This window comes from Myxine glutinosa, chromosome 7 (genome assembly GCF_964187855.1).
Source record: "Myxine glutinosa chromosome 7, kmMyxGlut1.1, whole genome shotgun sequence".
Lineage (NCBI taxonomy): Eukaryota > Metazoa > Chordata > Myxini > Myxiniformes > Myxinidae > Myxine > Myxine glutinosa.
In genome coordinates, this window is record NC_136267.1 from 35263474 (window position 1) to 35407652 (window position 144179).

The window sequence follows — 144179 nt, forward strand, 5'->3', positions numbered from 1 at the left end:
CGAAATCTTCACCATAGTTTAATGTCTAATCAATCCGTCTAATCAATATTCGTCTGCGTTTGCAATGGTTCGAGCATGTGCGTCAAACGAACGAAATTGGATACGTTTGATTAAATAATAAGATGAACACATCGTCATTGATGCAATCCTGAGAAGCGAGGCACCTGCAGTGAGAGCCCTTAATGAATTTTGAGCTGTTAAGTTTTGAGCATATTTATTTGGGACGGAGCTGTGTAGTGAAGACTGCGAGTACTAGTCGGATTTGTTTTGGGTTTTCAGGTGTCGTAATGGCAGAGTTCCAAGAAGGAAGTGAAGTCAGCTTTGTTGCCATCGTTCTTTACCAAATTGCTCGAATGTATAATAAGGTAAAGTGCCCTCGTCCCGATCAGCGCTGCTTTTCACCATTTGTTATCTTGGGCCATGCTGATGGAGTCGATGCCTTGGCATACAGGAGGTTATGGGTGACATCGGCGCTTTGCCTATTTTGAGAATCTGCGAAGTCACTCAGAGCATCGTCTGCATGGGCAGCAGGATTATCTTTTGGTGATTATGAACTTTTGGTCATGTGCAGGATTACACTTGTAAACATTTTCGATGACACCCGACCAGTGCCAATATAGTTGCATTTATTTCAAATGGAGAATTGTATTAACATAGCAACTTTGTACCAATATAGAATGTAAGTTGTTAGTTTTCTCTAAATAACAAGCATTCTGAGTATTGCGCTGCAATACATGTCCCCTACCGGCAGTCTGTCGTCCGGAAAACTGTTGGGGAAATTACACGTATTGCACTGTGTGAATTATATAATTACCAACTCACGGTCTGAGGTAACTCGGCTAAAAATTATCCGATTTGCACCAAATAAAGTTTATGAATGGTTGCACAGACCCCGACTTCTCACTAAAAGGGGAAAAAGAATGTAAATTGGAGTTAAAACAAGGAATATTAACAGCTTTGACTTACCGCACTCCAAATTATAGTCCGGAAAACTGTTGGGGAAATTACCAAAGTTCAAAGTGCCATAACCTTCTCAAAAATGATCGAAACGTCGTGAAGTTCGAACTTGATCTGTAACTTATCATGAGGAAACCATGTGCAAAGGTTGAAATCATTAGCATTAAGAGTTTAGAAAAAAAGTCCGGAAAGCTGTTCTTTGCGTGACGGACTGAGACTGATGGATGGACGGACAGACTGACAGACGGAGGGACTGAGTGCAAACCTATAGACCCCTCCGGTGTACACCGGTAGGGGGCTAATAACTGAAGGAAGGAAAGATTATTATCGGTAGATGGCCCTCTTCCTCTCACTCATTATTCTCTCCCACACTTCTCCCTTTTTCCCTCTTTCCCATACTCTCCCCCACCCTCTTGGAAAAAGCATCGGTGGCAAAGAAGTCTTTTTGGCCAGGGTTGTACTGGGTGGTTTGCCTTTGCCTTCACAGTAGTCAATCTGTGCAGGAATTAGTTATTAGTCCCCTACCGGTGTACACCGGAGGGGACTATAGGTTTGCACGCCGTCCGTCAGTCCGTCAGTCCTTCACGCAAAGAACAGTTTTCCGGACTTTTTTTCTAAACGCTTAATTCTAATGATTTCAAACTTGGTACATGGTTTCCTCATGATACGTTTTTTTTTTTTTTTTTTTTTTTTTTGTATACAACATCGAGGCTCGTGAAAGAGCGAACATTAATCACACAGAAAGACAAACCGACACATAAAACACATAACATAGGGAGCGGCAGACAAGATGGGGAGAGAGGGGGAAGGACACAAACACAACACCCGAGAGCAGGGACCGAGAGACATGGAGACATCGAGAGATCCGAGAGAGGGCGAGGGCCCCGGGGGGGGGGGGGAGCGTGGGAAGGGGGCGGTGGGAGAGGTACAAAACACATTGACACTGCCAGGACTTCCAGGAAAGAAGTTGGAATTTCAAACAAGGTGGATCTGGGGTGAATTAGCGGGGGTAGAAAAGATCAAGGTTTTGGATGGGGGAAGATAAGAGATGGTGGTGAACAGCTGTTTTAAAGACCTGGAGGGAGGAGTGGGATTGAAGGGAGTGAGGGAGTTTGTTCCAGAGGCGGGAGAAAAGAGGAATGAAAGAGTGAAGGTGAGCAGAGAGCCGAGATTTCGGCAGTTTAACCATCAGAGGGTTGCTGGCAGATCTTGTGCGACCTGTAGGAATATTTGGGGGACAGAGCACAGAGAGAGCTGGGGGTGCAAGGCCGGAGAGGAGTCGGTAGAAGACAGAAAGACCACCTACCTGCCTGCGGTGAGTGAGTGAAAGGCCCTCAGAGATAGCTTCATCGCGGGAGATTCCAATAATTCTGAAAGCTTTGGTTTCAACAGCGTGAAGTCGAGCTAGGTGTGAGGCAGGAGCACCGGCCCATAGGGGAGAACAGTATTCCATTGAGCTGCGGATGAAAGCCTTGTATGTGGTGAGGAGCTCAGGTGTGCCGAGGAAGGACTTCGCACGACGGAGGATGCCCAGTCGGCGACTGGCTTTGGAGGCCAGCTTGGAAATGTGGTTTTCCCAAGAAAGATCATGGCAGATAGTGAGACCCAAAATCTTGAGCGACAGAACTTCTTGGAGAGGATTGTTGAGAAAGTAGATGGGAGGGTTGTCCAGTCGATCTTTTCGGAGAGACATAGTAAGAGTGTGAGATTTGTCAGGATTGAAAGACATGTTCCACTTGTTTGACCAGTCTGTGATTTTGTCCAGGTCTTCAGAGAGTGAGGAGGCAGCAGACTGCCGATCTGAGGGAAGAGGAATGGAGCGGCAGAGAGTGGAGTCATCAGCAAAGAGATAGAGAGGATTTTCGAGAGAGTCAGAGAGATCATTGATGAAGACCAGAAAAAGCACGGGGCCCAGAACACTGCCTTGGGGAACTCCAGCCTGAACAGGAAGAGGAGATGAGAGAAACCCATTCAGGGCCACACGTTGACGACGACTAGAGAGGAAGTCCGCCAGCCATGCGTGGAGATTTCCATGGATACCAAAGGAGGAGAGTTTGGTGAGCAGAGCGGGGTGCCAGACCGTGTCGAAGGCACGTGATATGTCGAGGGAGACAGCTCTAATTTCCTGTTTGGCATTGAGGACCTCCATCCATTGTTGAGACAGCAGAAGCAGCATGTCCAGAGTAGAGTGACCTGGTCTGAAACCAAATTGATGATCAGAGATCAAGCCATTGGAGAAGAGGAAAGATTTCATATCCGAAGCAATGATGGATTCCATGACTTTGCTGATAATTGGGAGAAGGCTGATTGGTCTGTAGTTGCTAGGATCTGTTTTTGCACCTTTTTTGTGCAAAGCGGTGATGTTGGCTGATTTCCAAGCAGATGGCAGTTGACCTTGAGCAAAAGAGAGGGTGAAGAGAACAGAGAGAGGGTGAGATAGAGCAGCAGAGCAGGATTTTAGGACCCGTGGGCTGATGCCGTCGGGTCCAGTTGCAGAATCAGAGTCGAGGGTTGACAGAAACTTTTCCACCTTGTCAGGAGGAAAGGACACGGAGTTCAGGAGCAGCAGGGTACGACTGGGTATGGTGGGTACAGAGAGGGATGGGTTTGGGACACAAGATTTAGAGGCAAACACAGAGTTGAGGCATTCAGCTTTTTCACGTGTGGAGTCAGCTGTGTAGCCGTTTGAGGTAAGGGAGGGGATGGAGGGGGAACAAACACCAGAAACGGATTTGACCAGACGCCACCAGGATTTGGAAGAGGGAGACAGATAAGAGAGTTCGTTCTTGAGAACGGAGAGATATTGTTTCCTGGCTCTCCTGAGGGTGGACACACACTTGTTTCGGGCTTTGTGAAAGGAAATGAGATTTCCTTCCGTTGGATTTGCTTTCCAGGAGACGAAGGCAAGTTGTTTCTGGGCAACAGCCTCACCACAAGATTCCGTGTACCATGGACGGGAGGAAGGGTATGACAACTGAAGACGAGATGGGATAAATCTGTGCATGAGAGAGAGCAATTTACTTTGGAAGAATTCCCAGGATGAGTTGATGTCAGAGGTGGTAGAGATGGGAGACCAGTCCAGATGATTGATGGCTGCTTGAAGACCGTGCCAGTTGGCCTGAGTGAAATGCCAGACTCGTCGACGCTGAGCAGGCTCCCTGAGGATGGTCAGAGAGATGTCCACTTTAACAAGGACATGATCAGATGATCCGATCGGAGCAGAAGAAGAGCAGCAGACATTTTCAGGGAAGTTAGTCATAACCAAGTCCAGAAGAGAAGATGTTCCGTTGACTGAGATCCGGGTCGGGAAATTGACAGATTGTGTCAGTCCCAGTGAGTCGCAGAAGTCTTTTGCTGAGGAGCCATGGCTGGTGAGAGAGGTACCCACACCCAGCCAACTGGCATGATGACAGTTGAAATCACCACATATGAGGAAGAGAGAGTTGGGATGAGTAGATAGAAGTTGGTCCATATCATCAGACAGCGAGATGTAGATGGAGTCATCACTGTTTGGTGGACGGTACAACACACATATGAACAAGAGGTGGGAGCGAAGGGGAAGCCGTAGCCAGAGGTATTCCTGGGGGTGAGGTGGAGAGAGTGCAGTGCAGGGCGAGTGAGGAAGAGAGTTTTTGATAAAGATAGCAACCCCGCCTCCAGGACGAGGCTCAGGTCTATCATACCGGAGGAGGGAGTAACCCGGGAGAGATACTATGGAATCAGAGACTTCATAAAGGAGGAAAGTTTCTGTTAAGCAGATCACGTCTGGTTTGACAGAAGCAACCTGTATGGAGAGATCAGTTAAGTTTGAACGAAGGCCCCGGATGTTTGAGGTCCATACCGTTAATGAAGAGGAAGGGGGAGCATCAGATACAGAACAGGGGGGAGGAGGGGTAGGGTAAGATGTGGAAGAGGTGGAAGAGGTAGGGAGAGCTGTTGAAGGTGTGTCAGAGATTTCAGAATAGCTCGGAGAAAGGGAAGGATGGGGCGGACAAAAGGTTTGATGGTGATTGGGTGAGCCACAATGAGGTGTTATTTGAGGAGGGGGAAGAGCGAGGCAGAAGGTTGGGGGAGATGGAGGTGAGAGTTTGAAGGGGGAAGAAGCGGGGAGGACGCTTTGAGGAGGGGGAGTGAGAGGGGGGAAATTGAGAAGCAATGAGGGTGGGGAGATTTGAAGGGGAGGGGTGAGGGGGGAGTTTGGGAGGGAAGGGACAAGGGGAGGGATTTGAAAGGGATGGGATATGGGGGAGATTTGAAGGGGAGGGGTGAGGCAGGAGTCTAGGAGGGGAGGGGCGAGGGGGCATCTTGGCGGGGAGGGGTGAGGGGGTAGTTTAGGAGGGAGGGGGCATGGGGGGAGATTTGAAAGGGATGGGTGATGGGGAAGATTTGGAGGGGAGGGGTGATGGGGAAGATTTGGAGGGGAGGGGTTATGGGGAAGATTGGGAGGGGTGAGATTGGATTTTTGAAAGTGTACGATTTATGGGAAACGAACATTTATTGCAAAATGAGTTTCTTGTGACCTTCGAGTTAAAAATACGTTTAAGGACGCTGGATGGAGGATGGAGTGCAGGAGAGTTTAGGGAATGTAGAAAAAAGGCACTATAGGAGATGGATATTTTTTTTGGGATGAATTGATTTGGTGAGCAAGTCGAAAGCAGCCTTTTAAAGAAGAAGAAGAAAAAGGTGTTATAAAATATGACGGAATACATAACTTGAGGGGAAAGTGTAAACATTGAAGGTTAATGAGTGAAAACTATCTGGGGAAATGGGGGAGAAACACGTGGTCAAAGAACGAACGAACGAATAAGAATGAATAAACGAATGAGAACAGAGAAGGAAATGTTTTTTTTTTTTTTTTTTTTTTGTTGAGATTTACACAAGGAAGTAGGCTATGGGTGAAAAGCCTGGGAATACAGAGAACGAAAGTTATTGGATCACAAAACGACGGACCGCTGAGAAAAACAAAGCCTCAAGGTTGTACAGTGCACACTGTACAAGGCCTCAAGACACGACACGGCAAACAGACGATCAATTTATGAAAGATAAACACCGAGAAACAACCAAAGTTGCACACAATAACTTCACACACCGAAAGATAAATACAGTTTCGACAAAATACAATTGTGAACAGACTTAACTTCGAAAAACGTGGAGACCGTGTGGAGCTTCGAAAATCCCTGCCGCCGTCTCCAAGATCTCGCGAGATCGAGCAACGATGACGTTACAGGTCAAGTTCGAACTTCACGACGTTTCGATCATTTTTAACAATGTTATGGCACTTTGAACTTTGGTAATTCTGATGATCCTTAACTCAGTGCCGTTTTAAGTTTTAATTTCCTTTAAAAACCAATTTCTCTGCAATAAATTGGACCGATTGAGATAAAAGTTGCACCATATGATGGACTCGGTCTGTAGAATATTTTAATGGTAATTATGACGTCACAGGTCACGTGGTTCGGCCGCCATATTGTTTTCCGTGAAAACACGAAAACCCCTTTTTCTCTGCAACGGTTGAAAAGATCGAGGCCAACCTTTGCAGGCAGAATCGCATACCCATGACGAACAAAAAAGTCAGCGAGCATGACGTCATGCGTCACATGGTTTCAGAGTTATGACGCTTTTAAGCATGAACCTTTAAAACAGAGCTCCTCCCTCATTTTTGATCCAATCGAGGGGAAACTTCAGATCTGTTCAGCACTAAAATGTCCTTTTGGAATTTGCGATAGGGCACGTGGTTTGGCAGATATTGTTAATTAAACGGAAAAAAATTTTTTTTTAATGGATATCTTTTGTTTATTCTCGAGTTCTCGCCACACTGCGCATCCCTCAGCCTCTCTCGCGAACGTCAACAGCGCGCACTTTCGGGAGGGGCGGAGCCAAGCCGAGCAACATACATATACACATTGATCATTGATTGTGAACCGGAAAATATAATAAATTACTGATGGTTTCAGAGTTATGACGTTTTTAAGCATGAACCTTTAAAACCGAGCCCCTCCCTCATTTTTGATCCAATCGAGGGGAAACTTCACAAATCTGTTCAGCATGTCAGTCTACTAAAATGTCCTTTTGGAATTTGCGATAGGGCACGTGGTTTGGCAGATATCGTTAATTAAACGAAAATATATAAACATAAAAAATGGATATCTCTTGAATCGCCAGTACCTCAGACCGTGAGTTGGTAATAATTTATATAATTCACACAGTGCAATACGTGCAGGCCGCTCCACGGAGCGACCTTGCGGGCTTATCAATGAGGCGAGGCGTGACACACGTGTCTCAGCATACCTCAGATCAAGTTTGAAAACCAGCATCAACCGTGCATAAATTTGCATATTCGATCATTTTTGACAAAGTTATGGCACTTTCAACTTTGGTAGGGGACATGTATTGCAGCGCAAGACTCAGAATGCTTGTTGAACATATACAGTATTTGAATAAATACATTGTGTCGTGACGCAACAAAAGTGAGCATATCCCATCTCGAGCATCGGAAGTGGCCGCGTATTTTTCGATCCAGCCGCGTTTATGAGCGACGATTCGCAAACGTTTTGTGCCTGATCGATTGTGATTATACGAACCTTCCTGTGATACGTGCATGTCAGTCTGATGTTGGGTTCTCATGTATTGACTATTGTGTTACGGGGTCCTCCCCTATTCTCTGGTCTCCGCAAACCTCCGAACCCCGAGGGAGTCCCCGGCAGAAAGATGTGTTGTCCTTGGTTGAAAACAAGCCAATCAATAACGAGTCCACACCAAGGGTTACGAACAAACCTCCATATATTATAAATCCCACACAGGAATCACGACCCACTTAATGCAGCACTTCACAATATAATTCCCATCTACAGGTGGCGCCACCTTACCGAGCCCCTTAACCCCAAAACTCACGGCCCTTGCCCCAATGTCTCTGTACGCCTCCAAGGCGATGTCGATTCGCTCCAGCAATCGTGGAATCAATTTCCGATTCCAATCTGGGGAAGCGGGGTCGATCGAACCAACCCGCAGGCCACGTGGCCCAATCTCCAGCACGATGGCGGTAGAATGGGAAACCTCCCCAAAGATGATTCCGGGTACGTAGTCGTACCCGGTTGCGGTTCAATCCGCGAGTCTCCTCAATACCCCTCCCACAGCCACTGGCTTGTACAGCCGGCCCCGGCAGCCCGCCGGAGGGTAACGCCTGGTCGACGCGCCGCAAAAACCCTGTCACTGCCGGGGAGGCGTGTGGCGAAGATGGCGGTCGGCTTTCTCTTCCACCTGGGTTGGGAGGTGAGGATACTCGGCAACCTCCCCGAGGATACCCGACTACGCAGGTGCCGCAGCAATCCGGCGATCTGCTATCGTGCGGACGTCTTTTCAAGGAGGCAAAGTTCCCTTGTCCTGCACGTTCGACTGCTCGGTCTGGAGCTGCAATCAGAACACGTCTCCTCACGATCTTCCCTTCCCCGCTCCTCCTCCTCCTCTCCCCCTCTCTTCCGGGTCACGATCCGATTTCCGGCCACCTTTTACCCGGAGCGCTTTTAACCCTTTTAACCACAACAAGCATTATCAACATCCACATCATCAATAAGCAAGAAGCATCAACCCTGCTAACAAGAACCACCATTATTAGGGCCGGTATCCGTAACAATTGTCATGTTTACATGTGTATATGATTAGTGTATGTTTTATATGAAACTGGAACGGCTTCGTGAGCTCTTGGAGGTTCGGGATGTGTCGTTGTGCATTTTGGATCAAGCTGTTTTCATATATGGTCATGTACTTTTGGTTATATGTCGTGGCTTGTTGGTTAACCGGAATTGTGGTGGCTTTTTCATGAGAAGCACCACAACTTATCCACGTGAGTCATGCTCGGGGAAAAAAGGCTCTGCGCTGTGCCAGATCTTGTGGACAGTGACACATTGGGCACATAGATATAGACACAGTGGGGTGTGGTGACTGTGGTGTGACTTGTTGAATAAAATATTTTCAGACGTTTGAGATTTCTGCTCTGTAAGATTGAAATTGTGATGTCCAGGTGTACATTCTAACCCGAGGGTGGACAAAGTGACCTTAGTATGGCATATGCTGGTTGTTGAAGTTGTCTACATAATTACATATGCGGTTGGCATCTTGTGTGATTTTGGCAGGGACGTGGCTGCCTGGGTTTTCTGTGGTAATGGCTATGGTTGGTGGCAGGAGTGGCTGTAGTCTGTGTGGTCTGTCTGTAAGTGGTGGCCCACCTGCCGTGTGTTATTAAATTATCAGCCAGGGTCAATTAGATGTTACAATTGCTCAGTGGGACGATCAATGTGTGAGTTGTCGGAGAGAGCTGGTGTTGCTGTCAGCAATGGGTCAAATTCGGGGAAATTGATGTCGCTTGGGTTATGTTGAGGCCTGAATTCTGCTTGATGTTGGCACGTATTATGCATCCATCGTATTAAAGTCTATGACAAGAATGGAGACACATACCTGGACTAACAATTGTCATCTGATATCCATATTATATCTATGCTGCATATGGAAGAAACGTGAACTTACCTGTTTTACACCTTTTTACTTTTATGGCTGAAAATTGGATTTTTCCCTCTGCAACACTGGTTTCTGTTTCAATTTAGAAAACAATATGGCAGAATTTGGAGTTATGCAATGGGGCATCTATAGATGGCACCACCACAAAGTCTGACTCATTCATAACTGGCTGGGAGGTGGTGGCTCAACTTACCCCTATGCTCAACTTGCCCCGCCTTCCCCTACCCCTGGCACTCACCTGGTAGAAAAAACAGTGTACTGCACTGACTAAAGGTATTTTAAACCAATTTCAATGGTTGCTAGAAGACAGCGCAGCATGTGGAATTATACAACCATAATCATAAGACTTTAAACAAACAAAGAATAAAATACCTATTTTTGGGTGCAACGCCCTCCTTCTCCACCCCCCTCCCACACTCTCGTAGACCTCCAAAGGGGCAGATTTTTTTAATGCCGTGAACAAACTTTGGTACATCACGGGTGGTGACTGTTGTGGTCAAGTTTCATCGAAATTGCAAGTGTAGTCTGAGAATAAAGCAAATACCTATTTTGGGGGGCAACGCTCTCCCCCCTCCCCCCATAGTCACCTGAAGGGGTAGATTTTGTATATGTCGTGAACATACTTTGGCACATCATCGGTGATGAAGGTTGTGGTCAAGTTTCATGAAATTGTGTGTGTAGTTGCTGAGAAAAAAGCAAATATCTATTTTGGGGGGGTTGGGGGTGGAGGTCAAACCTGGATCCACTTTGACCCCCGGTAGACCCCCTCAGACCCCGATTTTTTTTTTTAATGCCATGAAAAAACTTTACTCACAACACCACAAATATCATTTGTGCCAAATTTGGTCACAATCCCTTCAGCGGTTTCGGAGAAGAAGTTGCAAGTGTTTACGGACTGACAACGCACCATCACATAAGCTCCCCGGAACTTCGTTCCAGGTGAGCTAACAAAATGAAGCCTTCAAAGAAAAGAACACCTTCCCTACAGTCAAACATGGAGGAGGGAAAGTGATGTTTTGGGGTTGCTGTGCTGTCTCTGGCACTCGGTTCCTTGAATGTGTGCATGGCATCATGAAATCAGGAGATTACCAAGGCATTTTGGAGCACAATGTTCAACCTAGTGTCAGGAAGCTGGGTCTCCGTCAAAGGTCATGGGTCTTGCAGCAGGACAATGACCCCAAACACACTTCAAAAAGCACCCTAATTTTTTTTTTTTTTTTTTTGTATACAGAGTCGAGGCTCGTGAAAGAGCTAACATTTATCAAACAAACAAGCAAACAAAGTATATAAAAAGGGGAGCGGTCGACAAGATGGGGAGAGAAGGGGAGGAAGCACACAAACACAACATTTGAGGTCAGGGACATCGGGAGATGTGTGGGAGGCAGAGGGCCTGGGGGGAGGCAGGATAGGTATAAAACCCAAGGACACCAAGGACTTCCAGGAAAGAAGACAAAAGTCACCTCAAAAAAGTGGATTTGGGGTGAAATTAGCGGGGGTAGAAAAGATCAAGGTTTTGGATGGGGGAAGATAAGAGATGGTGGTGAACAGCCGTTTTAAAGACCTGGAGGGAGGAGTGGGATTGAAGAGAGTGAGGGAGTTTGTTCCAGAGGCGGGAGAAAAGAGGCATAAAGGAGTGAAGGTGAGCAGAGAGTCTTGATTTTGGCAGTTTAACCATAAGAGGGTTGCAGGCAGATCTTGTGCGACCTGCAGGAATATTTGGGGGACAGAGCCCGGAGAGAGCTGGGGGAGCAAGGCCGGAGAGGAGTCGGTAGAAGACGGAAAGACCACCAACCTGCCTGCGGTGAGTAAGTGAAAGGCCCTCGGAGATAGCGTCATCGCGGGAGATTCCAATGATTCCGAACGCTTTGGTTTCAACAGCGTGAAGACGAGCTAGGTGTGAGGCAGGAGCACCAGCCCAGAGGGGAGAGCAGTATTCCATTGAGCTGCGGATGAAAGCCTTGTATGTGGTGAGGAGCTCAGGTGTGCCAAGGAAGGACCACACGACGGAGGATGCCCAGTCGGCGACTGGCTTTGGAGGCCAGCATGGAAATGTGGTTTTCCCAGGAAAGATCATGGCAGATAGTGAGACCCAAAAGCTTGAGTGACAGAACTTCTTGGAGAGGATTATTCAGAAAGTGGATGGGAGGGTTGTCCAGTCGGTCTTTTCGGAGAGACATCGTAAGAGTGTGAGATTTCTCAGGATTGAAAGACATGTTCCACTTGTTAGCCCAGTCTGTGATTTTGTCCAGGTCTGCAGAGAGTGAGGAGGCTGCAGACTGCCGATCTGAGGGATGAGGAATGGAGCGGCAGAGAGTGGAGTCATCAGCAAAGAGATAGAGAGGATTTTCAAGAGAGTCAGAGAGATCATTTATGAAGACCAGAAAAAGCACAGGGCCCAGAACACTGCCTTGGGGAACTCCAGCCTGAACAGGAAGAGGAGATGAGAGAAACCCATTCAGGGCCACACGTTGACTACGACGAGAGAGGAAGTCCGCCAGCCATGCGTGGAGATTTCCATGGATACCAAAGGAGGAGAGTTTGGTGAGCAGAGCGGGGTGCCAGACCGTATCGAAGGCACGTGATATGTCGAGGGAGACAGCTCTAATTTCCTGTTTGGCAGCAGAAGCAGCATGTCCAGAGTAGAGTGACCTGGTCTGAAACCAAATTGAAACCAAACCAATTGAAATTGAAATGGTTCAAGACAGAACACTGGACTGGTCTGAAGTGGCCAGCAATGAGTCCAGATCTAAATCACATTGCACACCTGTAGGGAGATCTGAAAACAGCAGTTGGGAGAAGGCATCCTTCAAATCTGGGAGAACTGGAGTAGTTTGCACAAGAAGAGTGGGCCAAACTGCCTGTAGAGAGGTGTAGGAAGCTCATTCATGGCTGTAGGGAAGCGCTTGACTGCAGTTATTTTGTCCAAAGTCTGTGCTACAAAATCTTAAGTCTGGGGTGTCAATAATTTTGTCAATGCCATTTCTTTTAATTTTCTGCTTTAAAAGGATATATTAAGTTCTGAATAAAAAAAACAAAGGTTCTGTAATATTAACAGTGAAATAAGGAATTGTGGAGACCAAATAATTTTGTCAATTTCAACCTCTTTTTAGAGAAAATTGTGAGTTATTTGAAAAAAGTGCAAGGGTGCCAATATTTTTGGCCACGACTGTATAAAGAAATCGGTCAGGTTTGAGCGAAGGCCCCGGATGTTTGAGGTCCAAACCGTGAAGGAAGGAGGGAGCATCAGGTACAAGAGAGGGGAAGGTGGGGGAGGGTAAATGAGGGAGGAGAGGAAGAGGTAGGGAGAGAAGTTGACAGTGTGTCAGAGATTGCAGAAGAGCAAGGAGAGAGGGCAGAATGAGGAGAAGGAGGACAAATGGCTCGGTGGCGATGGGATGAGGCAGAGTGAGGAGTAATATGAGGTGGGTGGAAGGAAGTAGAAGATTGGAGAAGGTGGAGGAAAGAGTTGGAAAAGAGAGGACTGGGGAAGGGAACAGTTTTGTGGATGAGTTAAGAGGAAACTTTGAGGAGGAGAGGGGAATTTTAAAGGGAGGGGTGAGGGGAAGATTAGAAGGGAAGGGGTGAGGTGAGGGGTTAGTTTTGAAGGGGAGGTGGGAGGGGTGAGGGGTTAGTTTTGAAGGGGAGGGGTGATGTGGAAGATTGGATGGGGAGGGGTGAGGTGGGAGTTTTGAATGGGAGGGGGGAGATTTGAAGGGGAGGTGGGAGGGGTGAGGGGGGAGTTTTGAATGGGAGGGGGGAGATTTGAAGGGGAGGTGGGAGGGGTGAGGGGGGAGTTTTGAACGATTAATGAAAATCGGAACATTTATTACACACTGGGTTTCTTGATTTTCAAGTCAGAGATACGTTTTCACATGTTAGAGGAGGGGTGGAATAAAGGTGAGGTTAGAGATTGTTGAAAGGAAGAGCTGTAAGACAGCACTTGTACATTGGTGAAGAAGTAGGTGGACATGTTCAGTATCCGGTTGATGTAGGATAAAAAATTTTTTAAGTCTAAAGGACGTTTACTCTAAAGGATGATTTAAGAAATTAAAAGAATGTTTACTAATAAACTACCCCCGTTTATTGTCCTAAGTGTTTCACGAATCGGCTGAAGATGGCAAGAATTTGTTATTCGTCCAAGGGTTGGTGGTGGCAGATGGATCCTCTGGCTGAACGTCCTTCTGATGGATGTGTTAAATCAGGTGGTGTAAAAGAGTGCATCAATGGCAGTAAAGTTCCGAGAAAAGTTTTTCCCCTACAGCCTTTAAAACCTTTATTTTATTTCAATTTAATTGTATGCTTGTACACTGTAGAACACAAGTCGCCTTCTTGGCACTTCCAAAAACCTCCAGTTTAGATGGACAGAAGGGCCTTGCCGGCTTTTCGATTTTCCGGATTCACTCTATCGTGATGAATTTATTGAGGCAAGGTTTGCGGATTGTGGTCAATGTGCTCGCATCATGGCGGGTTGGAAAACTTTTCACGTTTATTTAACATGAGCATACTCATTGATTCGAGACATTTCAGCTTTTCATTTTTAATTGTTTTGTTAAAAATTAAAAATTCCACTTTGACAATATATTTGACAACAATAATGGGGTATTATGTGCAGATCAGTGACAAAAAAATTAAATGTAAACCATTTTAAATTCAGGATTTGACACAACAAAATGTGAAAGAGTCAAGCGGTGTGAATACTTTCTGAAGGCTCTGTTGTTGTTTAGTGGCTTTTTTATTTGGCAACAAAACTTCTGCTGAATTCGATTGTCTGACCTCCATTTTACCACCACAGCATCGGCAAAAAGACACCAGCAACATCACACGTGTTTTGAACGGAGGTTAAGCACATAACCAGGTTATGCTGCAATCTGATGAGCTACATTAATCCACTTGTACATACCTAATCCCAAAGCAAAGGAAAGGAGCAAATCCCCTGTTTTTAAGTGATACGATTGCAATGACGAGATCGAATGGAGATCCACGTTTTAATAATCGGAAAAAAAACACAGGCCCAGTTTGCACTTCTATCATTCCATTAGTTTCCAAAGGAAATGTGGAATCACTTTTTATCTTTTACCACTCAGCAAAAACAGCCAGTGGTGTGCTGTTCAGCAGGTGTATGTGAAGCTCTGGATATTACGGAGAATACACCTTCACACACCTGCTTGAAATCCCGTTTTCATCTTTTCATTTTTGTTCATATTGTTTCGTAAATATCAATGGGAATTGTTCATTCCCTTGTCATGTATTACCACCAACCATATTGCTCACCCCTCAAACTCACGGTACCTTTCGTGCTCACTATCCCTCACAAAATCAGTTGTGATTAAGCAGTGCATATCGATCTCATTCTTCACTACAACAGCAGCCGGTACAGATTGCGTTTTTCGTCCACTTGTGTTAGGAAAATGAAGCTGAACTCGTGGAACTGCAGATGGAGTTCAAGCTTCTAGTTTGGTACATGTTGGTGAAAGTTGAAGGGTTTGAGGGAGGGGCATTAGGAGAGGAAGGAAACTGAGATCGCAATAAAAGCAAAGTAATAAAGTATATTATTGCACACATGATTTTAAAAAGTGTTTAAAAACTTGGAGGGAAAAACATTGAAAGGATATAAAAAAGAGTGAAGGCTAGCAGCTTAAGTAATGAATAAACTGCCATAATAACCTGAACTCATAACATAAGTATATTAGGATTTATATTTAAAGAAGTGGAAACACACACACACACACACACACACACATACACACACACACACACACACACACACACACACACACACACACACACACACACACACACACACACACACACACACACACACACACACACACACACACACACTGTTATAGTGTTATAGGCTGGACTACTTCGGATATATTGTGGATTTACAGGAAATAAAAATGTAAAATATTTTACTGAGTAGCTCAAACAGATTTTCAGTGGTACCCAGGTAGCAAACTAATATAAAAATAGAGGGCCAAATGGTCCTGTAGCTCACCTGGCTGGTTGCCAAAAAGTGAAGTGACGGATGGATAAGGGTAAAAATAAGATCTGGATTTAAAACACATTTTAAGTCCGGTAGTATTGACTTGATGTTCACAGAGTGCAACTCTCGCCTTAGTTTTTGAGCTATTGTCCACTTCCGGTATAATGATGTCATTTCCTGTTGTGTCCAAATTAGCCTCATTTATAAGGTACAACTCCAAGGTGTCTAAAATTTATATTTTTGAGATATTGCCCACTTTCTGTATTATGACGTCACTCGTGGCCATATTGTGTTTCAGATCAGCTTCTAACGTTCCCATAGGTAGTCGATCATATATTTTAAGTTTTGCTTCGAACAGTTTCAATGCAATTTCAGAGATGATGATTTTAAAGGTTTTTGCCTTCATTCAATATGGCTGCCAGACCACGTGACCAATCATAATTGTTTACAAATTACAGTATATTTCCTATGTAGTCGATCACACGTGTAAAATTCTACCTCGATAATTACCTCCACCACCAAAGGTGGATGGAGGTTATGTTTTCACCCTGTCTGTCTGTTTGTCTGACTGTCTGACTGTCTGCAAACAACAACAACAACAACAACAGGCATTTTAAGGCAATTTTCCCTGCTCGAGCAGGGGTTAGCCTTGTGGTCCCCATGACAATCTTCTCCATTTTGCCCTATTTTCTGCATCCCCCTTGTTAACCCCCTTGCCCGCATTTCTTCTTCCACCATCTTTAGCCAAGTCTTTCTCAGTCTTCCCCGTCCTCTACTTCCTTCTACATTCATTTCCATCACTCTTCTCAACCAGTCACTTTCATCCTTCCTCAACACATGACCAAACCATCTCAACCTGTACCTCTTCACAGCATCAATCACAGGCTCTATTCCCATCATCTTTCGCAATTCATCATTTGTCTTCCTCTCTCTCAACGATACTCCGCACATCCACCGAACCATTCGCATTTCCACCCTTTCCAGCCTTCTTTGCTGCTCTACGTTCATTACCCATGTCTCGCTCCCATAAATCTTAACACTTCTCACACATGCAGCATACACCTTTCCCTTCAGCTTCAATGACACTCCCCTCCTCGTCAGCACGCCACTCAGTTCCCGAAACTTATTCCATGCACATCTCACTCTTGCAACCGTTGCCGAGTCTGATCCACCTTCTCCATTCAGCATGTCTCTGAGGTAGCAAAATGTCTGCGAACAGGATATCTAAAAAAGTTGTGGACGAATTTGGACGAAACTTGGTGGACCGGTTGGGTGTGTGACGAGGACTAATCGATTCGATTTTGGTGAAGATCTGAATATGGATTCAGATATGAGAATTATTTAATTTTGAAGTGATTCTTCACCATTGAGCCGTTCCAGTTTGAACAGTTTCAGAGGTGGATTTTTAAAGGTTTTTATATGATCCAATAAGGCTGCCATACCACATGACATCATTGATAACAAACAATGTTTCCCATGGGAAGTCGAACACACATTTAAAGCTCCACATCTTTCAGATAAATGCTTTCAGAGAAGAAAAAAATTGAAGGTTTTCTTGTGATCTAATATGGCTGCCATACCACGTGATTAATAACGCCATTGTTAACAAACTATATTTCCCTTGGGTAGTTGATCACAAATTTAAAGTTTAGCATCGATCAGTTGCACGGTTTGAGAAATGGGGATTATTAAAGGTTTTCCTGTAATCCAAAATGATGACTAAAATACATTGAAATTCAAGAACTTTTGGGACCTTAAATTGCACAATGACCTACTTATACTTGAAGGGGAGGATGATGATGATGATGATGATGATGATGATGATGTTCCCTCCTGCATCATCAGATGCATATGGCTGCTGAAGCAATTTCTTGACTATTGGGCACAATCCTGGTTGGGGCATCACTCCTACGCAGGGCACTCAAATAACTCATTCATCCCAGTAAGGTGGTACTCATTTCACCAACCTCGGAGGGATGACAAGCTGAGTTGGTCCCCACCTGGTGTTAATTCAACGACTGAACAGGACTTGAACTCAGGATCCTAGAATCCCAAGCCATCACCCCTAACCGTTAAGCCAACACAAAGGCTATTGAGGGGGAGTATGGCATGAACAAACTTGAGTTGCACCACACCAAATATCATATAAGCCAATTTGTTCACAATCCCCTCAGCAGTTCCGGAGAATAAGTTGCAAGTGTTTATGGATGGACAGACGATGCCCCATCCCATAAGCTCACCTCAATGATGTTCCAGGTGAGCTAAAATCTAGATAATTCAAACTTCGCATTTGTGACTTTTTTGCTACGTCTGCAACCGAAGGGAGACGGAGGTTATGTTTTCACCCATGTATGTCTATCTGTGTGTTTGTCTGTCTTTTAGTAGGACATCTCAAAAGGTTATAGATGGATTCAGACGAAACTTGGTGGACAAGATTTAGTCTGTGACAGGGACGAGTTGATTCGATTTTGGTGAAGATTCGGATCTGAGGATTTTTAAAGTGATTCTTATAATTGAGAGATAGGGCCAAAAACGATGTTTCAAAACGTTGGACGGATTGTGATAAAACCAAAGTACCCAACTTGGATGAGTTGGGTCGGTGACAAGAGCCAATTCGATTTTGGTTAAGGTCCGGATGCAGATCCGGCCTAACAGTAGGATACAAAATGTAAACTGTACTGCTTGACAGAAGTATGTGCTCTGCCGAATTCCATTCCAGTTGACTAATTTGATCATAACTTTAAAATGCTCGGGTTGTTTTTCATTTGGGAAATGCATATAGGCAATTTGATTTTCTCAAATGATTGTTTTACAATATCAGAAGAATCAACTCAAATGAAGAATGTATAAGAAGCATGTCTTTTAGAAACTTACTTTACTCTCCACAAACAACTCCATACAGTCATGATTGTCCCTTCCATCCTTCTCAATAAATGTGTTCTCCATGAGCACCTGCAGTTAAACCACACCAGCATCACCATATTGGTTTTATTTCTTCCTCTGAAAGGAGAACACAAACAATATGCAAGATGTGAACTACCCACCTTCAGTCGCCAGTATATCTTTCCCGTATAGCAAAGGAATAGTGATTCCCGAACAGCAGAACCGAGCCATGTGATCCGAGCTTCCCTCAAATGTTTTGCTCGAAAAATTAGTCTTCCTCCATCTTCCTCCTGCATATCTAATGCACAAAAATCATTTCAGTTAGAAACTAGAACGGTACTCAGTTGAGAGTCAACCTGGTTGGCCATATCCCTCAATGGTGAAGAATCACTTAAAATTTTCTACTAGCTGGATGCGGATTCGGATTCGAATCTTCACCAAAATTGAATCGAGTCTTCCTTGTCACACACACAATCTGTTCACAAGTTTCGTACAAATCCATCCATAACTTTTTTAGATATTCTGCTTTGTATCGTTTTGGCCCGATCTCCCAATGTTGAAGAATCACTTAAAAAATTAAATAATTCTCCTATCCGAATCCATATTCAGATCTTCACCAAAATTGAATAATCGATTCTTTCTTGTCACACACACAACTAGTTAACAAGTTTCGTCCCAATCCATCCATAACTTTTTGAGATATCCTGCTTTGTATCGTTTTTGGCCGTATCTACCAATGTTGAAGAATCACTTTAAAAATTAAATAATTCTCCTATCCGAATCCATGTTCAGATCTTCACCAAAATTGAATCGATTCTTTCTTGTCACACCCACAACCTGTTAGCAAGTTTCGTCCAAATCCATCCATAAGTTTTTGAGATATCCTGCTATGTATCGTTTTTGGCCCTATCTCCCAATGTTGAAGAATCACTTAAAAATTAAATAATTCTCCTATCCGAATCCATATTCAGATCTTCACCAAAATTGAATAGATTCTTTCTTGTCACACACACAACCTGTCCAACAAGTTTCGTCCAAATCCATCCATAACTTTTTGAGATATCCTGCTATGTACCGTTTTTGGCCCGATCTCCCAATGTTGAAGAATCACTTAAAAATTAAATAATTCTCCGATCCGAATCCATATTCAGATCTTCACCAAAATTGAATCGATTCTTTCTTGTCACACACACAACTAGTTAACAAGTTTCGTCCAAATCCATCCATAACTTTTTGAGATATCCTGCTATGTATCGTTTTCGGCCCTATCTCCCAATGTTGAAGAATCACTTAAAGAATTAAATAATTCTCCTATCCGAATCCATATTCACATCTTCACCAAAATTGAATCGATTCTTTCTTGTCACACACACAACCTGTTCGCAAGTTTCGTTGAAATCCATCCATAACTTTTTGAGATATTCTGCTATGTATCGTTTTGGCCCTATCTCCCAATGTTGAAGAATCACTTAAAAAATTAAATAATTCTCCTATCCGAATCCATATTCAGATCTTCACCAAAATTGAATCGATTCTTTCTTGTCACACACACAACCTGTTAGCAAGTTTCGTCCAAATCCATCCATAAGTTTTTGAGATATCCTGCTATGTATCGTTTTTGGCCCTATCTCCTAATGTTGAAGAATCACTTAAAAATTAAATAATTCTCCTATCCGAATCCATATTCACATCTTCACCAAAATTGAATAGATTCTTTCTTGTCACACACACAACCTGTCCAACAAGTTTCGTCCAAATCCATCCATAAGTTTTTGAGATATCCTGCTATGTACCGTTTTTGGCCCTATCTCCCAATGGTGACAGACAGACAGGGGTGCACACATAACCTCCATCCACCTTTGGTGGCGGAGGTAATCATCCTGAGAGGACAAGTAGGGTAGGGTGGAGGGATAAATTGGGACCACATGGAAATATTTTTCAACTAATGCACCAAAAATTCACTAAAAAGGGTGAAACACCAAATGGAGGAATTTTCAGTACAAGGTACTTAAAGTCACGCTCAGGGCAATCATTCGTTGAAAAAAACCCCCCAAAAAACAGAGGCCCTTTGGGAATGGGAATAATTAGTGGAAGGTAAACTTACAACAATTAGGAACCAAATACTGATTTCCCACTTTAAAAGCGAACCTGATCATATTACATATTGTCCAAAGGACATACACACAATGCAATGTCCTGCTCGCACTTCATAGAGAGGAGGCTGAACTGTGGTCCTCGTGCTGATTATGTCAATTGGCAAATTTACCTGCATCCTCAGAAAGGGAAACGTTCCACTGCAGCGTTTGATTATTCTTGATACCTTCATTTGGATTGCAGAAAGGAAAGGAGAGTGGAGGTGAGATTATTACAATCTCAGGTACAAATAAACAGAACGTGTGAGATGCATTAGCATAGTGGTAGTGACATGACCAATATGATCATAATTACCATCGGGTTGGCATGACAGGGTTTCAGTCGGCCAACGAGATCCTCGACAGGTGATCATTTCAGATCCTACAAGTCGCGTTCCAATATTACACCTTGCTCTCGCCTGGATGATCAGTTGACAGAATCGATACACAGGCCTTATGACTTCGAGAGTCCCATCAATTATTTTGGGATCCCGAGGACAGCATTGGATCTCTGCCTCTGGTCCTGTATTTAAACACCTACACGAAGGGAAAAAATCGAGAGATATAGGAATCTTTTTTAATTTTTACAATTATTATTATTTACCATTATTACTACAATGACAAAACGGTGAATATCAAATACATCGATTGCGCTGCCATCATTTGTAGTGCCTTGTCGAGTCAGTTGGTGGTGTATGCTTCTCCTCCATCCCCTCGCTCCTCTCAAGCAACCTCACCTCAGATTCAAGACAATGTAGATTGCTTCTGCCTCACACCTAACTTGGCTTCACGCTGTAGAAACTAAAGCTTTTAGAATCATTGGGATCTCCTGCGATTAAGATGATTTTGAGAGCCTTTCTCTCTCTCACCGCAGGCAGGTTGGTGGTCTTTCTGTCTTCTTCAGACTCCTCTCCATCCTTGCTCCCCTGCTCTGTCTGTGCTTTGTCCCACAAATATTCCAGCAAAGTACACAAGATCTGCCAGCAACCCTCTTCTGGTGAAACTGCCAAAATCAAGACTCTCTGCTCACCTTCACTCTTTCATTCCTCTTTTCTCCCGCCTCCAGAACAAACTCCCTCACTCTCTTCAATCGCACTCCCCCCTCTAGGTCTTGTCAGGGAATAAATATTCATATTGACAGTATTGCTAGAATATATCTCAATGTGATCGTGTGTAAAGTGGAATATGTTTTACTTTACGAATGAGCAAAGAGCATAGAACTAGAGTTAACAGGTGGTCGGGAGAGTTAATTTCAGACAAAATGCGTAAAGCTCTTGGACCGCCATCTGTTTATCAAAATAGCCTATGTTCAGTTCACTGCACACAGGCTGCAAATTCTCCCTGAGCAGGTCAGAGCATTTGACCTCTTGAACAGAAATAAGTACTAGCTGGCCAAGCGAGAGCCAAATAAGGTTTTGGATAAGGGAACCAGAGACACCCTGCATGCTCCGCAACATCAAAGGAGTTTGGGGCTTTAAAACCAAGAGAAAGCAGAGTGGTAGAGCAGAGAGAACTGGGAGAGTGACGGAGAAGCAGTGGACTGGGAGAGTGACTGAACAACGTGAAGACCAGTTGACCTGATCAACCAACTGGAGACTGGTCAACAACTGAACGAGGTTCAACAAAAGACCTACAGAAGGAGCTACAGCCACGACCGGCAGAACAACGTCATTAATATCTAATTCGTACATTTAGTGAAATACAGCAAAACTCTCAAAAGTGAATAAAACATTGATTTTGCTATAACGAGTTTCTGGAAGTTTCTGAAGTAGAAAAGCAGTTAATTTATTATTCTACAAATTGGTGGTCCATAAGGGAGTCAACTCCACAGAACAAGGTTAGCTTTTGTTTGTTATCTGTGTAGTCTGATGTTAATCTGCGCAAAATTGTTCAGTGTTTGAGTTTTGTGTATTTTTGTTGATATGTGGAAGGTGGAAAAAGCCACGAGGCACACCTCCTCGAGGGAGGACCGCTTGGTCCCTTTGGGGTCTTAAAGGTGTGAAAAGATTTCAGAAGTCATGACGATTAAAATTTTTTTTTTTTTTTTTTTAAATAATAATAATAAATTTTTTTGGTTTTTTCTGTAATTTGAAAAAAAATTTCGGTACATTCTACGAGTGCAAAGAGCCACTAACGAATCCCGGGACGTTAGCGAAAAGGGTGCTGCTTTCGTCCAGTCATGAAAATATTTTGTGTATGAATATGCTTTTTGTGTATTCATTTGATTTCATACGTGATTCCAGTTTAATGGTCTGCGTCACATATCTGCCGTTCCTTTTGTATGATGATTCAAATATTGTTGGGTTCCTACGGTTGAGACTTATATAATATATTTTTCCTGTGGTGAGCCTCTTCTTTGATGTGGTCACGAGGGACGAGTCGATATGCTCTCGCACAAGTTGAACAGCGATTTTTTAAAACGATTATCTGAGGATTTTTAAATAACTAGCGATTTTTGTACAAAAACTGCATTTTATACAGTATACAGTGCTAAGGGAATATCGGCTGGATTCGATTTTCAAACATGAATTCCCAGTGTCAATACAAAAGTGAGTTTAGCATTGTCATCAAAAGTTAATCCGACACGTGCTAGTCTGCACGAGTCGATGGACGGTCTAAGAATAGGCATTCTTTTCCACTTCCAGCCGGGCACGTTGTAAAATGCGTGCAGGCAGGTTGCCCATGGCAACGCTTGGTGTTGCGTCTTGGTCCCTGTCCACTTCTTACATATGGGATCAGAAACGATTTTTTTTAAATGTAACCTCTTTCACCTTCTCCTGCCCTACACCCCCCAGCCAAACACATTTTGGGAGACAATTGTAATTACATATGTAAGTTACAGATGAGTATTGGGGAGGTCATACAGGAATTTATTGAAATAAGATACTATGCCATGTGGCAAGGCAATTAACTGGACCCAAACACAAAATTGTACCTGTTTGATGAAACAAAACTTAGATCTGTATATATATGGGTGAATTTACAGGTAAATGGACTTGGTGACCCTTTCAAGTGGTGAACTAACATCACGTCTTTTCCCCCCCCCTTCCATTTCCTGTCCCCTCTACCCCAATCCTAAACCCCATCCTGCCATCATCTTCCCCACCAAGTCAGGTTATATTACACATTGTATGAGGCATGTATAGGATCGTTGATTGTATGGGATTGGATGGGATTGCATATCCCATATGGATCCCATATTGATTTAGCATATCACCTCATTATGTGGTCTTGCTGTGTTTTTGTGTGTGTGGGTATGGGTATGTGGGTATGTATGTGTGGGTATGCATGTGTTTTTGCACCCCTCTTTCCCCCCTCCTCCAACCATGGCCCCAATACTGCTAAAATAATTTGTGAAATGGTACGACACAGTTTACATCGTTAGATAATACACAGATGAGTGTATGGCTTGCACAGACGTTCGAGAGGGACAATAGTATCCACCATGAAATCTCTCACAGCCTTGTAAGGGAGAATAAGTGCAGCCAATAATACACAGTTATTTTTAGAAAAATACAATGAGTGTCGTATTTCGCATAGTATTAATACCCCTAAGGGAGCCCCGCCCCACCCCCCCCCCCCAGCCTCATCCCTCCCTTGGCATTCTGCCACTTCTCCTCCTCCCTTCCCCACCCTTCATCATTAATGATCAGTGGTCTTGTTCATTCTCAAAGTTTGTTGAAATGACTGATTATGGTATGACTCTGATTATGTTAATGCATTACAAATTACAATTTACAATTTTTTTTACAATTATAATTTATAATTGCCAATTTACAATAATGGTAAATTTTCATTTACAATTTATAATTACAATGATTTACAATGAAAATGGTTTTACAATCATGAAAATTGCTATCATGTCAGGCATGTCATCATTGGGTTTTGATGTAAATTGAGTGCATGGGCTGTTAAGGATAGTTTTACAGCCCTGCAGGATAAATGCTGTATTACAGGTCACAAAGTTTGTTGGAAGGTTGCACTTTCAGTGTGATTGGATTACATTGGTCAATATTATGAATTAATTGCCATTCATTGGTACGACATTTCAGGAATCTTACAACATTTTAATTATCAAGCACTTTGGGTACCCAATGAACTGGTTCATATCTGTCTGATCAATTTGGTTGATTATCTCACAAATGAAGGGTTGAATTGCCTTCAGTGGTTGTTAAACTTGCATTTGTGACCAGACAGGATTGAAAGATATGTCAGATATGATCCAGAGGCAGAACGGTTATTTGTCAATTGACGGAAGGTATGGGTCGAAAGTGACGTCCATGATCAAATACCTCCGCCAGCGGACGGAACTGTTTTGGCAACATTGGGAAAAGGCTTAGGTATAGAGTTATCAGACTGATAAATGTGACTTTTGATATTATCATTTATGATATTTTATTATGTATTATTATTAGAATTTTATTGATTAATATTGATATTTGATTGAAATTGCATAATTGAATTGAATATGGTCGACCTTGGGTTTGTTTGGGTTTGTTGTTTATTTTTGTGGGTATATATTTTTGTGTATTTTGTATATATTTTCACGACAAATTCCAGTTAACATCCTGCAAAATTTGCTCGTTTTTCTGGCCGAGTCGAAATTGCGTTGAGTTCCTATGGCATGCGCCATTAAAAGCGCCGTGTAATGGTTGAGCTCCCTTTATTTCGTTTTGGTCACGCGAATGAACAGACAAAATGACGAATGCTGCGGCTGGAGCAGTAGAAGCGATTTTTCTTTCAATTGTTTAATGATTAGTCGATATTGTTATGACTTATTGTCAATAGGTATACTAAGTGGTCAGGAGGTAGCATTTTGCTATGCACAGTTTATTTTATTGTTGATTATACCACATAGCTGTGGTGATAAAGGAAATGTTTGTTTTTCAAATAGATGATTATGATATGACCATGGTTATAAAATCATGATGCTTATTATGAATGATATCATAGGGTTCCAATGCAGAATGATTGCACGAACTTGGAAAAGAACTTTCAAGCCCTATGGGATAAATTGGGTATTACAAGCGATGGAGTTTCAAAATTTAGCATGATTGAAGGAATTTGACAGTCCCATTTCAGGACTTTTACGAAAATTATATTGCCAAGAGATTTGGGTACTATTAAAAGAAAAATGATGAGATATTTTTCCCAAAGAACTTTAATATCTGCCATCCATTTTGGCGATCTCACGAATGAAGGATGAGTTGCCTTTAGTGGTTGCAAAGGAAATTTGTGGAGACCAGGCAAAATGGAAAAATAGGTCAGATATGACCCTAGGACAGAACAGTGATTCGTCAATTGACATGAGGTATGAACCAGAGGTGACGACCGATGAGCTTCGATCTCAGTCAATAGATGGATCTGTCCTGACATCATTGGGGAAAGGGCTTATGCAAGGAGTCATCCAAAATGATTAATTTGATTTATTGATGAATATTGATAAATTAAATGAAATTGAATAATTGAATTGAACTGAATAAATTTAATTGAATAAATTTAACTGAATAAATTGAACTGAATAAATTGAATTGAATATATTGATTGTTTGATTGATAAAAATTGCGGTCTCAAGAAAGAAGCTTTGAGACATTTGCGAAACATCAATGTGCAGACAACCTTGGACGATGAACGAGGTGGTGAGTCTGGTAGTTATTTGTTATATTATATACACAAAGAATTAAGTTAAGCACCCCCCCCCCCCCCCGTTTTTTTACAACCTCGCACATTACAAGTTTGTTGTCGTCAAAACAGTGTAATATACCCATGATATTGCTATATTTTCTGGAGAAGTGATATTATGGTCACATAAAAACATAACAATCATGCCGTTTTCAATATTTTATTCTGAATAATTTAAGGTGAAAATTTTTGGGAATTTTAGGCATATTTTCACCTCAATTTAAGTATGGAGCTATAGGTCCATCACGGACAGTGTGGATGACGTTTATGTTTTCTAACGAACAGTCATTGTTCTGAGAAGACCTCTAGCGATCTTTGCGTCAATAACGTGTGTAGGACCCACGTGATCGGATCACTGACTCAACCCTACGTCTCATAGACCCTGTAAGCCGTCATATGCGTTGCTGTGGCAGGTTGTTCCATTCCCGATGTAATGCACGTTCCAATTCATCCAGATTGGCTATTGGAGGGACCATCTTCGCAATTTGTCGTCCCAACATGTCCCAAACGTGCTCGAGGGGGTTCAGGTCAGGACTGTACGCAGGCCAGGGGATGGTTGTCACAGCACCTTGGACCTGATAACTGTGCGAGGTAACCTCAACGGAGAGCGATATGCCGAGGAAATCCTGAATACCACCGTAATCCCGCACTTCGATGACCACACCCTCGCCAGCAGACCCATCTTCATGGATGACAACGCCAGGCCTCACCGTGCGAGACGCGTCCGAGCCTTGCTGGAGCAAGGTGCTGTGACATCATTATTAATGCATTTATTTTCTTTGAAGTTGGGTTACAATACCTGCATGAGTTTAATTTTTGAATTATATGAACCTGAAAGCAATTGTGGATGCTATTCTAAGTTTAGTAGTGAAAAACACATGTCTGATTTGAATATTATTCGTGTGAAGTTGTTATAAAATATAGTGATTTCATGTTACAATGTACCCCATCTGATTCAATCTGTGTGGAGAGCAGATATAAATGTGGCTGAGTAAAGGGAAGACCAGATCACATCCCAAATGGAGTGCTAACGACATCTGGGAAGGAGTTTGAAAGGACAATTTGTGAAAAAAAGTGAAGTTATTCCTGGCATACACCCTCTTTCTCAAAGAATGATGAAGAAATACTCCTTTGTAAGATGGATGTTTACCTTCACCAAGGGAAAATTATGTGACCATTTGTCTGGGTCACACTGCAACATATGGAAAAGGGCGATCACTTACTTTTGTTTGAATACCTCGAACATTCATCACATCAGCAATTGCAGGACGATGACATTTTTACCTGCAACGTCTACGGGATATGGTGACGTGTGTCATTACTTCACCAACTTCCGGGGAGCCAGCATGGAGCTGCAAGCGAACATCTGCGTCTTTTCCTTCACAACAGCTGTGCATGATTCTGCTGTGTGCTCCTGGTATGGACCATGGACAACTGAGTACCATGGTCCCAACATCATCATTGCGGATGCATCCGGCATCCCTGCTCCACATCTTGTTGACAAATCAACATCACATCAATACTTGCTCCATGCTCACGATGTGTGAGGAGGCAAGTCGACTACAACTGGATGGAGGCCTTGTTCAAATCTACTATGGCTCACAGCAAGAGTGGCAAGGATGCTGCATGGAGAGCAGGGTCAGTCTATGACTCTGCCCAGCTATCAGAACAGCAGAAAATCCTACGCAAATAGTGTAGGTGTTATGAAGACATTTGAAGAAAAAATGTTTCATGCTGTAATTTCAAACACAAGTGATCCGCCCCTTTTTTTCAAACAAAGAATGTCAATATTTGATTAAAGGCAAATATTTTGCCAAATGTTGCAGATGCTTTATTATTTTAATGATGAACTGAAATTATTGCGTTTTGGTGAAGGTGGAATGTTTTGTGATCTTTATGCAAATGAGTTGAATTGAATTATCAACATAGAAAGAGTCAATGAGCAAGGAAATGTATTGTGATCAAAATTCTTCCAGAATGACGGTGTATGCCTTAGGAAATTGAATTACCAGATTAGTGGTTTGAATATTTAATGTGGTAATGTTTAGATTAATGGTTAATATAAACATAAAAGAGAAAAACCGGGGACTGTCAGGGAATAAATATTCATATTGACAGTATTGCTAGAATATATCTCAATGTGATCGTGTGTAAAGTGGAATATGTTTTACTTTACGAATGAGCAAAGAGCATAGAACTAGAGTTAACAGGTGGTCGGGAGAGTTAATTTCAGACAAAATGTGTAACGCTCTTGGACCGCCATCTGTTTATCAAAATAGCCTATGTTCAGTTCACTGCACACAGGCTGCAAATTCTCCCTGAGCAGGTCAGAGCATTTGACCTCTTGAACAGAAATAAGTACTAGCTGGCCAAGCGAGAGCCAAATAAGGTTTTGGATAAGGGAACCAGAGACACCCTGCATGCTCCGCAACATCAAAGGAGTTTGGGGCTTTAAAACCAAGAGAAAGCAGAGTGGAAGAGCAGAGAGAACTGGGAGAGTGACGGAGAAGCAGTGGACTGGGAGAGTGACTGAACAACGTGAAGACCAGTTGACCTGATCAACCAACTGGAGACTGGTCAACAACTGAACGAGGTTCAACAAAAGACCTACAGAAGGAGCTACAGCCACGACCGGCAGAACAACGTCATTAATATCTAATTCGTACATTTAGTGAAATACAGCAAAACTCTCAAAAGTGAATAAAACATTGATTTTGCTATAACGAGTTTCTGGAAGTTTCTGAAGTAGAAAAGCAGTTAATTTATTATTCTACAGTCTCCAAAACAGCTGTTCACCACCATCTCTTGTCTTCCCCCATCACAAACCCTTGTCTTTTCTACCCCCGTTAATATACCCCAAATCCACCTTTTTCAAATTCCCTGTTTTTTTCCCCTGAAAGTCCTAGTAATGTCCATTTGTTTTATATTGTGTATCCCCTCCACCCCTCACTCTGCCCCCACCCCCAGACGTCCCGTCTCCCTTCCACATGTCTACCACTGTCCCTGTTCTCTACTGTTGTTGTGCTTCCCTTTCTCTCCCCCTCTTGTCTCCCGCACCCTTTATTATAAGTTACGTGATCTCTGTTTATGTCCGTGTTTTATGTGTTGTTCTTACACGAGCCTAGTGTGTATACAAAAACATAGGGGCAATACCCCTGGCACTCACCTGGTAGACTAAACATTATACTGCACTAACTAAAGGTATTTTAAACCAATTTCAATGGTTGCTAGAAGACAGGGCAGAATGTAGAATCATACTAACATAATCATAAGACTTTAAACAAACAAAAAAATACCTATTTTGGAGGGCAAGCCACCCCATACACCACATTAGATCACGATTTTTTTTTTTTAATGCCGCGAACAAACTTTCGTACAACATGGGTGATTAAGGTTGTGGTGAAGTTTCATCAGAATTGCATGTGTAGTTTCTGAGAAGAAAGCAAATACCTATTTTGAGGGATCAAACCTGGATCCACTTTGACCCCCTTGGATCCCAATTTTTTTTTTTATGCCGTGAACAAATGAGTCACAACACGACAAATATAATTTGTGCCAAATTTGGTCGCAATCCCCATCAGTGGTTTCGGAGAAGAAGTTTCAAGTGTTTACGGGGACGGACGGACGGACGACTCGCCATCGCATAAGCTCCGTGAACTGCACACCAGGTGAGCTAAAAAAGGCAGAATGGCTCAACTGAATGTTTACCTCCAAATCTCGTGCAACCAAAATTAACCAACGCATCCTGTTCTGTCCCCACCTTTGTCGTTCATAACCGAAAAGCAATCACACTCATAGTAAGGGCATTTTATGAGATATTTCACAAATCTGTGAACTAAATTGTTACCAAAAAATTTCTTCACCACTATGTTTGTAAAGGTGTGTAATAACATGTGTTAAAATGTTGAAGTTCAACTCCCGTGGGAAACCCAGAAAAAAAGCTGTTGAATTCGGGTACCGAAAAATTATTTTCGAGAATTTTTTTTTTTTTAATCGGCCCTTAAGTAACTTATGAGGGGTCAAATAAGGGTTTTTCATGATTCTGAGTTGATTGTTAACATTTATATTTTCACTTTTACATTTACACACAAAGTAGCTTTTATTTCACATACATATATAATACTCAAGAGTTATTTCTCATTCACAATGTCAGAAGTTTCAACAGTCATTGTCTATGTCTTCTTCAGACTCAACATCATGACTGCAGTTTCTGCATGTAATGCCATTACAGACTCCACAGGCCGAGATGCACATGACCCCATTCTTCTTGCAGCTGCATCGCCGGTTGCTGCAATCTCCATGACAATTACAGCTCGTGAACCGCAATAGCTCCTCAGGAGCCGTGGGGTCCAGTGTTGGAACTGGCTCATACCCATGCACACCTATTGTCCATCCATAGTCACTGGGGTTCAGAGACATGCTCTGTAGAAGGATCCAGTCCCGGGTCTGCAGGTAGGCACGGAGTGAATGTTGTGCAGCTGCACCCTCTGTTGGAGGTAGAGTCTCTGGTTTGATCACCCACCCCGCTGCCCAGAGTGTGTCACCTGGAGTGAGGAGTGGCTGATCATGAGCCAGGGAGGAGGAAAGCTCAGCGAGGGGGAGAAACATGATCGCGTTTGTTCCTATCTGTTTCCTGTTCGTAAATGGAATAATCTTTACTTCAGTTCCTCTCAGGATCTTAGCTTTGTCGAGTGCCTTCAACTTCACCCGGGGGAAAGCTGCTGTTGTCTGTGGATCTGGCAAAGGTGGTGCCGGAGAGGTGACTTCGATCCAACCCATTGAGTGAAAGGGAGTGTTTCCGTGAATAGAGACAATGTTTAAATCTATATTGTCTCCAACAAACTGAGTGACTGCATTGTATGTTTCCCCAACCTCCAAAAAGACCACCTGATCATTACTTGACAATTCACTTTCACTGGCTGGCACTTTGGCTGTCATCACTGATTGATCCTCAAGCACAGCATCAACCGCAACCTCATCATTGATCTGTTCATCGGTTTCCTCCACAATGGTGTCAAGAGTGCCAGAAGTATCTGGAACATCATCTCCACTCCTACTATTAAGGAAGCAGTATTTGTAGTTTTGTGTCTCCGTGTAAGACTCAGTGTATCCCAGCCGGTGGAACTTGTTGAGCATCCATTTTGACCCAAATCTATGATCAAGTTGTATGGCAAGCCCCATTTGGTGTGGCAATACTCCAGACCGAGGTCGACAGGCCTTAATAAAATTCTGCCCCCAAACGGCAACTCTTTCGTCTGTCTTGACAATCGGTCTCAAGAACATCTGAAGGCTTGCAGGAACAAGTGTCAGCTGACTATCGATGTCAGTCATACTGTGTGTGGTGGGGTATGACTTTGGACCTAAATCAATCAAGGCAATATCATTGGATATGAACTTGAGTGCCGTCTTTATGATCTGAGTCTTCTCATCTCCATGGTCAAGATTAGCATGATGCGCTCGCAGAATATTGTCGGTGCCATCTTTGAGACAGAGTACATCTGCCCTTCTTTCCTGTGTTGTGAAATACAAGGTGTCTTCGTATTTCTCTAGAAGTTTTATCTTTAGCCAATGCTTTGAAGAAGAAAGGCTCTTCTCTGATGACTGATCAAACTCCTGCAGCTTTTCATGGACTTGGTCCATGTTCATTACACCATGCTCTAATTCTGAGTCTAACCATTCGCAGAATTCAATAAAAACTGCCTCTCGCTCCTGATCAATACTCCTCTGTCCTCTCTTCCTTTTTCCTTCCTCATCAGTCTTGGACAAACTGTCACCTCTCACAAACATAAGTTTGCATCGCAAATGGTACAGTGTTTCTTCTGCTACCAAGTCGTTGATCCCTTCCAGGCGTCCAGTGACTTCAGTGCCCCAGTCATCCCCGCGACTCCGTGCTGTCTTCAGCAAGCTTGCCTTCAGTGTATCTGCAGTCAAATTATCTGGCACTCTGTATTTCTTTCTAGCTTGTGCTGGATTATTTTTGTAGAGCTGGGCTGGTTGGTTGCAAAGAATGCATACATCCTTATACAGGAGGTCAACTGACTGTGATCTTCTAGAACTGCAGCCAGTTGATGAACTGAACTCACAAGTAGTGCGTCTTCTCTTCAACTTTGATGACTCTTTCTCTGCCTTTGATGCTTGAGCTGACTTCTTGGTGGTTGCAACAAAGTTGTTGTACAGATCATTTTTACACTTCTGGTGGTACCTCAGTTTTCCTTCCTTTTGAGCCTCCTTCATACGTTCCACAACAGTAACATTTTCGACAGTTTCTGCTTGTTTCAATAAAGTTGAGTATCCCTTTGGAGTTGCCTGTATGAGCCTTTCAGCTGGTGTATCCGAGCGTGCACAGATGAAGTAATTGAGCACAGGTGGAGTAACGTCTTCATCCATATTGCTAGACTCCATGTCCTGCAAAGTAGAAAATGAGATATATTTAGAAATTATTTTTCCACAAAGGAGTGTCTGTGGTGAAATATAAATGTTAACAATCAACTCAGAATCATGAAAAACCCTTATTTGACCCCTCATAAGTTACTTAAGGGCCGATTAAAAAAAAAAAAATTCTCGAAAATAATTTTTCGGTACCCGAATTCAACAGCTTTTCTTCTGGGTTTCCCACGGGAGTTGACCTTCAACATTTTAACACATGTTATTACACACCTTTACAAACATATTGGTGAAGAAATTTTTTGGTAACAATTTAGTTAACAGATTTTCATATGTTTCCCTTACTATCAGAAGTCTTATGAAGTTGGATATTTGCAGTTTTAAATGAATTAACAAGAAAAGGTCGGAGTTGAAAAACCTGCATGGAGGAACTGACCTTATCTTATGAGCGTAAGAGAGATGGCGAGCAGCACATGACACAATAATCTCAAAGGACTTTGATAACCAGCTCCGAATTCCACCGTGATTGATCAACCATGATTTGCAACCTATGAAAAGGAGAGATGGGTGAACGAACTGCATGATAATCAACTGTTCTAATTTGACCTGAAATAATATATACATTACACTGCCTTATCTCACGTTTGAGCAACCAATGGGGAAAAAAAAAATGCAAAACATATTAAGTTATTATCAGTTTTTTTCTCCAGAAGTAATATCAATGATGTAGTTCATATCGTACTGTCCATAATTCCCGTGAAAAAAAGATTTTGAAAAATTTGCATAAACAGTTTGCTAATACAGTTTACATAAACAGTTTGCTAATACAGTTTGCATAAACAGTTTGCTAATAGTTTACATAAACAGTTTGCGAATAAAGTTTACATAAACAGTTTGCGAATACAGTTTAAATAAACAGTTTTCTAATACAGTTTACATAAACAGTTTGCTAATACAGTTTACATATACGGTTTGCTCATACTGTTTACATAAACAGTTTGCTAATAGTTTACATAAACAGTTTGCTAATAGTTTACATAAACAGTTTGCTAATAGTTTACAAAAACAGTTTGCTAATAGTTTACATAAATTGGCAGGTGGTGGCAAACCTAAAGCCACAATTGGTATTCCCAGAGGAGATCTGTGTGACAAGGTTGCGGCCTCACATTGTCATCTGCTCAGGTCCAACAAGTCAGATAATTTTAGGGGAATTGTCTGTACCTTGGGAAGAGAACATGGAGGAGGTGCACAAGAGGAAGAGATGAAAGTACAGTGAGCTGGAGGCAGAGTGTCAGGAGAAGGGTTGGCGAGTTTCTTGTCAGCCATTTGAGGTAGGGTGTCGCGGGTATATTGGCAATTCCTTTTCTGCATTTCTTGCTCGGCTTGGAGTGTGTGGTACAGAAAGAAGGAGGATGTGTGACAGAGTGGCCCAAGTTGCCTTGAAAGGCTCACTTTGGATATGGAGGAAGTTTATGGAGGCACGTCGAACGGTGTAGGTTGAGGTTGTGGGTGGTGGTTCATTTCAGCCTAAAGGGGGTAGTGACTGAGCGTGGAAGAGAAATGGAGGTGTGTGTGTGTGTGTGTGTGTGTATGTGTGTGTGTGTGTGTGTGTGTGTGTGTGTGTGTGTGTGTGTGTGTGTGTGTGTGTGTGTGTGTGTGGTGGTGTGGGTGTGGTGTGGTGTTTTGCGGTTTTGCATGAATGTTTTTTTTGTTTGAGTGGTGCATGTTGTAAGGATAGGTGAGTTGGTTGGTTTTCCTTTTGGTGTGTGAGTGAAGGGCTGTGGATTCTGAGACTGGAGGCGGTTTTGTTGTTGTAGTCTGTGTTCTCACTGGCGCATCGTGGGGGTATGTACGCATCCAGGTGTAGCTGCTGCATGTGGAGGCGTATGTGCCTCTGCTGGCCCACCTTAGCTGACCGTATCGAGGTTGAAGGGCCGAAACGGGATGATGCTGAGCACTTTTTGGACCTATCACACAATGGTGAAGAATTACTTTAAAAATAATAAATATATATAGTGTCAGGATCCGTATTTGGATATTCACCAAAATCAAATCAATTCGTCCTTGTCACACACTCAACCAGTCCACCAAGTTTCATCCAAATCCATCCACAACTTTTTGAGATAACCTGCTTATATTGTTTTTCCCCCCCTATCTCTCAATGGAGAAGAATCACTGAAAATTCTAGTATCTGGATGTAGATCTTCACCAAAATATATTAATTTCGGCCTTGTCATATACCCAACCTCTCCACCACATTTCATCCGAATCCACCCACAACCTTTTGAGATATCCTGTTCACAAACAGACCGACAGGCATGAAAACATAACCTCTACCCACCTTCGGTGACTGAGGTAATGAACACCTGACATATTGTATTATAATGTTTGTCCATCTAGTTTTGCAGCCTTGATTAGCCCTCTTGCTTTTCTCAACACAAAATTTGTCTTTGTACAAATACTGTATTCGTATTCATCTGGTCTGATCTAATTAATGAATCTAATTTGGCACTCTGATCGCACCATCCTCACTTAAACATCTTAAACTCCCTCACTCTCTTCAATCCCACTCCTCCCTCCAAGTCTTTAAAACAGCTGTTCACCAAAATCTCTTATCTTCCCCGACCCAAAACCTTGATCTTTTCTACCCCCGCTAATTTCACCCCAAATACACTTTTTTGAAATACCAACTTCTTTCCTGGAAGTCCTTGGTGTCCTTGTGTTTTATACTTCTCCCACCCCCCTCCCCCTTCCCACGCCTCCTCCCCCCAAGCCCTCTCCCTCCCACACATCTCCCGATGTCCCTGCTCTCAAATGTTGTGTTTGTGTGCTTCCCCTTCTCTCCCCATCTTGTCTACCGTTCCCTCTTTTTATATATCTTGTTTGTTTATTTGATTTTTTTTGTGTGATAAATGTTAGCTCTTTCACGAGCCTCGATTCTGTATACAAAAAAAAAAAAAATCCCTCAGCACCTCGGTGACGACCTCTTCACTCTGGATTTGCCGCGGCTTGTTCAATAGCTCAATCAGAGATTTCTTGATTATAGATTCGCCTCTCGACTCACCCGGAAACCTGATCAGAGTGAGGGCAGCGCCGTATTGCTCTGGGAATCTCTCCCCTTTGTTTTCCCAGCTTACAGATTATTTAAGCAGTCTGTCTGAGACACGAAGGCATGTCTCTCCCTGCATGTAACCCTTCCATTCCACACATGCACCTCTCCTGTCCAGACAAGCAATTGTAGAAATCAAACGTAGTACAAGTATGTATAATGTGTATGTGAATTTCTACTCATGTGGTCATAGTCGTTAGCCCCGGGAAGTAGAAAAGCTCAATGGGTTGTCGTGAACAGCGAGCTGGTGGTGAAGTAGCACTCTGCTGATAGTTCCAAGGGAAACCAAAGAAGAGTGAAGTACAGTATTAAATCGCTACACGTTATCACACCTTTAGCTCCAAGCCCCTCGAAAGTAGAGAGTCTGCGTAAAAACCCTCTTCTTCTTCATCCTCGTGCTTCCTCCTCACGTACTCAGAGTTGATTGGTTGTTCCTGGTTTAAACCACACCTGACTAACCGAACGTTTTCGAGGAGCGCGTCAGTATGTGAGGAACAAGCTTGGTGAATTGATTCTGCCCGCACCGCCTGTTCATGTAGCAAATTATGAATGTAAAACTAGAAGTCACCACACAATATCAGCCCTACATTATGGTTAGTGCCCCTGTAACGGTTCATTAAATTGTTCATTTGAATATTTCCTTTGTTCTTTATTGATTTGTTTAATATTTGTCTCTAATATGTAGTTAAGTGAGGTTGAAGTTATGTTCGGATGACCGAATATGTGCCTTTGGAGCACACCCCCTCCCTCCAATTATAACATTACGTCTATGTGAATATATTGGTTTGCTTAGTGGTGAATGCATCCACAACGTTGTGGATACTTGCTGTAGTGTCCTTTAAATTAACAATTACACAATTTATTTCAGACAATATCATACTTTGCATTTTTTTAGCCGCGTCGCAGACGCTGCTCATAGAGTGCCCTCTGCTGTTGTTGTTGTTGTTCTTCTTCTTCGTCTTGTTGTTCTTCTTCTTCTTGTTGTTCTTGCAGAGAAGACAAAACCTCGAAGCTCCACCCATTTTGGGAGAGGCTTCATATAAACAAATATCCACCATTTTATTAACTCGCATAGCTTTGAGGTCTGTTTTGTAGGCCCGTGGTGTCTTCCTCTCTCACACAGTTTTATTTCAAATCAAATTCGATATATCATTTCATTTTTCACAGTCGCTAACATAGTTTTAGACTCGGTTGAAAAAAAACGGGAAGAAAATCCGATGAAAGTTGCCCTTTATAGAACGAAATGAATTCTCAAAGGCCTGTAACTTCAAGTCCATTGAGATATATATATTTTTAAATCGCGGCATGGTCAGGCATACACCGCCCGAAATAACAGACGGGAAAATGCCGAGATATATATATTTTGTTTAAATCGCGGCATGCTCAGTCATACACCGCCCGAAATAACAGACGGGAAAATGCCGAGATATATATATTTTGTTTAAATCGCGGCATGCTCAGTCATACACCGCCCGAAATAACAGACGGGAAAATGCCGAGATATATATATATATATATTTTAAATCGCGGCATGCTCAGTCATACACCGCCTGAAATAACAGACGGGAAAATGCCGAGATATATTAAAAATTCGTCCATTTGATGACAATCGTCACGATGAAATATTTAATTTATACGTCGTCACAATAATGTGGAGAGAGGAGCATAGCTTCGTTCACGTGTCGCCACATACGGGAAATTGCCGAGATATATATATTTTAAATCGCGGCATGGTCAGTCATACACCGCCTGAAATAACAGACGGGAAAATGCCGAGATATATTAAAAATTCGTCGCCACACACGGGAAATTGCCGATATATATTTTCACTTTGCACAAAAATAACATCAAGTAATCGAATCAATAGGAATGTCCTGTGCCTATAACATCGACGTTATAAGCACAGCTGCATCTAGGCATTGTGTAACATCGACGCGGTTTTTGTTTTAATTAAAACTCTTTGTACTTGTTTAGCCTGTGCTTGCGAAGCGAAAAGCAGGGTTAAGGAAAAATCTCTTTGGAATTGAGGAGATAGAGAATAGGCCTAGATAGTTTTATGGGTTGTTTTGAGGAGGAACCGACTGAGATGGTTTGGTCATGTTGAAAGGATAGATGGGCACCTACATGTTGCTGGAAAGAGGGACATGGGCAGATCAAGATTAATCTGGGATTCTGTTGTATCCAAGGATATGAAACTTCTTGGCTTAGCCAGAGTGGATGCTCAGGATTGCATTGCATGGAGGCAAGATATTTGGGGGAAGGCTTTATTACAGGAAGAGAACAGATACTGCATAGTTGTTGAGACGAACCGGCTTACCCATGTTTGCATGGATAGGTCCAATAATATATTTATTACCTCTTGATGTGATGACCGTAAAAAATATCTGAATGATCCGATGCCCATCACTACCTCACGTGCTCATCAATGCACCTCCACGATATATTCTACACATGCTGACTCCATCCCATTTTGTTCTACCATGGGTAATTGTAAAATTGTTTTTGTGTTATTCCTCCATTCCATTGTTATTCCTGTTATTCTATTCTGCATGTCAATGGCTCTTTGGTAATCGGTAAGTAAAATATATACTTTCATTCACATGAGAGGATGCATTCAAATCAGAGGATATAGGTATGCCATGATTCACCTGTTTCACAAATTGGTAGGTCGATTACTCCACCTGTGCATGTACGCTCCCGGTTGGGTGTACTGCCTGAATAGCAAAAGAAATTCACATTCTCTCCTTCAGGAACCTTGTAGTGGTAAGAACCACCAATATCCTGCATGCAATGAGATTACAGGAAGAGAACAGAGAGAACTAGAAAGCATCTCAAAATGCAAAGCCCGTCCACGACCACTTTGTACTTGAACTAACCTTGACGAAAACAACAGCAAAATCAATTTTGAAATGTGCAATTTATTTATTAGGGTTCTTCATATCTTCCTAATACAAAGGAGCGAATGCATATATGGCTATATATACTGCGCATATGTTTAACCAAATACGCATTAGCTCCATTATATTACATATGCAGTGGCCTGAAAAGTATTCACCCCTAGCAGTAATGCCACATTTAGATGAATTACGAATTGTATAGTTCCAAACAATTTTTCCAAATCAACTTTTATTCACAACTGGAAAGATCAAACGAAACACTGTTATAGTTGAAGGAGGTTACATGTCAGGAATAACAGAAAATAACAAAAACTCTATTCCTTTTTTTCAAAAACTTCCTTGGTCATGCTGATTCAACTCCTCCAGCATCCTCAAAGATAAGTACTCTCGGTCGTTTTGTCGATTTTTCTACTGTTTATTTTGCTGTGTCTGTATTTATTGTGTGCTTTTAGTTCGATTTTGTTTTAAAATTCGTGAAAATTTGTGAGTATTTGTCAGACTTTTCATACCGGGTTATTTGAGGCCTACCCGGTTCCCTCGTTGTTGTGTGTCCACAATCGTTTTTGACCCCAAAATAAAATATGTTTGTCTTTTCATAACAATACCTACTTGTACCAACTTTGGTCAGAATCCCATTACTGGTTCACAAGTTATCGCGGTAAAAGGATTTTTCCCTAACATGACCTCTGACCGGTTCCTCTGACTAGATTAGCCTTTAACATCGTGGCCCCAAAATCGAATCGGTTCATCTTCACCTCATTATACATATTTGCACCAAGGTTGACTTATATCCGTTCAGCGGTTCTCAAGTTATCGTGGTAACGAAAACCTATCATGGACGGATGGACAACCTGAAAACACAAGTCGGCGGAGGCATAAAATTTCATACTTGGCCCTCTGCCATGCCGACAGGTATGTTTATCAAGCAGCCATCAAACTTCTAGACTTCTCTTCCATCTCTACTGTCTATGACATCAACTCACCCTGGGAATTCTTCCAAAGAAAATTGCTCTCTCTCATGTGCAGATTTATCCATGTCGTCTTCAGTTGTCATACCCTTCCTCCTGTCCATGGTACACTGAATATTGTGGTGAGGCAGTTGCCATGAAGCAACTTGCCTTCACCTCATGGAAGGCAAATCCAAATGAAGGAAATCTCATTTCCTTCCACCAAGCTCGGAACAAGTGTGTCTATGCTCAGGAGAGCCAGGAAACAATATATCTCTACCCTCAAGTCTGTACTCTCAAACCTTTCTCCCTCCTCCAAATCCTGGTGGCATCTGGTCAAATTTGTTTCTAGTGTTTGTTCCGCTTCCATTCCCTCCCTTACCTAAAACGGCTACACAGCTTCTTTGTGTGACCCTTAGACCTCCTGTCAAATTTGAAGAGGATTTGCATATCAGGTCAATGAATATACAGGTACCGTCAGACCCCGCTATTCGAGGGGTTCCTGGAAAATGCTGCAAATTGTGAAACCGCAAATGGCGGGGCATTGGTTTCAATGGAAAAAGGGGGGATAGGTTCCCGAGTCACGAAAATCCACGAATAGAGAGGAACAAACCGCGAATGGCATGGCAAAATCCGCGAATGGTGAGGCAAATCCCTAGAATGTCGACGATAATCCGCGAAGGTTGATGAAAGTCCTGAAAATGGCAAGACAAAACCCACGAATGTCGGCGATAATCCTGCAAATGGTGAGGCAAATCCCACGAATGTCGATGATAATCCACGAAGGTAGATGAAAATCCTACGAATGTATACCGTGGCATTGTTTCAATGGGGAAAAGGGTGTCTATGCTCGCGGACGTATACGTTATAGGTTCCCGGCGGTTCCTGATTCATAGAGGAAATTTTTATAAAGTTTAATATGTTTTCGACCACAAATGCACATGATTACAGTTTCATGAAAAAATGCTTACAAATTTTAAAAAACAACAACACCAGGTACCATTTCCAGTTTATTGAAGGAATGCCGGGCATTGTGGGTAGCTGCGGGATGGGTGAATAATCTACAAATTGTTTGTGGGGGATGTTATCAGATGATGCCATATTGAGCCCAGCTGCTAATTTCAATAATAGATTTAATGAAGCGTTTGCATTCTATAATTCGTGGGGTTGACTTGTTTACACATCTGGTGGAACATCCCCCGAAGCTCCAAATTATAGTGCGGCTAAAATTTGCGGCCGCGAAAACCTTGAAAACGCAAAGCACACAGCAGTGAATGTAGAAGCAGGTCATGATCGCAGCTCGTAGATGTGTTTTTTTGTGTCAAGCTGCTTTATGCATGGCTGGTAAAAGATGGGTTTTATATGTGTCAAGCTAGCGGCTCGTGAAATATTTTTTTTGTGCCCCTGACAAACCGTGAATTCACGGAACACTGCCGTGAATAGGGAAAAAAACTGTGAATTCGCGGAACATTGCCGCGAATAGAAAAAAAACGTGAATTCGCGGAACAGTGCCGTGAACAGAAAAAAAAAACGCGAATTCGCGGGACTCTTTTCCGTGAATAGAGAAACATGTCACATTTTATCACCCGTGAATAGAGGAACCGCAAATAGCAGGGTCCGACTATATATATATATCTATACATTAATATATATACAGACTTGGCATTTAATATGGAATATTTTTTTTTTCTTGACTTGGGTTTACTTTCTGAACTCAGTATATCAATCTGGTGAGTTTCGTTTACACTTTGGTGATTTATTTGTTGAAAGAACCATGTCACTGATTGTCTGTCGCAGCAAGAAGTCAACAACAGGATTATATCACAGGTGGCGTGGCAAACATGTACGGACAGGTGCATTTGATGATTGGCTTCACAGTCGGGTATGCAAGGGTTGTTGCGTTCTGTATTAGTGGAAAACAACTGCTGCACGTCTCCAAAAGTTATTGCCGCTTCCTCTGGAGATGGTCCTTCAACTCGACAATGCTGTTTGTCATGGAGTGGTGGCTTTACGAAATTACGGCATGAAACAGCGTGCTATTGCTCGGCAGTATGGCATCACTCAAGGTCAGGTGTCAAATATCCTGAAACGAAATGCTTAGAGGGGTGTCCCTTCTCCAATAACGAGGCCAGGACGTCCCCGCAGAACCACAAGGAGGGATGATCGCCAGCTGCACCGGTAAGTCCGCAATGGCCGTACCAAGTCAATCGGCTTAGGGCTGAGTGGCAGCAACTGACAAATGTGCCTGTATCCAGAAGGCTAGTCAACCAACGACTGGTTCAAGCAGGCTGTCGTGCCAGGCGTCCCCTGAGAAAGCCACGCCTGACCAGACAACACCGCCAGCGCCGATTGCAATGGCCCAGAGAGCACCGCCAATGGCAGCCAGGACACTGGAATCACGTGTTCTTCAGTGACCAGGCTAGATTTCTGGTCTATCGTCAAGATTGCCGCGTCCGAGTGCGCAGACAAGTGCATGAAGCCTACAACAAAGATTGTATAGTGCCAAGAGTCCAAGCTGGAGGTGGTGGGGCGACTGTTTGGGCTGCTTTTCATGTAGGGGGCAAAACTGACCTGGTTGTTCTGAAGGGAAACCTGAACCAGTTCAAGCACAGCGCCATTCTGGAAGAAACATTGCTTCCATTTGCTCGTGCAGCCTTTCGAGGAAACTTTGTCTTCAAAGATGACAATGCACGGCCTTATCGTGCTCGCATGATCCAACACTTTCTTGCTGACCGTGGTGTAGAGCATATGGAGTGGCCTGCCATGTCCCCGGATATGAATCCGATAGAGAACTTGTGGGCAGAATTAACGCGTCAAATTGACAACTTGGACCAGCAGCCTGCCTCTGTGCATGAATTGCAGCAGGCTATTTGCACTGCATGGCAAGCGATTCCTGTCCAAACCTTGGCAAATCTTGTGAACAGCATGCCTCAACGTGTACGTGCTCTCCTGAATGCTCGTGGGGGTTACATGAAGTACGGAACTGTAATTTTACTGTCCGTAATTCCAGTCGTAATTTAACTTTTGTTTTTGTTAAAAAAATTTTTGGCTAATGTGCAAAATAAAGAGATACTTCTGGAAAACGTACAGAAGTTTAACACTGTACTGTCCATGAATTGAGTTCGATATCAGTTTACATCACTTTCAAGGATCAATTTATTTGCTTCGAAATGTCAAATGTGGTTTTTGTTTCTTTTAAAGGTCACATTAACAAAATCTAGAATAATTTCAACATAATTCCAATGAACTTTTGGTTCTAAGACATCTTGAAAAGTAAGTTCACCCCCACAAAAAAAATATTCCATATTAAATGCCAAGTCTGTGTGTGTGTGTGTATATATATATATATATATATATATATATATATATATATATATATATATATATATATATATATATATATATATATATATATATATATTGTTGCGGATATGAGGACTGTATTTTTTTTATTGTGTGCTTTATTATTATTATTGTTTATTCTGCGCCTCCTGCCTCCGGAGTTGTGTAAAGATAAAAAGGGCGTCTCGGTAGTTATTCCATGAAACACCACATTGCAGGACCCGATAAAACCCTTGTTCAGTAGCTTATATCTTATTATGTGTTTTAGAGTAAGGCCTTGTCTTCCATTAAAATGACACTCCATTGCACCGAGTAAAAGAGAGAGATTCCCTTCATTCCCATTCCCCCAAAAAAACCTCCATTTCCCCTTTCGTAATGGCCAAGCCTCAATTTGGCAATTACATCCCCTCCAAAGCCGCCATTGACCACGAGGCAGGGTTGGGGAAGAAAGGCGGGTCTCCACCTCGTCATAGAGGGGAGGAGTAAGTCGGCCCCGCTCATCCAACCCAGAACGAGGGGTTTGGCTTGAGAGGGCAGAGAGAGAATGCTTGGGGGAGGTTCGCAAAGGGTGAAGGGCGGGGCCTATATAACCCGCCGTGGGGACGCTCCCCAAAGGGAGAGACAAGCAGATGAGTCCAAGAGAGTTGCAAAAAGGTCCAAGGCTGAGCTGAGCTGCGTGGTGAGGTGCAAAGGAAAGAGCTGGATCATCAGAGCAGAGCTGAGTTGTGAGGTCCAAAAGCAGAGGTCATCCAGGGAAGCGCAAAAGCCTGCTATTCGTCACCTTGCTCGCCAGCGGCAGCGTCTACAGCAGCAGCAGCAACAACGCTCGCCAGCCGCTTAGGGGCCTGGATGGCAGTTCGGAGCAGGGCCGCGAAGGAACGGCGGCTGCAGAACGTGCGGATCGTGCTGCCGAACCCAGTGGACTTTCCTCTCCTTCCAGTCAATCCACTCTGCAATTCCCCGTGTGAGTCTGTGTCTTCGTTTGTCCTGTCCTGGGTATTAAGTAAGCCTGTTAGATAAGCTAGTAATTTGCAGTGTCGCCTGCGTCTCATGTCCCCTGTAAATAATCGTGACTGTTCTTCTTGCTTGTGTATGTGTACATAATAAACCCCGTTACTCTTCTGTACGTCTTCTTCTTCCTCTTTGCATTCGGTCGCTTTAGAGTTTTCCAGATTGAGTATCTGTGGCGCGATACGGCCAACGTTTGGGTGAATCGGGTGAATCGGGTTTAGTCGGGGAACAACTGTTCGGCCGTGGTTACACCACCGCTCGGTAAAAAATAACATCTAATCCGCGGACCGTAACAATATATATATATATATATATATATATATATATATATATATATATATATATATATATATATATATATATATATATATATGTATATATATATATGTATATATATATATATATATATATATATATATATATATATATATATATATATATATATATATATATATCTTACCATAATTCACCAAATGACCATCTGTCTGTTCGAATGTACCGTAAAAACTGCTGAACCGATCGCAAAGATATTTTGGGTGGGTAATCCTGGGACCCCTGGGAGTAAAATAGGCTATTTAGTTTTCCCAATTTCAGCTTTGGTCTCCAGCATTCTCAGGTTTGGGCTCCCGCATAACATTCGCGTTTGCATAATGTTCATTGTGACGATGTTCTCATTGTGACGATGTTGTGACGATGTATGTGTTCACGGTAGTGTTTGACGTGACGGTGTGAACGTAATTTCGTAATGTTTTTCGTTTCGTAATCCTTTAATGAACGTTTAATGTTTAATGAACGTTTAATGTTCAATGAACGTTCAATGCCCTTCGATGTCCGGGGCCGCACGCGCGCTACACTGGACGGGCCAGCGTGTACCTTGCCCTTCGCCGTCAGGCTCGGGTAAACCGATGAGCCCCATCCGTGTTGGGGACTGGGGCTTTAGAAGTGTCCCACGAACGAGGAATTCCCAGGAAGCGCGAGTCATCAGCTCGCATTGATTAAGTCCCTGCCCTTTGTACACACCGCCCGTTGCTACTGCCGATCGGACGGTTTGAAGAGATCCTCGGATCAGCCCCTGCACGGGCCGTTCTCAGATTGTGCCAGTGCACCGTAAAGATGAGCGAACTTGACCGTCTCGAGGAAGTAAAAGTCGTAACATGGTTTCCGTCGGTGAACCTGCGGAAGGATCATTATCGGGACAACATGAGCGCGAGCGAGATGCGAGACGTACATGGTACGTGATCGTCCATGTACTGTTTAGCCATGTACTGTTTAGATTTTGATGATGTGCGTGTGATATGATTCAACGGATGTTTATATGAATCGTTTAAAATAAAAAAGCCTTCAATTTCTGATATTTTACCTTTTCATTTGGGCTTCCCAATTGAAGCCCCGCCCGTAGGGCGGGTACTGTTGCTAGTATATATAATTATATATATATATATATATATACATATATATATATATATATATATATATATATATATATATATATATATATATATAATTGTGTGTGTGTGTGTGTGTGTGTGTGTGTGTGTGTGTGTGTGTGTGTGTGTGTGTGTGTGTGTGTGTGTGTGTGTGTGTGTGTGTGTGTAGTATCCACAAAACAAATTGTTCCTCACTGATAAATAATGGTATGATTGTGTATGATTCATCAACCTTATTTGCTGTTAGTTTAATTCCATTCACATGAGTTTGTGTGTTGCAAAAACGCTTGAGCCTACCACATATTGATAAATCGGAGGAATTCTCAGGTTGTTGTTGTTTAAGGATCCTTGTGATATCATGCAGGTACGATCGGAGTCTATGGGAAGGAAGGAAAACAAAATTGGAAAATTTAGAGTTAGAAGATTAAAGGGATAAATTAGGAAAGGTCACCTCCACTGATCCTTTGTTCCTCTTCACTTACTTGTGGAACCTCTTTTCTCATAATCTGTTCCATTCCAACTTTTCCCCCATATAACTTCAAGATGACAGTGCACCATCATTTCATCTTCCATTCTAACCAATGACTCTCATTATCCCTGCCCCCTTCTCCCAAACTACTTAAAGGTTGTTCATATTGTTGAATTCACGTATTGTCCCACTGCCCCACTGTCAGTGCAGCCTCTTCGACCCTCTTCTTCTTCTTCTTCTTTGGTGTATCATCAGATGGCCAGCTCAGTGTCGTGCAGCCATGCCCTCGTCTCTGGTCCTACGTCGAAGAGGCCGGCTTCTGAAGGTGGTCTGTATAGGGGGCAGGTGGTAATTATGTGTTCGGCAGTCTGCTCAGGCTCGCCACACTCGTACGCGGCGCTGTCTGCCAGGCCCCACATCTTCAGCGTTGATTTGAAGCGGCCGACCCCCGTACTTAGACGGTTCAGCAAGGTCCATTGCAGGCGTGGTAGGTCTTCTCCTACGACGCCACCTCCTGGGTCCCAGATGTAGCGGTGGATGCGGGTGGGCCCGGCCGTTTCCCACACCTGCTTCCAGGATGCTGCCAGCCATGCGCTTCTAGACAGGTCCTCAGGGATAGAACTGAGCATCTCTTGTGTCGCCCTGTTGTAGGGATGGCGGGACCTGAGTCTGCTTGGAGGCGCCACTATCGTTGTGGTGTTGTGCAGGATGTGCCAGTCGTGTTTCTGGGCATTCCTTGCCAGGGCGAGGATAGCAGCCTCCCGTCGGAGGCCGGCCGGGGCGATTCCCGCTAGGACTGGCAGGTGGAATGCCGGGGTGGGCTTCAAGCAACCAGAGACAATGCTGAGGGCGTTGTTAATGGCAACATCAACCTTTCTCACGTGTGGGCTTCTGCTCCAGGCTGGGGCGCATTATTCGGCTGCAGAGAAGACCAGGGCTTGCGTGGATATTCGTAGGGTCTTGGCGGAGGCTCCCCAGGTCGTACCAGCGAGACATCGGATAAGCGAGACCCTTGATGTCACCTTGGCCTTAACTTCTTCTAGGTGTTTCTTGAAGGACAGTATCCGATCTAGGCGAACACCGAGGTACTTTGGGGCTTGCTGGAACTCCAGGCGTTTGTTGTCAACGAACACGTCCAGTTCCATTTTGGCTTCTCTGTTGTTAAGATGGTATGCCGCTGACACTGTCTGACCAATGCCGAGCTGCAAACGCCACCTCCGGAGGTAGGCTACGAAGGTGCCCATGTCTTGGTTGATACCGTTTTCCATCGCCTTCCATGTTGGTCGTCGCAGCATGATGGCCAGGTCGTCCGCGTAACCGTACTTTCTGGATGTTGTATCCGGCAGGTCGTAGATGTAGATGTTAAATAGCATTGGCGAGAGAACAGAACCCTGCGGGACACCATTCCTCAGTCTTCTGAGCCTGCTGCGCTGGCCGTCGCTGGTCTTTTTTTTTCTTTTTTTTTGTATACAAGATCGAGGCTCGTGAAACAGCGAACATTAATCACACAGAAAGACAAACAGACACACAAAACAAATAACATCGGGAGCGGTAGACAAGATGGGGAGAGAGGGGGAAGGACACAAACACAACATTTGAGAGCAGGGACCGAGAGACATGGAGACATCGAGAGAACTGTGGGAGGGAGAGGGCTTTGGGGGGGAAGCATGGGAAGGGGGGGGGGGGTGGGAGAGGTATAAAACATATGGACACTGCCAAGACTTCCAGGAAAGAAGTTGGAATTTCAAACAAGGTGGATCTGGGGTGAATTAGTGGGGGTAGAAAAGATCAAGGTTTTGGATGGGGGAAGATAAGAGATGGTGGTGAACAGCTGTTTTGAAGACCTGGAGGGAGGAGTGTGATTGAAGTGAGTGTGGGAGTTTGTTCCAGAGGCGGGAGAAAAGAGGAATGAAAGAGTGAAGGTGAGCAGAGAGCCGAGATTTCGGCAGTTTAACCATCAGAGGGTGGCAGATCTTGTGCGACCTGTAGGAATATTTGGGGGACAGAGCACAGAGAGAGCTGGGGGAGCAAGGCCGGAGAGGAGTCGGTAGAAGACAGAAAGACCACCTACCTGCCTGCGGTGAGTGAGTGAAAAGCCCTCAGAGATAGCTTCATCGCGGGAGATTCCAATGATTCTGAAAGCTTTGGATTCAACAGCGTGAAGCCGAGCCAGGTGTGAGGCAGGAGCACCAGCCCATAGGGGAGAACAGTATTCCATTGAGCTGCGGATGAAAGCCTTGTATGTGGTGAGGAGCTCAGGTGTGCCTAGGAAGGACTTCGCACGACGGAGGATGCCCAGTCGGCGACTGGCTTTGGAGGCCAGCTTGGAAATGTGGTTTTCCCAAGAAAGATCATGGCAGATGGTGAGACCCAAAAGCTTGAGCGACAGAACTTCTTGGAGAGGCTTGTTGAGAAAGTAGATGGGAGGGTTGTCCAGTCGATCTTTTCGGAGAGACATAGTAAGAGTGTGAGATTTGTCAGGATTGAAAGACATGTTCCACATGTTTGACCAGTCTGTGATTTTGTCCAGGTCTTCAGAGAGTGAGGAGGCTGCAGACTGCCGATCTGAGGGAAGAGGAATGGAGCGGCAGAGAGTGGAGTCATCAGCAAAGAGATACAGAGGATTTTCCAGAGAGTCGGAGAGATCATTGATAAAGACCAGAAAAAGCACAGGGCCCAGCACACTGCCTTGGGGAACTCCAGCCTGAACGGGAAGGGGAGATGAGAGAAATCCATTCAGGGCCACACGTTGACTACGACCAGAAAGGAAGTCCGCAAGCCATGCATGGAGATTTCCATGGATACCATAGGAGGAGAGTTTGGTGAGCAGAGCTGGGTGCCAGACCGTATCGAAGGCACGTGATATGTCAAGGGAGACAGCTCTGATTTCCTGTTTGGCATTGAGGACCTCCATCCATTGTTGAGACAGCAGAAGCAGCATGTCCAGAGTAGAGTGACCTGGTCTGAAACCAAAGTGATGATCAGAGATCAAGCCATTGGAGAAGAGGAAAGATTTCATATCCGAAGCAATGATGGATTCCATGACTTTGCTGATTAATTGGGAGCAGGCTGATTGGTCTGTAGTTGCAAGGATCTGTTTTTGCACCTTTTTTGTGTAAAGCGGTAATGTTGCTGATTTCCAGGATGCTGGCAGATGACCTTGAGCAAAAGATAGGGTGAAAAGCACAGAGAGAGGGTGAGATAGAGCGGCAGAGCAGGATTTTCGGACCCGTGGGCTGATGCCATCTGGTCCAGTTGCAGAATCAGAGTCGAGGTTTGACAAAAACTCCTCCACCTTGTCAGGAGAGAAGGTCACAGAGTCCAGGAGCAGTTTGGTTCGACTGGGAAAGGTGGGAACAGAGAGAGATGGGTTTGGGACTAAGGATTTTGAGGCAAACACAGAGTTGAGGCATTCGGCTTTGTCACGTGCGATGTCAACTGTGTGGCCATTTGAGGTAAGGGAGGGGATGGAGGGGGAACAAACACCAGAAACGGATTTGACCAGACGCCACCAGGATTTGGAGGAAGGAGACAGGTTTGAGAGTTCATTCTTGAGTGAGGAGAGATAGTGCTTCCTGGCACTCCTGAGGGTAGACACACACTTGTTCCGAGCTTGGTGGAAGGAACTGAGATTTCCTTCAGTTGGATTAGCCTTCCAAGAGGCAAAGGCAAGTTGTTTCAGGGCAACTGCCTCACCACAAGATTCAGTGTACCATGGACGGGAGGAAGGGTAAGACAACTGAAGGCGAGATGGGATAAATCTGTGCATGAGAAAGATCAGTTTGCTTTGGAAGAATTCCCAGGAAGAATTGATGTCAGAGGCAGTGGAGATGGGAGACCAATCCAGTCGATTGATGGCTGCTTGAAGACCGTCCCAGTCGGCCTGAGTGAAATGCCAGACTCGTCGGCGCTGAGGAGGCTCTCTGAGAATGGCCATAGAGATGTCCACTTTGACAAGCACATGATCAGAAGAACCGATTGGAGCAGAAGAAGAGCAGCAGACATTAGCAGGGAAGTTAGTCATAATCAAGTCTAGAAGAGAAGATACTCCATTGGCTGAGAGCCGGGTCGGGAAATTGACAGATTGTGTCAATCCCAGTGAGTCACAGAAGTCCTTTGCTGAGGTGCCATGACTGGTGAGAGAGGAACCCACACCCAACCAGGTGGCATGATGACAATTGAAGTCACCACATATGAGGAAGAGAGAGTTGGGATGAGTGGATAGAAGTTGGTCCATGTTGTCAGACAGTGAAATGTAGATGGAGTCATCACTGTTTGGGGGACGGTACAACACACATATGAACAAAAGGTGGGAGTGGAGAGGAAGCCGTAGCCAGAGGTACTCCTGGGGGTGAGGAGGAGAGAGGGCAGTGCAAGGAGAGTGAGGAAGAGAGTTTTTGATAAAGATAGCCACACCACCACCAGGCCGAGGCTCAGGTCTATCGTACCGGAGGAGGGAGTAACCAGGAAGAGATATTAAGGAATCAGAGACATCTTGAAGGAGGAAAGTCTCTGTTAAGCAGATCAAGTCTGGATTGTCAGAAGCAACCTGTATGGAGAGATCAGTCAGGTTTGAGCGAAGGCCCCGGATGTTTGAGGTCCATACCGTTAATGAAGAGAGAGGGGGAGCATCGGGTACAGGACAGGGGAGGGGAGGAGTAGGGTAAGATGAAGGATGAGAGGGGGAGGTAGGGAGAGCAGTTGTTAGTGTGTCAGCGATTGCAGAAGAGTTCCAAGAAAGGGAAGGATGAGGAGGATGAAAGGTTTGAAGGTGAAGGGATGAGGCACAGAGAGGGGTTGTTTGAGGGGGGGCAGAGGAAAGAAGAAGGTTGGGGGGGGGGGGTGGAGGTATGAGATAGAAGGGAGACGAAGTGGGGAGGAAGCAGCTTTGAGGAGGAGGGGGGAGGAGGGAGAATTGGAGAGGAATGGTATGGGGGGAGATTTGAATGGGAGGGGTTGGGGGGGAGTTTTGAAGGGGAGGAGTGAGGGGGGAGTTTAGGAGGGGAAGGGCAAGGGGGGAGTTCAGGAGTGGAAGGGCAAGGGGGGAGTTCAGGAGTGGAGGAGTAGGGGGGGAGTTTAAGAGTGGCGGGGCAAGGGGGGAGTTTAGGAGTGTAGGTGCAAGGGGAGGGATTTGGATGGGAGGGGCAAGAGGGGAGTTTAGAAAGTGGATGATTAATGAAAGACGAACATTGAAAACAAATTGGGTTTGTTGTGATTTTCAAGTTAGCAATCCGGTTCAGAATGATGGAGGAGGGATGGAATGAATGTGAATTTAGACCATGTAGTGAGGGAGACGTATAAGATATTGAATTTATTTTTTTTGAGGTGGAATGAGTTGGAGAGCAAATTGAGAAAAGCCTTTTAAATAGGAAGAAAAACAGCGTGTTGTAAAATACCACTGAGTAAAACACTGAAGGGGAAAGGTTATACATATTTAAATAATATTTAAACAGAACCGTGAACAATCTTATGTGCACAAAAATACCAACGGGGGGAGAGCCGAGAGGGACCACCACGAGTCAAGGGCAAGTTTGAATGGGTCTGTAGGACGAAGCTGCGGTTTGACAGCATCTCCATGATGAAGTTCACCATATGCCGGTCCGGGATTGTCCTCAGCAACTTCAGGTGGAGTCCACGGTGCCAAACGGTGTCGTATGCAGCTGTCAGGTCCAGGAACACTACGCCAGCTTTCTCATTGTCCTGGAAGCTGTCTTCGATATCTTGTGTGAGTAATGTTACCTGGTCCACTGTTGACCTGCCACGACGGAAGGGTAGTTTAAAAGTACGGTTACGTACTTCGACCCTCTGTCACCTCACTATTATGCGAGTCCAGACTACAAAAGAATTACAATGGATCATAACAATCCTGTACACAATGAGAGAAACATTAATAAATATCGACATACAAACAAATGTAAAGTCAGAATTTGGCAAAAGGAGTTAGAACGAGGTTTTGAGATGTTGGTAAAGTGAACCTGTTCCACAGAAGGGCAGGTACATGTTTCCTGTGGTGCAGTATGCCCACATTGACGTTGTGAGTGGCTTTTTTCCATCTTCACATTTCATTTCCACATAATTAGTGTGAGGAATCCTGTAGTAGTATGTGTTTGGGTTGTACCCCTTCAGAGATAAAGCAGAGGGATTGGAGAGATTTAGAAATACAGGATAAAACGGAGAGAATATGAAGAAAAAGGTTGCTTCTAAGGGTCAGTTTGAATGGGTTATTAGATGGTTAAATAACATTGTTGAATTCATATCAGTGTTTAACTAGCAACAGGAATCTGACACCTCGTACCTTGATTTTCTTAAACATATTAAACCTGTGATGGATGAACATAAAACGTGCAGTCAGTTCTTCCTTTGTAACCTTGCAATCAGCTGCAATTCAAGAGGAACAGGTGAGCATGCACAAAAATAACCCAAAATAAATTTGGATTTCTATTGATTTCTTGACAAACGAGAACAACTGTGCGAACTGTTTCACAAGTTACCTTTTGAATCAGCATCTAAACGGTAACAAAATACACTGACATGTATTTTCACACTATTCTCTTCCCCAATTAGTGAAAGAATGTTCAATATTCCACAAGTTGTTCAGCAACATTGGTTCACACTTTGTGAGTCGGCATATCGACTCAGACGTGGGCCACTGACAGCAACAAAGGTAAATCACCGTGGGTACGGGGTAGTGTTGTTTGGGAATACAGTACTTGCTTTTCCCCTCCAAGATCAGCACTGATGTGCATGCAGTTTGACCTCAAGCTAACAAACATGCCAATAATTTGAGTCACCTTTATAGCTTTAACCAAGCATTTTTGAACCCAGTCTATCTGGGACAGGTATTAAAGGTGCTTACTTGAAAATAAATAAGGTTTGTGATGCCATGGTTACTTCAGATGATGAACATATATTTTCATAATCCAGATGTTATATTCAACATCGACACCACAAGCTGAAAGCTATTCTGTATGGTAGGGGGTCAGAAGAGGTTTGTAATGCCGGCATAGACAAATACCTTAAACTAAAGACATTGCATGGGAAATTAAGTGAGTTTTTCTTCCAAGAGATATTATGTCCTTACTGTAGGATTTATTTTTAAGGGGTAGAGGAGTGCACAAACATGCAGCTGAAGCATTAGTTGCAAAGCAATAAGGCTCTAAACAAGGGAAAGAAGGTGGATTTACTACTCAAAATGGTGATGTGACTTCAGCTAATGACCGCTTAAGTCGATAAGTTCAGCCCATCTCTCAGTGTTTGCATGTTATTGCCAAATGATGGTTCGGCATATTCCTTCCATTGAAAAAAAGAGCAGTGATTTTGTTAGCTGTGAGTATCATTGCATTTTAATTACCTCCGCCACCTGAGGTTGTGAGTATCTTGAACCGAGTACCGTTCAAGTTCAACTTTGCTTTCGGTGGGATGCGTGGAGATCTACGATGGCACACCATCGACTTTGCTCTCGTTTAATTTCAAGAGAGCGAGAATGATTGTGTCAACACTTACCTAATCTCCGAAATAGATTTGCACTTCCAATTTTTTTCCTGCATTTTCGAGTGTAGTAACAGGAGTCATGCTTAATCGTTTTTTGTGGTCTGCCGGGCCACCTAACAGATTTTTTGGTGGCCCGCCAGCATTTTTGGTGGCCCAACCAGACATTATTTGCTGGTGAATCAAACTTCATAAAAATCAGTATCCACGTTTAAATTACTATTTCTCACGACACCTGCGGATCACATTTCAGTGCTTTACATACCAGAACCTCACAACTCGTAATCACAGAACATTTTTTTTTTTTGGTATAAAAGATCGAGGCTCATGTAAGAGCCAACATCAATAACAAAAAAAAAACAATAGGACAAACAAAACATACAATAAAGGGAGTGGGAAACAAGTTGGGGAGAGAGAGGGAAGCACACAAGTACAACAGCAGAGAATGGGGACAACGGAAGATCTGTGGGAGGGAGGGGGCTTGGGAGGAGTCGAAATGGGAAGGCGGGGGGGGGGGGGCGGAAGGGGTGGGAGAGGTATAAAACACATGGACACTGCTAGGACTTCCAGGAAAGAAGTCGGTATTTCCCAAAAAAAAAAGTGGATTTTGGAGTGTTTTAACGGGGGTAGAAGAGATCAAGGTTTTGGATGGGGGAAGATAAGAGATGGTGGAGAACAGCTGTTTTAAAGACCTGGAGGGTGGAGTCAGATTGAAGAAAGTGAGGGAGTTTGTTCCAGAGGCGGGAGAAAAGAGGAATGAAGGAGTGAAGGTGAGCAGAGAGTCTTGATTTTAGCAATTTCACCAGAAGAGGGTTGCTGGCAAATATTGTGAGACCTGTAGGAATATTTGGGGGACAGAGCACAGATAGAGCTGGGGGAGCAAGGCCGGAGAGGAGTCGGTACAAGACAGAAAGACCACCTACCTGACTGCGGTGAGTGAGTGAAAGGCCCTCGGAGTTAGCTTCATCGCGGAGATTCCAATGATTCTGAAAGCTTTGGTTTCAACAGCGTGAAGCCGAGCTAGGTGTGAGGCAGGAGCACCAGCCCAGAGAGGAGTACTGACTCCTGTCAGCTATTCGATCATTAACCTACTAACCTGCAGCAAAATAATACTAGGACAATTTTAATGTTTGCTAAAGAAAAATCTTTCATATATTAACCTGTGGCGGACACAAAAGCCCACTGGCGTGGTGACATCATTCCGCGCACCAAGTGGGCGGTGGCCACGCACCAGGGGTAGGCGTGGCCTCATGATATACACCGGGCGCCCAGCCCGGGACAGTACAGTGTTACAGTGTAGTCTTACAATAAAGACGTTTATATGTTACCGCTTGTCCGCTTCCTCCTTGCTCACAAGCAGCGCGCGTAACGCCGCGCTTTACTGGTGACCCTCGACGTTGGATCTGCTGGAGCGATCCTTCCACACGCGACGCCATCGCCATGGCCGACTTCGTCAAACTTCCGGAATTTTGGGAGGCTCAGGCCGAAGTCTGGTTCGTCCAGGCCGAAGCCCAATTTCAGCTTCGGCGCCTCACCGGCGATGACACGCGCTATTGCCACGTCGTCGCCTCCCTCGGGCCCGGCACGGCCGCTCGAGTTGTGTCCGTCCTTCGCCACCCACCGAACGGCCACAAGTACGAGGCACTCAAGCGGCTACTCCTAGCCACGTTCGGCCTTACGGACGACGCACGGGCCGACCGCCTCCTGGATCTCCCCGAGCTCGGTGAGACGCGCCCGTCGGTCCGAATGGACCATATGCTGTCACTGTTGGGCGACGAAGCCCCCGGTTCGCTATTCCGGGCGCTTTTCCGGCGCCAACTTCCAGCGCAGGTCCGCCTCGCGTTGGCCGGGACCGAGCTAACGGAACCCTGAGCATTGGCGGCCGAGGCGGACAGGTACTTCGCCGCTTCGGACATGCGGGCGAGCGTCGGCGTGGCCGTCACGGCCCTCGACGCTGATGTTCAGCAGCATGTTCCACAGCATCAGCTTCTACAGCACGCTGATGTTCAGCAGCATGCTGATACGCACCTCGTGAACGCCGCCACGCCCCGCCCACCGCCGCGGCGAAAACCGCCACCGCGGGGAAACCCGCCAACTCCACCGGCCTGGCGGAGCCAGCCGCGCTCCTCCAGCTCCACCACCTGGTGCTGGTTCCATGCCAAGTTCGGCCACGAAGCTCGGCGGTGTCATCCGCCGTGCTCCTTCAACGGGTCGGGAAACGCCCGGGCCGGCGCTCAATAGTGGCGATGAGCGCCGGCCATTCGAACAGCCTGCTGTTCATAACGGACACCTTCTCCAGGCGCCGTTACCTGTGCGACACGGGAGCGCAGGTGAGTGTCATTCCCGCCGGCACGTCAGACAAGCACGCCGCGGGTGGGGGCCCCGCGCTGCTTGCCGCGAACGGGACGCCCATCCGTACGTACGGAAAACGCTGCCTCTCTCTGCGGTTTGGAGGGCAGGTTTTCCGATGGACGTTCGTCACCGCCGACGTGCCCATGGCACTGCTTGGCGCGGACTTCCTGTGCGCTAATGGGCTCCTGGTCGACGTCAAGCGCAGACGGCTTGTCCAGGCCGAGACGTTCAGCTCGCTCGCTTGTGCGTTGCCCAGCTCAACGAGCGGCTTGCCAAGTGGCTTGCCGAACGATTCGGTTCCGGCCACGTTGGTCTGTACGCTTCCGGCAGCGGACGCATTCACCCGCCTCCTCGCCGGCTTCCCGGCCCTCACGCGGCCCACCTTCTCGGCGGGGGCCGTCAAGCACGGGGTGGCCCATCACATCCCCACCGTCGGGCCACCGGTCTACGCCCGGGCACGCCGCCTCGAGCCGACGAAGCTGGCGGTGGCAAAAGCGGAGTTCGCTACCCTGGAGCGACTCGGCATCGTTCGGCGCTCAGAGAGCGCTTGGGCGTCGCCGCTGCACATCGTGCCGAAGCCCGGCGGGGGATGGCGACCGTGCGGGGACTATCGCCGTCTCAATGACGCCACGACTCCCGACCGCTACCCCGTCCCCCACATTCAGGACTTTTCCGCCCGTTTGGCGGGCAGGTCCTTCTTCTCGAAGGTGGACCTCATACGCGGCTACCATCAGGTCCCCGTCAGGCCGGAGGACGTCCCGAAGACGGCGGTCATCACGCCATTCGGACTCTTCGAGTTCTTGCGCATGCCCTTCGGTCTGAAGAATGCGGCTCAGGCGTTCCAGCGACTGATGGACAGCGTCCTGCGCGACTTGGATTTTGTCTACGTTTACCTGGACGATATCCTCGTCGCCAGCGCGTCCCGCGAAGAGCACCTACGCCACCTCCGCACGCTCTTCGAACGCCTGGGCCAGCATGGCCTGATTGTGAACCCCGCAAAGTGCCGGTTCGGCGCCGCCACAATCGATTTTCTTGGGCACCGTGTCACCAGGCACGGAGCCGTCCCCCTACCGGCCAAGGTGGAGGCGGTGAAGGGGTTTCCACGCCCCCGCACGATCAGAGGGCTGCAGGAGTTCCTGGGCATGGTGAACTTTTACCATCGGTTCCTGCCCCGTATCGCCCAGCTCCTGCGCCCCCTGCACGAAGCTCTCCGAGGTAAGCCGGGCAAAGGCGACGTTACCTGGACCGAGCAGATGGACACGGAGTTCACGGGCGCGAAGCTCGCCTTGGCTAACGCCACCATGCTCGCGCACCCAGCGCCCGATGCACCGATCGCCCTCACCACCGATGCCTCGGACTACGCGGTGGGCGCAGTGCATGAGCAATGGGTGCGTGGAGCTTGGCAACCGCTGGCGTTCTTTAGCCGGCAGCTTCGCCCGCCCGAACGCCGTTACAGTACCTTCGACCGCGAGTTGCTCGGACTTCACTTGGCGGTCAGGCACTTCCGCCATCTGCTCGAGGGCCGGGCGTTCACTGCCTTCGTCGACCACAAGCCGCTGATCTTTGCGATGGGCAAAGTCACCGAGCTGTGGTCGGCCCGGCAGCAGCGTCACCTCTCGGCCGTGTCCGAGTACACGACGGACATCCAGCACGTCGCGGGGAAGGACAACCCGGTGGCGGATTGCCTTTCCCGGGCCGTCGCCCACGCAGTCCACCTCGGCATCGACTATGCCCGGATGGCAGCGGACCAGGCCGCTGACCCCGACGTCCAGGCCTTGCGGACCGCCGTCACGGGCCTCCGCGTCACCGAGGTGCCGTTTGACGGCGCGGGCGCGGCCCTCTTGTGCGACGTCTCCCTTGGGCGTCCTCGCCCCATCGTGCCCGCGGGCTGGCAGCGCCAGGTGTTTGACGCCATCCACGGCCTGTCCCACCCGGGCGCGAGGGCCTCCCAAAGGCTGATCGCCGACAAGTTCGTCTGGCATGGCCTCCGGAAGGCCGTCCGCGGCTGGGCCAGGACGTGCCTCGCGTGCCAGCGCGCCAAGGTGCACCGGCACACCCAGGCCCCGTTGGCCCCGTTCACGGTGCCGGAACGCCGGTTTGACCACGTCCACGTGGACCTGGTGGGACCTCTGCCCCCCTCGCGGGGTTTCACCTACGTCCTCACCATGGTGGACCGCACCACCCGGTGGCCGGAGGCCGTGCCCTTGGCGTCGACAACGGCGGCCGATGTCGCGCAGGCTTTCATCGCCACCTGGGTCGCCCGGTTCGGCGCCCCCTCAGACATCTCATCCGACCGCGGCCCCCAGTTCACCTCGGAGCTCTGGGGGGCGGTTGCGCAGGGGCTCGGGGTCCGGCTGCACCGAACCACGGCCTACCATCCCCAGGCTAACGGCCTGTGTGAGCGATTTCACCGCTCATTGAAGGCCGCGCTCCGGGCCACCCTCCGCGACGGCGGCTGGGTCGACAGGCTCCCCTGGGTCCTGCTGGGCCTCCGGACGGCGCCCAAGGAGGACCTGCGCGCATCCGCGGCGGAATTGGTCTTCGGGCAACCGCTGCGGGTGCCGGGCGAGTTCCTCCCCGACTCCACGGCACCATGGTCCGCGGCACAGCAGCGCTCCGCTCTACAAGAGACCGCCCAGAGGTTCGCCCCGGTGCCAACGGCATGCCACGGGCACCCACCGACGCACGTCGCCCCGGAGCTTCGCACGGCGGAGTACGTCTTCGTCCGCCACGATGCCCATCGGACACCACTGCGGCCCCCGTACGACGGGCCTTTCCGCGTGCTGGAGACCGGGCGAAGCACTTCACCCTGGACATCGGCGGTACTCCTGACCGCGTTTCGGTAGACCGCCTCAAGCCGGCCCACCTCGATGTGGACCATCCACCGCCAGTGGCCCGACCCCCACGTCGGGGCCGCCCTCCTGCGGGCGGACCCCCGGCACCGCCCAGCCCCGCCGCCACGCCGCCCCCCGGTCCTGCACCCATCCCAGGGGCAGCCAGGGGCATCCCACCTGGCATCCCTGCACCCCGGACGCCGCCGATCGCCAGGGGGCGCTTCGGCCGGGTCATTCGTCTGCCCCGCAAACTGGCCCTCCAGGTGCGCGGGAATTCTGGGGGGGCGCGTGTGGCGGACACAAAAGCCCACTGGCGTGGTGACATCATTCCGCGCACCAAGTGGGCGGTGGCCACGCACCAGGGGTAGGCGTGGCCTCATGATATACACCGGGCGCCCAGCCTGGGACAGTACAGTGTTACAGTGTAGTCTTACAATAAAGACGTTTATATGTTACCGCTTGTCCGCTTCCTCCTTGCTCACAAGCAGCGCGCGTAACGCCGCGCTTTAAACCCATTTATTGCGTTTTCCAAAACAATTGTTAGCTCTGCACAACTTTCAGCTATTGACGAGATAATTGTAGTCATGAAGTCTTGAAAATAGTACTAAAACGCATGTCACTGTAAAACATTGGTATTTTTATTTGATGAACATTCAGTTTTTTTAAATATTGGGTCAAAATGTGATGTAAAGAACAGTTAATTTAACACAGTGTGAATTTGCAGGACTAGCATGCGGCTAACAATGTGATGCGTGCATATTGCAAGCTCACGGCTTTGCTTCTATGTCCCGAGGCGTCGTTAGGGGCATGCAAGCCAAGCTCAGTCTCATACATGTGCTGGGGTTTGTTCACCGAGAGTGTATACAACTAGAGAGCAGCTGCAGCACGTACTCACAGGGCAAGCAGCCGCCATGTTGGAATACCCTTCCCTCGCAATAACGAGGGAGGTACAGGCATAGCTGAGAGTGTGATAAGCATGATTGCATATGGACTTTAATGGGTTCCGTTGACAGATATATTCAAATTTGTTTTCCTCTATCGTTTGTTTTCATTCGGAGCCTTGCAATGGAGCTACGAAGGTGACTGACTAAACTCAGTCAGACTTTGGCAAGTCAGAAGCGTCAAGTTGAGTTGGTCTGTGAGAATAACTGTCTCAGTGCCGCAATAAAATGGAATGAAAGTGTGGTGGGGGATAGGGGGTGGGGGTAGGGGAGGTAAACTACAAGTTGATAATCTGATATAATATAGGTGATATTTAATTCCAGTAATCTCTGTGTGTATGTGTGTGTGTATGTGTGTGTGTGTCTGTGACCGCTGTTTCTCGACAACCACGGGTCCGATATACTTGAAACTTGCCAGGTATATTGCTGGGGACCCGAGGATGTGCCTTTTCAAGGTTTCATATTAATCGGAGAAGTAGTTACCGAGCTATGGCGATTTATTTACCAAACTCCGCAAGCCGTTCGCTTTGGACCAAACCATTTCATGTAAATAGAGGGGGGGGATTGTCACCGTACTCGCAAGCCGTTCGCTTTGGCTTTGCGAATGGACCAAACCATTTCATGTAAATAGAGGGGGGGGATATAATTTTAGATATATATATAGTACGGGCATGCCCTAGTAATATAAATAAAGGGATAACCATGAAACCATAAATAACCATAAATAAATATGGATAACCATAAACATGGATAACCATAAATAACAAATATCATGAAACATTTACATTTTGTAGTCCATTGTATAATTTCAATAAACATAAACATAAATGCAAATTTCGCATGTGGAAAAAGTAAGTACACCCTTGGCTCTAAGAGGTGGTATTGCCCCCGTTGGCAGAAACAACCTCAAGTAGGCGTTTCTTATAACTGTCTACCAGTCTTTGACATCGACTGGGAGAAATTTTTGCCCACTCCTCCGTGCAGAATTCTTTCAGCTGTGCGATGTTTGAGGGGTTTCTTGCATGCACAGCTCGTTTCAAATCCCCCCACAACATCTCGATGGGATTTAGATCTGGGCTTTGACTTGGCCATTCCAGAACCCTCCATTTCTTTCTTTTCAGCCATTCCTTGGTGGATTTACTGGTACGTTTAGGGTCATTGTCATGTTGCAAGGTTCACCTTCGGTTGAGCTTCAACTTTCCGACAGATGGCCTCACATTATCCTCAAGCACCCTCTGGTACAATGAAGAATTCATAGTGGATTCTATGATGGTGAGCTGCCCAGGCCCTGATGCAGCAAAGCTGCCCCAAACCATAATATTTCCACCACCATGCTTTACAGTTGGTATCAGGTTCAAGTGGTCAAATGCTGTCTTTGGTTTTCGCCAAACATGTCTTCTGGTACTGTGGCCAAATAGCTCTACCTTTGACTGATCTGTCCAGAGCAAATTATTCCAGAAGTGCTGGTCTTTGCCTCGGTGTTCATTGGCAAACATTAGTCTTGCCCTGATGTTCTTTCTGGACAGCAAAGGTTTCCTCCTGGCACACCTCCCATGTAGATCAAATTTGTGCAGCCTCTTTCCAATGGCAGACTCGTGCACTTTGACATCGACAGTGGCAAGAGCTACCTGTAGGTCCTGTGATGACATTCTGGGGTTCTTAGAGACTTCTTTCTGCATCTTGCGGTCTGCTCTCGGGCTGAACTTGCTGGGGCGGCCTGGCCTGAACAAGTTGGCAGTTGTTTGGAATCTTCTCCACTTGTAGATGATCTTCCGGACAGTCGAATGATTGATTTCAAATTGTTTGGAGATCTTTTTTAATCCCTTCCCAGACTCGTAGGCATCTATAACCTTCTTTCTGAAGGCCTCAGAGAGCTATTTTGATCTAGGCATGGTGACGCCACACACTTCAACAACAATGAGCAAACCAAACTAAATGTCTGAGGTTTAAATAAGACAGGTTCCTCCAAGATCCTCTCTAATGATGTTCTAATCATTTGCACCTGAGCTGGTGCACCTGATTCTAATTTTAGGTATTTGAAGTAGTGATAAATGTAGGGGTGTACTTACTTTTTCCACATGCGAAATTTGCATTAATGTTTATTTAAATTATACAATGGACTACAAAATGTAAATGTTTCATGATATTTGTTATATTATATCACCTTTATCTTTCAATATTGTTGAAATGACGATCAAATAGCTGTATGTTGAAATATGTTGAAAAAGTCAAAACTTTACATGGGGTGTACTTACTTTTTCACGTGACTGTATGTAGGGCGCCCCTTTCTATGAACTTTTCTAGAGCATTACTTGGTTTCTCCTAAGAATACAAGGGTAGTCCAGCATGCACCCGAGATTTTTTGAATGTCCCTTCTTTTCTAGAGTTTGCCACATGCCACATACCATATAAAGGGGCCTTTTCTTTGCCCTTGGCATTTATCCCTAGAATATCCCTTCTTTTCTATAGTTTGCCACATTGGACATCCCATAAAAAGGGGCCCTTTTAATATGCCCCTGGCATTTTTTCCAAGAATTACTAATGGAGTCGAAATTTTTCAATGCCCAACTTTTTGAGAATCACCGCTATGAGCCAAGAAGAAAATAGGACCATGGGTCCTGAAGCTCACCTGGACCAGGAGCAACAGTCACCCCCCCCCCCCCCCACCCCATCACTGACTCCCTCAGACGCTATTTTTAATAATAATAATAATCATTTATTTTATATAGCGCTTTTCAAGAAGCCCAAAGGCGCTTTGACAGAGTACAAAAAACAAGTGCAAAAAGACAAAAATCAATAGGTAAATAATCAAAGCAAAAGGAAGGAGAAGAGGAAGAGATAGTCAGGGGTTAAATGCTGTGGGTTAAATGTTGAATGCAGTGTTGAACAAGTGGGTCTTGAGTGATGTTTTGAATGTGGTGAGCGAGGAGGAGTCTCTGATGGTGTGAGGTAGTGAGTTCCAGAGGGTGGGAGCAGCGATGGAGAAGGCCCTGTCCCCCCAGGATCTGAATTTGGTCCGGATGGGGGGGGGGGTCAGGAGGTTGGTACCAGCAGAGCGGAGGTTGCGGGTGGGAGTGTGTCTGGAGAGGAGGTCAGTCAGGTAGGATGGGGCCAGGTTATGGAGGGCTTTGTAGGTCAAGAGGAGGATTTTGTACTGGATTATCTCGGGGATGGGGAGCCAGTGAAGCTTATAAAGGACGGGGGTGATGTGGTCACGGGTCCAGGAATGGGTGAGTAGACGGGCAGCGGAGTTCTGAATGTATTGGAGTTTATTGGTGATTATTGAGGGTGAACCATAGAGGAGGCTGTTGCAGTAGTCCAGACGGGAGGTGATGAAGGCGTGGATGAGGGTTTCTGCAGCCGTGGAGGAGAGGGATGGACGGAGACGGGCGATGTTTTTCAGGTGAAAGAAGGCTGTCTTTGTGATCTGTTTAGTGTATTTGTCGAAGGAGAGGGTTTGATCAAAGATGATGCATTTTTAATGCTGTGAACAAACTTTGATACATCACGGGGCATTTTTTTCTTTTTTTATTATTTTCATTTTTGTATACAAAGTTAAGGCTTGTGTAAGAGCTAACACATAAACACAAAAACATGAACAGAAACATAAATACACATAATACATAATGAAGGGAGCAGGAGACGAGAGAGAGAGAGAGACAGACTGAGACTGAGACTGAGACCGAGACTGAGACTGAGACTGAGACTGACTCTGTAGTTGTGAGTTTAAAGACTGATTGGTCTGTAGTTGCAAGGCAGGCTGATTTCAAAGCATATAGCAGATGACCTTGAGCAAAAGAGAGGGTGTGATAGAGCGGCAGAGAATAATTTTAGGACCCGTGGGCTGACGCCGTCTGGTCCAGTTGCAGAATCGGATTCGAGGTTTGACAACTTTAGACCGTTTAGACCAGCGTTTCCCAAACTTTTTTTGTCCGTGACCCAAAGTTTGAAATCACATTTGCCTCGCGACCCAAATGGTAAAAAATGGCGGGGGGAGTAGAGGGGGGGAGCTGCTGATAGAACCACCCAAATGGTAACGGTACCTGCAATAAAAATCGTCGGAGAGAACTCTTTTCACATAAAAATGCCCTCTCAATAACCGGGATTTTGAAGGAGGTTTTTCAAGTTTGCGTTGCGACCCTGGGTTTGAGAACCCTTATTTTAGACTATCTAGATCTAGAAACTTTTAGGTGCACACCACGCAAACATCTGTAGTCTTCTTGCAAAACACAGACTTCCTTTTTCAGCGAGTAATATGCAAACTTTACCCACCAAGAGGGTGGGTACTCTCCTAGTTTGTTCATAAAAAGGCAAAGCCAACCTACAATTTGTACTAATTGCTACTCCACATATTTTGAAACAAACGGGAAAGAGCAGACTTAGCCTCAGTCTAAGTCTGTTTTGAATATGATTGAGGAGGTCGCTTGGTTTGTCAATCCCTTATGCCCATTCCATAAACGGATTTTCCTTTCTCAGTGGTGAAACAATTTTTTGACATTTATAAAGAAATTAAGTGGAATCTGGAAATATTATGCAAGTCGGAGTAATCTACAAGTTATCACACATCGGCAGGAAATTATATTTGTGCATATATAGAAATGAAAACCCATCCTCCTTGGAATTCAACTCAACAAGCACCAAAAGTGAGATTGTATACCTTGTGTGCAGCTTGGCATGCTCAAATGTCCGTCTCGACATGTTCTTTGTACAGGCCCATAAAACATATGATCTTGTTTGCAGTGAAAAGTTACATTAGTATCCAGCGGGACAGTATACGTGGATCCCTAGTGCAGAGACAGAGAGTTAGTGTATGCTGACATCTATAAGGCATCTTGTAAAGAAATAGTTACAGACTCTCAATAATTTAGATATATTCAGGAAACCATTCATATTGGTGAAAATTTTGACAAGCAAGATTTATTTGTCGATTTATGCATCATCATTGTTATAAATATTATGACTGAAATTGTTATTTTAATATCAGAAAAGTTGAGAATAAATTCAAAATCGACTTGGAAAGTTCCAATGTTTACATATGTTTACATATGTTCCAATGTTTACATAGTAATGGGAATCTTTCAGGTTGATCCCAGGTTTGTTTACACATTCCATGTACCTCACTGTTCCATTCAAAGTATGATAGCTTCTTCCTCGTCCACAAGCCTTGATTGGTGTCACAAGTGATTTGTGTGTCTGTTGCGCAGTGTGGTCTTTTCGAAGCTGTTCCATGCGCTCACGCTTTCGAAGCTAAGTGATCTTTCACATTTGTGTTTTTGTCGTATCTTTATCTTTCTTTCGGTGCATGTACCTATTGGGGTGACTTTAATAGGTTTCTCGGTGTTGGTTTTTCATACCTGTGTACAGAATCGTCGGTTTTTTCGTATCGTGTATTCTGAGGCCTAGTGTAGTACTAGTCGGCTACCGTGTCCTCAGACCTTGGCTTGAGGCTTTTGTTTTTTGTCTCAGCAGTTCTTCGATCGCGCTGCAACTACTTTCGGTCTCTGTTTTTCACGGTCTTTTCACCCATACTCCCTTGTTTTAAAATCTCAAAAAAAAACAAAAAAAATTTTTCCTTCCCTATTCTTATCCACTTGTGCGTTCTTATTTGTTCTTTCGTTCTTTGTTATGTTGCTCTTTCGTTCTTCGTTATTTGTTCTTTTGTTCTTCGACCACGTTGTTCGAGATCACGTGATCAAGTTGTTAATACATGTTTCATCTGTCCCCTGAAGAACTTTATTATTATGTCATATTCTATAACACTTTTTTCTACTTCTTCTATAAAAGGATGCTTTCGACTTGCTCACCAATTATATTCATTCAAAAAAAAAAATTCCATCTCTTACAGTGCATCTTTCATTCATTCCCTAAACTCTCCAGAACTCCACCCACCCTTCAGCGTCCTCAAACGTATTTTTGACTCGAATGTCTCAAGAAACTCATTTTGCAATAAATGTTCGTTTCCCATAAATCGTACACTTTTCAAAATCCAATCACACCCCTCCCCTCCAAATCTTCCCCATCACCCATCTCTGTCAAATCTTCCCCCTTGCCCCTCCCCCCCAAATCTTCCCAAACACCCATCCCTTTCAAATCTTCCCCGCTGCCCCTTCCCTCCTAAACTCCCCCCACACCCCTCCCCTCCGAGACTCTCCCTCACTCCTCCCCTCCTAGACTCCCCTCTCACCCCTCCACCTCAAAGCGTCCTCCCCGCTTCTTCCCCCTTCCAACTTTCACCTTCATCTTCCTCAACCTTCTGCCTCACTCTTCCCCCTCCTCAAATAACACCTCACTGCGCCTCACCCAAACACCATCAAACCTTTTGTCCGCCCCATTCTTCCCTTTCTCCAAGCTATTCTGTAATCTCTGACACACCTGCAACAGCTCTCCCTACCTCTTCCTCCTCTTCCACATCCTGCCCTACCGCTCCCCCCCCCTGTTCTGTATCCGATGCTCCCCCTTCCTCTTCCTTAACAGTATGGACCTCAAACATCCGGGGCCTTCGCTCAAACTTAACTGATCTCTCCATACAGGTTGCTTCTGACAAACCAGACGTGATCTGCTTAACAGAAACCTTCCTCCTTCATGATGTCTCTGATTCCTTGGTATCTCTCCCAGGTTACTCCCTCCTCCGGTATGATAGACCTGAGCCTCGTCCTGGAGGTGGGGTTGCTATCTTTATAAAAAACTCTCTTCCTCACTCGCCCTGCACTGCCCTCTCTCCACCTCACCCCCAGGAATACCTTTGGCTACGGCTTCCCCTTCGCTCCCACCTTTTGTTCATATGCGTGTTGTACCGTCCACCAAACAGTGATGACTCCATCTACATCTCGCTGTCTGATAATATGGACCAACTTCTATCTACCCATCCCAACTCTCTCTTCCTCATATGTGGTGATTTCAACTGTCACCATGCCAGTTGGCTGGGGGTGGGTACCTCTCTCACCAGCCATGGCTCTTCAGCAAAGGACTTCTGTGACTCACTGGGACTGACACAATCTGTCAATTTCCCAACCCGGATCTCAGTCAACGGAGAATCTTCTCTTCTGGACTTGGTTATGACAAACTTCCCTGAAAATGTCTGCTGCTCTTCTTCTGCTCCAATCGGCTCTTCTGATCATGTGCTTGTTAAAGTGGACATCTCTCTGACCATTTTCAGAGAGCCTCCTCAGCGTCGACAAGTCTGGCATTACACTCAGGCCAACTGGCACGGTCTTCAAGCAGCCATCAATCATCTGGACTGGTCTCCCATCTCGACTGCCTCTGACATCAACTCATCCTGGGAATTCTTCCAAAGTAAATTGCTCTCTCTCATGCACAGATTTATCCCTTCTCGTCTACAGTTGTCATACCCTTCCTCCCGTCCATGGTACACGGAATCTTGTGGTGAGGCTATTGCCCAGAAACAACTTGCTTTCGTCTCCTGGAAAGCAAATCCAATGGAAGGAAATCTCATTTCCTTTCACAAAGCCCGAAACAAGTGTGTGTCCACCCTCAGGAGAGCCAGGAAACAATATCTCTCCGTCCTCAGGACCGAACTCTCTTATCTGTCTCCCTCTTCCAAATCCTGGTGGCATCTGGTGAAATCTGTTTCTGGTGTTTGTTCCCCCTCCATCCCCTCCCTCACCTTAAATGGCCACACGGCTGACTCCGCACGTGAAAAAGCTGAATGCCTCAACTCTGTGTTTGCCTCTAAATCTTGTGTCCCAAACCCATCCCTCTCTGTACCCACCGTACCCAGTCGTACCCAGCTGCTCCTGGACTCTGTGTCCTTTCCTCCTGACAAGGTGGAAAAGTTTCTGTCAACCCTCGACTCTGATTCTGCAACTGGACCTGACGGCATCAGCCCACGGGTCCTAAAATCATGTTCTTCCGCTCTTTCACTCCCCCTCTCTGTTCTTTTCACCCTCTCTTTTGCTCAAGGTCATCTTCCATCTGCTTGGAAATCTGCCAACATCACCGCTTTGCACAAAAAGGTGCAAAAACAGATCCCAGCAACTACAGACCAATCAGCCTTCTCCCAATTATCAGCAAAGTCATGGAATCCATCATTGCTTCAGATATGAAATCTTTCCTCTTCTCCAATGGCTTGATCTCTGATCATCAATTTGGTTTCAGACCTGGACACTCCACTCTGGATATGCTGCTTCTGCTTTCTCAACAATGGATGGAGGTCCTCAATGCCAAACAGGAAATTAGAGCAGTCTCCCTTGACATATCACGTGCCTTCGATACGGTCTGGCACCCCGCTCTGCTCACCAAACTCTCCTCTTTTGGTATCCATGGAAATCTCCACGCATGGCTGGCGGACTTCCTCTCTGGTCGTAGTCAACGTGTGGCCCTGAATGGGTTTCTCTCATCTCCTAGTCCTGTTCAGGCTGGAGTTCCCCAAGGCAGTGTTCTGGGCCCTGTGCTTTTTCTGGTCTTCATCAATGATCTCTCTGACTCTCTTGAAAATCCTCTCTATCTCTTTGCTGACGACTCTACTCTCTGTCGCTCCATTCTTCATCCCTCAGATCGGCAGTCTGCAGCCTCCTCACTCTCTGCAGACCTTGACAAAATCACAGACTGGGCAAACAAGTGGAACATGTCTTTCAATCCTGACAAATCTCACACTCTTACGATGTCTCTCCGAAAAGACCGACTGGACAACCTTCCCATCCACTTTCTGAATAATCCTCTCCAAGAAGTTCTGTCACTCAAGCTTTTGGGTCTCACTATCTGCCATGATCTTTCCTGGAAAAACCACATTTCAAATCTGGCCTCCAAAGCCAGTCGCCGACTGGGCATCCTCCGTCGTGCGAAGTCCTTCCTTGGCACACCTGAGCTCCTCACCACATACAAGGCTTTCATCCGCAGCTCAATGGAATACTGCTCTCCCCTCTGGGCTGGTGCTCCTGCCTCACACCTAGCTCGTCTTCACGCTGTTGAAACCAAAGCATTCAGAATCATTGGAATCTCCCGCGATGAAGCTAACTCCAAGGGCCTCTCACTCACTCACCGCAGGCAGGTTGGTGGTCTTTCCGTCTTCTACCGACTCCTCTCTGGCCTTGCCCCCCCCCAGCTCTCTCTGGGCTCTGTCCCGCAAATATTCCTACAGGTCGCACAAGATCTGCCTGCAACCCTCTTTTGGTTAAACTGCCAAAATCAAGACTCTCTGCTCACCTTCACTCCTTCATTCCTCTTTTCTCCCACCTCTGGAACAAACTCCCTCACTCTCTTCAATCCCACTCCACCCTCCAAGTCTTTAAAACAGCTGTTCACCACCATCTCTTATCTTCCCCCATCCAAAACCTTGATCTTTTCTACCCCCGCTAATTTCACCCCAATTCCACTTTTTTTAATACCAACTTTTGTCCTGGAAGTCGTTGGTGTCCTTGTACTTTATACTTCTCCCTCCCCTCCCCCCCCCCTTCCCACGCCTCCTCCCCCCGGGCCCTCTCCCTTCCACACATCTCCCTGCTCTCGGATGTTGTGTGTGTGTGCTTCCCCTTTTCTCCCCATCTTGTCTTCCGCTCCCTCTTTTTGTGTATTTTGTTTGTCTGGTCGATTTGTTTGTGAAGTTAATGTTAGCTCTTTCACGAGCCTCGATTCAGTATACCAAAAAAAAAAAAAAAAAAGTGTATGGGTTGAGCGCTGACACACTGAACGATTCAGACAAAACTTACTGGTTAAAATATCTAATCATAGTGTTTTTTAGGGTGGACATAAGGTGGACAATATTGATACAGAACCTTACCCCGCAAAGTCTTGAGAGAAAAAAAGGACTTTTTTTGTGTACATACTCGAGGCTCGTGAAAGAGTGAGAACACAAAACAGATCAGGACACAACATAGCAAAGGAAACAGCAGGAGAAGGGGGAAACACCAGCAGTAGGACAGAGGGAGAAATTAGACAGAGACGGAGAAACAAGGAATGCAGGTAATGATGAGGTGTAGAGGAGAAGGCAAGATGATGGATACAGAAGCAAAACTTTGGGAGGGGTGTGTTTAATGAGTGAAAAATATCATCGTTTTGGATGGGGTGATTTGAGATGGTAGTGGGCATCTGCTTGAAGTCCTGGAAGGAAGAATGAGACTGAAGAGATCGAGTGTGGAAGTTGATTCCACAGGTGGGAATAAAGAGGAACAAATTAGTGGAGGTGAGCAGCGGTTTTGTATTTTGGCAGATTCACTAGGAGGGGTTTGCTGGTGGACCACATGCATCCTGCAGATACCTGGGGAGAGGAGGTGATTACAAAGCATGGAGAGGGCATAGGGTGAAATACCAGAGAGGAGGCGGAAGAAGACAGAGACCACCGACCTGTAGGCGATGGCAAAGTAATAGGCCCATAAACTCAGCTTCATCGTGAGAGATTCCAATGATCTTGAAAGCCTTGGTTTTCTTGGCGTCAAACTGAGCAAGATGTGATGCAGGAGAGCCAGCCCAGAGGGAAGAGCAGTACTCCACCAAGATGCGGATAAAAGCCTTCCAGGTGAATTGGAGCTCCAGGTGTGCTAAGAAAGGACTTTGCACAACAGAGGTTGCGCAGTCGGTGTCTGGCTTTAGAGGCCAGCTTTGAAATGTGGTTTGCCCAAGAGAGATCATGGCTGATTGTGAGACCCAAGAGTTTGTGTGACTGAACTTCGTTGAGAGGGCTGTTGAGAAAGTAGAGTTGTGTTACTATCCTTTCGGAGAGAGGGAGTGAGTGTGTGCAATTTCTCGGGATTAAAAGATACTCCAAGTGTTTTACCAGTTTGTGGTTTTGTTGAGGTCTGAAGAGAGGGAACAGGCTGCTACCTGTCTGTCAGAAGGATGAGGGATGTCCCAACAGAGTGTGAAGTCATCAGCAAAGACATAACGATTATTTTCCAGAGAGTCAGAGAGATCATTCATGAAAATTAGGAATATGACTGGGCCTAAAACACTGCCTTGGGGCACTCCAGCCTTGGCAGGAATAGGAGAAGAAAGGATGCCGTTGAGAGCCACACATTGGCTATGAGAGTGGAGGAATTCAGTCATCCAAGAGTGGAGATGGCCGTGGATGCGATAGGCAGACAGTATGGAGAGCAAGGCGGGATGCCAAACTGTATCGAAAGCTCGTGATACGTCGAGAGAGACGGCCCTGATCTCATATCTGATATTGAGGGCCACAATCCGTTGTTGGAAGAGCAGAAGCAGCATGTCGAAGATAGAGTGACCTGGCCTGAATCTGAAATGAGGCTGTTGGATAAATGGAATGTTTTTGTCTCAACTGCGATGATGGATTACATGACCTTGCTGATTATTAGAAGTAAGCTAATGGGTCTGTGGTTAAGGGGATCCATTTTTGCAGCTTTTCATCTGTTAAACAGATGATGTCCAGCCTATCAGCAGCAGCCTGGATTGAGAGATCTGTCACCTTGGAGCAGAGGCCTCCGATACTTCAGGTCCACACATTTAGGCTCAGGGGGGCATGTGGGGAGCTGCTGAAAGGACTTAGGAATGCGGAAAACAGCAAGGAAAGGGGTGCGAAGTAGGGTGAAGCCGGGAAGGTGTGGAGAGGGATGGGCGGAGCCGGGAAGGGGGGAGGCAGTGGCAAAGCTGGGAGGGCTGAGAGGGGACTGGGCGAGGTGGAAGTTGAGAAGGGACAGGTTGAGGGGGGAGCATATTAGGGGGGGGGGGGGAGGTTACTGACATGTAGGGGTTTGACACTATGAATGGAGATGAAGGGAAATTTTTTGTCCTGTGTACACAGCCTCTGCAAAATTGATGTCTCAGGATTCCTGGTCTTGATAACCTGCGGCAGACATCGTGGGTGGGGTGGTGTCAAGAATGGTTTTGGTTGGAGGTATGGAGGAAAATTTGGTTGCAAGTGAAAGAAGAGGCTGGATGAACTAAACGTTTCAATGTGAGGAGGTTTTGGGAAATAAGACTTCATCAAATAAATAAATTAAAAATAAGAAAATAAATCAGCAATGCAATGCATTCCATCATTGCTTCAGATATCAAATCTTTCCTCTTCTCCAATGGCTTGATCTTTGATCATCAATTTGGTTTCAGACCAGGTCACTCTACTCTGGACATGCTGCTTCTCCTGTCTCAACAATGGATAGAGGTCCTCAATGCCAAACAGGAAATTAGAGCTGTCTCCCTTGACATATCACGTGCCTTCGATACGGTTTGGCACCCCGCTCTGCTCACCAAACTCTCCTCCTATGGTATCCATGGAAATCTCCATGCATGGCTTGCGGACTTCCTCTCTGGTCGTAGTCAACGTGTGGCCCTGAATGGGTTTCTCTCATCTCCCCTTCCTGTTCAGGCTGGAGTTCCACAAGGCAGTGTTCTGGGCCCTGTGCTTTTTCTGGTCTTCATCAATGATCTCTCTAACTCTCTTGAAAATCCTCTCTATCTCTTTGCTGATGACTCCACACTCTGCCGCTCCATTCCTCATATCTCAGATCGGCAGTCTGCAGCCTCCTCACTCTCTGCAGACCTGGACAAAATCACAGACTGGTCAAACAAGTGGAACATGTCTTTCAATCCTGACAAATCTTACACTCTTACTATGTCTCTACGAAAAGACCGACTGGACAACCCTCCTATCTACTTTCTGTACAATTCTCTCCAAGGAGTTCTGTCACTCAAGCCTTTGGGTCTCACTATCTGGGATTTTCCTGGGGGTTTCCTGGGAAAACCACATTTCCAAGCTGGCCTCCAAAGCCAGTCGCCAACTAGACATCCTCCGTCGTGTGAGGTCCTTCCTTGGCACACCTGAGCTCCTCACCACACACACGGCTTTCATCTGTAGCTCAATGGAATACTGTTCTCTCCTCTGGGCTGGTGCTCCTGCCTCACACCTAGCTCGTCTTCACGCTGTTGAAACCAAAGCTCTCAGAATCATTGGAATCTCCCGCGATGAAGCTAACTCCGAGGGCCTTTCACTCACTCACCGCAGGCAGGTTGGTGGTCTTTCTGTCTTCTACCGACTCCTCTCCGGCCTAGCTCCCCCAGCTCTATCTGTGCTCTGTCCCCCAAGTATCCCTACAGGTCGCACAAGATCTGCCAGTAACCCTCTTCTGGTGAAATTGCCAAAATCAAGACTCTCTGCTCACCGTCACTCCTTCATTCCTCTTTACTCCTGCCTCTGGAACAAACTCCCTCACTCTCTTCAATCCCACTCCTTCCTCCAGGTCTTTAAAACAGCTGTTCACCACCATCTCTTATCTTCCCCCATCCAAAACCTTGATCTCTTCTACCCCCGTTAATTCACCCCAAATCCACTTTTTTTTTGAAATACCGACATTTTTCTTTCCTGGAAGCTCCAGCAGTGCCCATGTGTTTTATACTTTCCCACCCCCCCTCCCTCCCCACCTTCCCATGCCTACTCCCCCCAAGCCCTCTCCCTCCCACAGATCTTCCGTTGTCCCTGTTCTCTGCTGTTGTACTTGTGTGTTTCCCTCTCTCTCCCCATCTTGTCTCCCGCTCCCTTTTTTGTATGTTTTGTGTGTCCGTTTGTTGAAGCAATTTTTATGAAAATAATGAATGGGTTGTTCCTGATAGAATAAAAGGAAACAGCATTTTAATATACATTTTTGAAGAGTTAAAAAACTATGCTGTGATAGGCTTTCATTTTGATTGGATCAAAGCGTATGTTCATTCAATATATCGTGTTGTTTTCGAAGACCACTTCAAGCCGTCGGCGTTCGTATTTGATCACCAGGCTCACTACCTGGGAAACAATCCTCGGAAATTGCTGAAACACGATGCTGTACCGACACTTACCGGGAGAGAATTACATGTTGATTTGAAGCCACACCATGTGATTCAAGCTCAGATCGAATCCTCAAGTAGTTATCTACATTACTATAATACGAGCAAAGCCTACCTGTCACTTTGCTGATGGACCATTTAGTCGTCCTGTTTACCAAAAATTGCTATTTTGGTTCATGTGTCTGTATTGAGTCCGCAGATTACGATAATCTCGACGAGTATATGGGAATATTTCATCAGTTTATGAAGTTTGTATTCTCGTAAGATAGGCAATCGATCTCCCAGGAGCGAAGCAGAGATCCTTCACTGCACAGTCTTCCATTCTAAATATTATTGTTCTGCACAAACTGGCCTACAGCACGGTGACTGCCAATGGATCCTGCTCATCCGCTTCGCTGATGGGTTTAGTCAAAAGAAAGAGACATTGGCGTTTCCCAATCCCCTCCCAGCCCTCACCCCCCGCCCCCCATTCACCCATTCACCCAGAAAATCCAAGCTACTTGTGTAAGGAAGAACTTTCGTGGAGATTCTCTTTATGTCAGATGAGAAATTAAGAAGAAGGAAGGGGGGTGGAGGTCTCGAGTTATTGTGTGTATGCCATGGCGCATTTGGTTTGTTGAATAAACTCTTGGTTGGAGGACTCTCATTTGCCATTGCGGAACAATCAATCAAAGGATCATCACATGTTGTGACATTGTGGGGGCTCATCCGGGATCAATCATCCACTGGCAGAATTGTGTGTGGCACAAAGCGTTGTGGATGGGACGGGAGTGCCTTCCAATTGGATGGACCCTTTTTTCTCTCCTTGGCAGCACAGTGGTTCATAAACTCTAACTGGAATGCTGGGACAACCTGTGGGGTTCGTCATCGAGCAAGAGGGGACCTGTGGGAATGGAGCAGGGGACGAGAAAAGCATAAAAGGCTCAGAGCTGAGAAATTGAGGCAAGAAGGCTGGAGTCAGAAAGGGAAGATAAAAGGCTCGAGGCTGAAAAGGAAGTTCCAAGGCTCAAGCCTGAAAGGGAATCTAAAATTAAGGCTCAGAGCTGAAAAGACAAGATTGGAGCTTGAAAGGGAAGCTAAAAGGCTCGACGTTGAAAGAGAGATCGAGGCTCGAGGCTGTAGTGGTATTGAAGCATCTTATTGTATGGAGTGCTGAAATAGGTGGCCCAGATAATATGAATGATGTTCCCTGGGCGTGACCTGTCTGCCAGTTTCACTCCAAACTGCATGTCTCTGTTAATGATTTTCAGTCTTTGTATAGATGCCACAACTCTTGAACATTTCTGCTCCTTCATGAGATTGACTGGTGTATAACAAGAATGACCACACTGTGGTCACAACCTGTGACGAAATCTGGTAATAGGTCAATTGGGAAATGAGCATTTAAAGCACTCTTAAAATATGAATGTCATGATTGGGAAACACACATTTAATGAGCTATTAAAAGATTAACTTTTCCCCTCTTTAAAACTTTAAAACAGCTGTTCACCACCATCTCTTATCCTCCCCCATCCAAAACCTTGATCTTTTCTACCCCCGCTAATTTCGGTCCCCTTGTGTTTTATACCCCCCCCCCCCCGCCCTCCCCCTCCCACGCCTCCTGCCCCCAAGCCCTCTCCCTCCCACACTTCTCCCTGCTCTCAAATGTTGTGGTTGTGTGCTTCCCCTTCTCTCCCCATCTTGTCTTCCGCTCCCTCTTTTTGTGTGTTTTGTTTGTCTGGTTGATTTGTTTGTGAAATAAATGTTAGCTCTTTCACGAGCCTCGATTCAGTATACAAAAAAAAAAAAAAAAACAAAAAAAAAAACTTGACACCTCTCATACATGTCAGCCTCTGCCACGGTTATATCAGAACGTGCTGATTGGTCACATTGTCATGGATAGTTTAACCCCAATATCGGGCCATTCAAAAATTACGTAATGCAATTTTTTTTTTTAGAGAAGCGCATACAGTACGTACTGATTCGGGATCCCTCATCGTGAGTAATACTCGACCCAAACAAAGCCAATGGAAATCTGACGCAACGAACCCGGGTAATGTATAAACAGCAGAGGCCTACAGGACTGATGTCTTAGGCTGATGTCTTAAGCCCACTAGAAAACCAAGATGGCAGCCATATTATTTTGTTTGGGTACCATGATGGGTGGAGGCAAGCGGCAAATGTGGGTGGGGTCCGGCAGCTGTTCAACCAATGGGTGCACATTTCAAAAATTGACCCCAAGAGCTAAAACAGCAACAACCACACAGAGCTCTTGTAGACCATGTCGCAGGTGAAATGGAAGCATATCAATTCACTTGGCCTCAATGTTCAATACAAATTTCTGTGGCATTTTTCTATTTTGATGGACCACACACTTTCCAGACCATTGGTGTTGCAGTTTCTTGGCAAGGGTTATATTGGGGTGAATTGCCATTGCCTTCCCCAGCATTGTTTGTCCATGCTCTATCCTTTTAAATGCTGAGCATCAATCAAGGAAGCAGCACGTGCCATTCGTTTTAATAAAGTTATTGGTATGACTCGGCCAGCAAGTGTTTGAACCACAAAGCTCCCAGACTCATAGTGGATGCTCTGTGGCCTACATGTAGTTAAATACATTATGTATCTCCTCAAGTGGCAGTTTGAAGAGCAGTAAGGTATGAAGAGTTTCAGTTTTATAGTAAAACATTAAAAGGAGTTACTTGAACATCACCTGATATTGGACAAAGTGATGGAGTCTGAAATATATACATTATAATCAATGCTGGCCAAAATAAAAGTTATTCAAGCTGATATATGACATTCCATGAGAAATCTTGTTGGAGGAAATAATATATATAATATATTGTGGTGGACACGAAAGCTCACTGGCATGATGACATCATTCCGTGCACCAAGTGGGCGGCGGCCACGCCCTAGGGGTAGGCGTGGCCTCAGGATATACACCGGGCGCGCAGCCCGGAGCGAGTGAGTGCTACAGTGACCTCTTATAATAAAGACCCTACAAACTTACCGCGTTGTCCGCTTCCTTCTTGCGAGCAAGTAGCGCGCGTAGCACCGCGCTCTTCATTGGTGACCCCGACGTCTGGTCAGCCGCCGCTGACCACCCGAACCCGCCGCAGCCATGGCAAACAACGCAGTCTCAATAAAACTCCCTGACTTCTGTGAGTCGCAAGCTGAAGTTTGGTTCCTGCAGGCAGAAGCCCAGTTCCAACTTCGAGGCATCACGGTGGACGAGACCATGTACTGCCACGTGGTCGCCTCCCTCGGGTCCGGTCGTATCGACCCTGAGGAACCCACCGGCCGACCGCAGGTACGAGGCGATCAAGCGTCTCCTCCTCGCCACGTTCGGCCTCACGGTCGACGCTCGAGCCGACTGCCTCTTGGACCTCCCCGGGCTCGGTGACATGCGACCGTCGGTCCGCATGGACCATATGTTGTCGCTGATGGGCGATGAAGCCCCGAACGCTCTGTTCCGGGCGTTATTTCGACGCCAGCTGCCGGCACGAGTCCGCCTCGCGTTGGCCGGTTCTACGACGACGGAACCCCGAGCTCTCGCTGCCGAGGCCGACAGGTACTTCGCGACTTTGGACGCGCAGGAGAGTTTTGTCGCGGCTCCCGAGGCTGTCCCTGATGTTGATGCACCATACCTCATGGATCTTGATGCTGCTGCACACTTCGTGTCCGCCGCCACGCCCTGGTGGAGGCGGTGAAGGGGTTTCCACGCCCCCGCACGATCAAGGGGCTCCAGGAGTTCCTGGGCATGGTAAACCTTTACCATCGGTTCCTGCCCCGCATCGCCCAGCTCCTGTGCCCCTTACACGAGGCCCTTCGAGGGAAGCCGGGCAAAGGTGACATTACCTGGACCGAGCAGATGGACGCGGCGTTCACGGGCACGAAGTTCGCCTTGGCCAACGCCACCATGCTCGCGCACCTGGCGCCCGATGCACCGATCGCCCTCACCACCGACGCCTCGGACTACGCGGTGGGCGCGGTGCATGAGCAATGGGTGCGTGGTGCCTGGCAACCGCTGGCATTCTTCAGCCGGCAGCTTCGCCCGCCCGAACGCCATTACAGTACCTTCGACCGCGAGTTGCTCGGGCTTCACCTGGCGGTCAGGCACTTCCGCCATCTGCTCGAGGGCCGTGCGTTCACGGCCTTCGTCGACCACAAGCCGCTAGTTTTCGCGATGGGCAAGGTCGCCGAGCCGTGGTCGGCCCGGCAGCAGCGTCACCTCTCGGCCGTGTCCGAATACACGACGGCCTTCCGGCACCTCGCGGGAAAGGACAACCCGGTGGTGGATTGCCTTTCCCGGTCCGTCGCCCACGCAGTTCACCTTGGCATCGACTATGCCTGGATGGCGGCGGACCAGGCCGCCGACCCCGGGGTCCAGGCCCTGCGGACCGCCGTCACGGGCCTCTGCGTCACCGAGGTGCCGTTCGACGGCGCGGGCACAGCCCTCGTTTGCGACGTCTCCCTTGGGCGGCCTCGCCCCATCGTGCCCGCAGGCTGGCAGCGCCAGGTTTTTGACGCCATCCACGGCCTGTCCCACCCGGGCACGAAGGCCTCCCAGAGGTTGGTCGCTGACAAGTTTGTCTGGCATGGCCTCTGGGAGGCCGTCCGCGGCTGGACCAGGACGTTCCTCGCGTGCCAGCGCGCAAAGGTGCACCGACACACCCAGGCCCCATTGGCCCCGTTTACGGTGCCGGAACGTAGGTTCGACCACATTCACGTGGACCTGGTGGGACCTCTGCCCCCCATCGCGGGGTTTCACCCATGTCCTCACCATGGTGGACCGCACCACCCGGTGGCCGGAGGCCGTGCCTTTGGCGGCGATGACGGCGGCGGATGTCGCACAGGCGTTCATCGCCACCTGGGTCGCCCGGTTCGGCGCCCCCTCGGACATCTCATCCGACCGCGGCCCCCAGTTCACCTTGGAGATCTGGGGGGCGGTCGCGCGAGGGCTCGGGGTCCAGCTGCACTGAACCACGGCCTACCACCCCCAGACCAACGGCCTGTGCGAGTGCTTCCACCGCTCCTTGAAGGCCGCGCTCCGGGCCACCCTCCGCGACGGCAGCTGGGTCGACAGGCTCCCCTGGGTCCTGCTGGGCCTCCGGACGGCGCCCAAGGACGACCTGCGCGCCTCCGCGGCGGAGTTGGTCTTTGGACAACCGCTGCGGGTGCCGGGTGAGTTCCTCCCCGACCCCACAGCACCATGGTCCGCGGTGCAGGAGCGCTCTGCGCTGCAGGAGACCGCCCGGAGGTTCGCCCCGGTGCCGACGGCGCACCACGGGCACCCTCCTACGCACGTCGCCCCGGAGCTTCGCACCGCGGAGTACGTCTTCGTCCGGCACGACGCCCACTGGACACCACTGCGGCCCCCGTACGACGGGCCTTTCCGCGTGCTGGAGACCGGGGTGAAACATTTCACCTTGGACATCGGCGGTACTCCCGAACGCGTCTTGGTGGATCGCCTCAAGCCGGCCCACCTCGACGTGGACCACCCACCGCCGGTGGCGCAGCCCCCGCGTCGGGGCCGCCCCCCTGCGGGTGGACCCCCGGCACCGCCCAGCACCGCTGGCACGCCGCCCCCCGGTCCGGCACCCATCCCGGGTACAGCTGGAGGCATCCCAGCTGGCATCCCTGCACCCCGGACGCTGCCAATCGCCAGAGGAAGCTTCGGCCGGGTCATCCGTTTGCCCCGCAAACTGGCCCTCCAGGTGCGCGGGAATTCTGGGGGGGCGCGTGTGGCAGACACGAAAGCTCACTGGCGTGATGACATCATTCCGCGCACAAAGTGGGTGGCGGCCACGCCCGAGGGGTAGGCGTGGCCTCAGGATATACACCGGGCGCGCAGCCCGGAGCGAGTGAGTGCTACAGTGACCTCTTATAATAAAGACCCTACAAACTTACCGCGTTGTCTGCTTCCTTCTTTCGAGCAAGTAGCGTGCGTAGCACCGCGCTCTTCAATATATAAATAATATATATTAATATATGGTTCCCTGTGTTAAGTATTCAGTATTATAGAACATAGAAACCATCAGGGTGCAGGGCACAATGATCCTTACCGTGACTTGGAACTCCTGAGGAACTTTCAGTCTTCTTTCTGCCAGCTGAAACTCCTGTACACTGCAACACACTGGATTTCAGTACCAGTTAGTTAATTGAGGCTTTCTTCCTGCCATCTTCAGGTGAAATTTGGATATGACAGCTTTAACTGTATACATACCAGCCTGGCAGTTTGGGAGGTCAATCACTCCATCATGGCACTCAGTGGGGTTTGTGCCTCGGATTTCCATACACAAACGACAATTGAATGTATAAGAAGTGTCTGGTGGGAGGAAAAACGCTCGATCCTGAAGATCGACACGGTTTAAGATTTTTAGATACGACAAAAAGAAACAACAGATTATTTCAGTTCAGAATTTAGTTGCTTTTGTGAACTTATCATTGCACATTGACAGTGCCTCATGATGGATACATTTGTTCTGTCACAATGTGTGAAAACGATCATGATGACTTTAACGGGCACAATTATTCCCACCTCATGGGGTTGGCCGGGAAAGATTTTGGGCCAAGTCTTTCACAAACTGGCTGGCCCTGCCTGACTTTAGACTAAGTAAGTTATGGCAGGAATTTGTAATTTGTTCTGGCTGCCACCGATAGCTTGCCTACTCTTCTCGAAGGACACTCTGGGATCTTTAACGTCCACCTACTAATGCTAGCAGATGGGTTGCCCAGTTTAACGTCCATCCATGGGGATGGCAGACAATAGTCTGGTGTTGGCTTAGCGGTTAGGGTGCGGCTTGGGATCCTTGGATCCTGGGTTCGAATCCCGGTTGATCGCTGAATTAATGCCAGGGGTGTTGACTCAGCCTGTCATCCTTCCGAGATCGGCAAATTGAGTACCAGCTTGCTGGGATGAATGTGCCGGTGTGTGCCCCGGTTTAGAATAGGTACACCATATCCCTGCGTGGTGTAAGAGGCGACTAAAGGGTTGGCTTCAGGAAGGGCATCCGGCCATAAAACATTGCCTCAAAAAGAGGGAACCATGATGATTGGCATGAGGCCAATTGGCATGAGGCCTGCAAGGCTAACCCCCACTCTAGCAGGGAAAATGGCCTTAAAAAGGGAATTTATTTATTTATTATAAATGTTATTACAAAAGAATATTAATACTAATAATATCCCCCTCCCCAAGGGATTTTCCCCCCTTGAACAAACGCTGTGTTAACGTGTATAAATAGCTTACCGTAGTGTTTCGTGGGGGCACCACTACCAGAAGTAAAAAAATATAAAAACCACAAACACGTATGATTATGTTTTTAAACGGTCGCTACTGCTGTTTAACACTAAACTGGAGGGGAGGAAACCCGGTGTTCTTGAGGTATTATATGCTTATTGCGTCCCTCACAGACTAACGGACCCGAGCGTAGATGTACTGTAATGTATATACCCCAAAGAGGATAATACCGTGAGCCTTCCTACCGCTCCCAATATACATTCTGGAGTTGGGGAGGGCTGAGAAAACTGAGGTAGCAAGACCAGAGGAGAGATCGTAAAATATTGGAAAGTCACCGACCTGCCTGGAATGTGAGGGAAACTGACCTCCACTACGGCCTCATTATGGAAGATTCCAATAATTTTGAGAGCATTTTGTTCTTCAGATTCCAGGAGAGACATGATACTGAGGTGCCAGCCCATAGGGGAGGTGTTGCTCCATTGAGTTATGGACAAAGGCCTTGTAGGCTGCAAGTAGTAAGGCCTAGAAGTGAAAGATACTGAACCTTTTTCAATGACTGACCATGTAAATAGAGAGTTTTTATTTGTTTATTGGACCTTCCAGAGCAACAGAATAAGACTGTGATAATTTCCAGGATTGAAGGACATGTTCCATTTACCAGACCAGCATCTAGTGATTTTCAGATCAGCAGAAAGTGTTGCAGCTGCTGTCTGCCTATCGAGTAATTAGGGTACTGCAAAAGGAAAAGACGTTTTCCTAAGCTTTGGGAGTTGTTTATGAAGATGAGGAACAAGACTGGGCCCAAAACATTGCCTTGAGGCATTCCAGCTTTCCCTGGGAGACGAGAGGAGAAAGATCCTTTGAGAGCAACGTGTTGATTGTGTGAGTGGAGGAATGAATAAAGCCAGGCACGAAGGCAACTTTGAATGTTGCAGGCCTTTTTGTGACCTTTGTGAGTAAAGCAGAATGCCAGATTGTGTCAAATGCCTTCGATTTGTCCAAAGATACAGCCTTGACCTCATGGTTAAGATTCAGGGAATCCGTTCATTGGTGAGAGCACAGCAGCAGCATGTCCATAGTTGATTGACTGGGACAGAATTCAAACTGATGGTCAGATAACAGGCCGTTTGAAAACAGGAAAGAGGACATCGGCAGCGATGATTAATTTCATGACTTGATCTTGCAATTGGAAGTAAGCTTCCTGGCCTAGAGGAGAGAGGTTTCCTTTTTGCACATTTTTTGTAAACATATGTGAAGTTGACGGACTTCATTGTAGTCATTAGTGAAATTGGGATGTTGAATTATTAACTATAATGTCTTTAATGGTTAACGATAATATTGTTGCGGCTCTCCAACATCGGCCTCCCCCTTATCAAGGGGGGAATAATCCCCTTGTCCTTTTACTGGCCGACGCGATCCCGGGGCTATCACGTTCCTTCCGGTCAGCGCTGAATAGGGTGGTTGGTCGAATTGGTCCTATTACCTAAGTACCAGCGCCTTCTGGGAAGCAAGGAAATAACCCCACCCGAACCACGGCGTTAGTGGACACACCGAGCGATTACATTAGCTAGCTGCGATTCGGTCCGTTAACAGGTACTAAACCCGATTCGAGCGGTTGTCAATCGTGCCACGCTTACCCAATTGAGAAATCCCTAAGACGATCGAATTAAAAGTAAAACAGGAAGAACAGGTAATTTATTCACACTTTGTACAAATAAGAAGAGGAAGAAAAAGAAAGAATGTACAGGGAAGAGGAAGAAGCAGATACACAGGGCAGCCTTATACAGTCTTGTACTTATCCCGAGGCACGGGCTCATTCACACTCAGACTCACTCTCAGACTCACTCACACGGGGTTGTAGATGGTAGGGGTTGAGGGTCCACAACTCGCTCTGGTCCCTGACTCGTACCACGAAGCAGATGGTGATGGTGATGGCAAGCTCTCCGCGTGGCGTTGGCGCGAAGCGGACAATTATATGTGGGGGGAGAATCGGTAAGCTGGCGATTACACTGCATATGTAATAGTTGTACCGGCGCCTTTATACGCGCTCCCGGTATCGCTATGTAGGATGCGCCACTTCCCCAATGGTGTTACCAAAGCGCCTTTCCACGAAAGTCCTTCTGCACGAATGCCAAGGTTTGGCTTCCCTCACGAGTCCTTCACAACACTGCAGTCCTTCGCCAGTCCTTCTCATGCGAGCGAGCTCAGTCAGTCCTTTGTAATGAGCGCTGCTGCATAAGTCCTTCTCCGCATAAGTCCTTCAGAGGGATTTGCGCTCGCGGTTATATAGCGCCGCTTTAGCCAGCCCTCTCGAACCTTTAGCCACACCCTTACCATGCCCCTTAACCATGCCCACCTGAGCCCTGGTTGGTTGATGGGGTCTTACCGGCTCCGCCCTTGATGGCTGCTTAGACGTGGCCACACCCCAGACCTTGCGCTCCGCCCCCTTTTCGGGCCTTACCTCGTGGCATTTGGGCTAGTTTGAGCGAGCAACTGGCAGCTAACGCTGCCGGCCCAACGCGTAACAAACTGCGAGGGGCAATGGGGTGCAGACTGGATAGCGCTCAATGGCATCGATTGAAGGGAGGGCTGCAGACTGATGGGGCCTACTCTTATTTGTTTTACAAAACGCAGATGCAACTATTGGACATGGCCTTATCCTAAACACATACTATGAAATAACTAACGTTCTAAGGTGACCTACGAGTTGCATGTGGCCTAACTATGGGGTGCAACCTTTAACCTTTAATGATGTTACCTGTGTGGGTTCTCAAAACCACAACAATATTTTTATAATATTTTAATACATATTATTTTAATATGTAAAATTTTTATATATTAATTTTAATATATAAAAATATAAATAATATTTTTATAATATTTATAATATTTTATAATATTTAATATTTTTATCGGAAAAACAAAGGTGATGGCAAGTGGTAAAGCATGTGGTGAGGTGGAAAGAACTGGGAAGTGGCCGTGTGCTGTGTGCAGGAAGGGTGTCGGAGTGAACTCCATTCAATGTATAATGTGCGCTGAGTGGGTTCATCAAAAATGTAGTGGTCTGAGAGGGTCATTAACCAGTGTGGCAGCTACATTCAAATGTAGGGTGTGCACAGAGGGAGCTGCAGATGGAGGAAATGTTGAGTTGGATCTTGGAGACGGCGTGAAGCTGGAAGGTGTGAAAACATTTTGCTACCTCGGAGACATGCTGAATGGAGAAGGTGGATCAGACTCGGCAACGGTTGCTAGAGTGAGATGTGCATGGAAGAAGTTTCGGGAACTGAGTGGCGTGCTGACGAGGAGGGGAGTGTCGTTGAAGCTGAAGGGAAAGGTGTATGCTGCATGTGTGAGAAGTGTTATGATTTATGGGAGCGAGACATGGGTAATGAACATAGAGCAGTAACGAAGGCTGCAACGGGTAGAAATGCGAATGGTTCGGTGGATGTGTGGAGTATCGTTGAGAGAGAGGAAGACAAATGATGAATTGCGAAAGATGATGGGAATAGAAACAGGTTGAGATGGTTTGGTCATGTGTTGAGGAAGGATGAAAGTGACTGGTTGAGAAGAGTGATGAAATGAATGTAGAAGGAAGTAGAGGACGGGAAGACCGAGAAAGACTTGGCTAAAATGGTCGAAGAAGAAATGCGGGCAAGGGGGTTAACAAGGGGAGATGCAGAAAATAGGGTAAAATGGACAAGATTGTCATGACAAGATTGTCAAAATGGACCGCAAGGCTAACCCCCGCTCTAGCAGGGAAAATGGCCTTAAAATGCCTGTTGTTGTTTTTGTTGTTGATAATATTTTTATTAGTTAACACCTGAATTAATGACAGAAGATAGTTGATCGGAATTGTTCAATTGCTAATAGATTACATTGGTAAAATATTTACTCTTCAACTGTAGTAAATTGTAACAGTAATGGTAACAGAGTTTATCATTGAATACATGAAAGTATTGCCCTGAAGTTTGTAAGTTCCTAAATTGTCAACGGCTGCATCCTGATGGAGTTTTCATTGTGTCTTTAAGGTTTTTCATCCATCTCCACCTGCAATGCTCAATAAACTGTTGAAGCAAGTTCAGTTGTTCTCATCTCGCCTTCCACATAAATGTGGTACATAAATAGTAGATATATGGCCCAATAACAATTTTGGATAATGTTGCTTATAGAGCAATCCACATTCCGGTTGATAAATAATGATCAACAAATCTGTTTGATAAGGGAGGAGGGGATTCTTGAATTGGGTTTCTTATTTTTAAAGAAAACATTTCCATCTTAATTGAACGGCACATGTAATTTCAGACAGGTTTGGAGGAAATGGAACAATTATCGTAGATAAACATCGAGTAGATACAGAGCTTAAACGAGTCCTACCTTTTCTCTCCATAAGTTCCGAAATGAGCTTGGTTCGTTGAGCTTTCTGTCCACCAGCTGCTTGCTTGTTACAAGACACATCGCTGCAAGAAGAAGCATTGAAGGAAGAATGGAGACCGTCACAGAACAATTAAATAAGCTGAACATTTCAAGAGCTCATTTACTTTTGAGAACAGAGCCTGCGGTATACATGAATCTGCCTACATTTTAGCAGATGTGGCAAAGCTGAATTCTATTTGAAAAGAGTCACATTTGCAAAATGAAGGAAAATTTGAAATCTGCACTCTGAGATTATTTCCAACAAAATAAATATGCAGGAAAGGTGAAATCTGTCTATGCAGCAGACACAGCATCACCAACTATCTAAATCCGAACATTTCTGGACTCAAGCTGATGTGAAAACGAGAACAACAATCAAACACAGGAAAGGAATTGGTTTAAACAACTCGAACTGCAACAAGAACACCAAAAATATTTTTGGTGCATGAAAATGAAAGTGAAACGTGAATTTTGAAAATGAATGTGAAAGTGAAATTGAAGGTGGATGGAGATAATATTCCAACCTCTGTTTGTTTGTTTATATTCTCGCAGAATATCTCAAAACGTTATGGACGGATTTGGACGATACTTGGTGGACAGGTTGGGTGTGCGACAAGGATGAATTGACTATATTTTGGTGACGATCCAGATCCGGACACTAACATTTTAAAGTGATTTTTCACCATTGAGAGATTGGGCCAAACGCTATAGATAGCACGATACCTCAAAAAATTTCGAATTGGGACGAAACTTGGTAAATGAATTGGGTAATTGACGAGAAGAAGCCGATTAGATTTTGGTTAAGGTCCGTATGCAGATCCAACCTATCGGTGGGATACAAAATGTAAACTGTTCAGCCTGGCGGAGGAATGCTCTCCACCGAGTGCCGTTATAGTTTCCTGTGCACGCAAAGCAAAAAGCGTGGTTAAGCAATTGGGTCACTTCTGGCTGCCTTTCCTTCTATCTACAAACGCCAGTTGATGATCGAGGGGCAACTTAATTTCAATTAAATTATATATTTTGAACAGGAATCCAAAAACGAACCTGTATTATTGTCCTGTCACCAGCGGTTAAGACCGCTGGATGACGGATAGCCGAGACGGTTTTACTCCCGAGGCGGCGGCACCCCGAAAAATGGCGGTACTTTTGTCGTGCGCGGAATGAAGGGAGGTGAAGCGTTTACCTGAATGGAACACACTGCTTTATTCCAAAAACAACAAGCAAGTAAACACGACAGTAAATTCAACAAATAAATTAAAGAAAATAAATGCAGGACGAAAATGTCAAAATTAATGTTGAGGTAATTAAAATTCCTATCTGAAGTACCTTCAGATACAGACTCAAAAACAGACAAGGCAACAGATGAAAGAAAATAAAATCCCTTTTTGAGGAGAGTGGTGGTGGTGAGGCTCAAGAAGCACACAGATGGTGCCGAAGGCACCAAGGGGAGTGAAGCAAGTTGTGTAGACGGCCCTCTCTCATTCTTCACTCTGTCCGAAGAGCCAAGAGCCCCACAAACCGCCGCCTTTATTGCTCCTCGTGGTGCCATAAAAGCACCACCAACTCCGTCCAGCTCATGATCGGCTAAACACAGCCAAGATGGTGCAGCTTCTTGTTCGAGCAGGACCCAGCAGAAGAAGCGCACTCCTCTTCCTCCCAAGCGAGAACCAATTACGTCCCTCGGGGTGTGGCCTACCAGCCTTCTTCTCCGCCCATTGATCCTCCGCCTCTACTGGGCGGGGCCTTTTGCTTATAGTGTTTATGTGGGTGGGGCTTAGTTGCCGTGAGTGTTCATTGAGCCGGCGCTGTTTGTAAATGTTGTTTAATGGGGGTTTTCATGTCTGGCCTTGTCAGCAAAACGTAAAGGGAAAATCACAGAGGGAATATCACGTACTACGGAAATCTAACCTTAATCCCTAACTAATTTTCACTGCTTCACCCCTCGTGTGAACAGATATAAACAATCTTAAGCTACATTCTCCCTACTTAAGTACATCAAGATTTCTCCTACGCATCCATGGTCCATGCTATAATTATACAGTCCTACCTTTCCTTCATCTACCCCCATAAACGTAACTTTATTCAAATAAAATTTTACATTTGAACACTGGAGAACGCAAGTTGCCTTTTCAGCACTTTCAAAACCCTTACGTTTAGTAATACTTGGACAAAATAGTACAGCATTTTACGTCATCATGACCAATCCTTCTATCTACAATCATCATGACCATTCAAGTCAGGTCAGTCTCTTGACTGCCACTGGTAACATGTAACCCAGTGCTACCTGCCGCATGGTCGGGCAGTCGGCGACTAAACTGGCCACCCTCACTGGATCGCCAGTGGGGAGGGTGACTGTGACACCCCGCAGGACTAAAAACAATACCTGTCAAAGGGCGGATGAGCTCCCTCTGGGAGCCAACGGCCATCCAGTAAGGAGATGGTGTCTCCAAAAAAACACTCATCCGGTTGGACCGGTTCCTTAGGTAGTAGGTTGAAGGCAGCAACCGTTCAGAGTGGTACTACCTTTCGGACTTAGGAGCGTTAAAGTGGTGCCTGGAACCATCTTACACTCTCCATGTCAGGATTGCTGAATTTTCTTTCTGTCTCACTTAAACTACAGCTACTGGGTGAGCTTCAATCTCTTTCTCACAAACAAGTGTCATACATTTTTCGTCATACACCTTTCTTCTCTTCTATTTAAGGCCTGGCCTCGATGAGGGCTACATAGTCCGTGCCTGGAGCCTCCAACATGAAAAAATTAATACATAAATAAATAATCAAATTTGCCGCTCATAGTCTGCCCATGTCCTTGTTTCTTGGTTTATATACAGTGACATTCATAACATGCAGACCCACCTTGATGAAACGTTTCATTCCGGTGAATCAGTTCATCGTTATCATTCCATGCTAGTTGTGGGCTGCAGGTTTCACCTGGATAAACAATAAAAGACAAATTATCACATTCTGGGGCACAAACTTTAACTAGAACGACACTCAGCAGAGAGCATACCTCCGCCAGGATGAACAGTTTCTGTTTTGTATTCCAATGATAGGCCGGATCTGGATTCGGACCTGAACCAAAATCTAATTGGCTTGTTCTTGTCACCTAACTAACTTATCCACCAAGTTTATTCATAACTCGTCCATAACTTTTTTTAAATATCATGTTATATATCGCTTTTCACCCGATCTCTCGATGGCGAAGAATCACTTAAAATTTAAATAACTCTCGTAGCCGAATCCATATTCAGATCTTCACCGAAATCGAAACGATTAGTCCTTTTCACACACACACAACCTCTCCACCAAGTTTCGTCCAAGTCAGTTCACAACTTTTCAGATATCTGCTATATATCATTTTTTGGCCATATCACTCAATTGTGAAGAATCACTTTAAAAATTCTACTAGCTGGATCCGGATCTGGATCTTCACCAAAATCGAATCGATTCTTCCTTATCACGCACACAACATGTCCACAAGTTTCATCCAAATCAATCCATAACTTTTTCATATATCCTGCTATATGTTGGTTTTAGCCTTATCTCCCAATGGTGAAGAATCACTTAAAAAAAAAAAAAAAATTCTCATATCCGAATTCATATTCAGATCTTCACCAAAACCGAATCTATTTGTCCTTGTCAGACACCCAACCGGTCCACCAAGTTTCGTCAAAATCCGTCCTCAAATTTTTTGAGATATCCTGCCATGTATCGTTTTTGGCCCTATCTCCTAATGGTGAATAATCAGTTTTAAATTCTAGCAGTCGGATCCGAATCCGGATCTTCACCAAAATATAATCATTTCATCCTTGCCACACATGCTAAGTCTAGCCTGGTGTTGGCTTAGCGGTTAGGGTGCCGGCTTGGGATCCTAGGATCCTGGGTTCGTAATCCCGGTCGATCGCTGAATTAACGCCAGGGGGGTTGACTCAGCCTGTCATCCTTCCGAGGTCGGCAAATTGAGTACCAGCTTGCTGGGATGAATGATCACGGTGTGTACCCTGATTTAGAATAGGCACACCGTATCCCTGCGCATCGTAAGAGCGTGACCAAGGGTTGGCGTCAGGAAGGGCATCCGGCCATGAAAAAAACATTGCCTCAAACAGGGAACCATGATTGTCATGGGGCCCGCAAGGCTAACCCCCGCTCTAGCGGGGAAAATGGCCTTAAAACGATCATTCATATTCATTCCACACATGCTAAGTCTCTGCCAAATTTCACCCGAATCTGTCCACAACTTTTTGAGATATCTTCTTCACAAACGGACGGACAGACAAACAAACAAACAGACTGACAGACAGTGGTGAAAACATAACCTCCATCCACCTTTGATGGCGGAAGTAATAACATTGAAAATCAGAAAAGTTGATTCCACTATATTTTGAAACATCATCAACCTTCCATTCTTACTTATGCATGTTGGTGTTTCGTAACTCCAGATTCCATTTTCCATACACTTTGAATGGTTTGAACCATACAAGGTGGTGAAGTCAAACTTGCAGGAGAACGTCAGCGCACTTGGGAATATAATCCCAAGTTCATTTATGTTGGTGTATAGCACACTGAATTCCACATTTCCTGGGACGTCTGGCATTGAACATACTGCAACAAGAAACATTATTTGGAAGAGGAGAAGGGAAATAAATAGGAATATACTGTACTGACATATCATATTGGCACTGTACCATTTTGTATGACATGCAATTTTTCAAAGAAAAAAAATCAATATCAAGAATTCTATTCCTCATTGTACAGTATACGCTAACCCACTAAAATACCTCTAGCTGTGCATCCCTCTACAACCACCTAATGTTTGGTGGTGTGGTGTCGTGTCGAAATTATGATGATGACTTCATATGTATCTACTTGTTTTGCCTCTTCTCTCAGAAATGGATTGGGCTGATAATTCTGCTGCATCTGAAAATGATTCTTGGGAAAAATGCCAGGGGCATAGAAAAGGCTCCTCTATATGGTGTGTGGCCAAGTATAGAAACGAAGGTACATTCCATAGCTTGTAGAAAATGTCAAACAATAGAAGAGAAGGGACATTCAAAAAATTTCGTGTGCATTAGGAGGAACCAAGTAGGGCCTAATGCTCTAGAAAAGTTCAACGCTCTAGAAACGGCCATGGAAACCCATTTCATAAAGCTCCACACGAACACTTGTTGTGCTGAATTTGCTTCCAGAGGCAGTTTGGAACTCTGTAGTGAGTGTTGCAACCGAGGACAGATGATTTTTAAGTGCTACGCGCTTCAGCACTCAGCGGTCCCGTTCTGTGAGCTTGTGTGGCCTACCACTTCGTGGCTGTTGTTGCTCCTCGACGTTTCCACTTCACAATAACAGCACTTGCAGTTGACTGGGGCAGCTCTAGCAGGGTAGAAATTTGACGAACTGACATGTTGGAAAGATGGCATCCCATGACGGTGCCACGTTGAAAGTCAGAGCTCTTCAGTACGACCAATTCTACTGCCAATGTTTGTCTGTGGAGATTGCATGGCTGTGTGCTTGATTATCTATACCTGACATCAATGGGTATAGCTGAAACAGCCAAAATGCACTAATTTGAAAGGGTGTCCTCATACTTTTGGCCGTGTAATGTACATGGCACAAATCAGCACATACACGGCCTTTGTTACCTTTGGGGTTATCCAGATGTGACATCAGTATAAATATATTGTTACTGATCGCGGTTTAGGATGTTGTTTGCCGAGCGAAGGCTCCGCGACCGAACAGTTGTTCCCCGACTCACCCGATTCCACCCAGACGTTGGCCGTATCGCGCCACAGCTATTCAATCAGGGAAAAGACAAAGACGACGGATGTGAAGAAAAGGAATAAGAAGACGACAAAAGGGTTGAAAATACTACTAAATTTATTTACTATTTACAGGCTCAAAATAACCAAGGAGAAGGAAAGATAAGAAAATAATATACAGAAGCTTTTAGAGACACAGGGAAAATACTAGCTTATACAGACTTAATTAATACCCAGGGACAAGACACACAGAACAAACTCACGTACACAAGAAGGGTGGAAAGGCAGGAGGTGGATGGCTGGAGGGAGAGGAAGGTCCAAGGGGGTCCTGCAGCACGATCGGCGCGTTTAGCAGCCGCCGTTCCTTCGCGGCCCTGCTCAAAACCGCCGTCCAGGCCCCAAGCGGCTGTTGGGTGTTGTTGCTGCTGTGGCCGCCGCTTGCTTTACCAGGACTCGTCTGACTCGTCTGGTCCAAACCCTCAACTCAACAACACTCTTGCACGTCTCCCTGTCCAACCACTCTTTCTCTCTTGGTCCAACCACTCTTTCTCTCTCTTGGTCCACTCACTCCTCACCACCGACCGACCCCACGCTTCTTGCGCGCGCCTTTATAGCGCCTCCGGCGATCAAGCCGCCGGCCTTTAGGACACGCCCATCGGTGTGCTCACCTCGGCCCTGGTTGGTCACGCGACCCTCTGGCTCCGCCCTTGATGACGACGGGCGGGCACGCCCCTCTTCCCCGACCCGAGCACATGTTCAATGGTGGTTTTGGAGGGGATGTAATTGGCAATCGAGGCTTGGCAATGACGAAAGGGGATGTGAAAGGAAATGGAGATTTTGGGGATGGGAATGAAAGGGGATCTATTCTCTTTCACTGGTGCAATGGAGTACTTCAATTAATGGGAGACACAGCCTTACCCTAAAACACAGAATAAGATATAACTATCGAACAGGGGTATTCTATTATTGGCTGACGTGTATGCTTGTGGACTAATTATGGGATGCCCTTTCACCTTTACACAGCTCCGGAGGCAGGGGGCGCAGAATAAACAATAATAATAATAATAAAGCACACAATCAAAAAAAATACAGTCCTCATATCCGCAACAATATATAACCCCAATCCCCACAAATCAAATTAAAACACGTTTTCTGGTAAAATATTGTTTTGCTTTGTGGTGCACAAAACAAGCTTTTCATTTCAATTGAGAATATGTTATTCCTTTTCTTGTTATTAGTCAAATTGTAAGCTAAAATAATCAGCAATATACAGACAAATGCTCATGAGAAAAGAAACATTCTCTACAATATTGTTGGAGGATACCTGTGCGGCACTTCGGTAGTTCCACGACCCCATCTTTACACGTGACAGTAAGAGGTTCTGAGGTCACGTAATCTCGTTTACATTTCAGTATGACTGGTTTATCTCTGGGTAACCGGAAATTATAAAAGGACCACATGAATTGCATCTGCAAAATAAAAATGGAGTTTAAAACAAATACTGAGATGGATAGTACCATGATAACCAGGCCGAAATAAGATGGAATGCGTAATTATCAGGATAATTGGGTCGTTGTGTAAACTAAATAACCAAACAATGATGGAGGATTTACTAGGCAAGAGGTTGAGTTTTGGCATTAACTCAAAACCAGTAAAACAAACCTTTTTGTAATCCTCTGGAACCTGAAGATAATTATTCTCAAAATCCGATGTCTGTAGGACACAGAAGTCTGTAATAATCACACACAGGCAAGAAATTATATATTTGCGCAAAAAAGGATAGCCTAACACAACAAATACTCATTCGAAATCAGATTAACAAAGACCATCAATGAGATTGTGTACCTGGTGCACATATTGGCAGGTTGAAATGTTCATTTCCGCAAACTATTTGTAACGGCGTATCAGAGCTGTGATCTTCTTTACAATGAAAATTGACTTTGGTACCCAATGGGAACTTGTAACGAGATCCCTGGTGCAGAGATAGACAATCAGTTTGGGCTGATGATGGGTAACAGACAACTGCTCGGTAAATATTTCTTAAAGTGGTCATTCTCCCAATTCGTTCCATATTGTTAAACACAACAAGCCAAAAAAAACACTGCTGTACATCACACATTGATTTGGCACTTATAGTGTCTAAAGGTGTTTGATTGTTTGTTTTTTATTTCCAAATCAATCATAAGTTGCTTTAAACACTCCAGACCACTCTTGTAGAGTGTGGAGAAAAATAAATTCTCAAATTTGCGTTTTTGTTCACATGGACGAGTTAACGAACAAACTGCCTTAAAGTTTCCATAATAATTCATGTATATCAGATGTTGTTCATTTACCCATCCGAAGCCGAAGTTAGGATGGGGGAAGGTTTGAATGAGGGAACAAAGGGAATAGTTTTCGTTTTGGTTATTATAGTGATGGAACTGATCAGCATGAATCAAATCCCCAGCAAGCGCCTCCATGCAGATAATCGGGGTAGTATCAGAGAGCGAGCAGGAGGTGCTCGAAATACCGGACGAGTGGTGGGGGGCATTTGAGAAGCATGGACTGAAGATTAACCTGGAGAAGATGGAGGTTGTGTTGCTTAGACAGCAGAGAGGGCAATTGAACATCAAGGTTGAAGGGATGGAGATAAGGCAGAGATGTAATTTGTGTGCATCGGTGGAACAGTGTGAAACAAATGCATGGAGGAAAGTGATAGTATTTTGGAGACAGATATATAGAGGAGGGTACAAGTGGGTGTGAAGACATGGAGGAAAGTGGAGGACTTGATGTTGATGGTGGAGAGGAAGATATCGAGGAGATTTAAAGGGAAAGTCTTGAGGTCGTGTGTAACACCAGCATACGTACACGACCTGGAGAAAGTGGCAATGACAGAGCAGCAACAAGAGAGGAAAGAACAAGGCATCTATAGGTTTTGTGGGAATTAAGAGGGTGGAGAAAAGAAAGATGGACCAACTGAAGTAGGAGATCAGTGAGCATATGAGCTTGACGAGGAGATTGATAAAAAGCGGGCTGACGAGGGCAGGGCACATGGGGCATATGGAGGAAGATAGACTTCTGAAGAGAGCGGATATGTTGAACGAGGCAGGAGCAAAATGGGTCGACTGCAGTTGAGATACGAGCATTGTGTGAAGATAGATGTCAGAAAGGTGGAGGTGGATGGAGAGTGGAGGGAGATGGCTGATGATATTGAGTGGTAGGTTCCATAGACTGGACATGGATGTCCCATGGACAAAGTGTAATTAATGAACATCAATGAGCACAAAGATTTCAAAAACGTACAGGAGAAACCATCATGGTGTGCAGCATGGGGATTCCTACCTGCCTCTGTAAACTGCGACGACGAACCACCAGATTTCGTTCGCTTAGCTCATTAAGTGATACACTGCAACACACTGAAGTTCAGAAACACTCGGGTTAGCAAGACGATGGTTAATATACTCTCAGGATTTCGTTTGGAAAGAATGTATGACCCCTAAAAAAACTGCAGAGTCTGAGTGTACATACCAGATCGACATTCTGGAAGTTGGATTTCCCCTTCATCGCACTCAGCAGGGTTTGTGCCTTGCAATTCCATGCAAGAAGGGCAGTTGAATTCATGAAAAGTTTCTGACGGGAGGATATAAGCTTGATCCTGAAGGATGCAGAAATTCAAATCTTTTTTTCCCCTATTTTTGACTTTTTTGTTAAACAGTTTTTGGTTCAATAACAATATTTCAGAATCATTGGAATCTCCCGTGATGAAGCTAACTCCGAGGGCCTTTCACTCACTCACCGCAGGCAGGTTGGTGGTCTTTCTGTCTTCTACCGACTCCTCTCCGGCCTTGCTCCCCCAGCTCTCTCTGGGCTCTGTCCCCCAAATATTCTTACAGGTCGCACAAGATCTGCCTGCAACCCTCTTATGGATAAACTGCCAAAATCAAGACTCTCTGCTCACCTTCACTCTTTCATTCCTCTTTTCTCCCGCCTCTGGAACAAACTCCCTCACTCTCTTCAATCCCACATCTCCCTCCATGTCTTTAAAACAGTTGTTCACCACCATCTCTTATCTTCCCCCATCCAAAACCTTGATCTTTTCTACCCCCGTTAATTCACCCCAGATCCACTTTTTTGAAATTCCGACTTCTTTCCTGGAAGTCCTAGCAGTGTCGATGTGTTTTATACCTCTCCAACCCCCCCCCCCCCCCCCCACTTCCCGTGCCTCCTTCTCTCAAGCCCTCTCCCTCCCACAGATCTCCCGATGTCCCTGCTCTCAAATGTTGTACTTGTGTGCTTCCCCCTCTCTCCCCATCTTGTCTCCCACTCCCTTTATTTCGTCTTATTTGACCGTTTATTTTTTTTTGTCATTAATGTTAGCTCTTTCACGAGCCTCGATCTTGTTTACAAAAAAAAAATAAGTGACGATGAATTATTGTGGAAAATGTATTAATTATCTAATAATTTGAGAAAAACATTTCAAATCTTTCCTTTCTTCAGTGCCATTCACGACGATTGTTTCTCATCTATTTAAATCAGAGATACTGTAACTGAGTTTCATGTGTCGGTACGGTTGGCAGGATGGCCTGGAAGTACACACACTCACCTCTAAGCCGTCTAGCCTGGGTTTGAATCTGGACCCAGGTATAAACTGTCATCCTGGTGTTTCACGGACGGGGTGATTCATCAATGTGTGTGATGTACCTCGGATGGACGTTAAACTGGGGCTCCTCTCTGCCGGCTTTAGTTGGTGGACGTCAAAGATCTTACAGTGTCCTTTGTGAAGACTATGTGAGCTGTCGCTGGCACAATAGCTGAATTCCAAATTCCTGCCCCAACTACTGCTGGGAAGGTAATGGCAAACTACCCAATGTAACCCTTGCTCAGGAAGTTCAGGAAGCTCAGGAATCTCAGGAACCCTTGCCCCGTTACCTCACAAGTTTGCGCATTTGCGGTTCACAGTGATTTTCAGGAACGTAATGACAAGGCCTCCTGTATATGTTAGAACAGTGTGGGGTATCATTATATGAACTCTCTTATTACCTCCGCCACCAAATATCTCAAAAGTTGTGGATGGATTCGGACGAAATTTGGCAGAGATGGAGCGTATGTGACAACGACGAAATGATTAGATTTTGGTGAAGATCCGAATTCGAATCCGGCTACTAGAATTTTTTAAGTGATTCTTCACCATTGGGATATAGGGCCAAAAATGATAAATAGCAACATATCTCAAAAAGTTGTGGACGGATTTGGACGATTTTGGTGGACCGGTTGGGTGTGTCACAAGGAAGATTCGATTTGATTTTAGTGAAGATCTGATTATGGATTCGGATATGAGAATTATTTAATTGTTTAAGTGATTCTTCACCATTGGGAGATAGGGCCAAAAACTATACATTGCAACATAATCTCAAAAAGTTGTGGATGGATTTGGACGAAACTTGGTGGACCGGTTGGGTGTATCACAAGGAAGATTCGATTTGATTTTAGTGAAGATCTGATTATGGATTCGGATATGAAAATTATTTAATTGTTTAAGTGATTCTTCACCATTGGGAGATAGGGCCAAAAACTATACATTGCAACATAATCTCAAAAAGTTGTGGACGGATTTGGACGAAACTTGGTGGACAGGTTGGGCGTGTGACAAGGAAGAATTAATTCGATTCTGGTGAAGATCCGGATCCGGATTCAGCTCGTAGAATTTTAAAGTGATTCGTCACCATTGAGTGATATGGCCAACCAGGTGGAGGTATGCTTTCTACTGAGTGCCGTTCTAGTTGTTTTTGTTATTTCTAACTTTTATTAACGTGATTTTTTTGCAGAGTGTGGTGGATTTGATATCACTTCAGGTTGCAGCAGTATTTGTAGCAGATTAGTCTGTCATTGTATTGTTTTATTACATACCATGCATTTAGGCCTACTCGTTTTAGTGGCTAGTTGAGATTCATGTTCTTTCTGTCGAGTAAGAAAGGTAGTGATAAGATGGTTTGGAAGTGAATTAATTAATAGAATTCTAGTCAATAGGAGAATAGAGAAAGATTTTAAAGAATGTGATTCCTTTCCTCATACGAACACTTCAAAAGTATAGAACACGGACAGACCACCAGCGGTTGGCAACCCTTGTTGGGCTGGATGTAAGATCAGGGAGAAACATAAAGATTAATCCAATGAATGAATCTGAATTCATTACAGAAAACAAGATTAATCAAAATTCAATATATTCAGTTGTAATCACCAGGAACTTTGTTTTATAGTTGGGGGTGGGGGAGTAGTTGGTAATAGGACAGTGGGTAATAGGATCATGGGTAATAGGATCGTGGGGAGTGTAGTGGGAGGGGAGTGGGGAAAGTGGAATTTTGTTGGTTCCTTTTTCAATAAAACGTTTCCATCTGGATTGTACTTGTGTGAGGATCATACATTTAATTGTGCTTTGCTTGACTTGTCTAATTACAGTTTGCTTTAACAGCTAAGTTTATTTGTGCTCAGCTAGAGTTCATTTATGCTAATGCTTCAGAAAAGCATTGAATTACATGATTTGCTTTTACAGCCAAACTCAGTGAAGGCTTTTAAAATGCTGATAGTTACATTTGTAGAGTTCAAACTTTAGTCAAGCTGCGCTTGAAGGAAAAACAACTTTCACAATCCCTGTGACCTTGTAAGAACTCTGCAAGGGGAGATAATAACTTAAGGAATGTTGCAATAAAAGAATGTGCTCGTCCCCCACACTCTTTCCCTTGGCTCAGCACTCCAACAGGATAGGACCAGGGTAGGGGCTAGTGGTCAGCTTTTCCCCTCTTTGTCTAAGACTGCTTAGCTTGCAGATTTAACGGAGATTGCTATCTTACTTTGAAATGTATATAAGAAACGCCTTTGCCGAGTTACTTTCAGAGAGTGTCTTGGATCCTCTCTGCTCATTTGGGCTCTGATTTCCTTTGATCTCTCTCTCCACAGCTGTGTATTGGTCTTTCAATAAACGCCTGTTACCCTTTGATTTGTAGAGGAACCTGGTTCGATTCCCAACATTCTGGTGGCAGCGGTGGGATACAATACAGCAGCGAGGCAAGGGAGGAACAGACCCTGGTTGGAGACCTGAGAGGAGAGGCCGGCTGGCACTTGATTTTATTAAGGTGAGCCCTTGTGCGAGAGTTGTTCCAAATTGTGCTCCGCGCTTCTCCCTGGGTTTGGTCTATTCCCCCTGTGCCGTCCGTGCTTGTATCACGAACAAATTGTAAGTACTGTAAGTACGGGCCATTTTGCCCTCGAGTGACGGGTGATTTATTGATCTATCAAGGGTAAGGTTACGATTAGCAAAGGAGAGGGAGAAAAGTGAGGCTAGGCGACCGCAGGGCAATGCCGGTAAGCCAAGAACTTCCCAGGAAAGGAAAGCCTAGAACAAAAGAATGGGGAACAAACCAGGAAAGGAGGGGGAGCCCCTCAGAAAGACCTCGGCATATTTTATGTATAAAAAGCATCATTATGCCACTGTAAGGCCAGGGAAAGCATGGGCTTAGCTAACAAAGGACCTAAGTGAACCATGGCCGGAGGAAGGGTCATTTGCACTCGAGAAATTAGAAGCACTGTATGGAGCTCGAGATAAGCTAGAGAAGGAGAGGAGACATTTCCTGCCCGACTATTGGAAAGTGTATGGGTGGTGGAAGGAGGAAGCGATGAAGAGGCAGGCAGCATCAATACAGGCTAGCCTGGCAGGATAAGTATCGAAGCTACAAGGAGAGAGGAAGCAAGCGGATAAAGTACAGGAGAAAACGATTAGGGAAATAGTTAAGCAGGCGAACCAGCGACTGATGCCGCTGGTTCAGGGTAAAAACCCCGTGGCAAGGGAGGCAGTTACCAGACCCCCACCCTTCCAAGACCTGAACCCTGTCCCCGGGTTCAAGGCACCACCCTCCCTGCCCCCACCCCTTTTACCCCAGGCGTTAGACCCCCAGGGAATCCGACCAGCCGTTCCCCAGGACTACCTTAGCCCGGGTAACCCGTTCAGAGGACAAGGGGCGAATGGGGGAGATGAGGGAACAGACATTCCAGTGTTCCCGCCACCGATAGGGCCGGAAGGACTATACCCCTCACTGGCAGGGCTTACTGAGAATGAGATCCCACAGACTTTGACCGGAATGTTCCCTGTTAAAACCATTAGCGTACGGGGAGAGGCTGGGAATGAACGACCTGTTACGGTTAGAGTACCTTGGAGGGAATCCGATTTGAATACTATGGAAGAACGAGTAAAAACCCTGATAAAAGACCAGCCTCATCAGGTGCCCGAGTTCATGCTAATGTGGATACGAAATTTGGATGCGGATTGGCGGGACGTCTGCCATATGGGAAAAGCTATACTGCCCTCGCGGGTGTGGGAACATGCGAAAGCACATGGAGAGTGGCCAAATGAGGAACCAAACCCAGCCCTAGATGAGGCAGCATGGACTACTCGGGTAACCCGGCTGATGGCCGGGGTACGAGCCGCTTTAATGCCAGCCGCAGGGCCCGATTGGAACAGAATATATGCCCTAAAACAAAAGCAAGACGAAGCGGCGGCGGACTGGAGAGAAAGATTGGAGAGAGCATTGGTAAAATTGGGAGGGTTTCCCCAGGCAGTGGATGTACCCACGCCTGTCCTGAACAACTTCCTAGTAGAAGGAATGAGGCCCGCAATAAAGAAGCGCATCCAACTAGTCAAACTTGGGTGGAGGAATGTCCCAACCAACGAATTATGTGAAGCTGCCGATCAGTGTAGCGACTGTGATGAGAAGAAAGCTGATATAAAGGAGGACATACTACAAATGTTGGTACAAGATCGACGGGCCCAATTCAATCATAAAGGGGGAAATCGAGACTGTGGCATGCCCAGAATTGGAGCGCCAGGGTAGGTATCAAATAGGAATGGGGCTATGATGAGGAAAATGACCTGGACGACAACAATAATAGACAAGTCAATATACGGACAAAGGGGCCCTTCCCCCCAAACTGGGACCCAAATGGGACCTGGCCGCTACAATGGGCACAACCGAACCAGCAGTCAGCTAGATGACCGAGACGACAGGGTCCACGTAACAACGGCGAACACCCCACACCCTCGGCTCCACCGATTCCGAAAGGGGCGTGCCTCCTCTATGGACAGATGGGACATTGGAAACGCGATTGCCGTAAGTTCCGCAAGGGGCCCCGTGGACCCCCACCACAGGGCAACCGAGCAGCCTATTGACGGGACGAGAGCGGGTCGCCTAACGAATGTCCCCTTTTGACTATGACACCTACAGAGGAGCCGATCTTAACTCTGGATGTGGACGGACAACAAATATAATTTCTCGTAGATACGGAAGTGACCCGCAGTACTATTAATGAGGGGCAATTACCATCCTTGCGCCCCACACATAAGAATGTTCAAATTATGGGCGTCTCGGGTTTACCCAAAGCGCTTCCTATTTCAGAAGAGGTGAGAGGTGAGAGTGGTATGCGGCCTGTTAGAAGCTAAGCATGCTTTCTTAATGACTATCACCGCCCCAACTAACTTGTTAGGACGGGATTTATTTCATCATTTGGGCTGCCAAATTTCATGTACAGAGCAGGGGGTTTTCATAGATGTTGCAGAATCTAAACGCGACCTGCTGATGGCGGTATTGTCTCGCACTGGCCCTACCGTGTATTGGTGGAGGCTAGGCGAAGGGGCTTTGACAAATTTGGGAGAAATAATTGATACGCTGTGTTCTGGAGGCGAGGAACTGCGAAATTGGTTACAGGTGAACCTAATCACAACGGACATAAGATACGACCCACCCCACTGTACGGCCTACTATGACGCTAAGGGAGATGACAAGGAATATCGGGAGCGGGTTAAGGGAACGCTGGGTAAAACCTCAAACGTACATTTATCGTGAGTGTGGATTGGCCGCGAGGGGGTGGGGATTGAGGTAAGCTTAACACCAGAACAGCGTGCGCTGTCCCGATACCCCGAAGAAGTAGAGGCTCATGTCACCGTCACCACTGCCCAAGGGTGGCCACTGGAAAGTGTAGGCTGGATGATGGGACGCTTACGACGGGCCCCGATCGTCGCCTCTCGGCTGGTGGGCCACTGGACAGTAAGAACGCTTGGAAAGGAGAAGGGTTTGTTATTGACAGCCCGCTACAAGTGGAAAAAGGGGGATTCGAAGAAGTAGACCTGCCCCCTAAGGGCTCCCATGTTGTGAGGGAGGTACCCAAGACCCCGGGGGAATCCGACGACATTTTGAAGGATGTTCAGGCCGATTTATGGACTAAACATGATAACGACGTCGGTCGAATTTGCGATGCTGAACCTTTGGTAATACCAGTGAAACCTGGGGTGCCCCTCCCAAACGTGAGGCAGTATAAATTACGACATGAGGCCAATGTGGGTATTGCACTAGTAATCCAATCCCTGATAAAACAGAAAATAATTGTGGAAACCAACAGCCATTGCAACACGCCTATACTGCCGGTAAAGAAACTGAAGAAAAACAAATGGAGATTTGTACAGGATCTGAGGGAGGTGAACAAAATGATACAAGGCATACACCCGGTAGTGCCAAACGCGGAGGCCCTCATGACATCTATCCCACCGGACGCGACACATTTTACTGTCATTGATTTGTGTTCTGCCTTTTTCTCTGTACCTATTGCATCTGATTCACAGCATTTGTTTGCCTTCACCTGCAGGGGTCGCCAGTACACTTGGACTGTGTTACCCCAAGGTTTGCTGACAGCCCCACCCTATTCTACCGGGCATTGCATCGAGCCCTGGAGGACGTGGAACTGAAAGGGGGATCAGTGTTGTTGCAGTACATTGATGATTTGTTGATTTGTTCCCCCTCCAAAGAAGCCTGCGAGGAGGACTCTGTGGCCTTGCTAAAAGCCCTGGCGGCCAAGGGCTACAAGGTGGGATTAGAAAAGCTTCAATTTGTTCAACAGGTCGTAACGTATTTGGGCCATGCCATCTCGCACGGCAAACGAGGACTGGACGCTCAGCGAGTGACCGCTGTCACGGAAGTGCCACGGCCGCGCACGCAATGGGAAATGCTGCGTTTCCTAAGGTATGATGGGTTACTGCCGCACTTGGATAATCGACTATGTGCTACTCGCTAAACCACTATACGAGGCCACCAAACTGGAGGCCCCAAACAAAATAGTGTGGTCGGATGACATGATACGCTGTTTCGAGGGCATGAAACGAGCATTGGCTACGGCACCCACTTTAGGGCTCCCCAATTACGCGAAGCCATTCACCCTTTACACTCACGCGGTGGGGGGTTTTGCCCAATCTGTATTGACTCAGACTCATGGGGAGAAGGAGCGCCCCGTAGCCTATTTGAACAAAAAGCTAAACCCGGTCGAGCAATGGCTTCCGGTGTGCCTGCAAGCTGTAGCAGCGGCTAGATACGCAGTGGAAAGAACAGCGGACATTGTCATGGGACACCCGGTAACATTACGGGTGCCACACTGCGTCACTTCATTATTACTACAGCGAAAATCCCAACACTTGTCATCCACTAGATTAATGCAATACGAAACCGCACTGATTACCGCGGCAAACATTACTATTGAGCGTTGCACTACACTCAATCCAGCTTCACTGATGCCCACACCAGAGGAGGGTGACCCCCATGTGTGCATCGAGGTAGTGCAGCAGGTTTCTGCAGTGCGCCCGGACTTGAAGGACACTCCCCTTGATAACCCCGATTGTGTGTTTTATGTCGACGGATCAGCTAAGCGTGCATGGGATGGCTCTCTGCTGTCCGGGTACGCGGTGTGCACTGGTAACGAGACAGTGGAAAGCGGACGCCTTTCACCTACCTTTTCGGCCCAGCAGGCGGAGCTATGCGCCCTAGCTAGAGCATGTACCCTGGCTGCAGGCCTTGCTGTCACCATTTACACGGATTCAGCTTACGCTCACAGGGTGGTTCACAACAAAGGAGCGATCTGGAAGATGCGAGGCTTCCTCACATCTGCAGGTTCGGTAATAAAGAATGGTGATTTGGTCGAAGAGTTACTCCAAAGCATTTTACTTCCACGCGCTATCGCGGTGGTTAAATGCCGTGGCCACCAAAAAACGGACACTGACGTTGCCCGGGGCAACGCCAGGGCGGATGCGGCAGCAGGAAAGGCGGCCGACCATCATATAGGCTGAAACATGCCAGTGGTTACACGGGCTAAAGGGGCGCTTGCACAGACTGCCAAGGTACTGGCCTCAGGGCCAGACACCACACCAACTAACGACGACGTTTTGAGGCTGCAAAACGCAGCAACAGCAACCGAACACGACGACTGGATAAAAAGGGGCTGCAGCGTGACCCAGGCCAGGTGAGATCTGGACCCTCGACGGGAAACCAATAGCACCTAAGAAATTACTGCCCTGGCTTGCACGCATGGCACACCAAAATGGCCATGTGTGCAAGAGGGGGGGTGATGGAGCAGGTAAGAGACACTTGGGCGGCACCGGGATTGTCGCGCATTGCATTGGACGTATGTCGGTCATGCACGGTTTGTCAACAACACAATGGGGGGGGGGGGCACCACCAAGACACCCACATAATGCGGGCCACCCTCAACCCTGGGGGCCGTTCGCCCACATCCAGTTCGATTTCATAAATATACAGCCATGTATGTCGTTCAGTTACATTCTGGTAATCGTGGACATGTTTACAAAATGGGTCGAGGCCTGTCCATGCGTCAAGTCAGACGCCCCGACAGTAGTTAAGCGCCTCGTGCGGGATCTCATGTGCCAATTTTGAATTCCACAAAATATATCCTCAGAACAGGGTGGCCACTTCACGGGAGATGTAATTAAAGGCGTTGGGTGTAAAACAATCCTTCCATTGTGTATACCATCCGCAATCGGCAGGGCTGGTAGAACGCACAAACGGGACTCTGAAACTCAAGCTAGCAAAGATCTGTGCGAACACAGGTCTGAAGTGGCCGGAAGCGCTCCAACTTGCATTGATGAGCACTCGATCCACCCCTAGTTGCACCACGGGTCTTCCCCCCACGAGGTGTTAATGGGGCGGCCTATGAGTTTGCCTGTTTCGGCCCCAGTGGACATGTCCAAACTTGATCTGCCTGTGATGGATGACATGCTTTTCAAGTTTTGCATAGGATTGTCCTAATGTGGCGCGCAGCATTCACGCACGAGTACGAGATGTGTTGCCTGAACCAACAGGCCACGCCATCCACTCCTTCCAAGCCGGAGACCAGGTGCTCGTAAAGCATTTCACTCGCAAGAGCGCACTGGAACCACGGTGGACGGGACCATTCCAGGTATTGCTGACGACACCAACCGCAGTCTTTTGCGAGGGTAAGCCCTCCTGGATCCACGCCACGCACTGTAAGTTGGCCATCCTTGGCCATTTCTTCCATCTGCTTGGAAATCTGCCAACATCACCGCTTTGCACAAAAAAGGTGCAAAAACAGATCCCAGCAACTACAGACCAATCAGCCTTCTCCCAATTATCAGCAAAGTCATGGAATCCATCATTGCTTCAGATATGAAATCTTTCCTCTTCTCCAATGGCTTGATCTCTGATCATCAATTTGGTTTCAGACCTGGACACTCCACTCTGGACATGCTGCTTCTGCTTTCTCAACAATGGATGGAGGTCCTCAATGCCAAACAGGAAATTAGAGCAGTCTCCCTTGACATATCACGTGCCTTCGATACAGTCTGGCACCCCGCTCTGCTCACCAAACTCTCCTCTTTTGGTATCCATGGAAATCTCCACGCATGGCTGGTGGACTTCCTCTCTAGTCGTAGTCAACGTGTGGCCCTGAATGGGTTTCTCTCATCTCCTCTTCCTGTTCAGGCTGGAGTTCCCCAAGGCAGTGTTCTGGGCCCTGTGCTTTTTCTGATCTTCATCAATGATCTCTCTGACTCTCTTGAAAATCCTCTCTATCTCTTTGCTGACGACTCTACTCTCTGTCGCTCCATTCTTCATCCCTCAGATCGGCAGTCTGCAGCCTCCTCACTCTCTGCAGACCTTGACAAAATCACAGACTGGGCAAACAAGTGGAACATGTCTTTCAATCCTGACAAATCTCACACTCTTACGATGTCTCTCCGAAAAGACCGACTGGACAACCCTCCCATCCACTTTCTGAATAATCCTCTCCAAGAGGTTCTGTCACTCAAGCTTTTGGGTCTCACTATCTGCCATGATCTTTCCTGGAAAAACCACATTTCAAACCTGGCCTCCAAAGCCAGTCGCCGACTGGGCATCCTCCGTCGTGCGAAGTCCTTCCTAGGCACACCTGAGCTCCTCACCACATACAAGGCTTTCATCCGCAGCTCAATGGAATACTGCTCTCCCCTCTGGGCTGGTGCTCCTGCCTCACACCTAGCTCGCCTTCGCGCTGTTGAAACCAAAGCATTCAGAATCATTGGAATCTCCCGCGATGAAGCTAACTCCAAGGGCCTCTCACTCACTCACCGCAGGCAGGTTGGTGGTCTTTCCGTCTTCTACCGACTCCTCTCTGGCCTTGCCCCCCCAGCTCTCTCTGGGCTCTGTCCCGCAAATATTCCTACAGGTCGCACAAGATCTGCCTGCAGCCCTCTTTTGGTTAAACTTCCAAAATCAAGACTCTCTGCTCACCTTCACTCCTTCATTCCTCTTTTCTCCCGCCTCTGGAACAAACTCCTTCACTCTCTTCAATCCCACTCCACCCTCCAAGTCTTTAAAACAGCTGTTCACCACCATCTCTTATCTTCCCCCATCCAAAACCTTGATCTTTTCTACCCCTGCTAATTTCACCCCAATTCCCCTTTTTGAAATACCAACTTCTGTCCTGGAAGTCCTTGGTGTCCTTGTGCTTTATACTTCTCCCTCCCCCCCCCCGCCCTTCCCATGCCTCCTCCCCCCGGGCCCTCTCCCTTCCACACATCTCCCTGCTCTCGGATGTTGTGTTTGTGTGCTTCCCCTTTTCTCCCCATCTTGTCTTCCGCTCCCTCTTTTTGTGTATTTTGTTTGTCTGGTCGATTTGTTTGTGAAGTAAATGTTAGCTCTTTCACGAGCCTCGATTCAGTATACAAAAAAAAAAAAAAAAAAAAAAATCCAAGCACCAGACACCACAACACAGTAATGACGTTGTTAGCCACAGGACTTGTGCTCCTGATAACAACAGTAACATGCATCAGCGGCGACGGATCATTCATTAGTAGCACCGAAAGGGGGGGAGTCTGGGAAAGATTGTTGCCACAACAACTCAGTGTAGCGCTGCACCAGGAAATATCACTACCATGTTTCCGTGAAATATCCAAATGGGGCCATAATAGTGTGTGGAGAACCATAATTTGGGAAGCGTCCTTGAATGGTAGTAGGTTTAAACAGGTATTGAAAAAGGTTCGTGTGCAATCATATTGAGGAGTAACCACTCTCCAGGTGGAGGAACAGCCAGGATACAAATGGGGGTCACCCAATTTCAGGATACGGATGCGCACACACTTGGAACAAGGCATGTTAATGAAGCTTAGGTGTAAAGGATGGTTGAAAAGGGGAATGATAGATGGCCCATTAAAAGCAAACTTCGAAATCATACTTAGACCATACCCCCGGGATAAAGCTCAAATGAGAAACGAGGAGAACACACATTGGAAATTAGCAAGAGAGGCTGGCGACAATTCAAAACAGGACTCAGTGCTGGTCATGCATGAAATTTCCCCAGACTGGCAATGCTGGGATACAAATGATAGTTTTACTCTTGTCTCTCAATTATCTCTGCTCCCAGCCCATCGATTCCCCATGTTTGGTTACCACTTTAGAAAGAGAGGGTGTTAACAACGACCAGGGGTGGAATCGGCCATTTAATTTTCGGCCTTCGGTGGCTGCTCATGTGACTGATAGGCCTCCCCGTCTGGGTTAAACCAAAGAAAGGGGTGGTCTGCCTCCAGGGCTCCGGCCACTTGCGTATGGGGAAATCAGAATGTGCATACACTCTCCCAGGAAGAACCACCTTTAGAGGCCATTTTTCCCCGCAGAGCAGGGGTTGGCATTTTTTGGGCACCATGGTCCCTTTTTTGAAGCAATGTTTTACAGCCGGATGCCCTTCCTGCCATCAACCCTGTTCGTCGCCTCTTGCGACACACTGGGAAATACCAGTGAACTGGTACTCAATTTTCCGACCTCGGAAGGATGACAGGCTGAGTCAACCCCCCTGGCATTAATTCAGCGATCGACCAGGATTCGAACCCAGGATCCCAAGCCGGCACCCTAACCGCTAAGCCAACACCAGGCTAACTCTCCTCTCCTCCCAGGGAAGTTGGGAAAAGGGGAAAACGGGATTACACTATCAATAGCATTGCGAGATAAACACATCCACAATATAACAGCTATAACATTCTCTAGGGGGGTTAGTAGGATCAATGGGGTGACAACGGGAATTCAGTGTTTATCCACCCACCTGATCCCACCCCATGGTATGATGTTAATATGCGACGATAAGGCATACCCCTATTTACCAAATAATTGGGGGGTGGGGAGGGGGCACATGTTATCTCGGCTCAGTTCTTCCCGATGTCGAGATACTGGATAATCTAGATTCAAGGCCGTTGAATATGCGATATAAGAGAGCAGTGTGGAACGAAGACGGGACCACGACATTACATGGAGCGGGATAGGAAAAGGCGCTGTGTTTCTTTTTCCCAGGAGCAGGCACGGTCATGAATAGCTTCTGGATAGATAAGATGGCTTTAGCTTTGGAAAAGGTAGCTAACGACACTGCCACACTCGCCACAGCCCATAATGAATTATTAGATACAGTAGTTCATATGCGCACAATGGTAATGCAGAATTGGGTGGCTTTGGATATGCTACTGGCAGAAAAAGGAGGAGTATGCGGGGTAGTAGAAGGAAAATGTTGCACGTATATACCAGATCCATCCGAAGGGGTGTCAGCCGCAATAGTACGATTAAGAAAGACCAGTCATGCATTGCCTATTGATTGAATCTCGCGCGAAAACTCTTTGAATGCTGACTGGCTTACCAATTGGTTTACAGGATGGACAGGCACGATAGTTAAGTGGTTGTTGTCCGCACTTGCGGTGGTAATTGGGGTAATAATTTGGGGGGCACTAATGAAAGCCTATGTGCTTCTATGCGTAAGAAAATACTTTACAGGATGGATGTCAAAGAAAGCGCCGGCAAATACCATGGTCTTGGCCGCTGATCTGAACGAGTCCTCGGCCGTTGATCCGGACGAGGCCTTATCCGCGGAACCGAACGAATCCTTGGCCGTCAACCCGAATGAACCCATGGATGATGCTGATGTGTTCGTTGCGTCTGAAGATTGTGATGACTTTGTAAATCCCCTGCGGGAATTGTCTAATGTTTCTTATGTATTACAGGCTCACAGCTGTCTAACTCCTGTCGACATAGCTTTGGGTCTGGCCGCCAAAAGACCTGATACTCCGAATCCCTCTGAGCACACGTCCATGGATGACTGACACACAGGAAGTTTCTCTCTTTTCCTTGAATTGCCATGCTCTGTACTCTCAACAGGAGCAGATGATACAAGATATTGACGATGTTATGTATTCCCCAGAACAACAACATGTGCGGGCTCTTATGAGCATGGACCTCGATTAACTTCAAAGATCTGCAAGGACCGTGTTTGTGCGAGGTGGGGGGAGCCAGTTCCGCAGGGGAGGTGACGGGCCCTTTGTGGAGCACATCCTCATCGGACCAGGCGTCTTTGTTGCAGATCCGAAACATTAATGGACTTCCATTTTCTAACACACGCGCGGCCGCACAACCTGCCTTTCAAGTGTGCATGCGTGGCACTATGGGCACGTGGAATGCGCTTGGAAGGACACACTTGCAACACTATTCTTACCTGCTTAATAAAGCCCGCTGGGGCATTGTCTCTTTGATACGTTGTCTCGTAGAGACAAAAGAGGGGAGGTGTGGGGATCATACATTTAATTGTGCTTTGCTTGACTTGTCTAATTGCAGTTTGCTTTAACAGCTAAGTTTATTTGTGCTCAAATAGAGTTCATTTATGCTAATGCTTCAGAAAAGCATTGAATTACATGATTTGCTTTTACAGCCAAACTCAGTGAAGGCTTTTAAAATGCTGATAGTTACATTTGTAGAGTTCAAACTTTTGTCAAGCTGCGCTTGAAGGAAAAACAACTTTCACAATCCCTGTGTCCTTGTAAGAACTCTGCAAGGGGAGATAAGAACTTAAGGAATGTTGCAATAACAGAATGTGCTCGTCTCCTACACTCTTTCCCTTGGCTCAGCACTCCAACAGGATAGGACCAGGGTAGGGGCTAGTGGTCAGCTTTCCCACTCTTTGTCTAAGACTGCTTAGCTTGCAGATTTAGCGGAGATTGCTGTCTTACTTTGAAATGTATATAAGAAACGCCTTTGCCGAGTTACTTTCAGAGAGTGTCTTGGATCCTCTCTGCTCATTTGAGCTCTGATTTCCTTTGATCTCTCTCTCCACAGCTGTGTATTGGTCTTTCAATAAACGCCTGTTACTCTTTGATTTGTAGTGGAACCTGGTTCGATTCCCGACACTTGTACTTTGGGGAAAAGTTTCGATGTCACGGACCACTCAGCACGGTTGGACGACAGTACCAGGTCCATCAAACAAGTCCTACCTTTGCTTTCTTTCCAAACGACAATGGTTTCTTCAGGTTTCTTTCAGCCAGGTTATTTCTTGTCACATGACATGTTACTACAAGAAGGAAGACAGGGAAGAAAAGGTGAACAAAGAGGGAGAATGCCATCATACTAAAATACGCAATTTGGTGTCTGTCTGGCTGTCTATCTGACGATATTTGACTACGATACATTCGGTCGTTATTTATCCAATCTCAACCAACTTTGATGGGAGGACTAAGGGTCACACAATGAAGGTTGTAGCGCATTCATTTTAACCCCCTTCCTTAGGGGGTTTTCCTCGCCAATGGAGATGCGTGTTGAGGTGTACATCCATGTTAAGATAGCTTTATTGTGGTGTTTTCCCAAGGCCACTTCTAATAACAAAACTAATGATAATAGCATTATATTAATGTTATTACAAAGCAATATTAATACTATTAATATCCCACCTCCCCCATGGGGTTTTTCCTCCTTGAACAAACGCCGTATTAACGTGTATAAATAGCTTATTGTGCTGTTTTTGTTGGAGCACCCCCACCAGAAGTAAAAATATTATAAACCACAAACATCTATGATTACCTTTTAAAACAGTCACTAATGCTGTTGAACACTAAACTGAAATAAATTTGGAGGAATCTGGATTCAGTCAATCACATCGACGATCACACCTGATTGTAGATCTACTGTAGTCTATATACTATATATTGTCTATATACACCCCTCTGGGCCGGTGCTCCTCCCTCACAACCTCACTGTTGTCTATATACCCCCCTTTTGGCTGTTGAAACCAAAGCTTTCAGAATCATTGAAATCTCCCGCAATGAATCTAACTCCGAGGGCCTTTCACTCACTCACCGCAGGCAGGCAGGTGGTCTTTCTGTCTTCTACGGACTCCTCTTCAGCCTTGCACCCCCTGCTCCATCTGTGCTCTGTCCCCCAAATATTCCTACAGGTCGCACAAGATCTGCCAGCAACCCTCTTATGGTTAAACTGCCAAAATCAAGACTCTCTATTCACTTCCACTCTTTCATTCCTCTTTTCTCCCGCCTCTGGAACAAACTCCCCCACTCTCTTCAATCGCGCTCCTCCCTCCAGGTCTTTAAAACAGCTGTTCACCACCATCTCTTATCTTACCCCATCCAAAACCTTGATCTTTTCTACCCCCGTTAATTCACGCCAGATACACTTTTTTTAAATATCAACTTCTTTCCTGGAAGTCCTAGCAGTGTCCATGTGTTTTATACCACTCCCACCACCCCCCACCACCCCTTCTCACTCCTCCTCCCCCCCAAGCCCTCTCCCTCCCACAGATCTCCCAATGTCCCTGCTCTCAAATGTACTTGTGTGCTTCCCCGTCTCTCCCCATCTTGTCTTCCGCTCCCTTTATCATATGTTTTATGTGTCAGTTTGTCCTTTTGTGATTAATGTTAGCTCTTACACGAGCCTCAATCTTGTATACAAAAAACTTTTTTTTTTTTAAACCCCACCAGGGTTAATAACACGACCCTTCCCCTGCCGGTTCCATGGAGTTCTTCCAAGGAGTTTTTCGTGGCGTTTTTCCAAAGCCGCTTCTCATTACAAAAGTAATAACAATACCTATAATAATAGCGTAATATTAATGATTTTACGAAACAATATCCCCACTCCCCAAGGGGTTTTGTGACTTGCGATATTGCCTCCCCTCACCCCTCTGACACCCTCACGGAAGTACATTTTATTATAGGGAAGTTAGAATGGTGAGGCATGGTCTGGTCTTTTCAATGACCTGAACTAACATAAGTAATAGTAATATTAATTGGCAATAATAATAAGGATAATAATATGACTCTCCTGCAGTGAGTGGGTAGTTGAATAAATGAGGAAATTGATTTTTTCATAATAATTTTAGTTTTGAGGACCTCTATTAATCCTTGTGCCCTTTAATATCTGTGGCAAGCCTGTTGTTGGCTTAATGGTTAAGGTGGCTGGCTTGAGATCTTAGGGTCCTGAGTTTGAGCCCCTGTCTACTGTTGAATTAACACTAGGTGGGTTGACTCAGCCTGTCATCCTTCCGAGCTCGGCAAAATGACCTGGTGGACTAGTAATGGAAGGCACTGTATCAACGGCACAGCCATGCCCCCAGAAATGATGCAACCAGCAGCCATAGGCTACACACAAAAGCTATATATATATATATATATATATATATATATATATATATATATATATATATATATATATATATATGTATGTATGTATGTATATATATATATATATATATATATATATGTATATGTATGTATATATATATATATATATATATATATATATATATATATATATATATATATATATATGTGTGTGTGTGTGTGTGGCTGAGTTCCACTCAAAAACGTTCACATTTGGATAAGTAATTAAAAACCTGCATTCAGGGATCGTTATTGTAGGAAGTAAAAATGTAGGAAATAACACATCAGCTTCACCAAGCCTGTCCATCAACCTTATCTCCATTCCAACCAACTAAAGAAGAAAACAGAAAAATAAACAACCAAACACACAAAACAATCAGATTGTTTAACACGTAATTAAAGTGAAAATTTAATTATAAAAAACATTCAAAAGTGCTTATTTATTAATTATGGATGCAAACGCATGAGTGGTTGGTGGAAGGGCCAGCAAGTACAAATTGTGTATGGCAAATGGGGAAGAGTTTTATGCGGGTTCCATGCACACAATTCCCAATTTATTCATAATCAAGAATGAAGATTGATTGAAGATGAATTTTTGAAATAGTACCACGGCTCCTGAAGCTCATCTGGATCGGGAGCAACAGTTAATGACCTAATAAACAAGAAAGAGAAAGCAGAGATTGCAGACCCTCGCCAACACGTGTTTGTGAGGTGTATTTTGTGGGGTGTTTTTGTACATTCTTCCATTCTTTTGTATAACCCCACTTTCATCAGACACACGTGACACATGACATCATCTTTGTAAAACTGATTTCAGTATTGTATATGTATATTTTTTAATGAGGCTGTCCTTGGACTCTTTTGAGTCCCCAGGGTTTTTGCATCCTTGGCGTATTTTGGGTCATCAGGGTCCCATGGCTCTTTTGGGTCTTTTGCGTCATTGGGGTGTCTTGAGTCCTCGGGGACTTTTGGGTCTTCAGATTCTTCAGGGTCTTTTGTGTCTTTTTGGGTCCTCGGTCTTTTGGGTCTTCTGAGTCCTCAGGATATTATGGGTCCTTGGGGTCCTCTGATTCTTCATGGTATTTAAGGATCTTCAGAGTATGTCAGGGTCTTGGTGGTCTTAAGGGTCTTGAGGGGTCTTAAAGGTTATTCAAAGGTCTAAGGGGTCTCAGCAGTCCAAAGGGTCGAAAGGTACATTCTGATAGTACATAATTAAGAGACTACGTAATTAATAGACAGGATGCCACCGAGTTCAAACCCTACATAACTAATAGATATATTGAAAACTGACATGGCTGGAGAAGATAATGTATGCGAGTTTCTTCTTCTTCAAATAATAACGTAAGACCAATCATGTTGAAATGTTAAAAACATGTGTTCCGCTTTAAAACAACTACATTACTTTGAAGTTTCACTTAGATCAATGAAGCGGTTCAAGAAATGTAATTTTTCAAAGATTTTCATTCAATCTAGTATGGCCACCAAACCATGTGACATTGATTATTCAAGGATAGCATGGCATACGCAAGGCATGGGGAACATGTGTGTGAAGTTTCTGTTCAGCCGTTCTGGAGGAGTGGCATTTTAAAGTTTTATTCTTCAAAAAAAATCATAGCCGCCAAACCATGTGTCCTATGACATCATAGTTGCAGAACGTTTTGTTCGTCATTGGTATGCAATCATGCATATAATCGTTTGCCTCGATCTGTTTAGCCGTTTCAGCGAAAGAGTTTTTTTTAAGGGTTTTGTGTTTAAACAAATATGGCAGCCGAACCACGTGACCGATGAAGTCATTATTTTTGTTTGTCCACCAATTTATCCCTAGACGACGCTCAAGTTTTTAAAATCTTGATCAGATGAAGTTTTGTACTTGTTGAATTATGATGTCATAATGGAGGCACCTATGACATCATCATTACGATATGTTATTCCCCGTGGAGAGTTCTTTACAATGATCCATGTCTCAATGTTTTTTCTACGAAGCGCTTTTGGAGATATGGAGGTGCAATGTTTTTCGGTTTTTCCAAGATGACGCCCATACCACGTGACAATCAGGTCTCAATGAAGTCATAATTATCTTCTTTTTTTCTACAGGAGGAGGTGCACCCATGGTGAAAATTTCCTGCCAATCAGACCAACGGTTGCAGAGAAAAGCATACTTATTCTGTGCAGACAAACAAACGGACTCAAATGCAATACCCTTGTTGTAAAATAATCAGATCTACAACAGTGTCTCCGAAGGTGAGTTTAATCAGAATCGAACTCTAGCAATATCTAAAAGAGAATTGGCAATCATGAGATCAATATACGTCAATCATATGAGCAAGAAAGAGTATGACATTCAGGTAAATAAGCAAGCAATATGCAATGAGGTTCACCTTACCATTCTAAGCATACACGTGGATAAAGCATGATAAATGTCTCAGGAGTGCCCTTCACTCTTCGGAGCCAAATCTTATATTGGCCAAGTAGTGGTCAGTAGTGGTAATGACACCTGGGTCGCAACTTGGGTACAATTTCACCACATTCCTCCCCGGGTTTAAAACCTCGCTAGCAAGCCAGGCAGCAGTAAGAGTATAACTACAATTGGTAGCCTATTACATAAGAGTACACAAATTCCGGGCATCCCATCACGACCAGCCAAAACGGTCGGGGCGGCGGATCTCTTGTCCGTGCGCGTTCGGTATATATCGGGGCCTTCAGTGGCAGCGTCGAGATCGCCACTGTCAGGAGTGCTCTCTATCTCCGGAGACGACGGCGGCACGACTATACCTGGCGGCTCGGGCGAGCGAGAGGGTGGAATCAAGGGTGAGTTCCCCAATACCGGGTTCCCCGAGCAGAGTTCCGTCCCAACGAGATCCCCGCAGGGAGCGAGTTGACGGACCGACACGGTTGATTCGCGTCCATCCGACAGCTGGACCCGAGCGTGATCGGGATTAGTTTGGAGGATACGAACCTTGTCAACGAGCGGGTCATATTTACTCGTGCGCACCGCCCATTTGAGAAAAGCCGGACCGGGCTGGGCAAGCCACCCAGGCAGAGGGCGGACAGAACCCGTGCGGCAGGAGAAGCACAATAAACGATCGTGAGGGATTTCGTTCGTAGCGGTGCATAGGAGTGAACGGATCGAATGTAGGGCCCCATGCACCATCCCCATCCATTGGTCCGGTCGCAGACCATGGGTCTTGAGGCCAAAAGTGATGGCCCTCCATATTGTGCCATCAAAGCGTTCCACGCAACCGTTAGCGTGCGGGCTGTACGGGGTGGTATCGCCAGATGCGATGTTACGCTGCAACAGAAATGCCGTCATGTCCTGGGACAAAAACATGGCACCTCTGTCGGTGTGCACATATCCCGGATTCCCGAACATTGAGAACAGAAGCTGCAAACATCGGATAACCGTAGCCGTTGACATATCGCTGCATGGAAAGGCGAAAGGGAATCTGGAATATTCGTCTATGATCGTGAGGAGATAACGAGAGGTACCGGAGGCTGGTAGAGGTCCTTTGAAGTCCATTGCCAATCTGTCCCACGGCCTAGTAGCTTGAATCAGCGTCCCAATGTTCGGTTTATGGAAGCGGGGTTTGAGTTCAGCGCAAACAGGGCAAGTGCGGCACAGACGGCGAACGTCTTCAACAAAGTAGGGCAAATTACGGCTACGCACGAAATGAGCTAGGCGGTCACCCCGGGGTGACACAAGGTGTCATGAAGAACGCGTAAATCCTCGAAGGAGGTTAAACTCGCACAAACACCTGGTCGGGATAAAGCATCTGCTGCGTGATTCTCCCGCCCTGGTCGATACGTGATACCGAGGCTGTAATCAGCTAGCTCTATATGCCAGCAAGTGATTTTCTCATTCTTAATGCGCTGGGCATGCCGTGTGTCATACATAAATGCAACACTTTGCTGATCGGTGATGACATCAAAACGTTTGCCTAGCAAATACGGTCTCCACCGATGAATTGACTCCACAATTGCGTAGGCTTCTTTCTCAACAGAAGAGGGATGCCTCTCAGCGGAGGATAACGTCCTTGAGAAGAAGGCTACAGGCTTCCCCCCTTGAGAGAGTGCGGCAGCGATCGCGTGATCCGACACGTCACTTTCAAGAACAAAGGGTATGTTGTCATCAATGGAAGACACAGCAGCACCAGCTATGTCTGACTTCAGTCCCTGGAAGGCGACCTTGGCAGCGGGAGGCATAGGGAATGTTTTGCAATCAACGAGGGGATGGAGCTTCTTGGAGTAATTTTTGACCCACCTCAAATAATGTGCAAACAGCCCGAGGGCACGCTTCAAAGAAGCACGATCATGCGGTGGCACCATGTCGAGCAAAGGGCGCAGACGTTCCTTGTCAGGTGTTATTGTTCCTTGGGTCACGGTGTACCCCAGGAGATCTATCGTCCTGGAGGAATAGCGACATTTAGCCTCGTTAAGGGTCAGACTGTACTTTTGTGCAACCTGGAGAAAGCATTGCAAGTTAGCATCATGGTGAGCCTGATCATGGCCGCAAACTGTCAGATTATCCAAATAAACGACGACGTCTGTTAATCGTTCTTTGGTAATTATGTCGTCAATGGCCCTTTGAAAGCAAGTGACTCCATTTGTAATGCCGAAGGGCAAACGCGTGAACTGATACAGCCACTGTCCGGATTCAAAGCCTGTAAAAATTTGATCGGCTTCCGCTATTGGAATTTGATGATACGCACTCCGAAGATCGAGAGTGCTGTACACGGAATATTGGGCGACCTGTCGAACCAGAGAATCCAATCCCGGAAGTGGGTAGGCATCCAGGTGCGTAAATCTATTTATGGTTTGTGAATAATCAATTACCATGCGCTTGCAATGATTTTCAGACTGGACGACCAAAACTTGCGCACGCCAAGGGGATTGGCTGGGCTCGATTATTATGCCTTCGCGGAGGAGTCTGCTATTCTCCTCTGAAATGAATTGTGCATCAGCCCTGGAGTAGCACCGGGATTTGATCGCGACCGGAGCGCATTCCATAGTTAGATTCGGAAATAAGGTCATCGGTTCAATCAACATCCCTGCCAGGGTACAGACCGAGAGCGTGGCATTTCCCCCAAACGTCATCTCTAAGCGGCTGTGGCGTTCGAGAAAATCATGCCCCAATAGAACTTCGGCGCATAAGGTGGGCAATACCATTAGGCGAACATCAGTATACATTGTACCATTAATTACTAGCATTACGCGGCATTCACCCTTGGTGCGCATCCATAAAGATTGTGATGCCATGAAGATCCGGCGCGATCCTCCCAAGATCGGCCATCCGTGACGGCGGATGAGGCCCATATCGACATAGCTCTCAGTCGATTCTATGTCGACCAAAGCACCTGCAGATTGTCCCTCAATCAGGACTGGTATGACGGCTCTGGACAACCCATGAGGTCCGGGCTGTGTCAGGGTAGCCAGGGGTGGTGCGCGACTGCGCGTGCCATACACGTCGAGTTGATGCCGGCCAATGTTGGTCGGGGACGCCGCCCGCGCGCTGATCGACATACTTTTGCAAAATGGCCTTTCCGGCCGCAAGTATGACAAGTCACTTTGCGGGCCGGGCACGCAGTACGGAGATGATTTCTATTGCCACAGAAGAAGCACTTAGCGTTGCCCCCGGCCGAGGTAGTCACTGCGAGACTCGTACCTTCGGCTCTGAGTGCCTCCCCCGTCTTGGGCAGTGAGTCGGAAGCAGTGCACTCTGCAGCAACATCGGACTCCGAGCACCGCTGTAATGTAGGGCCGACCGTATACTTCTGATTGGGCCTGAGCTTCGTGAAGCACAAGAGCCTGATCGAGGGCCTGCTTCAGCATCAGGTTCGGCTTTTCTAGCAGACGTTGCCGGATGCTTGAAGAGTAAAGTCCAGAAATGAACGCATCGCGCATAAGATCGTCCACATTTGCTCATAGGATCTGACCTCATGAGCACATTCTTTGCCAAGGTGACGTAATTCTTGGGCGAAATGAGTGAGGGATTCCGATGCGTCCTGCTTCTTCATGGCGAGCTGGTATCGCGTGTGAATGACATTCCGCGGCTTGATATAGATGGTGCGCAGCTCTGCTATGGCGAGGTCGAATGTCTCACAATGGGATATGTAGTCGTGAACGACGTGGGTCACATGAGAGTTAAGCACCGCGCGCTTCACCTCGTCTGTGATGTCGTTATGCCCTTGCAGGTAGCTGGTCAGCAGACTAAGCCAGTGCTTGAGCTGACTTGGAGCTTCCGCAGTTTGTGGGTCCACGCCGAACGTGGGCAGTTGCAAAAGCTTGTGGGTCATGTTGATCTTGAATGAAGGTAGAAGATTCGATTCTGATTAAGTGTTGTAAAATAATCCAATCTACAACAGTGTCTCCGAAGGTGAGTTTAATCAGAATCGAACTCTAGCAATATCTAAAAGAGAATTGGCAATCATGAGATCAATATACATCAATCATATGAGCAAGAAAGAGTATGACATTCAGGGAAATAAGCAAGCAATATGCAATGAGGTTCCCCTTACCATTCTACGCATACACATGGATAAAGCATGATAAATGTCTCAGGAGTGCCCTTCACTCTTCGGAGTCAAGATCTTATATTGGCCAAGTTGTGGTCAGTAGTGGTAATGATACCTGGGTCGCAACTTGGATACAATTTCACCACAACCCTCTCCTCTGGTGAGGGTAAATATTGAAATTTAGTTCCAGCGTAGAATCTGGTCACGTGATTGGTTGAATGGAAGCCCTCTCGATTCTGATTACAGCAATACATGTTTGCACGTCATGTTTTTCAGGTTATAGGTCATCATGTTTTTAGCTGAGGGCGTAGCTGTGCTGCTGATGTGTTATTTATGGTTAACGTGGTATTGCCTTGAGAGCCCCTAGTTTCATTTTACCTTGCTTTGATAATTCTCATACACCTCATCTGATTATATGCTCTTCATTGTAATCAGGACAGGTCAGCTGACTGGCTTGATGGTCTTGGTATGTTATCAATAAAAGAAGGTTATTTAATCACAGAAAATGACATTTCTGCACCACTGTGTCACCAAAATATCCATTTTATAACCCCATATTGTGCAATGGCTCATAACCAATTATTAATAATAATCTCCTACCTCCCATATAATTGTCAAATTTCCTCACTGAAACCATCTACTTCTTATGAATTAAGCAGTTCCTCAGTTACCAAATCGCTTGGCAGCCATTTTGTAAGATGGCTGCCATGGCCATCAGGGGCCAAATCTGCAATGCCCCAATATTCAGATCTCATCCATATATATATATATATATATATATATATATATATATATATATATATATATATATATATATATATATATTATTCTATCTATGTGTATTATATATACTAGGGCATGCCCGTACTATATATATATCTAAAATTACATCCCCCCCCTCTATTTACATGAAATGGTTTGGTCCATTCGCAAAGCCAAAGCGAACGGCTTGCGAGTACGGTGACAATCCCCCCCCTCTATTTACATGAAATGGTTTGGTCCAAAGCGAACGGCTTGCGGAGTTTGGTAAATAAATCGCCATAGCTCGGTAACTACTTCTCCGATTAATATGAAACCTTGAAAAGGCACATCCTCGGGTCCCCAGCAATATACCTGGCAAGTTTCAAGTATATCGGACCCGTGGTTGTCGAGAAACAGCGGTCACAGACACACATACACACACACATACACACACACATACACACACACATACACACACACATACACACAGAGATTACTGGAATTATAGATAGATTATGATCCATGGTCTATCTCTGTGCCAAATTTTGTACTTTTATCACAAATTGCACAATGTGTTTATGATAGCGCCCCACTAAAGCAGAAATGGAAGGAATGGCTTGAAGTGCAATTCCTAAAGGCTTGCTTTTTCCAAACCTTTACACTCAAGCGTATTTTATCACTTTCAATCTGTTTTCCGACCTTAGGAATCAGGATCACATTTTCCATGTCAGCCATTTTCTGTTGAAAGTTTCAAATAATAATTTTACATTTATGATGGGGCCAGTTTATGGAGGGCTTTGCATGTCAAGAGGAGGATTTTGTACTGGATTCTCTGGGGGATGGGGAGCCAGTGAAGCTTGTAAAGGACGGGGGTGATGTGGTCACGGGTCCGGGAATGGGTGAGTAGACGGGCTGACCTCCTCTCCAGACACACTCCCACCCGCAACCTCCGCTCTGCTGGTACCAACCTCCTGACCCTCTCCATCCGGACCAAATTCAGATCCTGGGGGGACAGGGCCTTCTCCATCGCTGCTCCCACCCTCTGGAACTCACTACCTCACACCATCAGAGACTCCTCCTCACTCACCACATTAAACACATCACTAAAGACCCACCTGTTCAACACTGCATTCAACATTCAACCCACAGAATTTAACCCCTGACTATCTCCTCTCCTTCTCCCTCCTTTTGCTTTAAATATTTCCCTATTGATTCTTGTCTTTTTGCAATTGTTGTTTTCATGTATTGTTATGCATTATGTTTTCCACTCTGTCAAAGCGCCTTTGGGCTTCTTGAAAAGCGCTATACAAAATAAATGAATTATTATTATTATAAATAAAAAATTAGACAGGACGCCATTTGGCCCATCATGCCTTTACACTCTTCACACCATAGCACTCTTCACAAAAACAACATGGTTCCACTGAAGAGTTACTTTGTTTGCACCAGATGTGGTCCTGTGGATGTGTATCTTCATCCGTCCAAGATCCATTATATCACAAATTCTTCTTCCAATCAGTTTGTACTCGTCTTTGCATTCATATTGTGCACGTTCACCATGATGAAACACTCGCTTCCAGTTCGTCAGATTGCCATTTTCCACCCATGCTGGTGGAGGCCTGCAGACTTCTCCTGATTGAGACAAGAAAATAACTTTTTTCATCACTTCATGAGGAATGAATAATAATAATAGTAGTAGTCGGTTTTTATCCCAGAAACACTCGCTTCAGGTAGCTGGTAGCAGCTCACCTTGGGTGAGATATGCTTGTCCTTCATTCTAATCTCTCCTACAGCCCTTAAGTTTAACTCAGGCCACAATTCACAGCTTCAATGCACTTCAACTCTGGCTCGAGCTCCAACAAAAGCTGAAAAATGTAATTGCGAAAAGGAAACTAGGAAAGAACAACAATGGACAAGTGCCAAATTCCAAAAATGTGGCTAGTTAAGCTGTATGAAGCATTTTAATGGAAGAGCTGGTAAACAACTTTTTCTGAACTGTTTTTGGTGCTGAAAATGAATCTTTTGTTTACCTGGCTCAATTTTGACTTTTTAGGTCAAAAAACTAGGTCAGTAGGTCAAAGGTCATCAATTTACCTTTCACTGAAAAAGGCTTTATTTATCATTTGCTATCTAACTGTGCAAAGTTTGAAACTCACTATTTGTAATTAAGAGTACTGGTGCAAGGAAGGTCGAAAATAAATGAAAAATGTTAAGACGTATTTGACGACAAATGCAGATATCTCCGTGATGGCTTCATTTACTGAATACTGGAAAGTGTGCACTCTTATTTACAATACTCTCAAGAAAACAAGCACCTTTAAGAATGATGGCCTATTTTAGCACACTGTATCTGTCCCAAGGAGTAAGACTATGTGTTTTCTGCAATTACCCCCCTCCCCTCCTCCCCACACGGCATCACTCTGGAACAGTTTACCTGCATTCTGCTTTCTCCTCTATCCTAACCTACCTCAATTGAAGAGGAATTTCAATAGATTCCTCCTTTCTGTCTAATATCTATACTTTCCTTTGTGGAGCCCCCACCTCGAGTGGCCTTAAACGCTTTGCGGTGGGTGACTACTCATCAAAAACAAATAAAAGCACACACCTCTATCACTTTAAAGTTTAAACGTTTGTCTGTGCATGTTTTTTCCCTTCATTGGCACCAGCTCACCTGCTCACCACCCATTTTTACCGATACAGCCATCGCACAATGCACAATGCTTAGTGAGCACACCAACGAAGGGAAGAGATTCACCGAAAGTGACGACTCACACCATCATCAGCATCCATCATATATATATATATATATATATATATATATATATATATATATATATATATATATATATATATATATATATATATATTGTTACTGATCGCGGTTTAGGATGTTGTTTGCCGAGCGAAGGCCCCGCGACCGAACAGTTGTTCCCCGACTCACCCGATTCACCCAGAACTTTGGCCGTATCGCACCGCAGCTGTCCAATCTGGAAAAGACTAAAACGACGAAATGCAAAGAGGAAAAGGAATAAGACGAGAAGACGGACAGAAGAGTAATTGGATTTATTATACACACAAGCAAAAAGAAAGCAGTCACGTTTATTTACAACACATAAGACGCAGGTGACACAGTGCAAATACTAGCTTATACAGACTTAATTAAATACCCAGGGACAAGACACACAGAACAAACTCACGTACACAAGAAGGGTGGAAAGGCAGGAGGTGGATGGCTGGAGGGAGAGGAAGGTCCAAAGGGGGTCCTGCAGCACGATCGGCGCGTTTAGCAGCCGCCGTTCCTTCGCGGCCCTGCTCAAAACCGCCGTCCAGGCCCCAAGCGGCTGTTGCGTGTTGTTGCTGCTGTGGCCGCCGCTTGCTTTGCCAGGACTCGTCTGACTCGTCTGGTCCAAACCCTCAACTCAACAACACTCTTGCACGTCTCCCTGTCCAACCACTCTTTCTCTCTTGGTCCAACCACTCTTTCTCTTTCTTGGTCCAATCACTCTTTCTCTCTCTTGGTCCACTCATTCCTCACCACCGACAACCCCACGCTTATTGCGCGCGCGCCTTTATAGCGCCTCCGGCGATCAAGCCACCGGCCTTCAGGACACACCCATCGGTGTGCTCACCTCGACCCTGGTTGGTCACGCGACCCTCTGGCTCCGCCCTTGATGACGACGGGCGGGCACGCCCCTCTTCCCCGACCCGAGCACATGTTCAATGGTGGTTTTGGAGGGGATGTAATTGGCAATCGAGGCTTGGCAATGACGAAAGGGGTTGTGAAAGGAAATTGAGATTTTGGGGATGGGAAGAAAGGGGATCTATTCTCTTTCACTGGTGCAATGGAGTACTTCAATTAATGGGAGACACAGCCTTACCCTAAAACACAGAATAAGATATAACTATCGAACAGGGGTATTCTATTATTGGCTGACGTGTATGCTTGTGGACTAATTATGGGATGCCCTTTCACCTTTACACAGCTCCGGAGGCAGGGGGCGCAGAATAAACAATAATAATAATAATAAAGCACACAATCAAAAAAATATACAGTCTCATATCCGCAACACTGCACCCTCCTCCTCTTAGGCACGTCCCGGGCCTACAACTTTTATTAGTGTGACACGTAGGTGTAGTTCCCTCTACTTTTAACCTGACCCTGAGTGCGACAGTTTTAAAACATAAATAAATGTGTCCCGCTGCTCCATTGCACCCTGCCTAACAGACTTACGCCCACAGTTAACCGAATTGCGGAATTGTCTTCAAACTATACACTGACGGTGGGGAGCATTATTTACAATGACGCTATTTTTATTTACAAGACTAACCCAGGACCTGTGATTGTTCTTTCTGGGGGGGAGACAGTCTGCTCTGCATCAATGCACCATGAATGCACCCAAAAACGCACCAATACACACCCAAGCACCAATCGGTGCAGTCACCATTGTTCATCAATGTTCAATCAAAATAAAATCAACAACCCCTAACCCTGCAGGTGGTCTCTTGCTCTTCGGCTCCCTCTGCTGGTTATTATTATTGTCTTCCAGTTGTTGTCTTTCTTTCATTTTCTTACTGGCGGCCTATTTGCAATAAAGCTTGCCCAAACGTGTCCATTTTTATTTATTTTATTTATGGCCCACAGGGCCGACTATGTGTGGTTCACCTGTGGGGCATCGGTGCCCTGTGGCCAAGGTCCGCCAGCAAGATTTCGGGCCCTCATGGCCGGTTCCAGCAGAGGGGCCATGTCCCAACCCATGGGGTCCATAAGTGGTGCTCGGCCACAGGCATGTGGTCCATAATGTGGTGCATCGATGCAGACAGCTGGTTCTGGGAATTCCGGGCGCACAATGGAGGACTCACGCACGCTCCCCTCGGCACCCAATGGCGCACAGGTCATGTGGGAGACAAAAGAGACAATTGAGCGAGGGGTAAGGTCACAAGGGTACACATCAATAAGGCAATGCAAGGCAAAATGCGTACGGAGGGCGAAGTGAGAAAGCTCGTCCCTACCGTACGTCACCCCCCTGTCACCTACACTACCCTTGCCCTTACCCCATATTTACAAAATCTACCCATTTACAAATTCGTCACTACTGTCACGTCTTCCCCATATTTCTCCTATACCAAATTCGTCTCCACAATCCCTCTACTTCAAAATTTGCCATCACCAAATTCATCATCAATCCTCATAAGGAGGAAGAGATGGAACATCAAAGCACAATGTCACACCCACGTCATGATGCGTCTCACAATTCAAACATTTGCACAGTAAAAAATAATCAAAACATGGCATGGTGTGGAGTACCTGTCACCTCAGGTGAGTGGATGCAGATGGTGCGAGGAGACTTCATCCTAACTACTTTCTAAATGACATTAACACACTTTACACTACCCGGGGTCTTTCCCCGCCAATCCATTGGCCAACTTACACTATGGGTTCTAAAAACCAATTCCCATTGACCAAACTGTGGTGCTTCTCAATTTGGGGTCTCACTCCCCCGATTCATCTCCCGGTGCCCTTGCACAATTTCTGGGCTGTGACGTGTAGCTCTCCCAGCAGGTCTACCCACCTGCACACCTCCACCACTGTAGTTGCCACCCGAGCTTACCTAGCTCCTCACCCTAACCTAACTAACTGGGGAAAGCCCCTCCTGGCTCTGTCACCCCACTCGGTGCCCTCTGGCACTGGGCTACCCGGGTCCGTCCTCCGGATCCTCGGGCCCCATCCACAACAACTACTACCGGCTCCCAGAGCCCACCTGCGGCCTCACCTGGCCGACATCCTCACAGTGGTGGAGTGCCCAAACCAACTACACACACTAACAGGCTACACGCCCAGCCATTTCCACAACACTAATGCACCCATCCAAACATCATTCTTACACTCGCACCACAGATGCCAATATCCAACCACAATTTACCTATACCCTCTACCTAACACTTACACTACCCGCCCCGGGTATCCGTGATGGGGGTCCACTCTTCCCCCATTCACACCTTCGCACCATCCACTCCACTCCACAGTTTCCACCATACTCACTCCACGACCTTCCATTCCAATACTCCATTTATTCCACACTACCATTCTCCATACCTGTTGTTGCACACCTGTGCCCTCACACCTGGTGCCACCTGCACCCTCCTTTCTTCCTGGACCATTTGGTCATCACAATACACATCACCATCACTCACTCATACACTGCTCCATCCACCTGTTCAGTTGCACACCTGTGCAATCACACCTGTTCCTCACACACAATCATTTACTCATACCATGCTCAATACACTTCTATACACCTCCAACACTCACACGGCATCATCTGAACTACCTGTTGCCCTCTAGAACTTGCGCTTCCCAGTCACCCCTTTAACTATTGCGCTCCCACATCATTATCATCCACACTAAACTACCTGCGTCCCCACTACAGGTATCCTTGTCACTAACTAACCTTAACGTTACCTAATGTCATCTTCTAGGGCCCCACACACAATATCCTAACCCACCCGGGCTAGTTTTCACTGCCATAAACCCCATAAGCTAGTGCGCATTTGCCCCCCTCTGTGAGGGATGGTGGATTAGCCATCCCATCACATGGGGCATCTCTTACTATTAATTTTGCTTGTCCAATTTTCACAAATCAAAAATTTTCCAATTACTGCCAATTCTATTCACTTTTCTAAATTTCGGATCAAAACCACTATCACTATTATCATCATCACAGTCCGCTATATCCTAGCCTCGGTGCGTCATGACATCATTAAACTCGGCTTCGTAAAGCCGAGCAATGAATTCGGGTGGTTTGGTCACCTGCAGGTTGAATCCGTCCGGCTTTCGGTTGAAGGGAGGTGGTTTGGTCGGGCCGAGATTCCACGCACAATCTCGGCGCGGTACCTTGCGGTCCCGGGCCCGATGGCTCAATCTCCCTCGGTCGGAACCCCGTCCCCACGAGGGGGCACCGTTCCGCTTCCTCCCACTCGCCCTTGAACCGGACCGGTCGCCTCGCCCGCCAAGGCCCGGACTCGACCGTGCAGGGCAGGGCCAAGCCCGAATCGGCAACGACGCTTCGAAGAGAAACGACGCAGCTTCGATCCGCGCCGGGCCTCGCATCCAACAAAACACACCGCGCCCCGAGTGCTCGCATCGGCTATCCGTCGCCCTAAACGCTAACCCGGTTACCGTCGATGCTTCACATGCATGCTCACACGCATACGCTACTCCTTTCACCCTCACCAAACCCGGCGTTCCAACGCCGTCCGTACATTCCACCAACGTACTCCCTGTTACACACCACTCCTCTCGCGCACACTCTTGCGCACACCTAGGTCCACACCTCTCCTCCGTTACATCCTCCGTAACACTCACCATGGGCGTGCACTCTGGCATCCACCCACTAACGCGCTCACATGGGCTCTCCCACACTCGCGCTACCACCAACTCAGGTGTGCTTCCTCGCACACGTTCCACCACCACCTTACTCTTCGTGTCACACTCTGTACACCCCGACGTGCATTCTCGCTCGCACTCGGTTTCACACTCGCGCTCCGATGTGCCCTCTCGCACCTGCGCCATCACCAACTCACTCTCCGTGTCACACTCCGTACACCCCGACGTGCATTCTCGCTCGCACTCGGTTTCACACCCGCGCTCCGAGGTGCCCTCTCGCACCTGCGCCATCACCAACTCACTCTCCATGTCACACTCCGCACACTCTGTTTCACACAGACCCTCCGACGTGCATTCTCGCTCGCACTCGGTTTCACTCCCACACTTTATAACACACCCACTCGTTGACGCACACTTTTTCCTCACACGCATGCCATTTCCACTCACACGGGACCCTTCACCAACGCCCGGATGCTTCCTCGATCCCAAGCGCGCGACAATTCTTTTGTCGCTAAACATCCTCCTGCAAAATCTACCCGCACAATATACAGCAAGACTCACCTGGGGGATCCTTTTCTCCACGCGCACCTGCAAACTTCCATTCGGGTTAAGCACAGCATCGTGATTTGAGCAGGGTCTTTGTATACTGAAACGCAAAAGAAACTTACCACCTTTGAAACCTTTAAATATCAACAATAACACTGTGTGTAGTAAATGTGTGAACTTATTTGTGGACAATAGTGTCCTCACTGACAGACAAAACGGTCACGGATGGTCACTTGAACCTTCAATGGTCACTTCATAGCACAGCTGTTGAACAGCCGTTTTGACTGTCAGTGATTAGCCAAGGGGTACGGGATGATTTTAATGAGCTGCACGTGATGTCTTGATATTGGCTTTAAAAAGGCCAGTGCAAAATGGGCATTTTGACCGAAAAATTTGACCATTTTGACCAACTTCAAAAGGACCGAAAACGCAAAAGAAACTTACCACCTTTGAAACCTTTAAATACCCAGAACTGAGACCTGAGACCACCCAGAACTGAGAAACTTTCAGCATGACAACGCTCGTCCCCATGCTGCTCGCTTTACCACTGCATTTCTCCAAGGCAAGAACATCAACACCATGCAGTGGCCTGCACTCTCCCCTGACCTGAATCCCATGGCGCACCTGTGGGATGAGCTTGGGAGACGCGTAGTTGGCAGGGCCAGGACACGGGCAGAGCTGCTTCAGACATTGAGGACTGAGTGGGACAGAATCCAGCAGCAATCCATCCAAAGACTGGTAGGCAGTATACGCCGACGATGCACTGCCTGTGTCAAAAACAATGGTGGCCACACACGCTATTGAAAGGGGACTGACATTGCACCCTGTGCTGTTCTGTACTGTAGAACAAACTGATGAGATGGTGTATCTTGGTCAAAAACTTGACATGTCATCAATAAAATGCCAATGTTTCAATTAGCAATTGTTGGTTTGTTTTATTTTGAACTGTTACAATTTTATTACATTTCAAACAAGTGGTAAGTTTCTTTTGCGTTTTCGGTCTTTTTGAAGTTGGTCAAAATGGTCAAATTTTTCGGTCAAAATGCCCATTTTGCACTGGCCTTTTTAAAGCCAATATCAAGACATCACGTGCAGCTCATTAAAATCATCCCGTACCCCTTGGCTAATCACTGACAGTCAAAACGGCTGTTCAACAGCTGTGCTATGAAGTGACCATTGAAGGTTCAAGTGACCATCCGTGACCGTTTTGTCTGACAGTGAGGACACCATTGTCCACAAATAAGTTCACACATTTACTACACGCAGTGTTATTGTTGATATTTAAAGGTTTCAAAGGTGGTAAGTTTCTTTTGCGTTTTCGGTCTTTTTGAAGTTGGTCAAAATGGTCAAATTTTTCGGTCAAAATGCCCATTTTGCACTGGCCTTTTTGAAGCCAATATCAAGACATCGCGTGCAGCTCATTAAAATCATCCCGTACCCCTTGGCTAATCACTGACAGTCAAAACGGCTGTTCAACAGCTGTGCTATGAAGTGACCATTGAAGGTTCAAGTGACCATCCGTGACCGTTTTGTCTGACAGTGAGGACACTATTGTCCACAAATAAGTTCACACATTTACTACACGCAGTGTTATTGTTGATATTTAAAGGTTTCAAAGGTGGTAAGTTTCTTTTGCGTTTCAGTATACATATTCCATTTCTCCCTCCGATTCCTGGGCTACTTCCGTCTCTTCAATTTTAATTGTACCCACTACTGCTTTGTCTTTGTTCCCCTCGACGACCGTTGGCTTTAATAAAATTCCCTCTACCTCATCGGTAGCCAGCTTTTCCAAACCCCGTGTCGCGATTTCTACCCCCGTCATTGTACCCGCGCTTTCCTCCACTTCGCTCAACCAGCGCTTCTCGACCCGCGTTACCTCGTCGTGCACCCGTGGGACCCTTTCGCCCAACTTGCGGTCTCTGTCCCTCTGCTCCCTTTCCTCCCTATCGGCCCTCATTCCGTTCGTTGTTGCTTCAATTTGGTTTCCCAATTCGTTCGTTATTGCTTCAATTTGGTTTCCCAATTCTTTCGTTATTCGCTCACTATCAGCCCTCATTCTGTTTTCCATTCGTTCCATAATGTCGTTTTCTCTCTGCATTTCCACCATGAATTGGGCCATGAAGGCTTGCATTTGGGCCACCGTTGGTAGTACAAAGGGTGCGGCCGCAGCTGCCCCAACCTCGTGCGCAAGAGCGCCATTTTGTGCGTCTGATACCCCCTCAACCACACCTTCTTCACTCTCCTCCACCATTTTCTCCACATACATTTCCCGAGGTCCTGGGTCGATTCTACCCCGTCTATCTGTAGCTCACCCACCGGCATCCGATCGCCATGACCAGCCATGGCGCGATTTCAAAATTCGGGTTTTATTTCTTTAAAACACAATTTTTCAGCAGCTCGTAATTTTGAGCGCGTTAAGCGCGCTTCGGGCCTCGTATCCCACTCCTCGACACCAATTGTTACTGATCGCGGTTTAGGATGTTGTTTGCCGAGCGAAGGCTCCGCGACCGAACAGTTGTTCCCCGACTCACCCGATTCACCCAGAACTTTGGCCGTATCGCACCGCAGCTGCCCAATCTGGAAAAGACTAAAACGACGAAATACAAAGAGGAAAAGGAATAAGACGAGAAGACGGACAGAAGAGTAATTGGATTTATTATACACACAAGCAAAAAGAAAGCAGTCACGTTTATTTACAACACATAAGACGCAGGTGACACAGTGCAAATACTAGCTTATACAGACTTAATTAAATACCCAGGGACAAGACACACAGAACAAACTCACGTACACAAGAAGGGTGGAAAGGCAGGAGGTGGATGGCTGGAGGGAGAGGAAGGTCCAAAGGGGGTCCTGCAGCACGATCGGCGCGTTTAGCAGCCGCCGTTCCTTCGCGGCCCTGCTCAAAACCGCCGTCCAGGCCCCAAGCGGCTGTTGGGTGTTGTTGCTGCTGTGGCCGCCGCTTGCTTTGCCAGGACTCGTCTGACTCGTCTGGTCCAAACCCTCAACTCAACAACACTCTTGCACGTCTCCCTGTCCAACCACTCTTTCTCTCTTGGTCCAACCACTCTTTCTCTTTCTTGGTCCAACCACTCTTTCTCTCTCTTGGTCCACTCACTCCTCACCACCGACAACCCCACGCTTCTTGCGCACGCGCCTTTATAGCGCCTCCGGCGATCAAGCCGCAGGCCTTCAGGACACGCCCATCGGTGTGCTCACCTCGGCCCTGGTTGGTCACGCGACCCTCTGGCTCCGCCCTTGATGACGACGGGCGGGCACGCCCCTCTTCCCCGACCCGAGCACATGTTCAATGGTGGTTTTGGAGGAGATGTAATTGGCAATTGAGGCTTGGCAATGACGAAAGGGGTTGTGAAAGGAAATGGAGATTTTGGGGATGGGAATGAAAGGGGATCTAGTCTCTTTCACTGGTGCAATGGAGTACTTCAATTAATGGGAGACACAGCCTTACCCTAAAACACAGAATAAGATATAACTATCGAACAGGGGTATTCTATTATTGGCTGACGTGTATGCTTGTGGACTAATTATGGGATGCCCTTTCACCTTTACACAGCTCCGGAGGCAGGGGGCGCAGAATAAACAATAATAATAATAATAAAGCACACAATCAAAAAAATATACAGTCTCATATCCGCAACAATATATATATATATATATATATATGTACAGACTTGGCATTTAATATGGAATATTTTTTTTGTGGGGGTGAACTTACTTTTCAAGATGTCTTAGAACCAAAAGTTCATTGGAATTATGTTGAAATTATTCTAGATTTTGTTAATGTGACCTTTAAAAGAAACAAAAACCACATTTGACATTTCGAAACAAATAAATTGATCCTTGAAAGTGATGTAAACTGATATCGAACTCAATTCATGGACAGTACTGTGTTAAACTTCTGTACGTTTTCCAGAAGTATCTCTTTATTTTGCACATTAGCCAAATTTTTTTTTAACAAAAACAAAAGTTAAATTACGACTGGGATTATGGACAGTAAAATTACAGTTCAGTACTTCGTGTAACCCCCACGAGCATTCAGGAGAGCACGTACACGTTGAGGCATGCTGTTCACGAGATTTGCCAAGGTTTGGACAGGAATCGCTTGCCATGCAGTGACAATAGCCTGCTGCAATTCACGCACAGAGGTCGGCTGCTGGTCCAAGTGGTCGATTTGACGCGCTAATTCTGCCCACAAGTTCTCTATCGGATTCATATCCGGGGACATGGCAGGCCACTCCATATGCGCGACACCACGGTCAGCAAAAAAGTGTTGGATCATGCGAGCATGATGAGGCCGTGCATTGTCATCTTGGAAGACAAAGTTTCCTCGAATGGCTGCACGAGCAAATGGAAGCAATGTTTCTTCCAGAATGGCCCTGTACTTGAACTGGTTCAGGTTTCCATTCAGAACAACCAGGTCAGTTTTGCCCCCTGCATGAAAAGCAGCCCAAACGGTCACCCCACCACATCCAGCTTGGACTCTTGGCACTATACAATCTTTGTTGTAGGCTTCATGCACTTGTCTGCGCACTCGGACGCGGCCATCTTGACGACAGACCATAAATCTAGACTCGTCACTGAAGATCACGTGATTCCAGTGTCCTGGCTGCCATTGACGGTGCTCTCTGGCCCACTGCAATTGGCACTGGCGGTGTTGTCTGGTCAGGCGTGGCTTTCTCAGGGGACGCCTGGCATGATAGCCTGCTTGAACCAGTCGTTGGTTGACTATCCTTCTGGATATAGGCACATTTGTCAGTTGCTGCCACTCAGCCCTTAGCCGATTAGCTGACTTGGTATGGCCATTGCGGACTAACCGGTGCAGCTGGCGATCATCCCTCCTTGTGGTTCTGCGGGGACGTCCTGGCCTCGGTATTGGAGTAGGGACACCCCTCTGAGCATTTCGTTTCAGGATATTTGACACCTGACCTTGAGTGATGCCATACTGCCGAGCAATAGCACACTGTTTCATGCCGTAATTTCGTAAAGCCACCACTCCATGACAAACAGCATTGTCGAGTTGACGGACCATCTCCAGAGGAAGCGGCAATAACTTTTGGAGACGTGCAGCAGTTGTTTTCCACTAATACAGAACGCAACAACCCTTGTATACCCGACTGTGAAGCCAATCATCAAATGCACCTGTCCGTACATTTTGCCACGCCACCTGTGATATAATCCTGTTGTTGACTTCTTGCTGCGACAGACAATCAGTGACATGGTTCGTTTAACAAATAAATCACCAAAGTGTAAAAGAAACTCACCAGATTGATATACTGAGCTAAGAAAGTAAACCCAAGTAAAGAAAAAAAAAATATTCCATATTAAATGCCAAGTCTGTATATATATCTATATATATCTATATATGTATGTATGTATATATATATATATATATATATATATATATATATATATATATACACAAAGAATTAAGTTAAGCACCCCTACACAAAGAATTAAGTTAAGCACCCCCTAATATATATTCTTTGTGTATATGTATACATTGGCATATATTCTAAGGTATGTGAGATCAAATAATGATTGGTATGACATTAGCAATTATCCATTGATGAAATGCAGATGAGTGCACGCATGAGACGTAGGGTTGAGTCAGTGATCCGATCACGTGGGTCCTACACACGTTATTGACGCAAAGATCGCTAGAGGTCTTCTCAGAACAATGACTGTACGTTAGAAAACATAAACGTCATCCACACTGTCCGTGATGGACCTATAGCTCCATACTTAAATTGAGGTGAAAATATGCCTAAAATTCCCAAAAAATTTCACCTTAAATTATTCAGAATAAAATATTGAAAACGGCATGATTGTTATGTTTTTATGTGACCATAATATCACTTCTCCAGAAAATATAGCAATATCATGGGTATATTACACTGTTTTGACAACAAACTTGTAATGTGCGAGGTTGTAAAAAAACGGGGGGGGGGTGCTTAACTTAATTCTTTGTGTATATATATATGTATGTATATATATATATATATATATATATATATATATATATATATATATATATATATATATATATATATATATATATATATATGTATATGTATATATATATATATATATATATATATATATATATATATATATATATATATATATATATATATATATATATATATGTATATATATATATATATATATATATATATATATATATATATATATATATATATATATATATATATATATATACACTAGCTTGGCTCAGCTCGCTGCGCTCGCCTCACCACGCGTCGTTACTGAGGAACGGGCTTATTTTAACTGAGGTTAATGACTGCACCTGAGTTGCTGTGTTGTCATGATTTACACCAATCATAATACAAACAATTATTTTGCACAAATGTATTTGTCGTGTTTGTGATATTACATTTTTATAGGCAATTTAGGTTGAAGATTTAGGTTGAATGTTTTTTTTTCAAGAAAGAACCCCTCAGCACATACATAGGGGAGGGGTAAGTGCAGACTGGAAGTTTGGTACGATTACACCTCACCACCACATAATTCAAAACACCTCACCACCACATAATCCAAAACACCTCACCACCACATAATTAAAAACACCTCACCACCAAGTAATTCAAAACACCTCACCACCAAGTAATTCAAAACACCTCACCACCACATAATTTAAAACACCTCACCACCAGGTAATTCAAAACACCTCACCACCACGTAATTCAAAACACATCACCACCACATAATTAAAACACCTCACCACCAAGTAATTCAAAACACCTCACCACCAAGTAATTCAAAACACCTCACCACCAAGTAATTCAAAACACCTCACCACCAGGTAATTCAAAACACCTCACCACCATGTAATTCAAAACACCTCACCACCACATTATTCAAAACACCTCACCACCAAGTAATTCAAAACACCTCACCACCAAGTAATTCAAAACACCTCACCACCACGTAATTCAAAACACCTCACCACCACATTATTCAAAACACCTCACCACCAAGTAATTCAAAACACCTCACCACCAAGTAATTCAAAACACCTCACCAACAAGTAATTCAAAACACCTCACCACCACGTAATTCAAAACACCTCACCACAACGTAATTCAAAACACCTCACCACCACATAATTTAAAACACCTCACCACCAAGAAATTTAAAACACCTCACCACCACGTGATTAAAAACAACTCACCACCACGTAGTTAAAAACAACTCACCACCACATAATTTAAAACACCACACCACCACGTAATTTAAAACACCTCACCACCACATGATTAAAAACACCTCACCACCACGTAGTTAAAAACAACTCACCACCACATAATTCAAAGCACCTCACCACCACGAAATTCAAAACACCTCACCACCACATAATTCAAAACACCTCACCACCACGAAATTCAAAACACCTCACCACCACGAAATTCAAAACACCTCACCACCACGAAATTCAAAACACCTCACCACCACGAAATTCAAAACACCTCACCACCACGAAATTCAAAACACCTCACCACCACGAAATTGAAAACACCTCACCACCACGTTATTAAAAATACTTCACAACCACGGAAACAAAAGTTTGAGGGAATAGTTCAGTGATAACAGAGACACTGCCCAGATATGTACATTAGATGACTGTTCCTGAGTTGCTGTTTTGTTATGGTTCACACCAACCATAACACAAACAATTATTTTGCACAATGTATTTGTAATATACGTGATATTACATTTTATAATCAATTGAAGTTGAAAACTTAAGTTGAAAAAAAAAAAATTCCCGAAAAAATTCCACCCCCCAAAAAAAAATTGGAATAAAAAAAATACCCTTAGGACATACCGACGGGAGAGATATGTGCATACCAGAAGTTTGGTACGATTTCACAAAAGTTTGAGAAAGTAGTTCAGTGACAACACAGGACAGACACTGCATGGATCTATATATATATATATAGACATATGCATCACCTGCTTCAAATCTACTTATTTCTAACAACTTCAAAAAGGTGCCAATAATATTGTCCGGGCCACTTTAGGATTTCTGTGTGGAATATGCTAATATTTAGTAATTTTTTCAGCTTTTTTTATTTTGTTCCACCGCAACCCAAAGAAATACATATGTGGATACCAAAACATTTTTTAATTTAAACAATTTTCTGGAAAGAATGGTGCATTATTCTAAAAAAGTGCAAGGGTGCCAATATTTTTGGCCATGACTGTATGTATATATATATATACTAGCTGAGGTACCCGGCTTCGCCCGGGTTGAATAAGAATAAGACAAATATATGATGAAAAGAACATGTATATTTTAGAGCAATATCACAGTACATTTCCTACATGACGTTTTGTCAATTGTCAATTTCTCAAAACCTCTTGGTATACAACATTTCTGGTTTTCTTACTTGGTGCCAAGACATAAAGATTGCTTGGTTTTCCAACCCTCGAGCAGCCCACGTACAGCTGGCCATGGGAAGTACCCGGCATTGCCGGGCGGGGGAAGGGAGGGGAGGGGGAAGGGGATGGGAGGGGAATGGGGGGGAGGGGAGAAGAGGGGGGGAGGGGAGAAGAGGGGGGAGGGGAGAAGAGGGGGGAGGGGGAGGAGGAGAGGGGGGGATTGGGAGGGGGAGGTGGAGGGATGGGAGGGGGAGGGGGGAGGGGGGAGGGAAGGGGGAGGGGGAGGGTGGAGGGGAGGGGAAGGGGGGAGGGGGAGGGGTAGGGGGGAAGGGGAAGGGGAGGGGAGAAGGGGAGGGGGTAGGGTGGAGGGGAGGGGGGAGGGGAGGGGGAGGGGGGGAGTCAAGTCGAAAGTCATTGTCGTCAATTGAATGTCGCATTTATTTTTTATTCCCTGTCAAATGGCATTGGTCCCGCATTCCGAACCCGGAAGTCAGAAGTCATTGTCGTCAAAGTTGAAACATTAACGTTACGAAATACGCTGATGACGTCATAATTTTAAAACCCGAAGGTTTTTTAAACATTTAAGGTGTGCTGTAGTTTCTCTGGGACGTACTGATTCCGAATATGCAGTTGTAAAATTAACGTTCCGAAATACGCTGACGACGTCATAATTTTAAAACGCGACGTTTTTTTTTTAGTTGAGATTTTATTCGAATTCGAATTCCATTAAATTTCAACTGTTGGAAACAATAATTATTTCAATTTCCAACAGTTGAAATAATTATTGTTTCCAACAGTTTAAATTTAATGGCATTCGAATTCGAATAAAATCTCAACTAAAAAAAAAAACCGTTTATTCGTTCTTGGCGCGAAAAAATGGCGCGCATTTTGTCATTATGTGCGACATTACGTCACTCCTACGGACGTGAAAACATTTGTTTTCCTTAAAAATATATTTAAAATAAATACAATAGTACATAAATTAACAATAAAATAAGCTAAAAAACAATTTAAAATACAATAAAAAGCACATTAAAAATATATAAATATGTACGTACAGTATACCGTACGTACGCGCAACCGCGGGATCGGAAAGGGGCAATAGCGCCGCCACAAACTACACCATGGAATTGCAGCTGGCCCGGTTTTTTAAACCATTGATATTAAAATACAAAGTAGCCTATAACCACCAGGATTTTATGCTGATTCCGAATCTGTGTCTAAAACTTTTCTCCGATGTGTAGTTCTTGAGTTATAAGCGGACATCCAGACAGACACACACACAGACACTCCTCCTTTATATATACTAGGGCATGCCCGTACTATATATATATCTAAAATTATATCCCCCCCCCTCTATTTACATGAAATGGTTTGGTCCATTCGCAAAGCCAAAGCGAACGGCTTGCGAGTACGGTGACAATCCCCCCCCTCTATTTACATGAAATGGTTTGGTCCAAAGCGAACGGCTTGCGAGTACGGTGACAATCCCCCCCCCTCTATTTACATGAAATGGTTTGGTCCAAAGCGAACGGCTTGCGAGTACGGTGACAATCCCCCCCCTCTATTTACATGAAATGGTTTGGTCCAAAGCGAACGGCTTGCGGAGTTTGTTAAAGAAATCGCCATAGCTCGGTAACTACTTCTCCGATTAATATGAAACCTTGAAAAGGCACATCCTCGGGTCCCCAGTAATATACCTGGCAAGTTTCAAGTATATCGGACCGGTAGTTGTCGAGAAACAGCGGTCGCATACACACACACAGACACACACACACACAGAGATTACTGGAATTATATATATATATATATATATATATATATATATATATATATATATATATATATATATATATATATATATATATATATATATACATATATATATATACATATATATATATACATATATATATATACATATATATATATACATATATATGTCAAGTAGTAGATTTGTTATTGCCTAAAGTTCAGTTATAGACGTTGGGTGCTAATGTGTTATGATTTATATGATGTCTAAAAATGCTATTTCATAAAGTAAATAAAGGGTTTTTGCTTCGTTTTAGTTTTGGATGAGGAAAGGCTTAAAATGAGGTCATGCTGAACAAATTGTATACGTGTGCTTTTTTCGAGGCTGGTCGTAAAACCACGCCCACATGCGCTTGTTTTAGCGTAATGCTAGTAGAATGACATGATCGTTAACCATATATATTTTGTTTTAATCTCAGCAACGCATGACTCTGTATAAACATGCTTTGGATTACTCATGTACACAAACCCATAAAATATATGGGTTTGTTTGGCTAAGCATACACTCTCCTCATTGTGAGTTACATTTCTGTTTTCTCGGAGCCCAGAGAAACATTTGGTCCAAATGATAAGGACGGGCTGACTCCCCCGAATGATAACGGTGGGAGGAACCTCTCCCAGTGTTGTTTGTTCCCTCGGAGATTTCCTGATAAAACGTGTCCCTATATAAATGGACTGGGAATCAATGTGTTTTCGGGAAGGCTTGACGTGGCATGAGACTGGCTCTTGCTATAGATGTCTTGGCCTCCTCCGGATCTGTATAAGTTGGTTATTAATAAAGCTGCGCCATTCCAGGCTATTGTGGACTTCTTTTGCAAACGAAGAGCTGATTCTTCACAGATGGTACCAGGAGTGGGGTGTCAACAGACGCGGAGGACGGGAAACGGAGCCCGATGGACAGGAGGAAGGCTGACCTGAGGCCGGCGCCGGCACGTTGATTTGATTAAAGGTGGGAGTTGTTTTATATTAGAGGGCTATTATTCCAAATTCGTACCTTCCTCCTTCGAGCGGGTTCAGTCTCCTTGTCTTCCGCGCTGTCTGCACTCGAACAGAAATTGTAAGTAGAGGCTCATTTAGGCCTCAGAATGGCGTAGCTTTGTTAAAGCCAGGATAAACAAGTAAGGATAAACCAGGAAGGACTTAACAGTAAGCTTAAAGTTACAGTTAGCACCAGGAGGGGAAAATGAGGTCGGACAGCCATATAGGTTGAAACCAGGTGGCCAAGATTTTTCCAGGAAGGAACAGCCCAGAGACAAGATGGGGTATGCCATTGCATGCCAGGGAACGAAGGGCTGTGGCTAACTTAGGTAGAACTTAAGAGGGCCATAGGAACATGGCCAGTAAAAGGATTTGCGCAGGATATCGGTGAAGATATCGGTGAAGATAACGTTCGGTAAGGGTAACGTTATAACTTAACAAGGGAGAGGGGAAAATGAGGTCGGACAGCCATATAGGCTGAAACCAGGTGGCCAAGATTTTTCCAGGAAGGAACAGCCCAGAGACAAGATGGGGTATGCCATTGCATGCCAGGGAAAGATGGGCTGTGGTGAACTTAGAAGGTCCAGATAGAAGCAGGCCAGGACCTGGTGGACAAGAGAAAATAAATAAGCTCACAGGAAATGGGCCAGGTGAAACAATTAAGGAGGTAGTTAAGCAAGCAAATCAGCGGCTAATGCCGCTCGTCCATAATCCGGACCAAGACCCCGCGAAAGGGGAGGTAGCCACCATGCCCCCAACCCCCCCCCCCAAGACCTGAGCTCAGCCCCGGGGCTCTAGGCAACACCCCAACACCCCGCCCTGCCTCCCCCTTTTTTTCACCTCAACCAACCCCCGTCCAAACCCGTCCCAAAAATCCTTTTCCTTGAATGAGAGACGTAACATGAATGAGGAATGAATGTATATTGGGATGTTAATTGACGTGTGTGTCTGGCCAATGTGTTTGTCTGTGTGTCAAGTGCAAAGCAGAGGGTTTCGGTGTGAAACTTTGTAAGCGATCTGCTCGACGTGCGGGAAATTCAGGCCGGGAATGTCCATTTTAGCGTCTATCCGAGAGAACAGGCGAGGTCCTGAACTGAGTCCGGATTTTCATCTGTTTGGGAGTTGTTTGGGAAGCGAATTGATATAAATCGGGTCAGGAAAGCACCCGGAGTGCCCTTGTCGATCTACTGTTGATATGAAGCGGTTTCTTGGAGATGGTTGCAGAATTCGAATCAATATGTGTGTTTTACTTGAATTGAAGAGTTCATTCAATGGCAGATATTGTGGATTGTATGTGTGGGATGTATCGCTGAGGCAGCTCACCTTTGAAATTGGTGTCATATAGTGCATTTTGGGGTCGGGTGCGATGAGGTTGCTCAGAGTGCCGGCGATAACTCGCCCACTCTCAGAGGAAGTGTGTGCCCAAATGCATTGTGGGTCATTTCGACTTTGCTGGATGTCGGACGTTCACATGTCAGTATCTTGTCAGAATCTTCTTCTTCATGTCATGTCCTTCATCCTTCATCTTCTTGTCAGAATTAGACATGAGTCATGAGCCATGTCGGAATAGTGGCCGGCTGCGACATATATGCCAGGCAATGTCACAGGACGAATACGTTATTTAAGATGGATTTATAAGATGGATAGATGGATGGATTTATTTAAGATGGCTAAAATAAACGATTTCAAGACAGAGTAATTAATTTCCGGAGTCAAGTTCCAACAGGAAGTCTTGTTCATACAGTAAGGTACAGTGCGGAGTGGCGGCTGGAAGATGCATCGATGCATTTGTGTTGATCGATGCGGACACAGATTTAGTATGCTGGTAAGGTTGTTATTAAAACACATATGGGTCTGAGGGCAGATAATGTGGGACAAGCTGCCTCACGGGCGCTGCAGGGAGAGTATTTGGAAATTCAATAATTTGAACAGAAATGTCACGTTTTCAACAGAACGCTGATCCGAGGAAGGAGGACGGTTGAGGTTTCAACTGTCGGTATGTGGTGTGGCTTGTGCCAAGGTGTGGGCGCGAGGAGGTGCGTTGATGAAGCGTTGTGCGAACGAGGAAGGATGTGCGATGGGCATTGTGAAGCACGCCTCGTACGGAAGGTCCTTGGACGAAGTGTGACGGTTGTTGGATTCGTAGAAGTTAGCATTATGCTATGTAGAGCCACATTAATGGTCATTTGTCCATTGTCGCCGGACTTGCATTACTTGTGGGATAATAAAGCGCTGGTTACCCCAATTCGAAGTTTGACCTTTTAAAGTTTAGTTGACCTTTGTTCGAGATATGCAAGGGAAAGGTCAGAGGTAATTCACTAACCTTGGAAGAACGACAGGCGGAGTCAGTCTACAGGGTGTTGCTTTAACGACAGGATATAGAACCTAAATCTGGGGAGAATATCGGGACATTATATTGTGGGTAAAAACCAAAATCATGTACATAATTAGTGGACAGAGAATATCGAGTTTTTTGTTGTTGTGGAAGCGTCAGTCAGGTACAGTACGCTTGGAATTTAATTTAACCGGGTCGAGTACAGTGACGTGTTCGATCGAGCTGTGGGGATTTGAGATGGATTTGAGTCACGTTAAATGGAGGACATTTGTGAGGATGAAGAGATGCAAGTAACGTGGATTAAATTGTGGTATCACGAGTTGGGTGCCAGAGATATTGTGGTTATTATAACTCACTGAGTATAGGGGGCGCCGGGCGCACCGAGTACAGATCGGGTTGCATGATGGAGCACGCATGCATGGATTTTGGCTTTGCGAGGCTCCGGATAGAAATTGGCATTTCGATGCTGTGGATTATATTATGCCTGCCCGGAAAGGGGATGTCCTGTGCTGGGGCTGGCGACATGCCTCTGTTATTTGTCTGTCTGTCGGTCTGATTGTAAGTCTTTGGTACTGGGAGGGCTAATTGAGTGCTTAGGCGTCATTGTTCCATGGAGGCAGGTCCGGGGGTTTTGGTCCAGCCTGCAAGGAGTCCAGGGGCTTGTTTTAGGGCTGGGTCGCCAAAAATGGGATGCTGTGCCCATCTGGATGTAAAATTATCCATCAAGGACGGGGAATAATGTGCAGTGTGATTGGGTAAGAGGTAAAGGCCATAAAACACCAACCCCATGAGGAACGAAATAAATGGAGAGATGTTGGGATCACATGATGGTTGGGATTGAAGAACAACCTACTGGGATTTCAAACCTGTGTTTGGGTCTGGGGCAACTGGGTGATGGGCAACAGTGTATGAGTGAGTAATTATGATCTGTTTAAGTGTAAGAGGCGGTGGAGAAGAAAGGGGTGATGAAAAGTTATTTGTTTTAGTGTGAAGTAGGTTGGTTGCTTATTTGTCACAGTAAGATGAGAGTTGTGTTTTTAAGCTTGGTCTTTGAATGAATTGTTGCTTGGAATGTGTTGATTGGAAAAGTGATTTCTGATCGCTGATCCGATCTGGTTTTGAATTGTTGATTTAATTTTGAATTGATTGGAGGTAATAAGGATTTGTGTTGATTTCCTGATTTGAGTTCATCTGGAAACGAAGACAGATGGGATTAATGTGTATATCAGGAACAATTTGGAAAAGAAATATGGATATATGACATTACTAAAATATAACCAAGCAATTGAGAGTTCTTGGGTTAATGGGATATAAATAAATGCATCTACAAGTTGATGGTTTATAAAAATTTAGGTCTGGATGATACTTAAACGATGAACAATGTTGGCAATATACAAAGAATGTGACTTGTTTTTTGGGGGGCAAAGTTATGAGTGGTTGTGGGCAAACGAAGATTAATTTAGATTTATCATAGTTAAGTTCGAGGAAGTTGATTTGAAGCCAGAATTTCATTTGGATGCCAGAAAGGAGAAAGGAGATGCTGAAAGCCAGAAAGGAGATGCTGTTGTCTACTCGGAATGACAGGTGGCGGTATCCAGGGCGCTGAGGAGTTTTGTTCACGTTGTAAAGTTTGTTTATTTATTTGTTTATTTAGTTTGTTTATTGTAGAGAAGAGTGCTTTTGGGATTCCGGAGCCAGAGTGGATAATTTGAGAGTAGTAGGTGGTCCATGTGAAGCTTGGGAGTGAACTGATTTGGGTTTAATAGGCACAAGCTGGTCTAAACAGGGTGAGGAGGATGGTGTGATTGATGATGTCAAAGGAGGCGTTGAGGTGAGGAGGATGAAAATGTTGAGGTTGCCGGCATCAGAGGAGAGAAAAGGTCGCTGGTGATTTTGAGGAGAGCAGTTTCAGTACTGTGGCTGGAGCAGAATCCGGATTGGGATGTTTCATACAGGTTATTGGCAGAGTGGTGATGTTTGAGTTGAGTGGCCACAGCACGTTCCAAAACTTTTGACAGAAAGGGTAGATTGGAGATGGGTCTGAAGTTATTTAGGGTGTCAGGGTTTAGTCCAGGGTTTTTCCAAAATGGGGGTGAAGTTTCACGAGTTTAGGGGAAATCGGTATGTGAAGCTGGATTAAGTTGGAACTGCTGGATGAGCCATGGAGATGGATTGGGTTTTGTTGTTGGTTGTCTGGGAGTTCGGTTGTTGCATTGCCAAAGGTTTCTGTGTGGTGGACACACTCGTTGGCTGTTGTCTTGTGTGACGTGGATGGAGATGTATGTGGCTGTGTGTGGCTGCCTGGAGGGGAAGGCGGCTACAGTGGTTGATATTGGTTGTGGGTTGTCCGGGGTGCTTCGATTTGCATAAGGGGTGAAGATTGGGATATTACATTATTTTGAGTAAGTATTGGCATGAGTAATTACAGAAGTAATTATGAGTTATTATGAGTAATTAGTGGTATGAGTATTAGTTATGAGTTCCAGGTGTTGAGCTAGTTATGCTAGTTATCCAGCTAGTTATGAGTAAGTGATTATTTTAGTAAAATTACATGTTTCGCTGTGTTGTGGATCTGGGGACAAGCTAGTTTGATGGGTACCCTGGGGTCTTCAGCGTGTCTATGTGTTTGGCTATCTGTTACACCGGACTCTTGAATGGGTTTTCATGAGACGAATTTCAGATATAACAGTGAGAATCTATTTTGAGCGAATCACAGTGGGTGAGGAAAACATTGTGTGTGACCAGACACCAGAACTGACCAGAATTGAAATTGGAAGTAGACCAGGTTATTTCTATTATTTGTTGATTCGTGAAAATAAATAAATAATAGGGGGAGGTTCATGGAGGTTAATGGTGGTTTGTTTGTATTAATCGAGGTTAATGGTGGTTTGTGTTTGTGTTAATGGAGGTTAAAGGTGGTTGGTTTGTGGTAATTCTAGTTGAAACTCTCGCTGAAGTAATTTTCGTTTATTTTTATTTTTTGATTCGATTTGAGAGTTGAGATGATTGATTTTTTATTAATTTTATAATTTTATTTTTATTGATGTTGGAAACAGGTAATGGGATGCTGAGAGAAGGATTGAATTTAATTTGAATTGGACTGGATTAAATGGGATTGAATTTAAAAAAATTGAATATTGGATAAAATTGGATCCACTTGAAAAAAGTGGATTAGGAAATTGGAGACCTGTAGACCAGGCGCTCCCAGGAGACTTGTGGACCAGGTGTTCCACCAGAGGAAAAAGACCAGGTGTTCGTGGAGCACTTCACCTGCAAGAACGCCTTGGAACCAAGGTGGAAGGGACCAGTCCAGGTGTTGCTGACTACACCAACGGCAGTCTTTTGCGAGGGCAAGACTTCGTGGATCCACGCCACGCACTGTAAGTTGGCCATACAAGCACCAGACACCACACCCCCAGAACACAGTAAGGATGGGCCTAATCATAGGTACAATACTATTGATAGCGACAGCAGCTAGGGGAAACTCCGATTCCAATAGATGCGAAAACGAAACCCGACACCTCACCGTAACATGGGGACAAAGAGTATCACTACCATGTTTCGAACAGAAAGCCCTGCACACAAATTGGGTGAACATAAATTGGCTAGCACTGTCGGCAGGGCCTGGACGCGTTGGCATGGTACTACAAAAGCAACGAGAGTTCCGGGAAGACGGGCAAGCTAGCATTAAGACCTTGGCCCAACCAGGATACCAATGGGGAACCCCTGATTTTAAGCTACAAACACGCACACGCCTAGGGAAAGACATGACCATGCAGGTCCGGTGCAGCGTCTGGACCCCTGGCGCGGCCGGTGGCGAAAAGAACTACATACCATGCATCGAATACATACTCACGCCACAACCCCAGAATAAGGCCCCAAAGAGGGGGGAAAACACATATTGGAAAGTGGCCAGGGAGGTGGCAACAATTCAAAATAGGACACACTGCTGGTCGTGCATGCGCTTTCCCCAAGCAGGCACCACAGGAATACACATGATAGTGCTACCTCTGTCCCTCAATGACCTCTGCTCACAACCTATCGATTCCCCATGTTTAGTCACCACGCTGGAAAGAGAAGGGGTTGACAACGGCAAGAGTTGCAATCGACAATTTAATTATCGCCCGTCAATGATTGCCCATGGGGCCGAGAGGCCTGCCCCCGTCTGGGTCAAACCACAGAAAGGGAGGGTCTGCCTCCAGGGTTCCGGCCACTTGCGTA

General features: G+C 45.7%; 1 protein-coding gene across 6 annotated transcripts; it reads right to left on the reverse strand.

Moving 5' to 3' along the window:
- Positions 1 to 13989: 13989 nt before the first annotated feature.
- Positions 13990 to 120160, reverse strand: LOC144888210 (sushi, von Willebrand factor type A, EGF and pentraxin domain-containing protein 1-like). Of its 6 annotated transcripts, none has more exons than XM_078781478.1 (23): positions 119929 to 120160; positions 109061 to 109137; positions 93973 to 94099; positions 93787 to 93860; positions 92311 to 92437; positions 92128 to 92195; positions 91790 to 91934; positions 89123 to 89314; positions 87569 to 87643; positions 84674 to 84756; positions 79286 to 79412; positions 79125 to 79195; positions 64010 to 64136; positions 52033 to 52115; positions 51713 to 51857; positions 45566 to 45645; positions 38293 to 38425; positions 32972 to 33083; positions 20786 to 21006; positions 20604 to 20657; positions 18499 to 18635; positions 18329 to 18406; positions 13990 to 14917 (listed from the first exon to the last, which is right to left on the reverse strand). In XM_078781478.1, exons 1-23 carry the CDS (start codon positions 120143 to 120145, stop codon positions 14825 to 14827), a joined length of 2646 nt encoding a protein of 881 aa, XP_078637604.1. In that variant the 5' UTR covers positions 120146 to 120160; the 3' UTR covers positions 13990 to 14824. The 6 variants fall into 6 exon arrangements, with proteins under 6 accessions (XP_078637604.1, XP_078637607.1, XP_078637603.1 ...); XM_078781481.1 differs by having other exon boundaries at positions 119918 to 120116; XM_078781477.1 differs by lacking the exon at positions 119929 to 120160 and adding an exon at positions 116452 to 116843.
- Positions 120161 to 144179: the final 24019 nt, after the last annotated feature.

What these genes read in the sequence shown, in the direction of transcription:
- LOC144888210 (XM_078781477.1), bottom strand. Translation starts at nt 116,749, where the DNA reads ATGTCGATCAGCGCGCGGGCGGCGTCCCCGACCAACATTGGCCGGCAT. An exon ending in CCTGCCCTTCTGTGGAACAG is followed by an intron (nt 45,646 to 51,712) that starts GTTCACTTTACC and finishes TCCTTCCCATAG; the next exon opens with ACTCCGATCGTACCTGCATG. An exon ending in TTCCCTTTCTGAGGATGCAG is followed by an intron (nt 18,636 to 20,603) that starts GTAAATTTGCCA and finishes TTTGTGCATTAG; the next exon opens with ATATGCAGGAGGAAGATGGA.